At 28.6% G+C, this 130,028-nt stretch overlaps 1 protein-coding gene across 9 annotated transcripts; it reads right to left on the reverse strand.

Moving 5' to 3' along the window:
• Positions 1–5,869: 5,869 nt before the first annotated feature.
• Positions 5,870–114,055, reverse strand: CenG1A (Centaurin gamma 1A). 9 transcript variants are annotated; one of them, XM_043045784.3, is made up of 21 exons: positions 113,358–114,055; positions 88,043–88,101; positions 71,321–71,408; positions 69,110–69,195; positions 46,411–46,552; positions 33,225–33,359; positions 30,300–30,520; positions 30,091–30,165; positions 28,297–28,473; positions 25,295–25,372; positions 19,675–19,779; positions 17,291–17,459; positions 16,998–17,141; positions 16,446–16,519; positions 15,109–15,186; positions 14,924–15,020; positions 11,207–11,324; positions 10,107–10,211; positions 9,235–9,319; positions 8,097–8,267; positions 5,870–7,471 (listed from the first exon to the last, which is right to left on the reverse strand). In XM_043045784.3, the coding sequence occupies exons 1-21, from the start codon at positions 113,533–113,535 to the stop codon at positions 7,259–7,261; spliced, it is 2,598 nt and encodes an 865-aa protein (XP_042901718.1). In that variant the 5' UTR covers positions 113,536–114,055; the 3' UTR covers positions 5,870–7,258. The 9 variants fall into 9 exon arrangements, with proteins under 9 accessions (XP_042901718.1, XP_015919015.1, XP_015919017.1 ...); XM_016063529.4 differs by having other exon boundaries at positions 28,288–28,473; XM_016063531.5 differs by lacking the exon at positions 113,358–114,055 and adding an exon at positions 90,344–90,472 and having other exon boundaries at positions 28,288–28,473.
• Between the last annotated feature and the right edge of the window lie 15,973 nt (positions 114,056–130,028).

Here is a 130,028-nt window from a genome sequence, read left to right on the forward strand (position 1 = left end):
TGGAAAGCGGGTGGCCAAATACCTTATTTACCTGAAAATGCTGATTTCAACAGAGAGTTAATGTTTTTTTTTATGTTTTGTTGAGAAAGTGGGATTATAATTCCATAATTTATTTGTTGTTAAAATGCAATATTTGGTGTTGTTAAATTGCAGTATGGAGCATTATTAGAAATGATCACTTCTCATGCTGTTGGAGGTTTCTAAAGATACATTTTTTTGAATTTATTTTAATTGATACCATTTACTGATTACAAATATCTAACTAACGTTTGCTAGATATTTGAGTTCCACAGTTGACTGATCGCAAGACACGATTCCCAGTGGCACACCGGAGTCAAGCGTCGCTGGCTGTGGTCAGTGTGGTGAAGACTTTGATCAGGCTACAAAAGGACCGAGGATGTGCGGTATCGGTCATCGCTAAACTGTTTTACCATAAAGTGCTCGACATCGCACGTAGATCGTTGGTCCAACAAAGCATATCTAATGCGACATAAATAAACTACAACTGCTAGATAACTACAATAAATAAACTACAACTACAACTGCTAGATATTTGATAAATACTGTATTATGTTGTATTGTATATTTGATATTAGGTAGGTACTTTACTTTATTTACGTCGCACTAGATCTGCAAAATGGCGACGATCGGGGAAGCATCCCTGTGGATGATCCGAAGACATGTCATCGCAATTTTGATACACTGCAGAGGGTATGCCCCCCCCCCCCTCTTTGGTAGCCCGACGACAAGCGCACGAGGTCAAGCACTTTTGATAGAACAGTTTAACGAGAACCGATACCGCTGACCCTCTGTCGTTACGCAGGCTGATCAAAGTGGTCATCCACCCGCTTACTGACCGCAACCAGAGATACTTGACTTCGGTGTTCTACTGGGAACCATGTCTTTACTGCTGGACTATATTTGATATTAATATTTCAATTTTGGAATTAAAAACCCGTAATTGATGCCATAATTGAGTAACAACTCCTAAAAGTGGTCTTCTAGTCAAAAATCACATTTTACAAAATAAAAACTTGCGTAGCTTTTTATTATGTAAGTATTTTAAATTATCTATCATGTTTTAATCTAAAGAATTTACGTCATTTTAACAATGATGTTTAACACACGATGTTTAACACAAATGCTCCGGGAAAATACCAAGAATCAAAATTTTCAAAGGAATAATTCTTTCTTTCTCTCATTCAAAAATCATCATCTTTAATTTGATGATTTTGAGGCATGACAAGAAACAAATATTTTTAAGATTAAAAGTCAAAAGATAAGATTATATTTTTGTAACTCGGTCAATGCACTAAGTGCAAATGCACTAGATTTTCACACAATCGTAACTGAGTGCATTTGAACTTGCTATGTTTACGGTCGGTGGATATCAACAAAAGTTGAGTAATGCATTAAGATAAAACGCTGGGTACAAAAGAACTCAAAACTAGACATTACAAAGCAGAGAGAATTGATAACTAAAATTTAAGAAGCGAAAGTTAGAGAAGATACGTTATCAAGTCGTTTATTTAAAAAAAATATGGAAAAAATAAAACGCTTACAAAATTTTTAATTATATTTATGAGATCTGTAGTTATCATGGAACGTGGTCTTCTCAAATTTATGGCGCAATAATACGCAATTCGAAAAAGATAACTTCTTTTGCTTGTATCTGTTGGAATTAGAAAAAAAAAAAAAAAAACAATTATTGAATTTCGCGAAACGCTTTAGTACGGAAAAATTGCCTATTATAATAATAAAAACGCAATAAATTTTTTTAAATCGGTTCATATTTTCCGTTCACGTAATTTTTCACTTCGTTCATTATTTTAGATCAAAACCACCGAGGGTACTTAGGTACTTTATTTAAGTCGCACTAGAGCTGCACAAATGGGCTATTGGCGACGATCTGGGAGACATCCCTAACCATGATCCGAAGACATGAAATCACAATTTTGTGAGGCAACTTCCTCAATTTAGACATAGATCTGAAAGGATAGGAAATTTCTCCAGATGGAGATGCAACGTAAGCAGTACCCATGATACAGGACTTTCGATTCCACAGATTTTACGAGCACGTATATCGCATGTACTCTGTGGGTCTTAGTGGAGTCAAGGATCGAACCTGGTTCCTTCTGACCGGAATCCGATTCTCGAACCATCCCCAAGGGGAGATGACCGGTTCCCTGTTTTTCCCCTCACCTCCTCGTTTGTATAAAAATGTACTACGATATTTTCCCCTTTTCGTATTTAACTGTCAAAATTATTTTTAAAGATTTCTACGACGCATTTTTTAAAACTATACTCAATATAGTTTTCTGTTCCATATAGTTTCCCAATTTAGAAGTTTTTAATCTATTTGAAAATAAAGACAGAAACTAACTTACTTCCTTCTATGACTCTCCACGCGTTACTGGTGAAAGCATGCAAAGTGTAGACATAGGTAGAGGGTTCTGCTCTACACCACATGTAGTCCATTCCGATCGACAATTGATAAATGGTGCTGAATTGTTAATAAAGATATTCCTTTGAGAAACCATTTATATCATCCATGTTGATTAAATCTAACACATTTTGACTTAGAAAGGATAAAATGGCGGTTGGCTGAGAGACAGCATACGCAACCATACATGTAAAGTTCTCCAACAACCGTTTCACAGGTGACGTACCTCCAGACAGTCATTTTGCTTCTGATGCGCATACGCTGGATCTTAGTACATATGCTGCTCGTCATGTAAGTTATTTTTCTGGCATAGCATACCGAATCAAGCAGTTCCCTGCGTTAGTTAACCATTCTAAGAGCTGGACTTTCCCTTTCTATATTCTTGGCTGAGGCGCGTACACACAACTCGTCGCATAGTTAACCTATCATCTTTTTTCCCATTTCATCTTTATTTAGATGAAATTGAATATTACCTAACGCATGCGTTAAAGGTCCTCGGATACGAAAATTTACAATATAATCAATGCGTCAGGATTTCAATAAAAATATTAAAAAGAAAGAGAATTTTAAACCTTTACTTGGAAAGTTTAAAAAATAAGGTATTTTTTTAATTCACTTTCCAATTCTCAGATTTGAACTTACATTTTCTCATAAAACTTGATGTATTAAATTATTTCTTTTGTTATTGTTGTTTAGCAATAATGAACATCATAAATACTGTTTTTAGGCTATAATCCAAAAGATTAAAAAATAAAAACCACTGTAAGACCCTGGAAGGTTTATGTGTTTAAAATTTATGATGTAAGGCACCTAAAAAGGAAATTTTTATTGTTAAATAATGAAAATCAGTACTTAGAATAAAATTTATTTCCATTTCAAATATACAATCAATTCTAACAGTGTTTGCAAAATAAATAATACAATTACATGGTACAAATGTAAAGATTAAGCAAAGTCTTGCATTACTAAGAGATATTTAAGTTGTCAAAAGCCAAATAAAAAGCATTTATATATTATAAATGTACAAAAGTAAAGATTTGGGCGGGTTATCGGTATTACACCTTTAGGAAGAGAGATGTTTGCATATTTTTCCTGATAAAGAAACTATCAAGTATATATAAATAGTAGTTAGAAAACAAATATTTATGTAATAGTTTCAAATTATCAGAAACAAATGGAAAGAACATTGTATTTATGATTATGTAGAGAAAGCAATTAAAATACAATCTGGGAAAGTTTATTTGCTCTAAATTTATTAAACATATTCCGTAACAAAATTCAAGTCAAGGAAAGCGTAACACAAATTAGGTGATTACAAATTACTACATTTATAATAAAATTTATGATGCTTCAAAGAAACTTTATTCTAATGAAACAGAATTTAAATTTATAGTCATTAAAATAATGAAGCAATTTTTATTAAAAAGAAAAATAAGTGAGCGGCAACAACTTTACTTTATTATGTTTTGGAAGTAAGGGACTGGATTAGAGAAAACTATGAAGGTAATTTTTTTTTAAACAAAAATATATCAATATATTAATGAATAATGCATTCTATAAATATTATCTTGAATAGGATTTGAGTTTCAATGCTAATGCTGTGAAGAAAACATTTCCTGATGATTCAGTAGAGGGTTAGTTTGAAATTGTTACCAGAAGCTAAACTTGTTGTATTGATACTATTAGCAGACATTTTTTTTATTTCCAGTCTTTAATTTTAAAAGTTTGATAATGAGAGTATTTAGGGGAAATGTTTTGAGAAAAATGTGTGAATTGATATTATGGATAACATTTTGAGCAAAAATGAGTATAATTTATCAACTAACATACCTCAGATACTTTAAATTCTACGAATGTACAAAATTAAGTTTTAAAAAAATCAATAAATTATATCTTATGTACATAAACTGCAAAACCGAAACTCAATTCGAAACTGATAATGAGAAAATGAGGCCCACTAAAAGTGCAAAGTTAATTTATTTGCACAATCAGTAATTGCATGAGTGCTAATATAAATATATAATCTTTATATAAACACAATTTAAAGCTGTTTTCCTCCACATTGGGTAAAAATTAGCTAATACTATAGATCATAAATAAATGTTTGATTGATGAAAATATGAATTTTAAGCTGCTTTGTTAAAATGAGGACTAGATTTAAGCTTTTGTTACATGAAAGATATTTTTAAATAGTGTGCTCCAAGTAAAACACATTTCTACAAAGATATTATGCAGTGCATTAGTAATGATTTAAGTATGATAAAGCATTTGAAACAAAATTACAAGTAAATTATTTTTCTAGTAATACACAAATTGAATTTTGATAGTTGCAATGTAAACAAATGATTGAGAACATCCATCATACACGATTTACAGGATTTAATACATTCACACTTCTTAAGTATATATATTATGCAATACAATGTGGTGTACAACATCAAAACAAATGCTGAAAATGTAATTGCAGTTGCCTGTCGGAAGTTTGATATAACAAGGTTATAATAAAATAACAAATGTAGCAGCGTTGAAAACGTGTACTTTTTAGAATGCTATGCCATAAATTAGCTCAACATTTATCATGGCCTAATGCTATTGCTTTGTAATGATATACCGCAATTCCTATTCAAAAGATGTCACACAACTTATGTGCGCTCTGAGTTTACATTTTACATTGTGACTTATATTGCTATAGTTAACAAATCAAGAAATTGCCTTTTTAAGATAATAATCAAGATGCAAATGCATATTCTTAAGAATTCAGGTGAATAAATATGTTTTTAATGTTTAGTAATAAAACATATATGCAGGCTTTATGGTTTTGACTGGGTTTATTTTTGACACAAATAACACCTACTAAAATTATCAAAGCACACATTAAAAGAAACTTTCTCTAAATACAAATCTCTTTTAGAATGTATAGAACCTACTCTTAACTTCTGAGTATTTGTACACCTAGCAAATCAGTAGTAACATTCTGAGATGTAAAAAAAGTTTCTTTCTCATAAAAAAAAGTTATATGCAAATCTAATAATTATATATTAATATGAGAGTCTCCCAATATATATATATTTTCTTAATAAATTAGTAAGTTTAAATTATATTAGAAAACTAGATTAAAACAAGGAATAATTTAAGAATATTTTCTGAAAAATATAAATACAAAATCTATCAAGCCATATCTTCTTAAACTAATCCAATAGCATATATTTTTTATAATGGTCATATCAGCAATCAGTAACAAATTTATAAAATAAGACAATTTTGTCTGAAGAATCCTTTTTTGTGCTTTTTTACTATAAATTTATGTTTTTAATTTTTGTGAATACTTTCATAAATATTAATGATATCAAATAAAATTACAAAACTAAAGTAATCATAGAGCACAGAATATAAATAAATTGTACAAAACAATACATTTAAGTACCCAATTTGTAAAAATCTCTATATTTTTTTATTATTTATTTTTGAAGAAAACATATAAATTCATAATACTATTGAGAAGTTTGAAATTCTAACTAAATGGCTGATTTTGTACTTAGAAGACATTCAGGTATGACAATTTTTTTTGCATAAATTCTTTTAACTATTCACAAGTTCTCTTTAGCTATCCTTTTACTGCAGAAGTGACCTTTTTTTGACAGAAACTGTTCTAAAAATTAAAAAAAATTGAAAAGCAATTCAACATGGCAGTGTTTCACAGAATATACTATTATTCAAACAATTTCAAGCATGTAAATTTTTTATTCATGATCATTAGAAAATCAAACTGAACAAAATTGTTGAAAGCACCACAAAGCATACATAAATACACACATAGCTCACAAGCACACAGACATATATACATATGTATAATAATTTTTACATATAAAAGTTTTTGAGACATAACAAATAATTTAATAACAGATGAGTAATGAGGTCTTCTGTACATTTTTTTTATATATACACTGTAAAATAAAAATTTGACTAAAATATACAATCATGATGGTGATAAATAATGATAGTGAAGTGTTTTTAATAATTCATTAAGAATAGTGATATATGAACCTTAAAAAATTAAACCAAGTTTTGATATCGTAACTTTAAATGCAAATATAAGGCCCCAGCCTTAAAAATAAAATTTAGCACAAGTACATATTAAAACATTAATAAATAAATTATTGTCTTAAACTGCATTGTTACACTTTATATTTTATTTATGATAAAAAAATATTTGCAAGCTAGTTTTGAAACTAACATTTTTACAATGTAATAAATATTGAATGATTAAATAATTTCTTACAAGTAGGGACATTCTTTCAACAGTGGCAGATTTTCAGCAACATATTTATCAATTTTTTAACCATTTAAATACAGCTCTAAATGGAAAAGATTGAACATAAACTATTTAATAGACTATTTGTGACTTCAAAGAAAAATTGAAATATCATAAAACAATTAACAACCTAAGCAAAATAGATAGCTGCCAGTCTTATTTTGCAAATTAGAATAGTTGCAGTTGAAAATTGCAAAATGTAGGGCTAAATTCCAATATTCTTCTGCAATAACTAGATGAAAAAGAACAAAACTGCATGTATGAAACAGGGAGATTAAAATTAATCATGCCTGATAAAGTATTCATAACTAAACTAATCTAATTAATATTGACTACAATGCTTTAATATTCCATACAAAATTTTGCTTGAAAGAGCCATATTAAACATTCAGACAAATGCTAGTTTCAATGCATGTACAGTGTAGACTATTCAAAGTCTCACTTCGATTGTTAATGAATGAAGTGAAAATGATGATGCAGTAATCACAGATGTAGAGGTATCACTAGATAATGCTGGCAGGCAGTTTATCGAAAACTTCAGTAGACTTTTTAGATAAGCTACCTCGTCTGCGAGGAAGGGTAGACGTCGTTGGAGGATTCAAGTCGGGACAACCACTATGAATTAATAAATCATGGACTTCTTGATATCCCCCATTTTTTGCATATGTAGCAGCAGTTTTGCCATCTGAATCCACAGTCTTCACATTAGCATTATTCTGAAATTATGAAAATAAAAATTTTAAATCCATGAAACACTTACCAATATTAAATTAACTCTTGAGTAATAAAATGGATTTGCTAACAGATATTGTTTAATTATACTGAGATTTAAAATAACAAGTAATATTAACGTTGATTACAAATGATTTTTTAAAATAACTTCTTATTTATGGTAGAATAACTTCTTATTTATGGTTTATTACTTAGAATGTAAGAATTTGTTACTTAAAACTATATTAAATAAAAGTTGCAATGAATTCAGACAAAAATTAATAGCGATGAATTGTTTTTACACTGAATTGTCAGAGACAAAATTACATGGAACACTCAGAAATTATGCAAAAACATTATATTCTAAGCACATTGGATATTTTAGGAAAGGTCACTTCAAGCATTTGAACTCGCTAGCAAATTACAGAATCCTAGATAAAAGTACTGTATGTTGCAAACAGTTTAAGTGTATCTAGTGGTACAAAATAAAACTGATAAAAAGTTTTATATTTAAGTAGCAGTAAACCATTAGTATGCGAATATTTCATAAAAGTGTCCAAATTCTTAGGAATTTTTTAAAAAAGTTAACAAAAATAAATAAATAAAATGAAGCTAAAAAAATTTACATACCCATATCAGTAGCTGAGTTATTGGCAAGTTACCCAAAGCTGCTGCTAGATGGATAGCAGTTCTCTGGTCTCTAGGACCAACTACAGTATTCACATGCTCTGGAGAAGATGAATGAGCAAGAACCAGAGCTACTCCTTTGATATCACTTTTACACACAGAATCAATAAGTTGCTAATTATAAGAAATACATATTAGTTGAATCTTTAAAAGGGGGTACTCATTTTTATTAATGAAAATTAAAAATACAAATTGCAAGATATCTATTGGGTAGATAAACCTTCCCATACTCTCATATAGAATTGTTTTTACTTTAGTAGATGTCAACCATATTGCTATTCCTTATCTTAATATCAATACCTAATTTGTTAGAAATATCATGTTTTTTAACTTTAAACATTTTCTTTAACACATTATAAAATAATGGTGAATAGGTAAAAATCTTAAAATGTATTTATTGATCATCAATCAAATTGAATTAAACATGAATTCACAACTTTGTTGTTATCTTTTAATTTTTTTTCCTTATCCCAGGAGTGGTAAATGAAAATGCAGTTTAATTATACATTTTCAGCAGAAAAATTCATGTTAGGTGAAAATCTCTCGGTTGGGATTAAAATTTTGATGAGGGTGCAACTTTTTTTAGATTTCTCTAAGTATTTACATGACAGGAATAAATTCTAGTCATTTTTTTAATTGTTTTTTGTAAAATAAATGTTTATATAAATAAATAAATACACTTACAACTACAAGTAGTTAAAACCTTTTCTTTTAAAATAATTTAGCTTGTATAATGAGCATTGATTTGCTGAACGAATAAATAAATAAAGTGGTGCAATTAAAATTAATGACTTTTAAGGATAAAATATTTTGAATGAAATTTTTTTTATCTGTTTAATAACTAAAATACTTAGTAAAAAAAAAGGGTAGCTTAAAAAATGTCAAAAAGAATATCACAAAAATTAGCTCCTACTTAAAAGTCTTAAAATTTTATTCTAAAAGTTTCAAAGGTTTTTCATCATTTTGTAGACAGATATGAAATCTGCAAAAATCATTAAAAAAAAAATCATGGTAATTGGCTAATCTGTAAAACTATCACTAGTTGAACATAAATTATGTATAAATACAAACAATGTACTACCTGGCCTAGAGGAGTTGTTGTCGAGACAGGTGCTAAGAATTCTTTGAATTCATATTTAGCTCGTATCCATCGCTCTTTTTCTTCCCTATAAAAAGTAAAATACTATTAAATAACAATATAAAGCAACAAAAATTTTGTTTCTAGTCTCTCCTATTATTTTTATCTCACTAAAAATGAAATTATTTTTTTCCTTTAGAGAGCTGCAAATACCTCTGCAAAGCAGTGCTCCAGCATGGTGAATTTATGTTGTTCAAAAACAAATTTCAAAATTTTCAGATTGAAGAAATATTTTGATTTATTTTGATAATAGGATATATTGATTTATTTTGATAATTGATTCATTGCAATACCATTCAGTATCAAGAATTTTAGATAATATTATACAAAAAAGTTCATATCAACTATTAAATTTTACAGAAAATTAAATAATTCCATCTTTTATATTTTTTGTAAACAATTTTAACCACAACCTTTTTTTAAAGCTAACATCAATATTGAGAATTCTTTCACTGGAAAAATTAAAGCTTAAATTCTCAGTTCAAATACCATGAAAAATAAAAATAATGTTTTAATAACACACTGGCATTACACAATTTCAAATAGTAAAAAAATATTCTCGAAAACTTTAAGAAACTAAGTATCCAATTAAGTCTTAGATAGTTCCAAGAGGAAAAAAATATGTGAAGCAATTTCATCAAATGTTTAAGTAAAAAAAAAATTCTTTTCTTTTCAATATAAAACAAAATAATATTTAAAATCCAAAAATGACAAAAAATATTCTTTAGAAAAATTGATAATAATAAGTGAAGAGCTTTAAAAATTTGTTCAAATGTCTGGATGCAAAATTAAAAAAAAAAAACAAGTATGTTTACCTGCTGGAATTAGGGGTTGGCTTGGCTCTGCCTTTGGTATTTCCTTCCCATATGTTGTTAGCTGATATATTGCCAAGAGCCATCATGACACTAACATGCTCAGGCCTTAAAAAAAAAAGATTTAGTTTTTATACATTTGTACATATATTTTAGACGAAACATGCATTCAAAAAATCATTCTTTTGTAAGTTAAATGAAATTGTTTGGGGGAAAAAAAGATATAAAAAATAATTCATTTTGAATGGCAAAATTAAACAGTGTTAAGAGAAAATTTGTTCTAATAAATATCATAAAATAAATGTATAAACCTTTTTGATTTTCACACGAATATATTTTTGGCACTCGGATTACAAAAAAAAATTTTTTTTGTTCATAGATAAAAAAGCAAAGTTGTCAAAAAAATTTTCAATAAAAAATTTTTAAAATTTGTTTCCGAGTATGCCGAGTACATGTATTTAATAGTATGGATTCAATAATCATGTATTGAATAGTATGGAATTTCAAGAAAATAAATATTTAACTGATTTTACTCATAGAATAATTCATTTACAATAATAAGTTTGAAAAATCTGACTTAAAAAAATAGACCAGTACTATACACTTACTTTGATTTAGTTTATTTTCAATAAAACAATTTCGATGAAACTATGTAATAACTAATGAAGGTGAATGTAACATCTAACAACCTTCAATCTTATCACCTTGCTTAGTGCGCAAAATAAAAAAAGAAAGAATATCCTGAATAGTTTTTGATCTAATGATTTTCACGTATCAGGACTCAATCTTAACCATCACTCCACACTTTTTAAAAGTGAAGAATAATTACTTATATATAGTTTTCAAGAAATGTAGGAAAAATACAGAAAAATCTGTTTTTTTTTTTGTTAACTGGATCTGGATCATTATAGATTAATGCAATTCTTACTGGGTAGGCTGAGTACGGGGTACGTGCTGGAAACCCAGTACAACCCTAATAAATATCTTATTTGACATAGGGATTTTACAATTCTGACTATACTCTAAGGAACTTTTTTATACATATAAATAACTTGACCAAATAAAAATGATTCATTATTTACACAATAAAAGAAGTTACTTACAACCACTCATCTAAATCCAATGATCTAACTCTTGATATATGAGAGCCTAAATTCCTGTGAATGCCAGAGCATTCAATGCACATTAGGGCTCCAATGTTTAAGCTCGCCCAGTCAGGATCTAACAATTAATAAAATATTTACACCATATAGTCATCAGTTCCTCTCAAGCAAAATAAATTTAAATATTATATTGATAAATTTAACAATAAAAAAATATAAATAGCTATTAAACTTCATATAGCTAGGAAAATTTAAAATACTGTTTGAATGCATGAGACAGAAAATATCTAAAAAGGACAAAAGAATTATTCAATGATGAACATGAGCAAAAAAGTGGTTAAAAGGTCATTGGAATATAAAAGGGATTAACTAAAAAACTTCTTTCTTCAGATCACACAATTTGGTTGTTTTGTAATTGCAATTTTGTACCAAAATAAAAAGTTGCTCTCTTTAAGAAATTGATACAATAACTAGGATAATTCTATAGGTAAGTCACATTAAAGATGAACAAAATTGGAATTTTAAAAAAGCAAACATAAAAGGTCTAATATTACAAGCACAATTAAAATTTCTTGTATCATTTAAATATTTCAATAACTGAATTTTATAATTCGTTTGCTCCACATAAGTTAACAGTTCAGACTTAGATGGCAAAAAAAAAACGTAGCATATTCTGTTATGTACATATTTTGTATTAAACATTTATTGCCTTCGATTTTTTTTTAAAAACTGATTTTGACATTTCACTCCTCATAATTTATTTTTTAAATATTGCTTGATTAAATATAAAAATAGTTAATACATAGTGGGACCTTTATGTATGGCTCAAAATGACAAAACTGAAACATAAAATTTTTACCAGGCAAGTAATTTAACAACTAAACACATAAAAAATTGTCAAAAATTTAAATCGTTTTTAATAATTGCATAAATTGATCAGTTCAAAAGTACTTTGGAAACTTACATACATAACAAGTCAAATCAGTGAAATAAATTTATGTAATCATATATATGATTATATATATATATGATAGATAGTGATAGATAGAGTGATAGATAGTGACTTATTTAAAAACAGTGTTAATATCTTAATAACCTTAAAAATATACAAATTAAAGAAAAATTGATCTAGAAATTTTATTTGCTATAGAAATCAAATGTAACTTTAAATCACATTTTAATTAACTGCTATTAAAAAAACACATAATAAGCATTCATCAATTTTTCCTAACTAAAAATTTTTTTGCATGTTTAACTTTACCTACCATGACTTAAAATATTATATTAAAACAAAAATATTATGTGCTATCATGTAAAGTCAATACATATTTATTAATTTCAGTAATAATATTTTTAAATTGAAAAAATATTTTTAAATATGGTGTGAAGAGCTGAAGAAACGCTAACAACTGTTATTATAAAAGAGAGAGAGAAAGGGAAAAAAAAATAGCGAAAAACAACGAAGTTATTACTAAGATCTGAAACAATAATATCGTGTTAAATGTATCAATTTTGGAAAAATGTGTGGCACTGGACGAAAAATGACTAGTAACTGCAAAAAAAAAGCTCTATTAAGCACTTTAAAAGTGTGTATGAACACTTGTAGAAAGAGAAAATCCAATTCAGGGAGAAATGCACAAAATTTCATGTTTTGGCAGCTCCACACTAGATATAAAAAACGAAAGTTAAGAAAACATGATTAATAAAATCCTTACTGGATACAGTGTTTCTCTCTCTTGCGTTTCAAGAGGCATTCATTTGAAACAGGAAGTTCTTTATTTTTCATCCCATATTCAATCCCCTTCTATCCCCCACCTATTTGGGAGAGTAGTTCTTAACTAGCATGTGGGCCATAATATCACAGGTTCAATGAAGGGGAAAATGGGAAATCTTTCTTTGAAAAGGGGTCGAAATAGGAAAATGGAAACAAAAAAAAAAGTGAGATAAGTGACCAAGCCTTAAAAATAGTAAATAAAAGTTAAAATTTTTTAAGATAGTGACATTAAGTGAGAAAAGTGACCAACACTGAGCTCTGTGTTTGCTTTCTTTAACATAAAAATTTAACTTATTAAATATTAAATTTGCTATAAAAGAATAACTGAAGATTCAAATTTTAAATTCCCTGTTAGGGAGTATTTGGTACGCCATAAGTTTGTATACTAAAATATTTCATTAGAACATATCGCAATCTAGCAAAACAGTTGACTCTGTATTAAAAGCAAGCATATTTTTAAATTTCCTTCATTTATGTAAATAAATTAGTGCAACTTAAGGTAAACATACTAAAATCTATTATATAGGAGAAAATAATTATCGTTTGCAATCTTCAAAGATGTTAAATTATGAAGTCTTTTGAAAAAATTGAGAATCTATTTCACTAATGTTTATTTGTTTAGGGGCTGTGGCAACTGGACGAATGGGATTTGAAGAACCCTGGATAATTTATACATACATTTATAGAGAGTTAAAAAATGTAGTTCATATTGCAAATACTTTATAAAATATTATATTTTGAAAATTCATTACGATCTAAAATGAAAAATCATAAACAAATACAGTGAAACCTTCTGTTATGGACACTCCCGTAAAACGGTTGCCTCTCAATATGGACATATTTTTAATTCCCCGTGAATCTTCTATGAATAAAGCATAAGTACATTCTCCACAAAGCTGACACTCCCTTAACCGGACAGTCATTTTTGCCCTGAATCGTTATTTTCTATCTCTTCAAACCAAACATTACTTTCTCTAAATTTGAAAAAAAAAAAAATTCTGCTTTAAATTGCATGAAATTTTTTGCCTTATCCATAACTAAAAATATTGTTAAGCTATTTCACTACTGAAGAATCAATCTTTCTCCTGTCACCTTGCCTTATTTTTGCAAAGAAAGGTGAGAAAATGATACTGGTCTTGTGAAATAATTCAAACAGGGGCATCTTTTGCTCCTTTCATCTGGACAACACAGGCTATGAGACCCCTCAATTTGAAATGATGTCTTAAATGCTCTCAATGCTTCTTCCCCACTGAAAATTTCTTTCATTTTCTTATCAATTTGAAGATTATATTTTACACAATTGGGGTAAAAAAGAGAACAGAAATATAATCTTTGAGTTGTTCATATAAATAAAGCATTCATTCAGACACTTGATACATGATCAATTGTGAATAATCAACTCCACAGGTCCTTATGCCTTACAGGTATGCATTGCTTTTTTTTCTATGTATTGTGGGAGGTTTACTTTCAAAGAGGTATTAACGATGTTTCCTATCAAGTGATAGGTTAGTGTTAGGGGGTGTAAACCTAATAATTGAAACCGACAGAGGACTGAAATTTCCTATTCGGTATCATATGACTAACTTGAATATCTGTCTAACTTATAGGAAAATTATATTTATTTATCTGTAGCTACATCTAGAATTATGTATTTATATCAAACTTTTTCATCTATTCTTTTTTGTATAGAAAAAATATTTTTTAAAAATTTTTTTATTTAATTATTTCTAAATTTTTGAAAATATTCTAAAAAAAATTTAGATGTTAAACGTTGTTATTAGGGTACCCTTCCCGTAAACGGACAACTCTCATAAACAGACAATTTTTTCGGTCCCCAGAATGTCCGCCTAATAGAGTTCTCACTGTATATAAAACTAAAATAAAATTTCAGAAACTGCATAGATCTAAAGAATAATGAAGAATTTACAAATAAAAAGACATACTTGGGGCATCACAGTCAACACAATGGGAATTTCCTGGAATGGAATTCTTTATTGATTGAATTAATGTCTGGTCGACTGAAGACGTGGTTCGTCCAGACTAAAAAATAAAAGCATATTTAATTGTCACCTGAACAGTGAAAAATTTAATATAAATAAAAAATTTATTTCAAAATTATATTAAATACTTTTGTCTTGCAGCTCTCATTTCCTTGTAGACTTGTAAGTATTTGCTGTTCAATAGCAGTTATCCATGCCTCACGATCCTAAAGAGATAATTAAAATTTAAGTTCAGCATATTTTAACTGCCAACTCCAAGCTGAGTACAGAGAAGAATCAGCTATGTTGCACCATAAACCAGAATATTCTTCCGCTTTTCTACTAATTTAGCATAAGCCTCTATTTTCTTAATTGAAAACTGGTAAAGATTTGTCATTTGAGATAGGGAGATTTTTTTTAAAATGTGGTAAATGTAGCAGGTGAAAAAAAAAACTCCTTTAGAGCATGTGAAGAAAGTAATTTTCAAAAACATACGAAACTTTAAAAACTTCAAACTAAAAGTAAATAATCTCTAACTATTGTATACAATCTAAAACAATAAAAATATGTGTTTTGACAAAAGTAAAATTTATGCCACATTTATAAAAGGCATTTTCAATGATGCAGACAAGGTCTGAAGTTATATAGTTCAATCATATAATATTTGGTAGCTCTTTTAAATTCCAATCATTTTCTCAATCTGAAATTGGAATAAAATATCACTGAAATTAATGTGTACTATTAAGAAGATAACCTTAACTGAGCGAAAGATTGAATTTGCCAATAATATGAAAGAATTGCTCCAAAAAAGGAAAAGTACCCTACTGTCAAGATCACACAACAAGACAGGGAAAAGCAGTCAAAATGCTTTCATACACCCTTTACTGTGAGGAACAAAAATTGTACACGAGTAATGTAATGAGAAACTGTGTGTAATAGAAATTGTACTCATCCTTATTTTATTAATAACTTGGTAGTTCGATAAATTTTAAAAGCTTTATTTAGGAAGTGAATACTATTCCCCATAATTAAATTAAAATAATTGATTCAATAATAAAAAAATTGATTTTATTATTTTTCAGAATCATAAAAATACTTATGGTTTAAGGTTAATTGAATTCCAGATAGTAAGACCCTAATTGTTCATTACTTTTATTTAAAAAAATATCTTAATAAAGTAACATGGTAGTAATTAAAATAGGTATAGTAAAAATAGCTTTTTTCAATAAACTGTTGCATCCCTTTTAAATACTATGTTCAGCATAATACAAGAAAATTGTTATAGAACATGCAGTTTTTAAAATAATTATTAAGAAGAAATCGCCAGTTCTTTTGTTCATTACTCGAGAGGAGCCCGATGGTATTTAGTTTTTTACTTCGGCATATATCAGACTTACAGTCTGAATGATTAGTTATTAATTATGAAAATTATTAAAATATCATGAAAGGTAAATAATTATTTATCAACATAGAGTTGATTACTTACATCAGAGCTAGAAGCTTCAAAATGCCATTGCTTATTATCCAGTGAAACTATGATAAATTCATGATCATCCGAATCTAAAAATATAAATTAGTTCAAATCTAAAAAAGTAAAACAATACACAGATATTTTTCATAACATTAAAAAAGTTAAACTCAGAAATGATGAAAACATTTCAAAATAGTTTTTCCAATTTCAACAAATGTTATTTAAAGATGACGTCAAAATAAAGTTTAGGTCCTTATAGATCTACAATTTATGTTTGAAAACACACAGAACAATCTTCTTTTAATATGATAATTCTTAATGTTTTACAACGACTTATGTTTAATCATCTTTATAATTAAGTAATTTTTTGTTCAATATTGTCATCTCACAGTAGTATAATACAAGCGTAGCTAATTATAAAATTTTTCGCGGCAACAATGATTTAATAACTATACTGAAGCTCTTCAACTCAATTACAATGAAAACTAATTAACACTTTAAAATTTAGGTGGATCACAGAGCAGTAAAAGGTGAAATTTACACTATGAAGTATAGAAAATTTCTAACCATCCATTGTTTCCATATTTCTGAGACCAGTACTTTTCATTCTGCGATGTCTCTTCTTTACAATAGGAGTATCTAGTCTACTTAGCAGAGGATTTGTACTTGGTACTGCAGGAATCAACTGAGTTTCGCTTCCAGTCAAGACACCTAGAAAAAGTTATTGTTAAAAAAGAGAATGACATAATAAAGAAAATTCAATTATACAACAGGGAAATGATTATCACAAAAAAATGAAATGACTAAAATAAAAATGTAGCCTAAGAATCACAAAAATTTAAAAAACTGAGTCAACTAACCTCCAGCAATAGACATACTGCTTAACTCTGAAGCAAGTTCATTGACTTGATGTGATGAGGCACTAGTAGATGTCCCTTGAGTTCGAGAACCTCTAGGCTTTTGCCCAGGAATCTTGACAGTTGTATGCATCAAAGGAATCTCTTTTCCATGAATATCATCCATATAATCCTTTAAAAAAAACAATAAAAATGTATAATACAGAAATTTTATAGGCAAATAAACAAAGTTAATGATACATAAAATAATAAAACTATAAAAGTTTTTAAAAAATAATGTCATCATTGACAAAACCTATTACAGTAAAACCTTGCTACAACAATATTTTGGGGACCAAATAAATATATTGTTGTAGAGGGATATATTATTATATCAAGGGCCTACATACTTTGGGAACACAATAAGATTTTTTTAAAATTTTAATGTTATATTATATTAACTATAAATCTATTTACATATTATATAAAAATTTAATTTACTGAGTGGCAATTATGGTTAAATATGAAATCAGATAGGAATGTTACATCTGTGACTTAAGAGATAAGGGAAGCAATTCTAAGAATGGAAGGTCTTGGAGTGGTCTATGTACATCAAGGATGAGGTATTGAAATCTGAATGCAAAAGCCATTCTTTGTGGTGAAAAGAAATAAGATAAGTACATAATCAGCAGTGAGACTTCTCTTGACCAAAAAAAAAAGGAAAAATATGATAAAATAAGATTTTTTGCATTATTTTAAAACCAATAATCAATGGAGAAAATAAGGTTGAAATTTGAACAAATTTTTTTTTTACAGGGTTTATTGCTTCAGAGAATATTGCAATACTGAGAGGTCGATAACATCAACTCATATGCTAGTTCATTGGGATCATGAAACATTATTGTAATAGAGGGAATTATTGTTGTGTCAGATATCACAGTAGTGAGAGTTAAAAGGAAAATACAGAACTATTTTAAGTTAATAAAATGTTAAAATATTATACTCATAACAAAATTGAGAATTTAAACATATAATTAGGAATTAAACAAAATATATCCATAACATTCTCTTATCTTCAGGGCTTTTATGAAATAATTCCTTGAAAATTTTATCAAATAAACTACTGCTCAGGTTGTAATTGACTGTAGAATTTATTGGCCTAAGAGCTGTAACCAATTATATTGCATAAGCAAATAAAATTTTCAAAATATGTTATAGATGTAACAAGGTAATCTCAAAAACTTCAATACTGATTTTTCAATCCCATTTGACATAATTATTATGTTTTATCAATTTTTTTTTTGTCAGACAAAATTTGATCCTGTAAAATAAGAAAGGGTTTGAATTCCACTACATTTAAAAAGTTATTTTTCAGTCAAATTAAATCTAATGAGGCACAAATTTTTTGAAATAAATGTGTTTTATGAACTAATATTCAGAAGAAAAAAAAGAGAAATTTCAATTTTAAAAAAATGATGAGAGGAATTTACTTTGAGAAACATTGCAATTATTTCATGTATCCTTGTTGCAAAATGATTTTTCAGAGGAATTAATGTTTTTAGCAATTTTTACACTGTCTTTTAAAGTCTTCAAGTTCAGAAACTGACTGTATTAAATGTTTCTCAACTTAACTCATTAAAATAATTAAAACTTAATTTCATTGAAGTTATATTAACACCATTTTATAAAAAGGACAGTGTTCTAAATGAATAGTTTTTAATTCTAAATTACTACTATTTTTTATACCATTAACTAAAAATACTAATTACATGGATTAAAAAAATGATCGATAGAAACATTTATAAAGTTCCTTGCCCTAACAGAGCAAACTATTTTCAAACATACAAATTTTAAAAAATTGAAATTTAACTAATTAATTTGAGATCCAAATAAAGAAAATTGACATGCCAATAAAGAAAACTTTTAGGTGTTCGTTAACACAGTTATAAAATCTCATATCAGTTGGTAAGGTTTCCTCCAAAGTGGGAGCAACAAATAATTTAATGAAATACAGTTTCCATTTCTTAGAAATGGGAAACTGACCAAACAAATTCTGTAAATAACTAAATGGCTATTATTTAACATATACTAAAATAACAAATTAACAATGGCTTCAATCTAACTCAAGATTAATACAAGCAATGTGCATAACTAAAGTAAATCAATGAACAAAATCATGCAAATAATAATTGGTATAGCTAAATTTAATTCATTGTCATCTCATTAAATGCTGAAGTAGTAATAAAAATATAATTTTAAATTTAATAATGGCTTCATTTAAATTAAAACTAAAACATGTGTAAATTTTCACAAGCAATGATATGTTTAAAAAAATATAAAATTACTAATTTAAAATATTTAACAAAGATTGGAATAAGTTAACATACAATAAAAAGATGTAAACTTACATGAAGACTAGGATGATAAGTTAATCTTCCATCACTTGTTAGTGTAACATACTTCTTTTTCCATTCCTTATTTAAGGCTTTACTACTTCTCTTGTATAAATATCCCTAAAAACACATTATATAAAACAAAAAGAATAAGTTTCACATGTCTTATTTATATGCATATTTTATAGTAATACTAAACATGTAGCCCAAAAATACAAACTGGATTTGTTTAAATTGTTTTTCCTGAATTTGAATTAATTGTCAAACATAGTGAATCAGTTTTTCATATACAAAGCATACCTTCCAACTAGTACAGAATTTCTATAGTTTTGTAAATATTTTTCTCAGCTAAGTCATATATTACTATTTCAATATATTAGAATTAAAAGAATTTTATCAACCACAATATATGAGATATATGAGATAAAAGAAAATGGTCATACTTTTAAGTGCTAAATTTGAGGCGCACAACCTGCGGCCCACCAACCCTTAATATGTGGCCGACGGTAGCAGCCTGAACAAAATTTTAAAAAGTATTAAATTTTTTTAAGGGAAAAAAAATCGAAAATTTAAAATTGCGCATTTAAGTTTTTGACACACCCAATCTCAATCAATTTAGTTTTTCGATAGCTTTTTTTTCCGATGGTTAATGTTACGGATTTTTGCATAGTTTTGAAAACCCCAATATTTTTAATAGGACATTATTACGATACACGAATTTTGAATTTTAGTTATGGCTTTTGACACCAGATTGTGGGCCGATTTCATCGTAAATCCCACCACTTTTAGGTAGTTATTACAACTAATTTTCATGTAGCTTCTGAAATCGCGATTTTTTTTAAAAATAGATTTTAATGTCTTGAAAGTTTTGAATGAGGCATTCAAATAGACTTGTTTTCGAAGCACTTATTTGAGCAAACTTTATCTCAAATCTAAATGACTTTTTTTTCGGCAATTATTGTTAAGCATTTCCTTTTTAAAATTTCGATATTTTTTAGCACGATATTATAATGAATCGCGAGTAACGAATAGCCATATTTTGACGTGGCTTATTTGTGCCAATTTCAAAACAAATCTAATTATTTTTCAATCATTATTTTCCAAATATTGCGACACTTTAATTTTGAATCACGCATTTATATACATAACTTTCTGACGCCCTTTATTTTTGTCGATTTCATCGTAACTACAGAGGGATTTTGATAGTTTTTTCGTTAGTTATTACTACACATTTCTCTGTGATTAAAACAATCCTGATATGGTTAATACTATAATTTCACGGCACACGAGTTTCAAATCGCGCATTAAAATAATCACTTTTTACATGCTCTATTTGTGCCAATTTTAACATAAATATAAGTTTTTTTTTAAACGTTTTCTTTTTGACAGTTATTGCTGTATTTTTACTCGTGATTTTGAATATCCTGATATTTTAACACAATATTACAATGCATTAAATTCAATTCTGTTTAAATAATTTTTTGTAATTTAAAAAGTAATTATGTATTTTAGCAAAATCGACACTTTCCTAGAGAGAATAATAAAAAAAAAAAAATGAGATGCATAAATTTATATTAAACCAGGGTTCATGATTTTTTTTCATTTTTTAAAATTTTTTTTTAAAAATCAGATTTTTTTTTATTTAAATCGGATTTTTTTTATCTAAATCAGTTTTTTTTTTATTTTTAATAAAACACAATGTAAGAACTTTAATTTATGATTAAAAATACTTCATAAATGTTCAATCGAAATTCAATTAATATTAAAACAATATTATAACAATCTTTTAGAAGCTCTAACTTACTAATATGATTTTTCATTATAATACCTAGCTTTGAATGCCATTTTGAAACAAATGCATAATTGAAATTTGAAGACTAGATGAAATAGAGAATTTAATGAAAGGGGCCTATCTAGGTTTTTCTGAAAGGTGTTTATTTTGTGAAAATTTAGATATAATTTATGAAAATTAAAAATAATATTAAAAAATCAGCACAAAAATATAAATTTATTCGTTTCTTGCGAAACACAAAAGTAAAATTTAAAAAAAAAGTATTTTGTGAAACTATCATTTTTCCTAAAGTTGAATTCATGAAGGTACCCTAAGCAGTAGCAAATTTGGCTTGGGCATACTCTTTAACTATTAAATTAAAGTTTCAATTAGCAAACCATAATTTTAATTTAAAATTGTGTTATTTTTTCTCTTGATTTTTAATATGACAAAATAAATGTAACAGATTGTGTTTATAAATGTAGTCATTCATCAAAAAAATAAATTAATTAATAATCTAAATATTTTTGCATTAAAATATTCATATTTAATTCTATATCAAAATAGATCAGCTAAAAAAATTTTTTTAAAAATCTATACACTCATTGGAATTTTTTTTCACAAAATTTCTTTATAGAAAATCTGATAATGTCAAAGATACTGTTAACATATAATGAGAAAAAATACCAGTTACCAGTTAATAACTCTACTGCTTCAAATAGACTTTGAAAGGGAAGAATGACACTATATCAGGAAAAAATATCTGAATTCATTAGCCATTTTTTTTTCTTCTATTTTTGGCATATTAGGGTAATTTCTTTTTAACATAACCTCAAGCTTTAGAAATATACATTTTCCACCAATAAAATATAATGTAGATTTTAATTCCATGTTGTTTCAATCAAAAGGTAGAATTTTACTTTAGATTATTTGCAATTTTTTTTTTTTGAAGTTCATGTCTATTAATTACTTTCTACAGCTATGCAAGTCTAAATTAAGACAGCATTAAATGCGTACTTTAATCTGTACTTTCAATCTCAAGAATCAAAAGATTTTTAAAAATGTAATTTCAAATGTGTTGGAATTTAACACACACCAAGAAAGTACTTTCGTTAATTAAAATTAATTAACACAGCAATTTATTTAAAATAATATAATAAAAGTATCAATAATTTAAAACACTGTTTTTTAACTTTTAAAATCAATATATATATTTAAAAAAATCAGTTGATTTAAATCAATGATTTTTTTAAAAAAATTATTTGATTTAAATCATGATTTAAATCGTGATTCAAATCAAGTTGATTTAAATCAACGAACCTTGGAAACGTGGATCCATTTTGCAGAAAAATATTTCAATTCACGTGCATAATTCCATGGTATCATGAACATGTGAAAGTTTAGCAACACATGCCCAATTTATTCTTTTTCGTAGTCACATGATTTAAAAATCACATGTCGCGATTCGTGCATTTTAAAAATCGTACATTTTGATTCTTCTCGCAATTTAAAAGTCCCACATCGTGATACATATTCACGCGATTTAAAAATCACTCATCGCATTTTGTAGAGAGTAAAAATCATCCACCGCATTTTGCATTCACAAGGTTTAAATTGACATATTGCGACTCGTATTCTGAATCGAGATTTAAAAAATCACATTTGTTACTCTTCTTACAAATCAAAAATCAAACACTGTGATTCTTATTCAGGAGATCAAAAAAGCAACATCTCGATTCATATTCACGCGTCTTAAAAATAGTACGTTGTGAATATTCTTCTCGTATTTTAAAAATCACACATCTCGAATTGTATTCACGCATCGCGTTTTTTATTTACGCAATTTAAAAATCACACATCAATGCTCGTATTCACGTGATTTAAAAATTAGGAAAGGAAGAGCACCATCTACAACAAATTTCCAAAATTGATTAAGTTATTTGCCCTAAGTTTAATACTGCCTACAACAACAGTATATGTAGAAAGAAACTTTTCCAGATTGAATTGGGCATGTTCAGATAGAAGAGCAGTCCTTAAATAAAATCATTAAATTTTCATTTAATGGTCCGAAAAAGCTATCAGATGATCAAGTAGATATTTTAAAATCACAACATTTGAAAAATTCCAGGATGAAATTTTTTAAGCCATTTTCTACCTACATGGACCATTTTGTATCATGTACTTTAAATTTTAACTGCAAAAAAGTATCGTAAAGTAAATTTCAATTAGTTTTTGATATATATGTGTATTAACTGTAAATAGTGTCATGTTAAGAAAGTATTCGTCCTAAAGAGTTGTAAACAAGTATCTTAATAGTTTTTTATTATTAAAGAAAATAGTTCTTTCAAAATTAATGTTTTCTTTTTTTCTTTTCTCTCTTAGCCCTTTCCTCTTATAATTTATTTAAAAAATGTTTTAAAGTAGGAGTATATTCCCTACTGAATGTTGAATCTTAATTTGCCCTGCAAAGGTTTTTTTTCAATTTTAATCATTTTTAATCCTGCAAACTTTCTTTAAATTAAAGTATTTAACTTTATTTTTTTTAACTAGAATATTTATTTATTTTTAAAAAATTTAATTCCATGAACATTAAAAATATGAATGTTAAAATTTATCTTTAAATGGACTTTAGTATTATGTGATAAAAAAGCATGAATTTTCCCATTGTTTTTATTTATTTCAAATTATTTGAATTTTTTCTGATAATTGATTCTGATTCAGCTTTTTCCCTAAGTAATCAGTTTTGCAGTTTTTAATTTTGAACTTTTAAAAGTATTTAATTTTATGCAAATATATTACAAGGTTAACTGAAAAGAATTTAGTGGCTAGAGCAATGATGTTTACATAACTATTAATACCTATAATTGCTGTCAACATGTCTGTCTAAATACTTGGGCATGCGACCCTTTATTGGTAAATCTGCTGTGCATGTGGCCCTTCACTCAAAAAGGTTGTGAACCCCTATGCTAAATAAAGTTTTATAAAAAATTAAGTTAGCTATAAAAATTTCTGATTTAATTAGCTACCACTGGAAGACCATTTCACACAAACCTCAAATATGGATTTGACAGAGGTAAATTAATTGTTTTAAACTATCACCAAAAATTAAATTTATTCCACAATTAGCAAGACATTAAAACTGAGTTGCAATTAGTCTGAAAACATCACATGCCTTATTGGTTGATTTTTTTAATTTTTCACATACTATTAGGTTTTTATTTTTGATTATTTTTATGTAAAACTGTTGAGGACAGATCCATTGATTTTCTGGCATCAAATTAATTTTAAATTGCTTATTCTTCAGTATTGAACTATCAGTGATCAAAAATAGTATATGAAACATTTTATTTAAGATAATTTGGCAAAAAATATGAGACTAAGTTTGAGTGTTTTTTTTTCTCTATATTTTGTTATTTATAGGAACAGTTAGCAATAAATCAAACTTGTATATCTCAAATTTTTTACGTTGGATAAAATGGCTACAAATACAAATCACAAGTATATAACTTTCTAAGTTATTAAACTGAATAAAATTGAAAAAATATAAATTATACGGCATAACGAAGAAAGGTGGCTCAGAATAATGAAAAAAAAGAACATAACTTTAAAGCACTTATTCAGTTTAATAATTTATTACATAATGTAATTCAATAGCTAAATAAAAATAAATATGCATAATAACAAATGTTCCATAGTGGAAGTTTGAAGGTGGTGAAATAAAAACTACAAAGAAATTCGTTTTTTTCTTCATGTGTCATTGTTTGCAGAAGTAATAGTTTTACTTAATAAATTACAGTATATTCAGCAAATGAAAGAATTAATATGAACATTTAAAGACTTAAAAGAATGAAATATAATATATACCTGTCTCAGTGGGATCACTCGTCCACTACCGACTTCACCATTTTTACTTTTTTTGTCGTCTTCACCTTTCTTTAACGGCTGAATCAAAATTATAGAAAACAAGTTTTATTTACATATTAAACTAAGTTAGTAAAAAAAATTTATAAACAAAGTGAAAATACGGTTTTTAAAACTCAAACTAGGAATAAAAGAGCTTCATTCTGGTGGACATTTAAGAAAGAAAAAAAAATGCTATTTTGCACTTTATAAATGCATATTGCAAGCGAAAAATCTAAACAGAAGAAATTAGCAATTTGATTATAAAAACATTTCTATTACAAATTTCTTAGTAAGGTGTATAATCAAATTTTTTGTAAGCATTTCCTATTGTTGAAAGCTTGTATGTATATATATATATAAAATGAACAAAATGCAAAAATATTTTCTAAAACTTTACATAATCAGTTTTTGGCAAAGAACACTCTAATCTTTATTTTATTTGCCCCCATAAAAATTTTATGCACACTTTTAAATTTATTCAAACATTCTATTATTTAAATTAATAGTTATTAAATTCAATTATGCAAACATAATTTTAATTTAAAAAAGTTATCAGGCATATTTTTTAGATTTAAACGTAAAATAACCATAAATGTATACTCTGCAAAAAAGATTTGCAAGATTAATATTAGCTCATACTGAATTGACAAACATGTGTAGAGATATCGATCATACTGAATTAATAAAGATGTAATGTAGAATAATTAACAAATTATAAAATGCTTAAAAAAAATTTCAAGAATTTTGAAATGAAAATGAGAATTGAAGCTAAGCATTTTTGTCAGAACTTAATTATTATATGGCCGCTAAATTTATCTTTTATGAAATTTTAAATAATTCTTTAATTTAAATAAAATGATAAAGAGAAAAATTATATTTTGAATTGACAAATCTGAATCAAACTGCACACTGCATTTGTTAAATTTTAAAACAGTAGAAAGCATATAAATTCATATTCTTTTTAAATCATACCTCTATAAATTATTGAATGTTTTTTTAATTTAAATAACTCAAGAGAAATGAAAATAACCTGATATACTTTATACAATCAATGAATGTCTCTCAGATAAACTCCTATGATTTAAAAGAAGCTAAATTAATTCTTATAATTATTAAATCAAATGATAAAAAGAGAAAATTTAGAAGTGATGAAACTCTGTGATTGTTCACTGCTCTTGAAAACACTAATTAGTGAATACTAATAGTGACATGAAAATAGTAATTAATGATTGATTCCCAAGTCAAGTTCAAGGATTGTAGTACTTGCTGATTTATAAGAAAAGTGGAGTAATCTATAAATAATATAAAGCATGAACATCATCAGCATACACATGGCGATTCACCACCAATAAAGAAATTAGCAACAAAGAAAAAGAAAATTTTCTCTTGCTATTGAGAAAAAAATTTGGCAATGCTTAGTTAGCCACTATGATCAACAAAAATTGTAGAGATTTTGGTTTGATTTCAGAAGACAGGATATGAAATCTGAAATTGAAAATCTAGCAAACTGCAGCAGAATCATACATAATTGCAAGAGTTCTTCTCATTGAAAACAAGTTAAATGTAAGTGCATGCACTCCAGGGGCCATTTTAACTAACGCCTAAAATAGTTGACAATTTCCTACAATACAGATGACAGTATGCTAAAACAGATTGTGGTAGAATGAATTTTGAAAACATGGAGCAGAATTTGTGAAAACCACTCTTTTTTGCATAATTTATGACAACAGTTGTCATAGCAAAGAAAATTCTCATTTTGGAAAAGAGAAAATTAAGCACCTTTTACAAACACTCAATTAAAAAAAAGCACCTTAAAAAGTCTTAAAAAAAGGTAATAAGCACCTTTAAATACTTTTTAAAAACATTGTGCACCCTGTTGAATTTTGCATGGAATTAGTTGGGAGAAAATAACTTTTATTTACAATTTCATTTAAAATCAGAAATAAAATACATATTTAAAAAAGTATTTATAGTAAAAATTTAATAAATTGCTAAAATCAATAAAAACAAACAAGAAAATTCTTATAAATAAAATGAAAAATATTTTTGTAGACCCCATAAAAACAAGTAACATCAAACAGTGTCAAACAAAACTTTATTTTTATTGTGTATCTGTCTTCATTTCAATAACTATAATATATTAAGTTTCAATAAATTATTTTATGACTGCTTAACATCCAAAATGTTTCAATAAACAAAAATATGATTATATATAAAATTGTTTTTTTTAAACGTGCATTTGAAGTAATAAGTAAAAAATTTCACTTTATATGAAAAAATGAATTATTTTATGAATATTTTAAAACTTTATTCCTTAATATTTTCCCAAAAAGATTAGGTGGAATGGGAATTTGTTCCATTTGTTTGCTAAATTTAGTATTCAGAATTAAAATTTTCAAAAACAATTAAGTATGTCAAATAACTATTTAAAAAATTCAGGGAAAATTATATTGCTCAATTATAATGAAAAAAATTTATTACATAGAGTTATTTCCATTGGTTTTTTTCTTACAAAATGCAATTATATTCTTCCTGATTAGCATATCATTTGTGGGTAAGATGAACAGAAAATCTTTTAAACAATTCTAATAAATGTAGTATGAAATAATTTAGGATATTTTTAAGATATTTATAAATAAAAAAAAGTTTTAATTTTTGAGTAAAAAAACTTAATATTAATTAATGTTGTCTGCTTCCTAGTTATTCTCTGTAAAATTACATAATGCTTATATTTGTTAAGTTTTATTATTAAGAATATAATTTTAAAAAACAATATTTTCTGCTTAGAAAATAGAGTTTTTTTAAAGCACTTTCATCCATTTTAGTAATAAAAAGATTATAAAGCAATGGGCAACATCCCTCTATTTAAATTTTTGAATTTCATCTTTCCTGAATCATCTTGAATTAAAGTTTAATTTGCATTTCAGATAGAAAAATATCTTAATCATACATACATTGCTTACAGGAAAAAGATTAGAGCGTCTACGAGTTTTCCTAGATGTTGTTGGTGTGGAACAAGGAGTCGGTAAGTCTTTAACATCTTTTGAACCACATACTGTATTTGGAACAAGAACTTCAATGCCAAGTCTATCAGATTTATCCTTCATTTCTCTTCCTGAGACAGAACCATCAATTCGATCCTAAAGACCACAAAAATCGTTATAAAACATAACACAAGGCACCTAATTTACATACAACTAAAGTTATGCTCCACTAAAAAGTAATTTTGGAATGCTAGTTACACACACACACACATATATATATATATATATATATATATATATATATATATATATATATATATATATATATATATATATATATATATATATATATATATATAAATAAAGGAAAAAGACATGGGAATCAATACATTAACAAGATGCAAACAGAATAGTTTTATTTAAATACAGCAAAATTTTAACTGTATAGCTTGCACATGTGAAAACTGAAAACTTAATTTTAACACCTTTTACTTCAAAGGAACTTGTGGAAATAATAATTAATATCTTTCGTCAGATGAGTGACAATATCTTAACTTTCAGTACATACTTGTTATTTTTCAACTTTCAATTAATACAAGTAAAAAAATGAAACTAAGGGTGCAAATTTTATTCTTATTGGCTTCTAAATTATAAAATTTTTAGTAGCAGATTTCTTTATTAGTTTTATTATTTATTTGTTTCTTTTAGATAATACATAGTTTTTCGCATGCTTATAAAATTAAATGCCTTACAATGGCACATGATAATTCATAATTCTCTCTTTGGTTTCAGGCTCAAAAAGTAAAGAAACTGGCAATGAAACTGAAATAACCTTGCAGTAAATATAAAAACAATTTTACAGTCCATAAGCTTTCAATATAACACTGGCTACGCAGAAAACAATAATTTTGATAATAATGTTTCTTAGACTAAACATATATTGTAAATGGTCATACACAATTACTTTCTCTTACTGAATCAGTACTGAAACCAGTCAGTGAGATGCATTATGTGCATTGAAATTTAGAAAATTGTAGTTAGTTACATGAAAAACCGATCATATGCACCCATTAAAAATCTATATGTTTCATATGACAAATTAAAATTAATAATTTAATTTTTTGTTTTTCAAAGTCTTATGCATTTTATGTCTAGAGCAGAATACAACTTAAGTTTAAGTCTTAGCCCAATGATTTAGGAACTTTTGATAGAATTAACCAAAGTTTCACATACATAACACATATATGGTCTATTAAAAACAAAGTGTTTTAAAATAAGATTCCTTTCTGCTGTTTTTGTCATCAATTTTTAACAATAGCTACCTGAAACCTTGGAGGAAATTGTGAACCATCAGGTAACTACAAACCTTACAGAGGTTAGATTTAGTTGCGAATAACAAAAATAAATGAATGAAACTTTAAAACAAAGAATTAAAAATTAGTTTTGCTTCCTGCAAAATTTATTGCCAGGTACTTTACTGACATCTGACAAAATTAATAAATGATTAAACAATAGTTATTAAAAGTATTCCATAGTCTTACATTCAAAGTATCCCTGGTCTTTAAAGTCTTGATAAAGCTTTTGTCTTTAAATTTGAAGTTCCTAATTTTGGTAAATTTAACAAGTTTTTATACATATTCAAATGTTCTTCTCATTTACAAGATACATTTCCTATTTCTTATTAAGTTTGCATTTTTATTATACAGCAAAAAGGTGGGATTTTTAGGATTTTTAAGGGCTTGATGATTGGGCAATGATTTTTAAAATACCTACTGCATTAGTGTTTCTGGGACAAATAAGTGTGCGAATCACTGGTCTAGGCATTAATTGAGGATTTGAGTCTAGTACCTATTTAGAAAAGAAAGGACAAAATTTTGTCATTTAATTCTCTTGCCCTATGCAGCACACACATATGAGTAAAATTTATACACTTTTAAGTTCATATTTATAATAGGTGAGTATTTTGAATAGAATTATTTTACTTTTGAATTATGGGTAGCTGCACTGTGACTAAGGTGACTAGGAGATGCTGAAACAGCATTGAGAGTAGGATTTCCAACATTAGGAGATGGGTGATAACCATTATTAGCACTAGATACTCCTGAAGAATTGGAAACATAACTATTGCATCGAACTGGATGGTTAGGAGTGCTAGGTCTTGAAGTTATGCCTGCCATTTTCTGTTGAACTATCTTTTGGCAAGCTATAATATATTAAAATACATTATATTATACAAATAAAAGAATTGCAAAGAAAGAATAAAATGATTTTATTTGAACTGGCAATTAACTAAAATTTCATTAACTAATAACTACATTAACATTCTAGACTATTTGAGTAATTATACAGTTTTCATAAATACACATATAATTGTATGATAAAAAATTATTTGAACATAGGTATAAGCAAAGTCTACAGCTATAAAAATAACATCGACTTTTCCTACAAGCATATTTGTCACTAATAAATAAAGAATGCAGAACTACATTAATAGAATTATATATTCAGTTCTAAAAATCAGTATTGAATGGATCTATAGACGTTATTAATAGAAGTTTGAATAAAGAACTTAATATAAAATTTTAGAATAGCATTTCAGAAAACAAATTAAAACAGAATTGTTTTTTGAAAGTAAAGGATTTCACATATTAATGGACATTTGCCTCTTCTTTTCACCCAGTTCAGATAAGAGTTAATTTTTGTTTGTTTTCATTCACAATTGTTTCCATGGAGAACCTTTTAACAAAACTTAACTTTTTATTAATTTTAACAGAGTTAAAAATACCAATTAAGATAATTAAACTAATCAATGGCATGTAAAAGGGTATAAAGCTTCCACTGTCATAAATGAGATTTTTAAAGTATTTAACATCATCACAGCTGTACGGCAAGATGATGCACTATCCTTATAGCTATTAATTTTGGCAATTGACTACTTCATTCAAGAGTTGGCTTTGAAAGGCTTAAACAATATCATGGCTATGTACACCAAGAAAGATAAGAAATAATAATGAACTTCACAGTTCAAATCTGAAAACATTATCTGATTCATAAAATCAGAATGCTAGGCAGCGTTATGCCATATAGAAAGAATGAATGAAAGTAAAGTTTTGAGAAAAATCTTAAATTGCAAATATAAATTGCTAATATATTTAAATTATAATATTTAAATTGTTAACATATTAACTATGCATAACTAAATATTCTAAAATTATTAACTGAATATTTAAATAAGAAACATTATTCTACATAATTTCCAATTTTTTTATAACACCATAGGTTAATTAAAACTAAGTTTTTTTAAAAAAAAATAATAAAATATTTGGAGTGAAATATTTTTTATACATCTTTTCCACAATTTCAAAGTGTATTTAAAATTCACGCAACAATTCACATCTTCATAGGTGACATGAAAAGAGAGTTCTTTAAACAAACTTCTTAAATTTTCATAATTTATTTTGAGTTGCAAAACATCTCTGTAGTTATTGACAATGTTAGAGCAAAGACCATAATTTTTTTAATCGAGGATTAATGAAAGAGGTGTCATTCTCCCCCTCCTTACACTCACAGGTTTATTTATATTATATACTCTCATTTTTATCAGGGATGTAACGAATATTTGACCACTATTTGGTATTGGGCCCTTTTGTGGAATATTTGGTTGACTGAATGCTCCACCAAATATTCGGCAAAGTATTTTTTTGGAAAAGAATTTTCGGGCAATATTTTTTTGCGAGTTAAAAAATATTTAATAAAGACTAATCTATAATATTTTTTACTATACATTATTGGAAATAGTTTAACACCCATTCGCTAAATTCTAAAAATTGTTAATTTATGTTCGGATAAACTAATGGAAAAGCGAAATTTAAAGAATTGAAATTTTATTACTTTATACTAAACTTTTAATTACATTCTGGTGAGTCAATTAATTTCATTATTTTTTTTGTTGTTTTAATTATAGCGCAGAATTCTAATAGAGCATTTCTAATAGGCTTCATTTATATATTGCCCCTTTCTTCCAGTACCGTTAACAAATAATTGGTAACAAAGAAAGCTGCGATTTTCAAAGGTTAAGTTATTGTATTTCGAAACTAGGAAAAAAAATTTTCTGCTACTCTTTCGCTTTTTGTATTAACTTTTCTTTTTATCAGCGTTTATATTAAGACACAGAATTTTTAAAAATAGTTTCTAATTAACGTGATTCTTTATGTTCACTTTTTTGTAAAAAACAGACAAACTGCAAAGTGAAAAAATTGAGATTTTTTAGCACTTAATTTTGTGTTTTAAAATGAAGAACAATTTTTGGTTTGCTTCTATCTAGCTTTCTCTATTTTAAATTTTTTTTCGCTTTTATGGACGCTTTTATTATGATGTGGCAATTAAAGAGTTTATATTAGACTTTCTTATTTTTTTTTCACTTTTTCAATTTTGCTTAAAATAGAATTTTACCTGAGATTTTAAGTATTCAACAACAGTAAGCAAAAATCTTTTCTACAAAATTGTTCACTAGTTTCATTTTTTCATTTTATGACTTAAAACATTGTAACACATTCATCACAGACATTTAAACACATTCACTACCTTTTCATAACCTTGTGCAAATGAGTTCCTCTTTTTATATTGATACAAACTAAATTAAGCTGCATAAATTTACATAAAAGAAACAAAATCCAAATATAAATTTCAAAATGAATTCAAAAATTTTTTGCACAAAAAAAAATCAAAAATGAGGCTTTTTAATACTTAGATAATGTATTACCATATAACTTAAAAAAGTAAATAATCACAACATTGTGAAATGGTGCTTGCAAATGCAAAATTTCAAACTAGATTTTTAAAAAAAAAAATCAACCATGCTAAATTCAACATTTTCAAACTTTAAAGTAAAAACATTAGAATACTACCATCTTGGAAGACTCGTTCTACGTTGAGTCCGTACGTAGCACAAGTTTCATAATATGAACATCTTTTTAGGTCATTAGCTAGTTTTCTTGCCCGAGAGTCATCAATGACTCGTGGATTACTTTCACTAATAGCATCTAAAATACAAAAGTTATTTAATATGAAAAATACAAACTAATATTATATACATTTTGTACAGTAATTTTATTACATATACATATTGTACTGTGAATGACACAAATTGAAGTGATTTTCAATTCATTCCAACTTTTCCAATCCCTAATGGATATGACAAGAAAAGGAGACATTTAAATGATCATCACTCTGAAAATATACACGATACCTTGTATTACTGCATAGCATAAGCAATAGCTATTTACCACGAAATAGCGATTAGCATTCAAGTAATTTATGAATTTGGAGATTTTCTTATTTTCGTCGATATATTGCAATTGAAAGCCTTATGGTTTGCAAATTGCACTTCTTAGCTATTGTTCTTTCTATGTAATACTGTATAAAGTGCCACACTTTTTATAAAATCTTTATTGAATTACAGTTTGAAATATTTTGATTAGAGCAAAATAATTTTAAGCATTTCTCTTTAAAGATCTGGAAAACCTTTCACAAAAATATCAAAACTTAAATTTAAAAAAAAAAAAAATTAACAGAAAAACATAATTTGAACTCTCAGTGTGATCTAAATTATGAACTTTTTAATTCTGATAAAAACATCAAAAAGTTACCAAATTTAAAAGTTTGGATGTCCAAGTTCAATTTACAAAATAAAAATATTCAAGAACATAGCGCTACAACTATTAACACAGTTTATGAGGCATTGTTTTAATTTTTTGTGTCTTTAAACCAGTTTTATGGAAGAAAAAAAAAAGACCAATACAGTATTTTAAAAGTTATTTTAGCAAATAAAGAAAATGAAAGTATAATCTATAAATAAAAATACGTTTCTAATCAAATATCCTAAATTAAATATCCAAATACCAACAGTTGAAAATTTTTGAAATAAAACTCTATATATAGTTCAAAGAACAAGTTATCAATCTTAAAATCTAAAGGATGAAGTTCTCATAATAATTTTTTAATCCGTGTCTTTACTCAATTTTGTAACAGTCATTTTATGAAAAGTGCATTTTATGTGAATTCATTTGTATATGCTGAATGTAAAGCATAATGATTAATAAAAAATTTCCAGGGTAAAAAAAAAAAAAAAAAAATTTAAAAAAAATATATATACATAAAATCTCTTATGTTGGCAGCTATCTCAGAGTTGGCAGCTATGCTTATATTATGCCCAGTGAATACATAAAAAGATTACTTAGAGGTAAAAATCTATGGCAGGAATATCAAATGTTAGATTATTTTAGAGAAATTCATACAATAAGATACTCGCATATCAAAATGAATGCATTATCAGCAAAAATGGAAAAATTCTAAAATTTTTTAAAAGATTAAAGATAAATTGAAAATTTTGTAATGCTACTCCCCCCCCCTCTCTCTGTGAAAATAATTATATTACGAAACTTGTTGCTCAAAAACCCCCAAGAACCTATTTCTCCAACCAAATATAATTTAGTTAAATTTGTTAAAAACTGGAGCAACTTAAGCTGCCAGAAATGTTTACACTAAATTCATAACTAGTTACAAATTATTATTCCGAAGATTTGTTCCGAACATCTTGATAGGTTTCCTTTTCTGGTATAAGTCATTTTTTAGTTATCTAATTATTATAGATTGCTATGATTTAGTCCTCAATTTCGTTATCAGTACTTGAAAAAGAAAAAGAAATAAAACTTGAATAACTTTTTTATTTTATTCAACATGCAGAATAAACAAAATTGTCATGAGATAAATAGCCATACACAGTCATGATACTAACTTCAAAGCCGTGCAATCAAATTTCTAAACCAAATCTTTACAAGATCTAATTTCTTAATTTGCGTTATTTAAAAACTGAAACTCTGTCCGTGTAATGGCCATGAAAAAATTGTCCCTGAAGAAAAAAAGTTCAAGTGTTACAAAATGAAAAATTTTTATCTCATAACAATACATTACAAATATAACGAACGTGATTGTGTTTTGAATAAATTTAATGTCGTGTTAAAATGTTTTAATTGGTAACAAATAAAACCCCCCTTAAGACGTAACGCAAGAACATGGGAAAAGAGAATGAAACTTACCAAAAAAGAAATTCAAATGATAAAAAAGAATTTTATTGAAAAATTTAGCTTTGAGCATTATTGGATAAAAGACCAAAATGCCGAGGACATGATTTCCCTAAGCAATGGTCACGAATCTATGAACCGCAAGTTCATCGAATTTTAAAAAATAAATTGCAACCTCAAAAGTGTCGTGAGTCATAAGTATGTATTTGACTGAAAACACGTTTTAACCCCCTTCTCAGTTAGAATTTTTTTCAAATTTCAGATACAAAAAGTTTTTTCTTTTTCTTTTTTTCTTTAATTGCTGAAAATTAATATATGTTCAGTCCTAAATTTGAAAATGCAAAATATTTTTGTCAACAAGCAGCTTTTTGCTTGAACTATTGGTGGTGAAATATGTGATGTCCCCCCGTTCACTGATCTCCAGTTTTCCCTGCAATACACCCAAGTTTAATCATAAAATAATACACTCTGTGATAACATTTTATTAACTCTGTAGCTTTAAGATGTTTAAGATAAATATCTCTACAAAATAATTATTAAAATTAGGTAAAAAATATTTTGGAAAATAATTATAACTCTAATTAAATAATTAATACTAATAATTAATTAATAAAAATTAATATTAATGCTGATGAAATGAAATAATTTTAATACTAATGATTAATTTTAAAACTAATGAAAGCGAAATTACAGAAAGTACAAAACGATTTCGATTTAAATTCAAGGCGGGAAATCTTACTCCGAAAATTGTGAAAAAAGTGGAACTAGTTGCGCCTTATCTTAGCAATATTCAGAAATACAAAAATAATAGTGGAATTTATAGAGGCGTGTAAGTAGCGACGAATTCAATTTCTATTATGCAATTTTTCTCTTCGCGGCATGGCATGCGACGCCGTCCATACGGACACAAAAAAACCGAATGTATGAGATGCGACGCTGAAAGAGAAGTTAAGATAGGTTAAAATAAATAAATGTAGGTTAAAGAAGAAAAATAACGTAGTTTTTGAGAATACGCTTTTCAGAATAGTTTCCAAATTCCAATTTAGCTTTTATTATTGCATAAATTAAGAAATTTAATAATACTTAAAACAATTTTTAAGTAAAATATTATTATACAAAAATAGAGTAATTTTAACAAAATCTGACAGTTTCTTTTAACATATTTCACATTAAAAAATATTAGAATCAGAATTTTCCCAGGGTTGAAACATTAGAGATAAGAAATTTCAGTCAATATCATACATGATCATACATTTCTTTAACGGTTTGTTATTATCGGGCTGATATGAAGGATGATGTAATTAAAAACAAATCTCATCAAATTTGGTGAAAAACACTTCAGAGTTTTACAGCATTTTTAAATATTATCAAAATATTGAATAATGGAAATCTAAAAGAAGAAGCCTTAGTTTACTAAATATTTTCTTTTTTCGACTTTTTCGGTGCGCTTTGCTTTCTTTCCCATTGGACCATAATAATGTATTTAATAAGTGAAACATTTTCTAATAAAAAATTCAGTCTATTTTTAAAGTTTCTGCGATTGAATGGTGCTGACATAAACTGCAGAGAAACAGTAATAAGAATCTTTTGAAATTGACCTAACTATATCTTCATCTATCATTACTCGAGAATTCCTAGGAGCCAAAGTAAGTTTTCTTTAACGGCAGGCACTGAATTTTTCCTTCTTCGCCTCGCAACATCGCGCAACTGTCGGTAATTTAACGATACCCGGTGGGCATGTTAAATGAGTAACGTTAAGTCAGGGTGACAAGGCAACGTTAAGTCAAAGATCTTAAAATACGTAAACAACGCAGAGAATTGTTCGGTGCGGTACGCAATTTCGTAAAAAAAAAAACTTACAGGGAGAGCAACAGCAAAGCATCATATGTACTAAGATCGAGCGCATGCGCATAAGAAGTATAGTGTCAGCCAGGAGGTACGGTCACCTGTGAACCGGTTGTTGAAAAACTTTACATGTATGGTTGCGTACTCTGTCTCCCAGCCAACCTCCATTTTAGCCTTTCTAAGACAAAATGTGTTAGATTTAATCAATATAGATCATATTTATTTTTTTCAAACGGCAGGCACTGAATTTGAACCTTAGCCTATGAAGATGCCGGAATTGTTACTCATTTAGCGTTACCCAGTGAGCACCTGTGAGCCAAAGTCACGGAGGCGAGCAACGTTGCCCACGCCACACTGCCACAAACCCGTTTATAGGGGGGGGGGGGTACATTCACACATCACGCACACAACAGAGGACAGCACAAAGAGAGAGAGAGAGAGAAACATCCATGCCCAGAGCGGGATTCGAACCCGCAGCCAATGGCATCGCAGTCAGGCGCGCTAACTGCTCGGCCACCTAGATAATATAAATGTATTCTCAAAGAAATATCTTATTTAATAGTACAGTGTTTATCAATAGTGTGAAAATGCAGAACAAGCCAAGAATAAATAAAAAAGAGAAAACTTTTGTTCACCCCAGTGGTGGTCGAGAGGAGAGGAGGTTGCAAACCTACACAAAGGCAGCATCTAACTTTAGGGGACTCATTTACAATATGGCTATGGAAGCAAGACTTCTCCGTGTACATTCTTTGGTTAAGTCACTGTGGCATCTACGGCACACGGCCACAGATACCAGTTCATAGGGTGGGCCACATTCACACAACAAAGGACAACACAAAGAGAGAAACATCCATGCCCTAAACATGATTTGAACATGCAACCATTGGCATCTCAGTCAGGCACGCTGACCGCTCGGCCACCAGGCCGGCCATTGCAAAGTAATAGAAGAACGTAATAGTGAATTTAAAACGTTGATATACAGTTCCTCGATGCACAGGAAAAAAAAGATACTATACGAATTGAATTACGAATAACACTAAACGAAAAAATACTATACGAATTGAATTAGAATAAATCGATTAGTCAACCCCCCCCCCCCAAGGTTTACGAAAAACCGGGGTCGACTTATACAACGGTAATAAAGTCGGACACATTGGTTGATCTTCATTTATCCATACATTATAAACAATAGGGTAGATATGAATAACCCTGTATCAATTTACCCCTTTCAAAAACCATTTTTAATGTTATATACAATTAATTTTAAATTTTTTCTAATCATATTTTCTTTACATAAAAAGGTTATTTTTTAGAAAGAATACTTTAAATTACGTAGAAAATAAGAATAAGGAAAGTTAATTTATTCCAGAGTCTTTCGAAAATATAGCATTATGAAAACTTCTTTTAAAACTTACCACAAAGCTACAAATTTAAAGATTCCAGAACACCTGTGTCGGATTTAATAACGTTAGCAGTGACGTCATAAGTAATCCCACTCTGCAATGGTTTTTACTTCATCCTCATTTACTGAGTCCCATAAAAAATTGTCTTCCCCCATCCAAAATATTAGAAACTCCACACTTTTTAAAAGATTTTACAATAACATTTGAATCTACATTTTGTAACGCGTCTAATGTCCTCTGACACATAACATCTATAGAAAAATAATAGACTTATCCACAGAGGTCGACTTATACACCAGACATACCAGAAAGTCTCGTAATCAAAAATAGGAAGTTAACTTATACAACAGGTCGACTTATACACTGGGATATACGATATCTGCTAAAAACAGGAGAGAAATATATTAAAAGATAAGGATCAGGTCCTGCCATAGTCACCTAAGCTTTAAAAAATTTGCCACCATAAAAGAATTGCATTGCACGCGGGTGATTATGAGCCCAAGTCAGAGTTCCGGAAATTTTCTTGAGTTTAAAAAAAAAACAGTTTAAATTGAGGAATTAGAAAAAAATTTAAACAAGTTTTTTTCCTTTTTCTCAATATTTCTTAGTTTACTTAAAATATATTTAAATTTTTACACATACTTGTACCATTTACACATACCTATGATGACCTAGAGAAGTAATTAAAATTTACAAATATGTCTTTCTTTCTTGAGTTTATAATTATAACAACTATTTACTGATGAAAAATGAATATTAATCATGAATATAAACTTATAAAGTATCTCTCTGGCTCTCACTTACAAACAAATAAAATAAACTGTGTTTTTAAGTTCCGCCTTTGAAAATTTGATTTCCGGAAACTTCTGTGATCAATGATTTTTTGAAACATCTGGACCTTCGATCTCCGGAAACTTCCGGATCACTGTTAGCGAAAAATCCGGAAATTCGGATTTTTTCCGGAGCACAATCAGCCCTGATTGCATCATCCAAATTATTTAAGATGTTAGTCAGCACATTCAGAGTCTCAAAGGAGGAATTCTAATCTTTTCAAAAATAATAATAAATCAAAAAATAAATAAGTCATTTTATAAGTCGATTTATGAGTGGAACTATGGATAACGAATTGGTGAAAATTTATTTTTAATTCTTCATTCATTAGCACCTGTTTCATCACATGACACGCTATTTTAAAATTTTTGTACTGAGGTCTCGAACTACAATGACGATAGTTTTATTTTAGCCTACATATTATGTCCGGTATTCTTTTCTATGCATTGTGATGTTATTAGTAGCTCGTTCATCGATTCAAAAATATATTTAAACATTTTCTGAATCTTCCTTTCGGAATACAAATGGATGTTTACAGAACATGAAATAGTCTTGTTCCTGCCTGCAATCTATTGCACAGAGCAAAAAGTTTTTCTTTCAAATATTTAAAACAAAAATAATTTAAACAAAAAATAATTTCCTTTATGTAGGTATGTAAATAAGAAACGTTCAAGTTAGATATTTAACTCTAAGCAATATTTTTTTTAAAAAAAAAAAAAAAAATTCGAATGCAGAGTTAATTTCTAGTAATCAAAAATTTATTTAAAAAAAATTGATAGCAATATCTTAATTTAAACAAAAATACTCAGATAAAAAATTAAACACATGTTTTAACTTAAAAATAAATTTAAATCTGTAAATACGGATAGGCGCCAAAATTAACAGAATTAATTACATACAAGAAAAAACATCAGTTTAATAAAATAAATCTCAACACCTGATTTCGCACAGCTGAGAGGGTTGCAAAGGTAAAAAAAAGTTTTCGATTTCGTCACACCAAACACGAATTCGTTTCGTTGCCGGGCTATTTCGAACTTTAAAATCAAAGTTTGCACATTCTGGCCAATCATAACAAATGATACTCATATTTTGAAGCATAATCTTTGCTATGAGTTTTCCTGCAGAAAACTCAGTTCCCGAAAGGGAAGTATGAAGTATTTTCCCAGGAGAAAATTATATCTGAAGGTATGAGATATGGGTGGCTTACCGTGGCGCAGGTCCCTCATCGAAAGATGACGACCATGTCTGCCTTTAACAGAGAAATCGATAGAGGCAGCGCCCTCTTTTGCGTCCAGCGCCTCAATGCCCTCTTCAGTAAAAAAGGGCGGTCCTGTCTAAAATAGAAAACTTTGCAAAAAAGTCGACGGTAATGATAAAGATTTTTCCACGACATAACGGCACCACAATGATACTTTGATATTTTTTATCACTGATAAGACTAATAACAGGTAATAATGATCTTTAAAAGCCAGCTAGAATCGTTCAGTTTTTCCCATATAGTGGAAATTAGCTAAATAAATGTTAGTTGAAAGATTTACATAAAAGATCTAAAAAAATTCTTTTGGTATTGATTTAGTTTTTCTAATGGAAGTTGTTTAAAACTTATAATTAATTATTTGAAGAAAATTTCACAATATGTAGAAGTGTAAGCTGCGAAAGACAAAATTTGTTTACTGATGTAGAGATACAAAAACAAAAAAACAAAAAAAAAAAAATCGACTTTTTTTACAAATTATTAATAGAAAGGCTTGGAGTAATATAGTGATAAGGTACAGTACGCAAAAAAAAGGACCACCTCGAATAACTTTTGATCTAAAGATCGGATCTTCACGTTCCAGAACTCAATTTTAATGAATGACTCGAGAGGGGGACTTCAAGTATGCTAATTAATAAGTGCAGACGATATTTTAAGATACGAAATCAGATACAAAAACGTACTTTCTCGGAATAAACAAGCCTTTTTTTTTCAACGGATTCACATTTCTGACTCCCAAAAGTTTGATCAGGAGAGCGTTCCAAAGTATGGACCCGTTAATGTTAATTTTGCTTTTTGCGTATTTCACTATATCTCGAGAACTTTTTAACCAAAGTGAAAAATTTTTGCACACAATTATAAATTTTTTTTATTAAAAGATAATTCCATGCAAAACATAACTTATAGTAAATATTTATTATTTTATTCAATAATGGTCGAAAAAAATTTGAACGGTAGGGTACGCAATGTTTTGCATCATTTTAAAGAAGATAATTTTAAAAGGCAAAATACAAAATTTGAGCAAAATCGGTCAAATAGTTTCTGAGAAACAAAATTTTAAAAAATCCGAAATTTTTGAAATTCAATTTCTCACGAACTACTCAACCGATTTTGCTCACATTTTGTATTTTGCCATTCTGAAAATTATGTAAAAAATTGTGTACCTTACATTCAAAATTTTTTCGGCCGTTATTAAATAAAATGATAAAAAATAATAATTTTTAAAAATTAATTTTTGCATGGATTTATTTTTGAATAAACGAATTTTATAATCGTAAGCAAAAATTTTTCTATTCGGTTAAAAAGTTCTCGAGATATAGCGAAGTATGCAAAAAGTAAAATCAACATAAAGGCTCCAAATTTTGGAGCGCTCTCTTGACCAAACTATTGGGACGATATTTCCCAGCTTGAGGCTAACCCCTACATTTTGGGGGCAGAAATCCGAATCCAACGAAAAAAGACATGTTTATTTAGATAAAGTACGTTTTTGTGTCTGATTTCGCAACTTAAAATATCGCCTGCACTTATTAATTAGCATATTTGAAGTCACTCCCCTCGAGTTATTGAGTCCTAGAACGTGAAGATCCGATCATTAGATCAAAACTTATTCAAAATGGTCCCCTTTTTTGCGCACTGTACACTTCTTCACAAAGAGGAAATTTGCATCAATCTTCCTCAGTTTTCTTTCTCAGTCTCTTCTCAGTTATCTTTTCCTTTAGAAATTTACAAAATTAATTTAGACAACACAATACACAGAAACATCTTATTGCCAAGATGAATTTTGTGGTATTTCCCCCAAAACGTTCTGCTAAAAAACCTGAAAAAGTGGTTTATTATAGCTTCCCAGGCCTTTCAATTAGAAATAAAGAACACTATTTTAATCGAAGAACGGTTACAGCTATAATATTGTAATTTTTGATTCAACGCAAATAAATTAATCCCCACTGTGAAAAAACGACGCTTGTTTTTTAATTCTTTAAATTTGTTATTTGAATAAATCTTGAAGAAACATGCATTTGTGATTTTTAATTCATGGCTCTACGCATTTCTTACATATACAGGGTGTTTCCATTGTACATTTTCAGCAAACATATTTCTTCGAATTATTATTTTTATAATTCTTATAATTAATATTATTTCTTCTAAGAACTTGTGCTGTTTCGATTGTTTCGACATATTTCTAGGTAAAAACTAACTAAGGTAGTTAGAAATGAAGTAAAGCTATCAAAATAAAATATAAGCTGCTTACCAAAACATTTAGTTTTTGTCACTTTTTCTGACACAAAAATGCCAATCTAAAATTTTAGGTACTTTCTTGAAATTTGAATTCACAGTTATTCTGATTGAACTACGCAACAGTCTTTGCAGAAATGTGCAGCTAATCGAAAGTAATACATTGAACACGCATTACATCGTAATTTCTGATCCCATAACCTTATAAAGCAATAAATTGTTCTCCCTGTCAAATAACCAGTTATGGTAGAAATAGGTATACGGCAAGCATTATTCGAAACAAACAAAATACAAAATAAATAAATAATAATACAATATTAACTGTATAGAATTGTTAGAAAAAGTCATGCAGTCAAACATGCAAAAACAATAAGATGATAAGCGCATTTTCGATGCAAAAGTTCTTAAACGGTCATTTGACCCGTTATGTTTAGTGTTAAGACTTAATCGAACTTTAACCCCTTCGGGACGGGCGATTCAGAAAAGCATTCGTACAAAATCAGAGTCAGGATTGAAAAAAAAGGCGGTATCCTAAATGTGGGCATGGATAATACGAAATTTATTTTGCCTTCACTTCAACCACTGTTAGTTTAATCTTTTTTTATTTTGAACTAAGTCTTGATGAATTAAATAAATTAAACTATTATAACCTTGCCCACAAATAAATTGAAGAATTTGTTAAATTACCCGCTTTATTTTTTACCCTGACTGATAACGTTTTCCGCCGGCACGTATTAGTGACAATTGGCGAAAAGGGTTAAAGGTGCCTTTAATTATCCTTCATCTAGTGCGTTGCGAAATTTTCATAAGGATTTTCTGTTCAATTAGAATGTGATAACTTCATTCGAACTCGAGTCATCTGTATATCAGGTTAGTCTATGTTTGCATCGGGGATAGCCTTTGGGTAATTCGGACGATAAGAAGAGATTACTCAATGCTGTTTTACGAAGCTTCGACAATTAAAATTGAAAAATAGTGGGGAAAATTTCGTTAAAAATAACTAAAAAATTTAAGAAATGGAAATTTGGGGATTTTTTTTTTAAAATGTGGACGATAACAAGAGCAGCAAACCGAAACAAAAACGAAAATAGATTGGGTATTTTTTGAACAAGATGCACGAAAAAGTCGTAGAAAAAAAATAGCCTAGATGTTTAGGGTCAAAATGATCCATCTATTTACAGTCAGATAAAGAAAGATTTGCTGGGAGATAATGTGTTTAAAAGTTTAGGTAAGATATTTCACACCTACATCTTTTATCTTAAATCCCTAAAATGGACCTTAAAAATCAAAAAACTTTTCTGTCATCTATGCTTCTAAACACTATAAGTATCGAATAAATAAATTTTTGTGTTTCTTCTTTTAAGTTTGTTTTACAAATACTACAGCAATTAGATAAATACGAAAACATGAACAGTAACACCAGGAAAAGCAATTCTCATTTTCCAACCCAGGCAATGATTGCAATTACAAATAGAAATGTGAGGAAAATTGGTTATTTGCTGATAGAAAACCTGCTAAAAGGCAGCCAATCAATTTTCGAGGAGAAAATAAGCTCACCAAATGAAAGAGGAAATATACTAAGACATTAATTACACGTTTGATTACCTCACCGTAGTTCAAAAGAGATAAATAATTAGTTATAAAATCATTAACGCTTTCGTGACAGAGATTTTGTTCGGTAAAATGAAGAGTTTTTTTTTTTTTTTTTTTTAATTTAATCAAAAATTAATATCAAAATGCAGACACATTATCATTGAAAAAAAGTTAGCCTTAGAATGTGGCAATATTTTCGATCTTAAGAAACCCACAAACCGAGTCATTTATAAACGTACCAAATCTTATATAAAACTGAAAGAAATTGCGAGTTAAACTTATTTAAGTAATTTCGTCAAAAAAAATAATAATCATTCAAATATTGCAGCTTCTTAAAATAATGAAATACATATATTAAATGCAATACATTGTCTTTTGTGTTGAATTCAAAATGAAACCTTTAAATTAAATTCAAACAGTTAAAGTTTTCTAATTCAGCTGAGTATATTAAAATGTCTTTAGCGAGAATTCGTGAATGAAATTAGATACGAATAATCGCAAGAAACAGAAGCTGAAAGATATACTTCATAAAAAGAAATTATTTGCATCAAAAAATATGAAGATGGTAATAAAAGTTGACATGTTTCGAGCGCTCAAAAATTGGAGTCCATTCTCAAAACTCACCAGGAGTGAATAAGGAAAACAATAGGTTTGAAATAGAAAACAAAGTTTCCAACGAAAAATGGAAAATAATGGTGAAATAAAAAGTAGAAAAACAGCGGTAGCCGAGAAGGAGACAGAAAATGAAAAATAATGGTGAAGAAACTAGAAAAACCACAGTGTCAGAGAAAGGCAAATTAGGCGAGTTCATCAACACATGTCCAAAGCGCGTAAAATGCATTTTGGACTGATTTCCCTCTCGACTATCCTCTCTCGACACCCCGAGGTTTTTCTCGTTTCGTTTTTATCACTATTTCATTTTATTTTATAACCGTCGTTGGAATTACAACAGTTACAACAATTACAACAGTGTTAAACTCCGTAGCCTTGTAATTTTGAACCCAATCCAGAAGACAAGGGAACTTCTTGATCAAGTATTGGGAGAAATTTGCCGTCGTAGAGAATTTTTTGATTGAACTAATCCGCATTTGCGTTGCATGACGAAGAAAACCACGAACTTCTCCCACAGTTAGCCCGACGGCAATAGGACTCTAACCCATTATCAGTCTACCACTGATAATATTTTTACGTCAGCACTGGGGTCGGTGCGAGCAGGATGCGGAATTCGTATCAATCGGCTATCGCTGGGATTCAAACCTGGTTCATCTTATTGGAAGACGAATGCTTTATCCCCCGAACCACCACTACTCTACCTCAATTTTAAATTAATCGTTGGCAACTTAATTGTTTCTATTTTAAATCTCCCTTTTTTTGTCATTCACGCCTGTCGAGTCTTCAGAATAGGCGCCTATTTTTGAGCGCTCGAATCGTATGAACTTAATTCTCATTTTATCATGCAAACTTTTAAATGCTTATTAAATGGCGTAGTAAACTAAGCCAGACAACAAAAAAAAAGAAAGAAAAGAAATAGAGCTTACAAGGGTACCTCGAGGTCATGCAACGCAGTGAAAATTGCATACCCCAGAAGAGGATTAGCACAGAATATTTTAAAAATGGAGACAAAACACAGCATTTGGATTGAAAAAAAAAATGAGAAAGTATACATTAAGTATTTGCCGAACGTTTATATGAATTTGCTTTTAAAATTTCTTACATATTATATAAATATATGGTAAACCGTTTTCACACTATAAAGTAATATAGCATTAAAAAAGTTAATGCAAATGAACGCCTAACTTAAAATGAATGAATTGCTGCCAAATAATAATAAACTTTATATTAAAAGACGTACCTTGCGTGCCAACCAGTATTAAGGGCACTTCACCGGGACTTCTATAATATGACATTTTTGTATAGTAATTATAGATGGCATTAAAGGATGCTTCGTTTTCTAAGCTGAAGACATATATAACGGCATCTACCCAGCAACTAAACTGAAAGAAAAAGAAATAAAGCATATTATTTAATCCACTTTATAATTTAAACTTTATAATTTAAATTTGCTTTAAAAAAAAGCGGAGGCAAATTTTAAACTAGAATACAAGGTGATGAATGAGAACTTAAGTATATGTGTGTAATTTAAAAAAAAAAAAAAAAAAAAAAAAAAAAAAACGATTGAAATTTTAAAAAAAATCCGATGTCCAATATGCACTTTGTTTAAAACATGGTTTTTATTAACCATAATAAAATGTCTCAATGATTCGCCCAGGGCCGCTAAAATCCTAAGCACGTCCCTGGTCGTCGTTTTATTACCTTTTTCCTTGATTCCAGTTATTAGATGTTACTTGACATTTAAATTAAAGTAATAATTCAAACTTTCAATAAAACGCTGATAGTTAAAATAATATTTATAAGCAATGGTTATAACAATAAAATAGTTCTTTTTCAAAAAGATTCCCCCACATTGTACCGATCTCACACAAGTTTGCTACTTTTTCTTGTTTCTTTTTTGGAACAAACGGGTAAAAAATCTTAAAGCGTTTCGAGAGATCAGCTTATTTAATTGAAGAAAATCGAGAAATAAATTTTTCCTAAGATCGAATTTTAAAACACAAACCACAGTTCGACAATTTGAACCGCCGATTTTTAATGAAATCATAAGATATGATAAGTACGAAGATTGATAAATATTTTGGAATATTAATGAAGTGAATTTTTCAGCAGATCAACTTTAAAAATACGTACATGTTTAAGATTAACTATGCAAAATACCAAATAATTTTCTGCTTAAAATTTTTTTTCGATAATTACTCCGAGTAAAAAAATCTTTTTTCCATGAGATTTTTTAACGGAGTTTGGATATTTTCGCTCCGGTGATTACAAAGCTGCAATTGGTTTCTCACTCTTAGTCTCTGTTTTTTTTTTTTTTTTTTTTTTTTTTTTTTATCGTCATTAGTCTATCTTTTGTCGCAATGTACAAGTTTAAAAACGTTATCTATAACAGGAAATCGCATAAATGTTGCGACAAACTTCCAGGGAAGTAAGGGAAACATCATCAGGATTAAAATTGCATAGGAACCCATACCCGGAAATTTCAACGTACGCCGCTAAGGGCGCTTCCCTATAATGAACTTTTTATTCGTGTGCTTCTGAATAAGTCATAATAGAGAAGCCGCGAACGACGACATTTCAGGGGATGAGTTCCTATACAATTTTCTTAATCCTGGTGCCCTAACTTCGATACAAGTTTGTCATAACGTTTATGCGACACACTGTTATATATAACGTTTTAAAACTTGTACATTGCGACAAAAAATAGGCTAAAAATATCGTTTAAAAAAATCTTTCGTTTTATAAACAAAACTAGTTTCAGATTTGACAAGATCAAGTATTTGTATAAATGCAAGAAAATATGTGTTTCCCAGTGTTATCATTCTAATTAATATTTATAAAATAAAAATTTAAGCTTTCTAAATTTTATAAGCTTTATAAATTTTATTCATAACCTTCATTATTTCACAGAAAGATTAAAATAACCACTATAATTTGATTATCAAGAAATATCTACTAAATAATAATAAATATCATGAATTTAATAAAATTATTAGTTTAGAGATAAAGAAATTTTAATTCAGTAAAAAAAAAAAATAAATAAAAAAATAAAAAAAAATTTAAAGGAAATAAAAACACCAAATGATGCGAATCGAACCCTAAGTATCTCTTAGCCAGGTAGGTATCCTATCATTCGGCCACTGCGCTGTTAACGATAAACATATTTAACTGGCATAAAGTGTGCTTAAATTTCCAAATGCTTTTTACTCGGCATTTTCTGGCAAGCGCGCTATAATACTTTAACGCGCAAACACCCGTAAGATACACTACTAATATCCCGAGTTTCATTCAAAATTGAATTACTCAACTCATCTCCTTGTTAGTGAAGGATTTTCTGAACGAAGTAGAAACGGTAAATAATGTAACATAAAATCATTAAACAAAACTTTTTTCATAGACTTTAAAAGGCTGATTACATACGAGTTATTTATTTCGAGGAGATTTAAAATCAAAATTACCTTATTTTAAAGAAGGTATAAAAAAAATTTCTACGGTGGAAATATTACAGAAAGAATAGGTTTCCTTCACTTAAATGGAGTCTTCTTAAAGAAGAAATAACAGATATTAAAATTATGTTTTAAAACTGTTTAAAATTGTAATCTAGTTTGATTAATAGTATTTATTTCTAAGCTATTTAATACATCATTTTTAAATAAGTGAAAACTAAGAAGCAACAATTGGAAAGAAAAATAAATTAAAATTGATATACAAAATTAAAACAACTGTAGTTTCTTTTAATGTTTGGTATAAAGGAGTATAGTAAAACATAATAATTTTTGCTTATAAGTTTCCTACGTCTAACTTTTTTAAATATAAGGCCTTTTTATGGACTTTTCAATGCTATTTTTCAATATTTTAAGGCAATTAAAGATAAAGGCATCATAGAAATTTTCATAGTAAATTTTTATTATAAAAATCATATTTAAGACATCATAAAAACTTAGTTTGGATAGTAAATTTTCAAAACCGGCATTCAAAATTTTTTATCTAGACAATATATATAATAAAAAGATACAGTCTAGATAATCAATTGAAAAGTTTAAAAAATATTAAGGTTATAAAATATGCATTTTAATTAAATGTAAAGAAAAAAAAAATTTTAATTTTAAGTTTTACATAATTTGTAATAAAGAGAAATAGTATGTAATTTTTTTATATTTATACTTCAAATGACAATAAGTTTTGTGAAAAAGTATTAAAATTTCTGAAAAATATTTTAACACTCTAAAAATTTTTTATAAAAAGAAAACATTCAGATTAATTTAGCAAAAGTTACTCTTAACAATTCTGCTATTAAAAAAAAAAAAAAAAAAAAAAAAAACAGCACAAAACGCCTAGACGATGACATAAATTCAAAAACTTCGGCCAATAGCATAAGGACAAAGAGTAATCTTAACTTACTAAAAATTAAAAATAATAATAAAAAACCATTGAAATAGTAATCAGAGTTATGCTTGTAAACAAAAACAATTATATAAGTGTGAACTGATTAACTACGTATTATTTTAAAACAAAATATATACAGTAAAATAAAAATAACACAAATACACATCAATTAAATAGATATAAGTTACATATTTATTTAGGAAAATCAGAGTAACATAAATTCCTTTAATAAAGATTTTTTTTAATTGGTCATATGGATTTGAATATTCTATAAAAAAAACTTTATATGTGAAAACCTATTTTATTTAAAACCGTAAATAAGTAAAACTTTTAACTTTCTTCTACTATATCAAAATGTATTTGTTTAAATTTAAACTACTTTTATAACAGAAATCGCAAAACAATTGTAATTTCCTCTATTACTTCCCGTGCCGTAGAGGATTCTTCCGAAAGAAAATCTCAAAACTGTTTAAAAGAAGGAAAAACAATTCGAAGTAACTGAAAGACTAGAAGTGCAAATGTGTTAGTGCAAAACTTTATTTGGCCTTTAACACAAAACATACCATAATCGGTCAAATGACCGTTTAAGAACTTTTGCATTGAAAACGCGCTCATCATCTTACCGTTTCTGCACATTTGACTTCATGACTTTTTCTAACAATTATATACAGTTAATATTCTGTTATTATTTGTTTTGTTTCGTTATTATTTGCGTTATTGTTTGTTTTGTTATTATTTGCTTTTTATAAGGTTATCGGATTAGAAATTTCGATGAAATGCGTTTTCAATGTATTACATTCGATTAGTTGCACATTTCTGCAAAGACTGTTGCGTAGTTAGTTCAATCAGAATAACTGTGAATTCAAATTTCAAGAAAGTACCTAAAATTAATTAGATTGGCATTTTTGTGTCAGAAAAAGTGACAAAAAATAAATGTTTTGGTAAGAAACTTATATTTTATTTTGATAGCTTTACTTCATTTCTAATTAACTGTTAGTTTTTACTAGAAAAATGTCGAAACAATCAAGACAGCACAAGTTCTAAGAAGTAATAATATTAATGATAAGAATTATCGAAATAACAAAAATTAGAAGAAATATGTTTGCGGAAAATGTACAATGGAAACACCCTGTATATGTAAAAAAATTGTTGAGCAATGAATTAAAAATTCTTATTCTTTGTGTTTGTAATGCATAAAAATTGGCAATATACAATTTTGTTTAATTATAATAAAGTGTTTTTAGTTTCATTCCTTCCTAACATCCATTTGATCGGCTATGGTGGAAATAGGTATAGATTAAGTGTTGCTATGTTCAGTGTTAACTACCTTTATTTGGTCATTGTTTATCTTTGACTTCTTACTCATCTTCGTCTGAGTGGTATTAATTTTCAATTAAAGTGATAATTTCGTTTTAATTTCGGTTGTTATAATTGCTAAAGTTAAGTCAAATTTGCACACTTATGATCAGAATTATTCAGTTTATATCGTGTAATCGAATTAATTTTTTCTTCTCATAAAAAGAAATTTATTGACTTAATGTAGATAAGGAAATTTATATAGATTTAAAATTTCATTTCAGTTTTAGAAAACCCATTAAAAAGTGGGGAACAGATACAATTTATGAAGAATTTTAAACTCACATAAATATTTGTGTTTTACACAAGCATCAACAAGTACAATAATTAGTTTAACTACTAGAGCACACATTTCATCTTATTTAAAATATAATTTTGTTTTATTATTTAGAGTATAATACGAGAAGAAAAAATTTTGAATAATGACTTAACTATCCAATTTTTAAGTATAAGGAGTTAAGTATAAGTATCCACTATAAGTTACGAAATTATATACATAAATGCACTTTTTCGAATTAAATATACACTGTAAAAACTCTGGTAAATATATCTCCGAATTTGGTTTTGAACAATCTAAAGATTTGTATGAAGGAATATTTTATTCAATTTAACACCAATTAGAACTTTTTAAAGGGTGTATGAAAACTCTAAACAACTAAAATTGAAGGGGGGGGGATGCACCAAGCTCACGCGCATTCATACCATACGAGAATTATTTTCGCTTATGAAAATACCATTAAACACTTAGAATATTGTCATCAGATTATTAACAATCGAGTAAGAGTTGGTTTGTTTCTTCTAAGCTGCTATACTATGCTTAATGTTTACAATGATGTACCAGTTCGCCATTAAAAAATGTATGCATGTTTTTAGTTGTGTAATAAGGATAATTATATTTTAATTTTAAAATATCTAAGAACTATATATTAAATAATTTTATAACATATAATTTACCGCCGCTTCTGTTTTGTTAAGTCTAGTTCGGTTTGATCTCAATATTTTCCTTGTGCAGTGTGTGTATGTTTGATTAGCAAACTAACTTTAATTTAAGAATTAATGTTAAGATGCATCCTAAATTAATGATTCTTACTTTACATCGAATCGTAAAAATAACTTTACTAATCATATCTTACAGTACACTGATGTTCGATGTCGAACAATCCTAAAAATAATGAGAACAATTTTCTTCGAGTTAAAACTATATCAAGCTTTCATATAAAATTTAAAAGGTGTATAAAAGCTCCAAACACCTAAAATGCAAAAAGTTTACATTAAGGTCACGAGCCTACACACTATACGTTAAATATTTTCCCGTCCAATGACTCCAATGTTGGCGCGTTTCGAATATCGCCTGTAATTGTTTGCAATTGATAACGGGTTGGCGATTGCTTGTGATTCAATGCCGATTTTCCTCAACAGAAACTCAAGTTCACTGTTAAAATTTGTACACTGTAAAAAATTTGGTGTATAGTCGTCACAATTTTTGGTTTTGAGGCAAACTAAAATTTTTCACATTATTGCAAATAAAAATGTTATTACATTTTGTATGAAGTCACATTTATTATTTACTTTTTCACTGTTATAGCTTTATTAATTCATTTTTCGTTTGTTTACCGACATTTTCACACGCATTTAAATCTATTCATGGCGAAACATTTCGTTTAAAAAACAAGCAAATTTACAGCAATATATTTCCACTAATCCTTTCAAAAAAATTTTTGTTTTGTCAAATTTTTGCATGATAACTAGAGCTGTGTACATGAAAACGTGTTTAGTTGACCTAAACGGCAACTAAACACAAAACTGCTTCATAGTGTATGCATGTTTTTAATTGTGTAATCAGGATATTATATTTTAATTTTTAAGTCTCTGTAAACGGTATTAAATAATTTTATAACGTATAATTTCTATCCGTTCCAAGATCTGTTACGAGTAGTTCTAATTCATCTAGTCAGGTAGTAGCTATCTAGAAAATATAATCTAGAAAAGAGACCTTTAATATGAGTTTTTACTTTTTGCGTATTTTCAGATTTCTGGAATTATTCGTGCGAATTAGAATATTTTAGCGCACAGATATAATTATACAGTACAGGTTTAATTATTTGCGCACAGATGTAATTATACAGTACAGGTATAATTATTTGAGCACAGATGTTTGATTATTAGAGCACAATTGTAATTATACAGTACAGGTATAATTATTTGCGCACAGATATAAGATATTTGGATAGACAAGTTTCATAAATAGGTACAAAGAAATAATGTTTTTTTCAGAAAACACAAACAAATAAATAAATAAAAAATAAAACTAAAACTTGCGTTAGCTAAACTTTGATTTTGAGATTGCAAACCCAAATCTATCAACAAAATATGTTTATTAATAGTACGTTTTTGTGCTCGCTTTCGTAGCTAAATTATTATTCATAAACAACTATTATTATCTATATACTATAAACAAGAAAGCATATGATAGGTATGGCCTTTAAATCCAGGTGACAATACTATCGTTGTTGTAGTTCATTTGCGTCGCACTAGAGCTGCAAAATGGGCTATTGGCGACGGTCTGGGAAACTTCCCTGAGGATGATCCGAAGACATGCCATCACAATTTTGATCTTCTGCAGAGGGGATGCCCCCCCCCCGCTTCGGTAGCCCGACGACCTGCGCGCGAAGTCAAGCACTTTACGGTAGAACAGTTTAACGTGGACCAATACAGCACACCCTCGGTCCCTACTCAGACTAATTCAAGTGGTCACCCACCCGCACACTGACAGCAGCAAGTGATGCTTGACTTCGGTAATCTGCTGGAAACCGTGTTTTAACGATCAGTCCACTGCGGGACTGACACTACTATCATAAGAGCACGAGTTATTTAGAGTGCAGCATTTATTAACTTTTTTAAATGTTCAACAAAAAACTTTTAGTGACAATTTATTGTGAAAATAGGGTCCAAAAAGATTTTTTTTTTTAATCTCTTGCTTTTTTTTGTGAGATCTTTTTACACTAATATAAAAAAGACACTAAAAAAATTTACAATTTTACTAAAAAAAAAAGCTTTGACTAAATAAAAATTAATTTACAAGTCAATGATGATGATACCATACGGAGAAGAGAATTTTGTGAATGGTATTTTTAGATATCGAATGAAGTGAAAGGGCTCAAAAAGTGATAACGATATAATATGAATAGCTCTAATACAGAAACACAGTCACAGGCTCATAACACACAATTATGGCTCATTCCTAGAGCAAATTTCAAATTAATTTACGAGGATCCTCGTTAAGCACACAAGAGTAAGTCAAAAGAGTCCAACAGCTATTCACGTTTATCTTTCCGAATAGAACGGAAAGAGGAAGTAATTAGACATTAATTACTGAGAGACATTTTGACCTCTTCTCTAACAAAATTTCATTCAAATTCAGAACGGAGAGAAAGGTGACGTTCTTACTCGAAAATTAAGTGTCATATGCCCTCCATTCCCGGATTTCAAAGAGAAATATTATCACTATAAATTTTCAGAAAATAAAGAAAAAATTTCCATCACTCTATTTTAGATCGCTATTGTTAGTTTGTTAGTGCAGGGTTAACTTTTCATTATATTGTATAAATAATACATTTTCATTTTCATGTAAACAGTTTAAACATACATTAATAGAAAGCTTCGTATGTGTAACCTAAAAAGGTCACAATTAATGTAATTTTATATTCTCTTTGGACAATTGAAGATATGTGATATCAAATTAGGACATGTAAATAAAATATGTGTTTAAAAAAAAACCTATTATTTCAGCGAAACAATGTAACTTGAATAAAAACTATTCACTCTTATTTAAACGCTTAGGTCAAAATAATAATAATTCTGTTATACTGTATTATTAATAAATGAAAAAGTTGAAAGATTTTGAGAGTTGATAGTGAGCAAGGGGCGTAGACTCTAATACAATTTAAATAAGAACAGGGGATATAATTTTTCTGCAGTTACATAGTCTGACGTCTGATAATGATATTACTTCGTTTTAATTTCTAATTTATATCTGAGTAATTAAATTAAGCTGCGTTCTCTAAAGAAATATCATTCCACTCGACTATCTTGCTTAGCTTTACGCTCTGTCGGTAAACGATCCCATAGCGGGCTTCGTAACTAAAAGATCGAGCAAAATGATCTGGAAAAAAATGCGTAAGCAGTTCCGAGAATCGATGAGCGATAAAGAGTAAGGGGAGTAGCGCTTAATATAATTAAAATAAACTATAAGCGAAGCAATCTGAAAGTATTTGCGCCAGCACCATTTCTGGGGTAGGCAATAACGAGCAGACAGTGCACACTGCACATAAAATATTGCTTTTCTATTTTAATATAAAATGAACAAAAATTTTAAAAGCATATACCTTATCTCAGGGACCGCAATAGTGGCAAATTTTTACTCAATCCTTTACTTTCTACTACGCTCGTTAAACTCGATTTCGATTCAATAGGAATCTTAAAGATATATACTTTTCTTGTTAGAGGAAAATGAAGCATTGTATAGTCACACGCTTCTGAATTTTTCCAAAGCATAAATTTTTATAGCTTTTTAATAAATTTTTCAGATTCCAGACTTAAAAGTGGTCTAAATGTGCCCTAAGTGTGAAGAGAACGTAACTATTTCTAATTTAATTAATTTGTTTGAAATATAGAATTTAAAATTGCTATTGTATCGTAATTGTAAGGTTATTCACGTTTATTAGCTATCTGGAAAGTAAGCTTCTCTCATAAATTGTCTGTTGCCAAGATGTTTTAAAATTAGTAAATTTTAGGTTTAAATCTTTTGATTTTACATAAAGTATAAAGAAACTTATTACTAAATCATATAATTCATATTGTATTTAAGACTTGGCGCTATTACGAAAATAAAGCTGACTTCCCACTTTGAAATATATAATTTCTCTTTGTTTTTACATGACTTTATATGGATTCAAAATGTTTCTATGAAGGGAATTTTCATCTTTAATTTTCTGCAAATTCTTCGAATCCTTTCGAAGTGTTTTGAAGAAACACAAATCTTAAAAGCTTATATCTCCGTAACCAAAACGAAATAGAATTTTTCCCACACGTTTCTTCACCTTCCAGTCTATTTTTAGATATTTAAGCTGGAGAGGCAAGTAATTTCTTTGTCAGAACCATAATATACAGAAATCAAGCATTATTTCTTTACGAAAGATAACTTTTTAGAAATGTTACCACCACATTAAAATGAGCGTATTTTTCTTTCATGAATAAAATCTTTACATCAAAAATTCATAACCGAATCTACATTACATACCATTTTACTCATAGGGTATTTTACATACTATTCCTTAAAAAATGAAAATTAAGATAATTTTACTGACTGAATCTATGCGCATTAACCAACTTACAGCAAAGCTTTAGAGTAGAGGAAAAAAATTGTTTTGAAAATATTAAATTAACAAAAAAAAAAAATCGAAATATACTACGACATTACATATTTTATGCAAACTAATCAAATGGTGTTTTTAACCAGGTCTGGAACAAAAATAAATAAAAATATGACTACGATATTGCGGAAGGATAGACTACATTAGCAGCAAAATAACTTAGGCCCTCATTGGACCATTATTGACGAATCTTAGCTCAATAACGATTCAACGGGCCAATATTTTTCCGATATTGGCCCTATATAGAATTTTCCGATTTATCGGATATTTTACAGCTTTTTTACAACCAATATCGGTTCTATATAGAATTCTCAGACTCACCTGATATTTTATATCCATTATTTAGCCAATATAGGTTCTATATTGGCCAATGTAGGCCCTATATAAGCCATTCTAGGACCAATATTAAAAAATTTAGACATTCCAATACAATATTGGTCACTCGGTGAAAGTTCTTATCGGACCCATATTGAGCTAATTTTGAACCCAACTTTTGAACCCAAATTCTTGCTTGGGCAGCCGAAAGAAGGCCCACCTCTTCAAATACTAGTTTTTGGGTAATTATACTCACTAGAAAACTGAATAAATTGTCTTCATCTGTAACATTGATATATTGAAAACAGTTACTCAATTTTAAAGGTTCTTGAACAATAAAATAGTTTATGACTTTAAATAAAGTGATATTTGAAGAAAAATAATAATAAAAAAAAAAAAATGGTGACAGCAGTTAAACGCCCACTAAATAAATTTTGTAAGCTATACAAACGGCCTTAAACAGGTGGCTAATGCTTAAACACGGCTCATTATTTAGTAATAAATCATCAAAAATGTAATAAAAAAGAAGAAAGATAAACTAATTACAGACAACAATGGCGCTAATTTTTATCAAAAAAACTATGGATGTGACTGCATAACCTACCACACGCGCAACCTATTCGAGTACACAACAAACAGTCCTTACATAAAAAATAAGCCTCGTGTATATATATACTTTCACTTTATTTGCAATCTGAATTAATTTGCAATCTGTATATATTCACTTTATTTGCAATCTGAAAAAAAAAAAAGTAAAGAAAAAAAAGATTTTAAAAATGTTGATTCGAAAGAACTGGAATTTATCACATACTAACAACATAAATGAGCTAATTGAAATTTAATAATGCAGCAAAATGTAAATAAAAATTTATAATATAATAATAATAAAAATTATTCTAAAATAATTTGAAACAAACTTAAAAGCAATGATAAAACTCAATAACAAATGGGAAAAAAATTTATTATAAAATGCTTCGTTGCTGTGATTAATGTTTTTTTTTTATAGCATTTGCTTTAAACCAATCATTTTTTTAAATGATTTTTTTAAATAAACAAAAATCAATTCAAATCAAGCAGGTTAAAAACAATGAACGCTGGTGATATAATATTTGTGGTGATGTGAATAAGTATTTATTCAAAAATCCGCAATACCAAATCAAATGACTCAAACAGATCTAAATAAGATAGATAGTCAAACTAAAAAGACAATTACACTTCACATAAATTTAAAAAAAAAACCTTGAAAAAAAAGTTATAAGGCATGGTTGAGTGATTTAGTTTAGCCATAGTAAAGGTAACGCTTTTATCAAATAAACTGCAAACGAAAAATTACAAAAAAATAATAACTAAATGAGAAAACCAATACAAAGACTTTTAAAACAATAGATAAAATACCTAAACGAAAAAAAATTACAATCGATAATGATAGACTTTAGGATAAAATTCCATGAAAAACAAAACGTACAAAATCAGAATAAAAGAAGACCCTTAAAGGATAAACAAGTGTACACCAGAGATTATTAAATCGATTTTTCTCCTTAAACAATAAATGTCTGAGTTCAACCCTGGTTCAGTAAATAAAAAAGGACTACGTTTTGTTTCAATTGAATAAATCTTACAAATACTTTAGTACAAATCTTAAAAAACAAAGGCTGCCAAGCACGAAATATTTAAACTCTTTTGTTTTTAATTAATATTTTTCGTAATTACTTTAAATAAGTAATGGATTATGTAAAGGAGATAGAAAGTGTCGTAGCTAAGAAATGAAGTAAAAAAAGCTTTGAACAAAAAAGATAAAGATAGATAACTTTTTAAGACATAAAATTTACATTTTGGAGGGGAAAATCAAATTTTACAACATAAGTTAAAATAAAATTCATTATTTCGGATGAAATTCGTAGACAAATAAATTTGTTCGTAAATTCGACATAAGTTCGTAGACAAATTTTATTAATTATGTATCTTTAGTTTTATAAAAACGGATATTAAAAAATGCTAGGTTTTCTATAATGTATTAATTTTTCACATTTTTTAAAGACTCCTATTTGGCTTTGATATGACCGATTCTCGCCATTACGCTAATTTTTACGATCTTTTATCTATATTCTTATTTTTCATCATATTTAACAAATTTTTGGGGAAAAAAAAAAGAATTTGAAAAATGGAAGGAAGTTTGAGGTCGTAGAACTGTATTTATTAGTAACTAGCCGCTAAAGGCGGCCAGCTGTCCGCCACGCTAACGGTTTTCACAAATAAAGCTTTTTAAAACATAGCAGGAAATCTGAAAATTAGTGGACAATTAAAGTGTTCCTGTCCTGCAATTTCATATCCAGTTCTGTTGCAGATGTGTTATAGCTCTTGAGGATGTTTGAAGATGTAACTTTGGTATGGTAACATAAGGCCTATGGTAACCTAAGGCCTATGGTAATCTAACCTATAATATAAATATCAGGTGGAGACTTGATTTTTTTAAATTTTTTTTTAAAAAGGCCTCAGAAATTGTAAAAGCATAATACAAAAGTTGCTTTCGAAATCATCATTAGGTGAAAACCTCTTCTAATCTTTGACGTTTCTCTGATACTTCTTGGGCTCTAGAATTGCTTGTCGAAATTCGGTCATGTTCCATCCTTCTTCGACGTTCCACAGATGTTTCTTGGGCCCTTCTTCTTCTTTGAGAATCTCTTAATATCCTTTTCTTTGACAAAATACAAAGTTTTTTGGAAGGCGATTCTGCCATGTCATGTCAGTAATCGGGTTTTTAAGAAGTCAACGAATACTTTAGAACATACTATGAAAGCAAATCATGAAACTTCAGTATTAAAATCTAAGTGCTTACCTGCAAACTGAAACTTTCTGAAATAACTAATTACATTTAATAAAAACTGTTAAAATAAAGAATAGAAAAACCAAAGAGATCCAAGGTAAGTGTGATCGTTCCTTCAAAAACAATTAAATTCCTATTTTATATATTATATGGCTACAACGCTCAAGAAAAAAAACTAAAATGCTAAATACATGAAAAGAACACAAAAACGGGGGAAAATATACTTGAGGGTGCCCCTTGGCGAAATCGGCGACTTATGTTTGGCGTCTTACTTGGTTGCCAGAACTCCGTGGTAACAGGAATAGCGGCCAAAACATAGTGATATTTCAATGAAACAATTGAAAATTCAAGCAAAGCTTTTTAAAATTGCAGTGAACAGAACAGAATCAAAATTAATAAACCCACTATAATGCATTTTGAATCGAAACAAAAATTAATGGAGTAAGCACAGAAAGAAAAAGAGAAAAATAACTCACTTCTTCATTAAGCTTGAATATCTTCAGATTTTGGTGCACAGAATTCTCTAATTGCAGTTAGGTACTGTCTAAACTACGATCCCTTTCTAATAGATCTTTTTATGTTGGGAGCATTTGAACCTTTCACACGACCCATTCAAATCCATCTGATCAATCTTTACGTTCAACCAGAGACATCTTTCCCACAAACAGGACATTTATATCTATTACTAATTAAACCTTCATTCATACACCAGTCAATCACTACTTTTTTTCCTTTGTTATTCAAATCGTACAGAAACTTAAGATTTGTCTTATTGACAGTATTCATTTTTAGTACCAGAAGCAAAAGTAACCTTACCAGCCAGTATCCAAAGTAGAACTAACGGATCTCTGAAATTACATTTAAAAACAACGCTAAATTCTTAACCAATCAGAATCACGATTAAAATCTAAACCAATCAGAATAACGATTGGTTTTCAACATCGCCCAGCTTGGCGATCAACCTCGATCACAACTTGGCGGGGGCACCCTCAAATATAGTCTACCCCAAAAACGAATTAATTTTTTATGATATCAATTTCTATTTCTATATAATTTTTTATGGTATCAATTTCTATTTCTACATTGCTACAAAAATTATCGTCTTCGCTTAAGAAAAAAAAATAGAGCGTGGAAAGAAGAAGAAAAACTTATAATAACAATTATGAACATCGACAAATAAATCAAAGCAAAGCGTTCTATTTACGTATGGAATGTGTTGCCACATTTTTAATACAAAAGTTAAACTTTTCTCCACTTTGATAAATGTAAACAAATGCGAACCTTACAATTAAATTATTAATTCCTTCGTATATTATTGGTTTAAGTTGTCGAAATTTAATATTTCAATTGTAAGGCTCGCATTAGCATACATTTATAAGAGATATGCATTTTTTAATAGTTTTTTTAATATGGCTCTTATTTGAAGACGAAAAAGCATAGATTTTCTTACAAAATGACTGATAACTAAAAAACTAATCCAAATTTTTGAAAAAGAAAAAAAATACTTCTTCATTATGTCAAAACACAATTTTGTGTCAAGTTTCGTGCCTGGGCGAGGCTTCTGGGGCGATATATTGTGATTACAGACAGACACACAGCCGCTTTTATTATTATGTATAAAGTGTTCCTGTCCTGCAATTTTGTCTTCATATCCAGTTCTGCTGCAGATGTGTTATAGCTCTTGAGGATGTTTGAAATTATATAGCTACAACGCTTAAGAAATAAAAAACTAAAATGCTAAATACATGAAAAGAACACGAAAACGAATAAATTTTTTATGGTATCAATTTCTATTTCTATATAATTTTTTATGGTATCAAATTCTATTTCTATATCTGTTACGTCAAGCACTCAGGTATTATAATTTGATCTAGTTGTGCTTGTATAATTTTGATCTAGTTGCGCTTTCTACGTCATTTTGTTAACATCGTTTGGTTTGTTATTTAACATCGTTTGGTTTGTTATTTCTAAGTTAACTTTCAAAAAATTGGCTGGCATCAGCATTTTTATTCTTTAAGTTGCTTATTTTTTCTTTTGGAATTCGTTCCTTTTTAGCAAAATGTTTTTCAACCTAATCGAATTCTTTGCCGACTGTTCTCTGTATATATAAAGAAAATAAAGTAAATATTTTTAAAGTGTTGTGAAAAGAATTTTTAGTTGTACAAAGTACTACAATATCGCTACAAAAATTATCGTCTTCGCTTAAGAAAAAAAAAAAATAGAGAGTGGAAAGAAGAAGAAAAACTTATTATAACAATTATGAACAGCGACAAATATATCAAAGCGAAGCGTTCTATTTACGTATCGAATATGTTGCCACATTTTTAATACAAAAGTTAAACTTTTCTCCACTTTAATAAATGTAAACTAATGCGAACTTTACAATTAAATTATTAATTCCTTCGTATATCATTGGTTTAAGTTGTCGAAAATTAATATTTCAATTGTAAGGTTCGCATTAGCATGCATTTATAAGAGTGGGGAAAAGTATATGCATTTTTTAATAGTTTTTTGAATATGGCTCTTTGAAGACGAAAAAGCAGACGAAAAGCATAGACTTACAAAATGACTGATAACTAAATAACTAATCAAAATTTTTGAAAAAGAAAAAAAATACTTCTTCATTATGTCAAAACACAATTATGTGCCGAGTTTCGTGCCTTGGCGAGGCTTCTGGGGCGATATATTGTGATTACAGACAGACAGACACACACACAGCCGCTTTTATTATTATGTATAGATGTATAGATAGACGTAAAAAAACCAAAAAAATTTTAATGAACCGGATCTAATGAAATATCCTTTATAGAATAAAATGTTTGAAGATGAACGCCTTTCCATGTTAAAATGCTTCAAAGAACACAAAAAAGTACGATCAAACTACCTAAACAGCATGCATTCCTTTGTTCCCCTTAGAATTCACTTTATTATAATAGGAAATTTATTAAAGTTATTTTTAAAAAAATGGAATAATTTTCCTTAATAATGATTCTTAGTACAAGAAGGGAAAATAATTAGATTTTCATAACTGATATTACGTATGCAAGAAAATAGGCAGAAGGAACAGTTCAAATATTACAAAAACATATCTTAGACGTTTTTTTTTACTTCCTCCCCTCTCTCCCCTTGTCAGCAAAAATAACAAATCTATAAACCCCCTCCCATGCATATTAAGAAAGGAATATATCAACCGTGCATATCTATAAACCCCCTTTCTTTTTTTTGGTTTTAACTTTGACTTTTACTACAGTTATCCAGTTTTAGGAATAAATTCAAATAAAAAGATGCAATTTGTATTAAAAAAAAGTTTACATTTTAATTCATTTAGAAAATTTTTAGTCGAATAATCTTTAAGAATCTTGAATGTCTTCTTTTCAAGACTCTTGACTTAAGAAACTCTTCGAGGAAATTTTTTTTTTCCAATTTTCTCTTTCCCAAAATTGAACTTTTATTCCACATTTGAAATATTTCCACGAGTAATTTACTTACGTTTTTTACTTCGATTTTTAAGAAATTTAAAAAATTAGAGGATTTTAATGTGTTACGTAAGCATTGCTCATACCCTTCTTCCTTTTTCGGCAAAAATAAGCAGATCACAAAGCCACTTCCCCTGTTAGGTACTTACGTAATATTTGAACAACCTCAAAAGTTATATTTGTGAACAGAATTGGCAGCTCAAACATGTAGAAGCATTAAGAACAGAATAATAAAATTAAACTGATAGTTCTATTTTTTTTTATCTTTTTTATTTCGGGAGAGTTCCGGACCCCACAATTCCTCTTCCTATCGCAGCTACTATGATACGTAAACTTATGTCTTTTTCAAACTAAATACAAATCATCCTTCAGAAATTCTAAATAGAATTCCTTAGTTTTAATAAAATTTGATTAATTTAAATGCACAGTTGACATCCATTAATATTTCGAAATTTTATAAATTTCTCAGTTGCATATTTGAGTAAAAAGTATGAGAAATTCAACAAAATATTTTTTCAGTAGAAAACAAATTTAAATTTGTTTTGTCTTATTTTTATTTCTGTTGCACATCATGCTTTATTTTATTTAATTTTTATTTTTTTTTTTTCTACAATTAAGGCTTAAAATTTACCATGATGAGAATCAATATAATATCAAATAGTAATAATATTTGATTGACAGGCTGAATGCTGAAAGTGGCTATACTACAAAAGGAAGAAAGGGAAAACAAAATTTAAGTATTAAAGATTATAAAGGTGCCTCAGGATCTTAGAAAGTATTTATCTAAAGAATTTGCAAGAGAGGGTTAATTACTTATAAGATGTACATAAAAGTGCACTAATGCAATCATTAATGTGCGCATGGATACGCTACGTATATTTAACGTTAATGAAACATTCAAAGGAAAACAAATCTATTTTGCTGACTGCTCAAGTGAGAATTTATTATAGTATATACGCACTATATAACAGATTTCATACAAATTAGAGAGGATCATAAAACAGAACAGTCACTTTATCTGTACCAGAGATGCCAACTGCTCCGGACACGCCAAAATAATTAATAAAGCGGTAAATAACTACAAAGTTACTTCTGAAATGTTTGACTATTTCTGCTTGCTGTTTAATAGGTATAGCATGACTTATGTACCATTAAGTGGTGAATTATATAAGCATACGAATTATTTAGAAATAGTGGTGGATAAAAATCTACTAAATTGAATTTATTAAACCACGAATCACAATTGATAAACTACCACTTTGAAATATATATTTGCTGTCCGGAGCAAGTTGGCATCTCTTCTGTACTACCGATATACAGTTACGTTATTAGTAACACATGAATTGAATGATAATCTTTGGCATAAAATATTAATGAAAATTTGTAGAATGGATGAAAGTTTTATTAACGCTTTCATTCCTAAATAATACCATTTTTAAGGAATACATGCAACGGACTGAAAAATAGTTGATTTAAGATATTTAAAAGTATAATTCAAATTAAATTATGTATTCATATGGAGGGGGTATAAATGCATCTGCGAACTAACTTTGGGTAAACCACAGTTGATGTGAACAACATTTAAAATGCGCAATCGATAGAACTGCCAATCTGTCAATTTTCTTCTGTGGTAAAATAAACTATAAATTCTAATGTAGTCTATTTTTAAATAAAGTTTCTTCGTTTTAAAGAAAAGCATGCAAATTTCAATGAAAAAAATTAGATTGATCTTAAAAAAACTTTCTTTTTTAATCCACTGACATTTATTTTTACATCCTTACGTTTAAAAAAAAAAAGAAATGGGTCAACTTAATGAATAGTAATACTTAATAGCCCCCTCAGTTTGGAACATTTTTATGAGAGTAAAAGGCTTTTATAATTAAGCTAACGCTAATTCGTCAATAAATACTTTGTTAAACGGATAATCTTAAATAATATTTGGAAAATAATATTCAGGTTACATATTCCTGGATAGTTACACTATCAATTTTAAATATTATTAAAAAAAATAAAAAATAAAAAAACTTTTTTTTATAACAAATTCTCTTTTAAGACTACACAAAAGAGCTTCTACAGTGGCGTGAATTGAGTCGATAGCACTAAAATAGGAATTCAGTATTATTCGAAAATATTAATAAGTTTATCAATATTTTGCATTTTTGAGGTTTATTTTACACTATTTCATACTAATAAATAGATCAGAAAATTAATTAATATACAATTTTTTTTTCAAGTTTCTACTGCATTTAGATTTTATTCGGATTGCCTAGAGTGACGAACATTTTGAGGTTTGATTTTGAAAAATGTCGCAGTTGAGTTTCTGTTGTTTATTTAAAATATTTCTTAACACAACATCGTCAATGTGGATAGAAAATACAACTTTAAAATCAATTACCAGGTTATAAAATTTTTTTCGAACATAAAATTATTCCAGGATCACATCTTTTTGGAAGTTAGAGGTTAATCAAACATTTTTGCACACAATTATTAAGCTCAGTTTCGCCAAAAATTAAAAGTGCGAACAATAAATTTTCAAAATTATTTAATTTAATATTGATCGAAAAATTAATGAATTTTAATGTAAACAAATTTTACATAATTTTTAATTATAATTTTAAACAACCAAGAAAAATGTGAACGAAATCGTTTCAATAGTATTTGAATGATCAAAATTAAAAAAAAAAAAAAAAAAAAAAAAAAAAAAAAATTATAATTTAGTTTTTATTTTTCGAGAACTTTTTAATCGACTTCGCTCTAACTTCGGATTTCGTAATTTAAAAATGCATACCATATATGTATAAAATAAAAAGTTTTAACGAAATAGGTCAAATATAATTTTAAGTAATATAATTTTCTAAGTTTTCATATCACAAAAACTTTTTTAACTGTTCTACTCAGAAATTCGGATATTTTTATTTAAAATTACATATTTTAAAAAAATGCAAAAATTTATATAATGTTTAAAATGAATTATTAGGGGGAAATATAAAAATATCATTGAATAATTGTAATTTTTAATTGTGAGCAAATGTGATTGAAATTGATTTGCTTTATTAGTTGAAGACATATGGGAAAATGCGAAAAATTATATAAATTTATTTAACATTAAAAGATTTTATATCTTGATTCCTTTCTTGACTAATTAACATCGTAAATCTGTTCGTAAAAAAGTTTTTTAAAAAAAAAGACTAGAAAAATTCACGGGGATTTCAATCTCATGGATATTGTGTACTTGCCGATCTTCAACAAATTTTATTTTTTTGGAACCTTGTTTTATTATCTGAATCAATAGTATAACACAGTAAAAATTTTATTTTAAAATTATTTTAGGTGCAATTCAAAAAAAAAATGCAAGATTATTTTATTTATAATACAAATAAAATTTATGCTATAAATAAATTCAATTTATATATTTATTCATACCAATCGCAAAGAAGGAAAAAAAAACGAACACTTCAAAGAGTTTTGATTTAATGATCGTATTGTTACTAGCATTCAATCTTAAAAATTTGAGAGGCTAAACTAAAATATAGTTAAGGTACTTAGGGAAACTTTTCAGATTTTTTTTTTCTAATATCTTAATTAAATTGCTCCGCATAATTTACAAATAAATGGAAATTAAAATTTTTAAAAAAAAATCTGTGTCAAAAAGTAACCACCTTGGGTGGGGTAACTTTGGGACACGTTATTTATCGCCTTAAAAATCGACTGAAACATTTTAGCGCATTCTTTCTAATTTCGAATAAATGCACAGCTTTTAAAATTTCTCTAAAAATTCCTTTCTATTTTTTTTAGGAGAAACTGTGCATTAGACAGCAAATTCCGCAGAACATAACAGTTATTTTACAACCTAATACTACCTCTGAAACTGACAAAAAATTTTGCGATTTTTGTTATTTGCTTTATTCCTATTTTCAGAGGTGATTATGATCCCAACTCAAAAATCCCAAAAACTTCTTGAGTAAAATCATTAATGACGCATTTCAAAAAAATAATGTCTTTATAAATTTAAATCATAGATATTTTCACAACAAGAAATCCTAAATAAATTTTATGCAGCACAATTTAAATTAATAATTAAGTAAAAGTTTACTTTGATCTCTAATCACATTTATTATTCTACCAGAAAAAAATATTTACAAATGAAAGAGATGAAAGTATAAATTCTAGTTCTAATATTTTTAAATAAAATATACAAGAATTTTTATACATAAATGTGATCGATGATTCCTTGAAACTTCTGGACCTTGGATTTCCGGAAATTTCTGGATCATTTTTGAAATTCTATCACTCAAAAACTATTTAACCCTTTGACTGCTAACAGTTCTAAGTTGAAGCGATTACTGGGTACTTTTTCGAAAAAAATTGATTTTGTTGGCATTGTATTAATAAAGTACAGAATCCAAATACGACTTTATTCAAAATTGATCCAAACATATTGTATTTTCAATACATATTGTTAATTCTAAAACTGTTAAGTTTTAAAACGCCATGATTTGATTGTTATAATGTATTTATTTGAATAGCTGACCAATTAAAAAAATTTCATTTTCTTTCTTTTTTTTGTTGCTAAGCAATGAGGTATGAGATTTCTGAGAGAGTTGAATATATACGAGAAGTAAAAAACCAAAACATTTGCCGAGCACAAATTTGCGTCCACAGTTTACACCGATAGCTTACGAGGGATGCACATCTGCGTCCATAGACCACAGACTAATAAATATTTTTTCAGTGAAAATTCATTTTTGTAATTATCTTCTTTATTTAAAATATAGTTTTACATCAGTTTATAGGCATATCTAAGGTTATTCTTTTTAACCATTAGAATTGCTTGATAGTATACGAAAATCCAATAAATAGATGAAAAGTTACACAAAGGAACTAATTTTTTGCTGAATTTATATAAATACTTGATCTTGCCCAATTTGGGTGTTAGGATTTCAAATCTAAAATTAGTTTTGCTCCAAAAAATAGTTTTTTTTAAACGAAATTTTTAGTCTACCTTTACAAATGCACAAATTTAAAAACGTTACATATATAACAGGGGGCCAAGTAAATATTGCAACACTAGGAGAGTTATGGCGCATCACGATTAAAATTGCATGATAACCTATACCTTGAAATGTTGTCATACGCGGCTAGTTGTGCTTCCCTATTATGATCTGTTCAGAAGCACATACAGAAAAAGTTCATTATAGGAAATAAACGCCCCTGACAGCATATGACGACATTGAGCATAAGTTTCTATGCAATTTTAATGCTGATGATGTCATCAAGAAGTTTGAGGCAACCTTTACGCGAACACTTGTTATATATAACGTTTATAAACTTGTACATTTCGATAAAAAATGAACTAAAAATGTCCTTAAAAGACGTATCTCGGACAGAGAAACCGATTGTTGAGTTGAAATTAGTGACACGTAAGTATCTGAGGTCTATTAAAAAACCTCATGCTGCAAAAATTATCCCCCAGTGTTATTAAAGTGTTTTTTATTTTGTTTTACTCTACGCTAAGTCAAAAATTATAAATTAAATAGCTGAAAATTACAGATTTTACTATTTTTTAAACAGTTTACACTTATACCAGACACTACGTGCACAATGATAAAATCAAACAATGCCATTTAACTGAAAAAAATTTTACACCAAGTTCAGTGTAAATATTTCATTGTTCAATACAAACTTTTTTATAAAAAAAGCGATACAATTATACACTGGAATTTCATATATAAGGGGATCTGGCAATTAAAAAATCTCATTTTAAAGGAAACTTATATTTACATATATTGTTAAACAAATTAATGCAAGTTCAATGAGTTAACAAAGAACCTTACCAATTATTACACAAATTAAGCTATTTTTATTTCATTTCAAAGTATTCTTCTTTAACGTCTATTTATCATATTGTACGAATTCAAATTTTTAAATCAAACCAACGACTCTAACTTTATAATAAAACTCAATACTAAGTATCCATTTCAATTAAAAATTTCAAGTTTATGAGTTAGCAATAGATGAAAGAAAATAACGACAAAAAGAATAAATATTCAATTTTTATCTGTTATTATAAGTCAATAATGAAAAGTAGATTCAAAGTATTAGAACAAAATCAAATTAAGAAATAGATGTTAAAAAAATAAGTGTATTAACCTGGATTTCTGGAGGTCCACCTTCGTCTCGTATGAGTAAAAGATAACTTTGGCCTTCGATTACAACTTCTTTTTTAAACCGACCACCTGTTAAGAAAATGGACATCTTTTAAACTTTCAAATAGAAAATATGAGTTAATAAACAAATCATAATATAGGTCTAATATCTTCCCATAGAAATCAGTACAGATAAAATCATAAATTGAAGCTAAGACGCTTAGCGAAAAAAACAATCGAAATTGATATAATTGTAATAAAACTGCAGCAGTCGAAAAATAACACACCTCAACTTTCGCTCATTAAGGTGATACTTATCGTAGTCCTGTTTCGTCTACCGCACGCACAACTGATGCTGCCAATCAAAGTTAATCTCGGTCATACGACGTAGTCCGTGCCTGAAATAAATCTTAGACTAACTACTATGTATGAGAGATCGAAGAGTGGAAAGAATTATAGATTATAAACCAACACTAAACGCTTTTTACTTTAAAGTGAATAAGTTATTTTTAGTGATATTGAGACACGAACCCGCAATCTTCACATTCAGCATCATTTACATTCAATTTCAACTCTTACACAAAAATTTTCTAGATTAACTATTAAGTTAACGAAAATAAAGCGCTTTTAATTAGAAAGCACACCTGTAACACGAACCTGCGACCTTATGTCCTAATTTGCGTCATACATACTCGTTGCGATCTTTATTCTTTTGTAAATGTAGTAGGCTGGAAAACATTTGAGAATAGCTTGGAGAACATTTAAAGAATGAAACATATATTAGATTTCTATATATCAAAACCTACAAAAAAAATTAATTCTATATCAAAATTTGATGTTACACTCGAAGCCGTTTCCATTTAAAGATGCTAAATCAAATAAGTAATCTTTATCAATGAATGCAATTTGGTACAATAGTAGTACTTTATTTTTGTCTCACTAGAGTTCCACAATGGGCTATTGGCGACTGTCAGGGACACATCCCTGAGGATGAGCCGAACAATTTTTATTCTCTACAGAGAAAATGGCTCCCTGCTTTGATAGCCAGAGGACCAGCGCGAAGTCTAGCATTTCAGGGTAGAGCAGCTTAACAAGGACCGAAACCGCGCTCCCTCGGTCCCTTTGCAGACTGATCAAAGCCATCATCCACCCGCTCACTGGCTACAACCAGTGACGTTTGACTTCGGTGATCTACGGGAAACCGCGATTACTTTCTTTTCTCTGGTATAAAAAATTACTTTCTGAATTTAGACAACTAAGCATTCGTTAGACTCCTGTATTTTGTTAGTTTTGCGAAGTCGAGATATTACCGCGGCACTTACGAAGATTTCATACGTAAAATTCTAATAGTTTATTTTAATATCTTTATTTTAATAGTTATGTTTCCTAAAGCTACGCTAATTCGTTTAACATAAATAAAGAGACAAAATATAAACACAAACACGTCTATGAGTCGAATAAATAGCTACAGAGTAACATTGATTTAAGTTGAGTTATGTAGGGTTATAAACAGGGCTAAAATGTTGATAATAGAACATTATTATTTAGGTTTTGTTTTTGATCATTTTTTCATACTTTAGATTTTTTTTTTACCTTTTTTTTAAAAAAATTATGAAATTTAAATTAGATTTTGCATTTTAAGGACAGTTTGCTTTTGAATTAATTTTCTTTCTTTCATTTAGTGTAAATTGTGCATTGACTTTTACTTTACTGTTACTTTTTGTTACTTTTAAATTTTGTTACTTTTAAATTTCTATTAATAATGCTGTGTTAATATTGAAAAGAATTTAACAAGATATGAAAACTCGCTTTCGGACAAAAAAATATCTTCATTTTATAAGTATCCAAAACATTTTATAATACAATATACAATTCTGATGTACTTGAAGATTCTTACTAAAAATCAAGTATTTATTGAAATTTTGTTTTGTTCATAAATTACATATTTATTTTAATAACTACTTTATTTTTTCAAAGAATTATAAATTCAAGTTACAGTTTATTATTCTTTAAAAAAATTTTATATAAAACATATTTTTGAAAACTTTTCTTTTTCAAGGTTCTTATATAATTTTTTTTTTCAATTTTTAAGGGCATTTTTAAAGAAATATAAATTACTAACATCTGAACCCTGATTATAAATATAACCGTAGTCGACTTAGGAGTAAGTAAGATAAATAAGGAAGTAAGGACAAAGTAAGAAAAGCAAACACACCTTCAGGTGATTCGTCTTGCATATATGAACCTGTCAAATATCTATGGACTAATGCAGATTTGCCGCTGGACAAACTTCCAACAATACCCTGAAAAAAAGATTACAAATTAATTTGGAAAAATATTCTTAAGAAAAGATAAAAAGATAATAAATTAATAATTAAAATATATAATAAATTTTATTAGCAAAGAAAAGGCTTATTCAAAAATTTAATTGATGTAATGTAAATTCATAAAAAGGCGGTAAAATATGCGTTAAATTATAACTTATATTTTTAAATAATGATAAAACAAATCATTTAAAATTATTAATATTTCAACATATTTTCACTAAATAAGAGTAATGATCCGCAGACATAAAATGATAGTGGCAAAACGTGAAAACTCATTCCTGTTCAAATCTTAAAATGACATTGTAAAAATTCCATTGCATAGTTAGTTGGGAAAAAAAAGGAATAAATTTTGCTTCAAAAATTCTGAACTTTGTCATTTTAAATTATATTGCTAAAGAAAAAGCGATCAATATTTCTATTTCCTTATTTATTTTAACATATTTTTTATCATTTATTTTAAATTAAGCAATATAAAATAATAAAATATAAATATATTTTTGCTTCCCTTTATACTAGTTGGTCCAAAGGTGAAAAAAACATTTCATGTTTGGGTCAACTAATTGTATAAATGGATGGAAAAAAAATTTTATTCGTGCAATCGGCGAGACACGGCAAAAAATAATTAAATGAAATAAAAATGACATTTATAAGTTTTAAATTTTAGACCGTCCTCGTATCTAAACTATTGACACCATATATACACCAGTGAAGCTAACCTTTCCAAAGATGAATTTAATTTTTGAGTCAACTCATGTAAAAAGAAATGTCACCAACTCTTGTGGAAAAAAAAGGTCAAGTGAAATATATTATTGAAATTACTTATTTATAAATAGACAAATATATTTCTTACTATTTTAAATTTAATAATTCAATTCTTGATCAATGAACTAAGCGGATATTAGTTTTGTTTGAATAAGTAAGAAAGTATATGAAAATTTTATCATGAGCTCGAAATCTTACAGAGTTCATACCGGGTCCAGACTCTGGTGAAGCTCATCTCTAATCTCTTCCTATTTTTGAGGTTTAAAATCCGTGTTGAGAAAAAAAAAACATGTTTTTTCATAGATAATAAGCTTTAGTGTCTGATTTTTTAATTTATCGTAAGCACAAACCAATTAGCATGTTTGAAAGGTTCTCCGACTAGATTGCATCTTACACCCATATTCACCAACCCGAGTTATTTCCAGATAATCCCTGGGTACGAGTTAATCCAGGGATTAAACAAGAAACGTTATTCTCCAACCAAACTCATCAGATAAACAGCGGATTTCATCCACAAATTTGATCCGCAGATTGCCCTCCGTTTTTGAGGAGTTATTGGTGGGCTATTTAAGATCGTAAACTAACAAAATGGATGACTCTATCACTTCTTCTTTTCTTGAAGATATTGAATTTCTCGAAATTGTTGAAAGAGAGCCGTGGTGGCTTTGGAGGATAGAGCGCTCGCCTCCCACTGAGATGAACCGGGTCGAATCCCATCGAAGGCTGGCAGACACGAATTCCGCACTCGGTCACACCGACCACAATGCTGACGAAAAATATCCCCAGTGGTAGACGGATCACGGGTTAAGATTTCCCTTACCATTAGGCTAAGAGTAGTAAGTTTTCGTGGTTTTCCTCTCCACGTATCGCAAAAGTGAGTTACTTCCATTAAAAAGTCCTCCACGAATGCAAATTTCTCCCAATACTTGATCTGGGAGTTTCCTTGTCTTTTGGATTAGGTTCAAAATTACGGCTAAGGAGTTTAACATTTGCAGTCGTAAACTCAAAAAAGGGTCGGCTGTTCAACGATGGTTATAAAAATAAAAAAAATTCTTGAAAAAAAGAGAAAGATTTGTCCTCATCACATTGATGGTAGCTTTCCTGCATTATACCAACGTTAAAGTTCTTTTTTATGAATTAAATATCTATTTCTCATATTTCCTTTCTTTATATGCGAAGCGTATAAGTTCTTTGACCGGGTTTCGTTTTCGCCTGTGTTTATCGTGTTTATCGCGTATCGTGTGTTTATCGTGTAAAGTGCCAGCCAGGTGGTTGAGCGGTCTGGGTGCCTGACAGCGAAACCATTGATCGCGGGTTCGAATCCCGCTGTTGCTCGCCTCGGTGGCTCAGGTTCACAGATACCCGTTGAGTAACATAGAATGAGTACAACTCCCGGGATCATCTGTGTCGAATAATATAATAGATCAGTGTTAGCCATTAGAATAAAATTGTATACAAAGTCACATGGTTTTACCTCGTCCAATCCGAGATTTTGTTACACTTCCTCTAAGAATAAATCTAGAGTAAGAAATCCTCCGTTAAAGACGACTGGAGAATAAAGACCGAGAGTTAATCCACGAGTATCCTTTATCCGAAGATTTCCTGATCCCCGAGTAAGTTTCGGACTGTGTGGTGGTAGGTAGGCATTTCACTTACGCCGCACAATAGGCTATTGGCGACGGTCTGGGAAACATCCCTGAGGATGATCCGAAGACATGACATCACAATTTTGATCCTCTGCAGTGAAGATAGCTCCCCCGCTTTAGTAGCCCAACGACCTGCACACGAAGTCGAGCACTTTACGGTAGACCAGTTTAACAATACCGCACACGCTCGGCCCCTACGCAGACTGATCCAAGTGGTCACCCACCCGCACCTCTTCTGGGAACCGTGTCTTAACGATCAGTCCACTGCGGGACGAAACATATGTGGCGTTGACGTATCTTAATTGGGTTCTTTAGGCCTGTGCGATAATATGGCCTAGTATATGCGATACCGCACTTCCTCGGTCATCAAAGTGACTGGTCTTATCATCATCTTACTGACCGGTGTTCTACTGGCAATCATGTCAGTCTAGTAGATTTAGAATACGAAATTCCAATCTTCAGATCAAAAATTACCCGTTCTTCCTTCCTCACCTAAAACGACAACATACTACGGGGGGAAAAAACTTCATAAATTCTCTTTCATTACCATAAGTCATTTAAAGTATAGAGAAAGTAAAAGCGAGCTCATCTACAGTAAGCCACGAAGTTTAAATGGTGAAAAAAAAAAAAAAAAAAACTTCAACATATCAAAATGCAAAGAAATTATGATAGGATTACTTAGAGTTACGCTCTGGGGTTTTCCTCCAATAATTTGTTCGTATTACTTTGAAAACATTTTTTCAACATTTGAAGCTTCAAGGTTTACTTTTCTCTATACTTTAGATTTTAATATATCAATCGAAATATATAAAAACATATTTTGCAATGAAAAGTTTCTTCTCTCGCAATACAGCGTCCTCTTAACACACGCATCATAAACAACAGTTCTCTGACAGCAGTCAATTTCGATTTATTACGTAATTCGTGTGACCTTCGCGGTGCTTATTTTGTGCACAACTCAAAATTATGATATTTTGAGACGTCATTTCGTTCTGTGATGTGAGTGTGATAATATTGCAAAAATGGAGGAAATGTGTAACAGGAATAATATTATAAAATATGCATAAATTTATTATTATTTTACTACAATACAAAAAATTTAAAATTACACACCTAATTACCCACTACTTATTTTAAAAATTCCCTTAACATTATATTTATTATTTCGTGACCTAAATAAAATTAGAAAAAAAAAACGAAACTAAACCGAAATTTTTGTAACTTATTTTTATTTAATTTTTTTTACAATATATTTCTCAACATTTGTGTCTTAAACGAATATCACAATATCAGCCACATATTTTTTTAAATTTAAAAGGAAAAATATTTTTATAATTACTGATATTTTAAAAATAAAAAAAATGGGAGAAAAAACAGTGATTTCTTAAAATTTGAGTGCGGTATGATTAATTGATGCTTCAGGTAAACCTCCAAACACGCGATTTATTCATTTTTCAACTATGAAGTACAGACGTCAAATCTAACTTCCGTGATGCGCAATATGAATAATAAAGGAATAATTATTAAATAACTATGCATAATCAGGAAGGTTTCATCATAGTTTTAGTAACATGGAACTTCATATTAAGTTCGCAATGTTAGAAAATCCTCGAATTTCCCATCCCGGAAAACTCCAAAATAAAAATAAAAAAGTCCCATATTTAAATAATTCCCTTGCCTCGTTTTGATTTGTATAAGCAAAATAAAAAATAATTAATATTACTAAACATTAAAATGTAATGATTAAAAAAAAACAAAAGAACATTTTGGGAAAAGGTAAGATTTTAAACGACGTTTTTTGTTGGATTCAAAAATATATACAGGACCCACAGTGATAACTGTCCGTGAAATTTATTTTTAGAATCTCATTCCTAACTGAATATTAGACATAAGGGGTAGTAAATTAATATTTATGTGAAGAAAAACCAAAACGCTATCGAAATCTACCAAATCACTGCTAATGAAGGCAGGACTAAAAACACGAATCCCGGAAGAAACCGAGATTCTTAAAGACTTTGAAACAGAGATTGTCTTTAAAAAAAAAAAAATAGAGATTAGTTGAAAAACGGTTATTAGAAATGCCTCCAAATTTAATCAGGCAGTAAAAATGGTTGTCATGTTTTTCAACCCGCTTCCTTCTATGAAATTCATAAGCGTTTCGATAAAGTTTTTGTTTCTTCTCCGCTTAAATATTAATTTGGGATCCTTGATATGTATACTTTTTATCACAATATGATTTATAATTTTTATTACAATATGAAATGTAAATACAGGGTGTGTCACAACTTTCTTCGGAACTTGGAAGGCTAAAAACATACAAAATATTACCAAGACATCAACAAATTTTACTTTACCTGAAAAATAGGTATCATAAGTTTTTTTCCCACAAATGTTCAACAATGTGAACTTTTGGTGATGTCGCAGACTTCAATTCTTAAGTCAATTTGCGGCTAATGGCGTTGTTCACTTCGATATGCTGCAACTGTGGTTATTGTCCCAATTACAGGAAAATTATACATGCATTTTTAAAAAAGATGAAAGCGCCCCCTTCTACATTATCTGACAGATGTTACTGATTTTTTAAATAGCAAGATTCCTCATCGTTGGATTTAACGCTGGTCGGAAGATGACACTTGACTTCTGCTGCGCTTTCCAGACTTAACTCCCTGTGATTTATTTATGGCGTTGCATCAAATATTATGTGTTCGTGCCCAAATGCCACGTGATTTAACAGAATTACAACGAAAGATCACAATCGTATTCGCTATCATTGATTCAGACATGTTGCAGCGAGTTTTAACTTCAGACTTGAAGTCTGCCTTATCACCAAAGGTTCACAGTCGCTATCATTGATTGAGACATGCTGCAGCGAGTCTTGACTTTTGCCGTATCACCAAAGGTTCCCCAAATTGAATATTTCTGTAAAAATACATGTGATGTTTCTTTATCCGGTAAAGTAAAATGTGTTGATGCATTGGTAATAGTTTACTTGTAATAAGAATTCCAAACCTAGGAATAAATCGTAACAAATCCTGTATAATTTTTATTACAATAAGAAACTTCTTAGATTAACAAAATATTAAATATTCGAATGGGAGTTAAGGACTAATTTTTGAAAACGTTTGCCTTTGTTTTTTTTAATATTTATGAGTATATTTAGAATAGTTAGGTAACGAATTATGAACAACAGAAATTTTAGACACTAATTTCTCATAAATTGTGTCAATTTAAACAAATTTATTTTAGAATGACTGGCCACTAAATTTATTTCAACAAATGAATTTCAAAAAACTTTCACTACAAACATAGATTCTCGTTTATAAGAAAGAGAGCTATGTAGAATGCCAACTGCAGCTGTCTCACTCAATTTTTAACAGCTTATGAGCTTTTCATTGACAAAACATATCCTCCGGGTTTACAAGCCAATTTTCAGTGCATGAATCGTAATGGATGCCTTCGAAGTCAAGAATAAAAAAATCATGTTTTGAGATAAGTGGGTTTAACGTTTTCATCGCTAAGGAAAATGCATTAGAAATGCTTTAGTTTGCTTAAACGAAGATTACCTTCAAGTTTTGCTAGAGTTGTGCTAGTATTGCTGCTGAAAAGAATGTGTATTTTCATATATACACCTGTTCTTTGTCCAAAATACGTGTTTTTTTGAGTTGTGCCACTATTGCAGCCCATGAGCGATACAGTATAACTATACAGGATTTTTTTAAATGTAAATGCATCAGTTAAGGAAACTTTGAAATATTAAAGAAAAATCAAAAAAATTATACATTATTCATAAATTGAGAAGCTAGAACTCAAAAATTAGAAAAAATCCACAGCAATTCAAATTGCATCCATAAATAAAACAAATAAGTAATTCATGGGGAAAAAATTGGAAATAAGATTGTCTGTTAACAAAAAATTTCTTCATACGCATTATCAAACAAAACGATAACACGAATCAATAAATTTAAAACGAGATTTAACATTTTTTAGAACTGGGTTGATTTTAATAAGAACCTTGAAATAATTCTCCCCCCCCCCCCAAATGAATATCTTTGAGTAACAGTAGATATGAACCAATCATGGAGCTAGGAGGAACCAATAAACTACAGATATCGTAAATAATTAGGGTCCATGCTGATTTAGTTTTTCTAATAAAAAGATTTTTTTATTCGATTTAGCTTAATTTTCCTTATTTATATCATAATTTTTATTTTACTTTTATTAAAAATACTTTATATCTAACATTATTATTTATTATTTTTAGTATCTTCAGTTTATAATTAGTTTAATTTTATAAGTATAATAATAATAATAATGCATTTAAAACTATTTGTTTCCTAACAGTGAAAAAAACTGTTTTCTAACAATGAATAATGCATACAAATGCATAATTCAAATTTGTTGGAAATGGAACAGAAATATATCATTAATAAGTAATGAAAAACAGACTAAAATAAGCAAAATTAATAACAAAGTATTTTTTTTTCTTTTCACTTCTTGGAATGACAAAATGAATTGCTTTTACTTTACCTAACCTATAGGTGGACAAAATTCCAATGCAGATTAACTTAACTTACCCGATTACTAAAAAGAGAGGGAAAAAAACTTCACTACAAAAAAAGGCAATCTGAATTTTTCAACAGCTTTCTTTTAATGTTTCTTTGAATATTGTATGAACTTTCAGATTTAGAAATATATTTACAATATTAAAATAAATGCTGTTTTGAAGACTATGTTTCATATCTCGAAATTGGAGGTATTACACTCAATAACTACTTTTAAAGTTATATAGGTATTAAAAAACTGTAATAACTTTTCCCTTTGCTATTTATTTGCATTTTGAAAAAGCGTAAAGAATCACAAGACTTTTAAAATGTTATTTCATAAGTGCTGTTATTTAAAGCACATTAAGTATTAATGTAATTTTGCTAATTGAAACTTATTAAAACAGCAATATATTTGCAATAAATATGAAAAACAACATAAAAATTAAACAATCACATACTATATCGCAATTTTGAATGCTGATTTAAGCTCAACATATCTTGTATATTATCTTTTAATTTAAATTATTCGAACCCGTGGCCAATGACTCCGCAGTCAGACACGCTGACCACTCGGCCACTTGGTCGGCCTTAAATTAGATATTAGTGGTTGTATTTTGACTCTAAAAAGAAAATATTGAAATCTTTTGACCTCTGGAATTTCTATTGTAATCGTGAAGTTGAGGTCTAGAATTTTTACTCTACAACTCAACATACGGTTTCGATAGACAAAATATTTTTTATTACCTATTCATTACTATTGTCTTTGGATCCGGTTGCAAGAAAGAGACATAAAATGTTTATTTTTTAGTTGATTTTTATTTATTTATATATATATATTATTCATCACTACTGTTTTTGGATATGATTCATTTTATTTCAGTTTAGCTAACCAAACAGTATAAATAATTTGCAGGCATTAAACACCTTTGAGAAATTTGACAATTTATATCATCAGTCAGAAAATATGAATAATAAAAAAAATAATTATATAACTTAACTCCTTCAACAGTTTGTATTTCGTACGCTATCACCACACACTATATATATATATATATATATATATATATATATATATATATATATATATATATTGCCAGCCATCGAAGTTACCTTGAACTGAATACAGTAACAAAACCGATGTAACGTGAAATATTGATATTTTCTAAATATGACGATAAATATATTTTAATATGCATTCTCGTGATATATCATTAATAAGTCTTACGATAAATACCAAGCATTCATTCGATAATTTTCGACAAAAATAAATATCCGATATAATTATATCACGAGTATTATCGATAATGATAATTTTTGAATACAATATTATTGTGTGTTGATAACTTTGATTTGGTTAACAAAAATAATGAACAACGTAAAAAATACATTTTCACAACAATAAGTAATGAACACGATAATATCACGAGCAAACGCGATAATGATAATTTTCAAATATATTATCGTAAATTTTGAACGCAACCCAGTGGACAGGAGAACTCTTGGATTAAGTATTGGGAGAAAGTTGTCTTCGTGAAGAACTTTTTGAGGAAATTATCTCATATTTGCGTTACATGGAGAGGAAAACTACGAAAACCACCCACAGTTAAACGGACAACAAGTGGATTCTGGCCCATGATACCACTGAAGATTTTTTTGTCAGCACTGTGGCTGGTGCGAGCTGGCTGCGGACCACTCCTCTCTATGATTCGAAACCAAATCCACATTATGGGAAAACAGCGCTCTATCCCCCCGAGTCACTTCGGCTCATCGTGAAATATTTATTTTATTTATTTTTTATTTTATAACCGTCGTTGAACAGTCGACCCAATTTTGGGTTTACGACTACCAATGTTAAACTCCGCAGTATAGTAATTTTGAACCCAGATCAGGAGACAAGGAACTCCTGGATCAAGTATTGGGAGACATTTGCCTTTGTGGAGGACTTTTTAGTGGAGCTAACCCGCATTTGCGTTACATGGAGAAGAAACCCACGAAAACCTCCCACGGTTAGTCTGACGGCAAGGAGACTCTAACCCATGATACGTCTACCACTGAGGATGTTTTACGTCAGCACTGTGGCCGGTGAGAGCCGGGTGCGAAATTCGTATCAACCAGCCATCGCTGGGATTCGAACCCGGTTCACCTTATTGGAATGCGAAAGCTCTATCCTCAAATCCACCATGCCTCATCCTGAAATAGTGTTGTTTCCTGGCAATGTGTATAGCGATATCGAATTTCCTATATCTTCCACCACCTATAAGTAATGTGTGCAAGTTTAGAAATTAACCTGAATATTGTACTTTTGAAATAGCGACAAATATGATAAGAAGTAAGCAGGGGAAGATGCACGCTGTCGTGCCCTCTTGGGTAAAAATTCCCTTAAAAAAATTATGTAGTTACTTATTAAAAAAATTAAGTTGGAATATGGATTTCGTGGGGAGCTCTTAGAAAACATTGATTTGGAGAAGGAAAAGATGAATGGAAATATTCATTACTTGATTTTATTTAAAACAAACGAACTCTGTTATTAATTTTTCACCGTATTATTAAAATTATAAATCGATGGAAAGGCGTTAAGTTCGATAAGAATATAGAAATGCACTTTCAAAAATGACAAAACTTAGATATCACGTTCCACACTTCAAAAAATCAATTTTCACGCTCCGCATCTTGGCATTCTTCCTAAACCTTGCACTTCATATTTGTTACAGAAAGAAAGAAAAAAAAAATAACTGCTTTCATCGGGTTACTGTACTCTACGTAAAGCGCTACCTGGAAAGATGACTTCGAGAATGATGAGGAAGCAGTATTCTTTCGCCTAAAGAAAATATTACATTTGAAAATCGATTCATTCTTTAAGTGCTTCCCTTCTATTATACGATATAGCACGTAGTTACGTAAAAATGCTAGTGTTCGGAAAGCTTTTTTGCTAAAATGTTTGATGATTTTTTTTTCATGCTTTAGTTAAAATCAGATTTTTTTTCCCTCTCTCTCTCTCTCTGATCGTGATAAGATTGCAGATCTAAGCCTAATACTGCGCTATTAAGAGTTTCTAATAAGTAGATGATATAAACAATCGACTATTGATGAATTTTTATTGGTGATAGCGTGATAGTCTTAAAAAACCTGTTCATATGTAGGGAAGAAACATTTATTAAAAAAAAGGCTTAACAAAGTTGCTTTAAAAAATCCGACGTTTTGTATGTAACAACATGATACAATGTAAGACATTTCTCTAAGCACTTTGTAAACGGGTGTTATAAACAGTGTCACCCGCATGCTATGGGTGATAAGATATACACATATAATAATTAAAAAATGGATTATTATAAGAGAAATTGTTTTTTAGATTCGCCAGAAAACATCATGTAAAAAATATAGATTAAATTATTTTTATAAGTTTAAAAAAACCAATCAAAATGACTAGAAAATAATTTTTTTTTTTTTACCCTCCTCAGTTTTTTATTTATTGGTTTTTAATACCAATATTAACCTGCCTAGTTCTCTTTAACATGATTCTGATCAATAACAGTTCTGGTTTTATTTTGTTTTTTTCTTCAAACATTATTTTTTCAAAAAATTTACTTTGTCCAGCTTTTCTTAATTTTTATAAATATTTCATAACTGACACTGGTATTTATTTCATTCGTTTGCACGGTTAAACAAATCAAACTAAGACTAGCGAATTAAAACGGATTTATATTAAATCCCTCTATGATGAAAAATAAATCCATGTTAAAACATAAATGAATTTAAATTCTTTCTGAAAATACTAAAAACACTTACTCATTGTAATTCCTGAATAAAAACAGCGTTTTCTCTCTCTCTCTATCTTCTGCAATACTTAACCGGAAATAGACTTGAGTTTTTTTGAAACCAAACGCTTGGCTTACCCGCAACGCCCAAACAGTGACGAAATAAAAAAGAAAAATTTAAAAAAAAAATAGAAGAAAAAATTAGTAATAAATTAATGAACATAGTTCATTTTGCAGGCAAATAACAATTAAAAAGTGGAACATGCGCTCGAATAGTTTTTCTTAATTTTTACTCACTAAAAATGACACTGTTTCTAGAATAGTGGTCGGAAGTAGCGCACTTTAAGTAGTGAAACTACTGTAGTTCCTACTTCTTTTCGTAGTTGGTAGCGTAGATGCTACTTTTTTTTTAAAAAAAGTAGTTTAGTGAATAGTACGATATAAAAAAAAGCAGTAGTTAGTAGCGAATCCTGGCAACTACTTTTAACGTTAGCTCAGGATGGTAACACGACTCTAAAGCAACTAATTTATCGACTCTGATGGGTGGGTACAAATCTTCGGGGGATGCAATGAAAATTACCCTATGGCTGCAGTTGAGCGTTAATAGAAATTACGTATTTAAAATCACGTATAACTAGCCATTACGAAAAATAGATAATTAACCAATACGGTCACACTTTCCCTTGCGAATGCAGGCGTGTGAAACATTGATGTTATTTCAAAGAAAGGTAACATATTTCCAATGTACTTAATTTCTTGGGGGAAATAAAAGAGCATGAAACAATTAAAAAATTGTAAGTATTTGATAGTTTCGCCCTTCTTAAATTAAACATTCGCTGTAGAAAAAGGCATAAAAAATTTAAGGTAAAATGAACAAATTCGAACAACAAAAAAATATTTGGGAATAACAAACTGGCTCATTTAAACATGGATAAATAATTCTTAATCATTCCCTTATATTTAATGTAAGTCAATTTCTTATTCAAAACCATTTTGAACATAGGGTTAAATTAAGCTCTCCAGCAAAGTTCGTCTCCTTAAAGTAGTGAAGTAGTTAGTTACTAAATTCCAAAGTAGTTTGCAGACACTACATTTTTAAAAAGTAGTTGTAGTTAAGTAACTAAAGTTGTAACTAAATTTATAACAAAGTAATTACAAAAATAATGTAGTTTTACTGACCACTGTTCTAGAAAAACCTTTTTACGAATATTACTGAATTTTTTTTTCAGAAATATCTATATTTTTGGTAAATTTTTGAATCAAAATAAATCACATCTAAAAAACATCTCAGTAAGTATACCTAAATGCTACATCGGATTAAGTCATATTTACGTTGCCTCATAAATACAGTGATTCGTCTGTTCGAATAATAACTTGTTACTGCTTTTTTACTAAAGAGAGATATAAGTAAGTGATGCAATTCTTGATATAATAATTGGCATTTTCTATATTTATAAAACCTCGGCATTACATATTTGTTTTTCGTTAAGTTATCGGCTAGATCTAATTTGACAGTATTGTATATATTTATATAAGAGAGTGTTAACAAGTTTGAGTCATACATTCCGCAAGATGTTTGATAAATTTCTAATGAGGAAACAATTATGCTCTGTTATGTTTTATATATATTTATTTATTCAGTTGATTTATGGAAATAAAAATAGTATTGTCTTTCCTTCTTTTTTTCGGATGTTGAGATCTGGATTTGTTAAAATATTGTGCAATCATCTATAGAAAGGTAAAATGTAGAAATAAATAGATTTTCATAAGATTCGTGGAAATTGAGTTAAATGTAGTGTTTAGTGACAGTAAAACTAGAATTTGGTAAACTCTGGCAAATGTAAGCAGCATTGTAACTATGAATGATTTAAAAAAAAAAAAAAAAAGATACTGATCCCTTGGACACTTCTGAAAATAAATAACCGACCCAGATATATAAGTATTTTGTACTTATTTTCAAAATACGCCTGGACTCTTAGAAATTATAGTGTCTTTGAATGCAGTTTGGCCTTGAAATTTGAAGTAATTATTTCAACCTTAACAAAATGTTAAAAAGTTGATCTAACGATTTTTTTTGTAACCTAAAAAAAAATTAAATATATATCAAAAAAACGAACACTTTATTGAGATAATAAAAACAACGTAGAACAACCCCTCTTAAAAAAAAAAATCTTGTTCTTAGAATAAGCTTTCTTAAAATCAGCCTCACATTTAAAATGTTTGGCTAGAGTTCTTTTTTTCTTAAATAAAATTGTTAAAAATATTCAACACAACATTTTATTTAGGTACTTTTAATCAAAAATATTTTCTGAAAACATAATGTAAACTTAATGTGCATACTTTCAATTTCTAGAAATAGAAAATTCTTGTATAATGTAGAAATGATAAATTTTCAATAGTAAACTTCATCACTTTGGAATGGAACTTTGCTATCTCATGGTATGAAAAAAAATTATGAAACCTGGTATTTATGATTACGAAAAAATGCGTGTTAATATTTTGGCTTTAATGCAAATGAGATAATCATAAAATCGGTTGTTAAGAATCAATTATCGATTAAAGAGTTAAAGTTATTGGTAAGAAAAGTTAAAAATTCATTTCTTTTTTTTCTTTTTTTTTAATAGAAACTAATGAACTAAAATTTATAAGCAGTTTAAGAAAAATAAATCTACTAAACAATTGCCTTATATTAATATCATATTATCTTTTAAAAAAACATAATAAGACATCAGAATGAAGCTTTCTGTATATCAAAGAAAACAGACGAAAAAATAATATTCTGCTCCAGGGAAGACACGTGCTTCCTAATTTAAGCAGTTTTCGATGTGATTTTGCAGCCTACCGCTAAAAGAGGTCAAGGTTTAGAAGTTAACCTTAATTCTTCTTATTTTTATTTATTATTATTTGTATTATTTATTTATTTTATTTTTTATTTATTATTTTTGTGCAACAATAGTAACTTTCTTTTTTCACATTAGGGAGGATTCAAAGATAGTTTTCACTTCTCCACCTACTTAAACAAAGATTTCTCCCCCACACTTGTAGTCTCGATCCCATACATTTTAAGATTTTTTTATTTCCATATATGTAAGTGATAAAATATGTCATTGTATAATCTTGAAAACATTCGCCTATTACTTGAGCTTTTTTTTTTCCACAAAAAAAAAAATTAGCAGATTTTGTATTCATATTTCTTGGTTTAAAAAGTTGCAATTTTATTAAAAAGCAATTTTTTCTTACTTAAAGTGTTAATATACACAAATGAAAACTGCTTTAGATAATAATGGTTGTAGAAATCTTATATTATTTCCTTAACAATAACATTCATTATCTTAAATAATTGCTAGGGATCTGTTTTGAATTTCGGTTTAGTTTAGTTATTTGAAGATTTTTAACAATGTAACAGCTCAAAAACGGGGAAAAGAAGGGTATTTGTATCGATAATCAATACCTTGTATTTATATCGATAATTAATCCCTTGTATTTGTATCGATAATCTCAAATCGAACAAAATGGGGTACTTATAAAAAAATATTTTTTGGACAAGGAACACTTTACCATTATAAAGTAGGGAATGTACATTTTATAAAGAAGAGAATATGAACATATTTTACAAAAATAAAAAGATAAAACACTCTAGAATATTTTTTGCAGTTTTATATCGACAGGTTGCTTAATTTTAGACATTCAGTTTCAAGGGTTTGAAAATATTATTTCCTGAAATTCACAGAGTTATTTTGGAATAATCTTAAATTATCGATTTTCCTTAATTTATTTATTTTAAAAAACCAACTTAAAACTAAAATATAAATTTTGTGTAACCTTCGCAACCTTGCGTAAGACATAACCTTTGGAATAGCTGTAGTTGATTTGATATGCATTCATCTAAGTTGCGGCTTAAAATACAAATCACCGATGTTATAGTAGTTTTCGCTCTAGAAATGTGGATTTCCCTCAATTTTTTTCCTTGTTTTTTTTCCCTTGCTCGATTTTTTATTTCGCTATTTTTTTTATTTATTCATTATAAATAATTTTAAGTTGTTTCGTGGAAGTTGAATTGAATGTAGTGTTTAATGACAGTAAAGCTGGAATAGGATACATTGCGACAAAGTACAGTGCGCAAAAAAAGGACCACTTTGAATACTTTTGATCTAATGATCGGATCTTCACGTTCTAGGACTCAATCTGAATGGCTCGAAGGGGTGACCTCAAATATGCTAATTAATAAGAGCAGACGATATTTTAAGTTACAAAATTAGACACAAAAACATACTTTTGAATAAGCGTGCCTTTTTTCGATAGATTCAGATTTCTGACCCCCAAAATATAGGGGGTAGTAAGTCGAATAGTTCCTTAGAATCAAATTTTAAATATCTGACTTTTTTCAAATTCAATTTCTCAGAAACTATTTGACCGATTTTGCTCAAATTTTATAATTTGACATGTAAAATTATATTCTTTAAAATGATGCAAAAAATTGTATACTTTAAAATTCGAACTTTTTTTATTCTATTAAAATGTTCTGGATATATAACGAAATACGCAAAAAGTAAAATTAACATTAAAGGGTCCAAACTTTGGAGTGCTCTATTGACAAAACAATTGGGACCATATTTTCCAGATTGCAACTGTAATCCCAGCTTCAGACCTAAAGGAACCAGCTTATCTGAGAAATAAAGATAGACTGTGCGCAATGCTGCCAACATTGCAACAATAATGCCGTTCGTCACAAAATAGTGGAACCGTAACCTCCATAATTTATAGAGGTTAATGAAAATTTAAATGTGAACAGCCATTCGAAGAAAATTCTATTGGAAATATTTAAAAAGTTCAATTCTACTTTTAGATACCCAATAAAACAGTTTTGTAGATACTATTTTCTACATTTATTTTTGATGTACATTGAGTGAACAAATTTATTGCACAGAGTGATGTTGACAGTGCGTGCAGACAGTGACATAATGATTTAAATAATTTTTTTTTTAATTTCAAATTCTTTTAAAAAATAAATAAGAATAGTAACTTTCAAAATTCCTTTTTGCACTAACTGTGATCCCAGCTTCAAATCGACAGATACCAGCTTATCTGAGAATTAAACAGACTGTGTGCAATGCTCACAACATTGCCAACAATAATTCTGTTGGTTACAAAATAATGGAACCGTAACCTCCATAAGTTAAAGAAGTTAACGGTATTTTTCGAAGCTCTGTCGCCACAGCCAAGGAAAATAAAAAAGTGACAGTGCCTTACACATAAAGTAATGCGATGATTTTAAAATATATATATAATCCTGCCGTGACGAATTATCTGGACTTAAGAAAAGACAAATGACTTAAATATTTTAAAAGGTATTAAACTTTTTTAAAAATCGCCAATTTGGCGACATTTTTCAACCTAGATGAAAATTATCAAAATCACTGCCTTATTCTCAGTTTTTGCAATTTTTATGAGCCCGGGTAATGCAGCATTGGAGTAAGTTTTTAACTATTAAAAAAGTAGACCACAAACGCTTTTCATTTTCACAAATCTGTGTTGTTGTTTTTTTCGATAGTGACATTTTGCGCCATTTTCATAATAGTCGTAGACAGCGCTGGCTTTAGATAGGCCTAACAGTTATGACTAACAGTTGCAAACTCACAGCAGTTATAAAAATAGCATATTATTCACAATAACGCATCATTTCATATGAAGACGGAGCCTTCGAAAAACAGCCCCTGGCCCACAACAAGCTTATGCGGGAATGCAATACTTTACTTTATAACGTGAGTTTTCCACAGGTCTGAAAAATATTATAAGAGAACGAATTGCTATTCGTTAAACAAACATGCATAAATTTAATCTCCAATTAAGAATTATTTGTAATGCATTCCCGCGTTACAAAAGTAATGGATTACAAAACTCACCAGTCTCAAATCCGGAACAGACCGACTTAGAGTCCATTCTTGACTATTTACAAAGGAATCTGGAATAAAAAGTTACAATGAAAATAAGCTTTGAAAGAAACATAAATTAAAATTAATGTTTTTAAGTTAATAAAATAAAGTACATCGATTCATTAACAGTATTCTGTGAATAAATGAATGATTTTTTTTAAAATTACTTTTTCAAAAATAAAAATATACTAATTCAATGCGTAAATTTTCAAAATAAGAAATTCGACTAAAACATAAAACGGAAACACCGCGGTGAATAAACGAATCTCACAAAAAATGAATAATGTTTCAAATCATATCACTTATAAGGAAACACCTGTATCACTTATAAGGAAACTGTGTATCTGAGAATTTTGTCAAATAATCCATGGTACAGGGGAAATTTCGTCAAATTATTCTCAGTTATTAGGCAACTGAAAAGAGGGATATATTCTTTGATTTTATTTATAAATTTTCCCCCTATTAGTTGAAATGTAAAAAAACAAATCTCATATGTTTACCTGAAATCTTCATACAGGGTGTTCAGTAATTATAGTACTTAATATATATTTTTTTAATCCATGTCAAATATGAATTAAGAGTTTTTGGAGTTGCTTATCATAAAAAAAAATGAAAAAATTTAAGGTTCTAATATAGTATGATCAAAATTTGAAATGATGTAACAACATGACTTAAAAAAAATATCATTCAGATGTAAAAGTTTACGCCCTAAGTATCGAGTTTTTATTAATAATATTATTCGTATCGAGTTATATAATTCATATTGAGTAATATAATTCATATTGAGTCAACTTTCAAGTGTACATTCTACGATGTTTTTTTTTGTTTTGTCTGTTTGAAAAATGATTTTAAAAAAATTTTGTTTTTCAATAAAAGTATCTGAATTTTGCTTTAAAAAATGTTTATCAATTAGTTACTACTTAAGGAATAAAAACGTCCAACTTTTGTAAGAATTAGTATAGATTTTAATCATGAACATTAGAGATGGGTTTGTATCAATGTATCTGATACATTGTTCTTAGAACTTAAAAGTATCAAGTATTTTAAATTAATACATTATGAAATTAACAAGTGCATTTAGTATAAACTAAATTTTAAAAGATTAAGTTGGATAAAACTTATAACAAATGAAAGAATGAAAATTATCTTAAAAATTCAACCTCTAGAAAACAGCACTAAAAAGGTTTGTATCATTTATCAATAACGAATGAATCCAGTAGTAAAAAGTTCTATTCGAACTATTACAAATATCAAGTAACAATAGTAATGAAGTTTTAAACCTACTTCAGAGTAACCGGGGTTCGATTCATGAGCACTTTGGATACATTGAGAATTTTTTGAAAACCGACTGAAGGAATCGGTATTGATACAAATAGAACTGATATCTAAAGCAGCTCTTTTTAGGTATATCTACAGTTTCATTCGTAATGAATTCAATACACTTTATGATTAAATTTTGGTGAAATATTATATAGTTCAATTATATTTTAATTTAATTTTTAAACCTGCAAAGTTATAAAAAGAATTAATGCGAATATTTAATATAAATCTAATTACTAATATTTTTTTATTGGTTGTATTCACAATAGTTTATCAATGAATTCTTTTCTAATTATTTTGACAAAAATTAAGAAACATTTGGTAAGTTTCATGTAATGATTTATTTATTTTATTTTAATCACTCACTTAAATCCTCGATAATTATTATAAAAATTTATGATTGTTATATACTTTTTGTTTCCATGGTCTTATTCTATTTTTATAATTTTACTGGAACTAATATTTGTAATTTAGTGTTCGATTTCAATCAACTGAGGAAAAAATCCGCATTTTAAGTGTATAACAATGAAAACTTTGCTTATAATTTTTCACCCCTTCTATTAATATAAACCTAAATTTACGATCAATATTTATCTGATACAGAAAGTAGCAGGTAACTAATAGCCGAGTGTATCGGTATCAGCTTGTAACTAATACCGAAAAAAATTGATACTCAACTATCTCTAATGAGCATGCAGCAATACAGCACACAACAGCGTATATGTGTTGTTACACATACATATTTTTAAGAAACATTACAGAATTGTGCATCACAGTTAGTAACAAAGAAAAAAAACATAAAGATAAATATCCGCTTTACGTTTTTTGAATAAAAAATGCACTGAAAAATACTATAGATTCATACTGCAGTTACACAGAGTATTTCAAAAATTTATAAAATAAGAAAATGGCTTACAAAAAACGAAAATATTGAAAATTTGAATTTCTTACTTTTCCTATTTCCTCACATGACAGACTAATAAGCTTAGTAACGTTAAATAGAAATAATAAATTAGTCATTGAACTCGCTACCACTAAGATTACCCTACCCCGAATCATACGCCCATTAATCTTTTCTTTCATTCTTAACGTTATCAATACATAAGATAAGATGTTCGTTTACAAGATATTGGCTTTGAGGACGTTTTATGAAGTGTATCAACAAATGTAAAAAGGCAGGGTGAAAGAAAAAGTTAAAGAATGCTTTATTCTGACCTAACAGCAACAAAACTGACGCCACCGTAACTCATTTCCTTTTTAAAACATGAATGAATTCAAAGAACAGGAAAGAACGACAAAAATATTGTAAGTTACCAAGAAAAAAAAAGTAAAAATTATTATTACACTTAACAGAAACAAACTAGAAAGAAAATTGAATAAAATATAATTTTATTTAACAAACATTCTGATAGTAAAACGTCTTTTAAAAAGTAAATTAGAAATCCTGAATGGTTCATTTGACTTTGTCATACATTTCATTCATGTCATATTTCATTTATGTCATACAATAACCATATATTTCAAAACAATTCCTCAAAAATGAATCCAATAAAACTACTCCTCATATGTAAAAATTGGAGAAGATTTGAAGAAAAGAAAATTGTAATTATAGGTTTCTAATTTTTTATTTATTTATTTACAATCTGATTCTTCTACTATCTGATACACTTGTTTTTTTATGCTTTTCTTTACCTATTCCTTTGATTCACATGCTAGATCAAGAATCATAATACGATATTATTCAGTCAGCTTAATGAAAAAGGAACGGTCCGCATAGCAACGGAAAAAATCAAATGAGACTCGGATTTTATTCAATAACGATAAAAGAAGCTCATTGTCCCCGCCTTTCAATTTAACACAAGCTCATAAACTTACTAAAAATACATAGAAATAAATACAATGGCTTAAAAAACATTTGGAGCCCTAATTAAAGCGAAAAATTTCGGAACATCTTTTTTTTTTTAATTTGTTTTCAGACGGAAAAAATTGTGAATTAGCAATTTTTATACATGGTATTCCGTAATTGACCCCCTTAATATACATTTCTAGAGTCCTCGCAAAAAAAATCTGAAAAATATTGATATTTAAAGTTACAAAGTAATATTTAAATGAGGGAAAAGGAAGACGTATGAAAATATAATAACATATGGATATAGAATTATCAAAGGCGATGGTTTTAGTTGACCATATATAATATTTCATAACAATTATCAATATTATTTATTCTGTACTTCATAATATTGATAATTATGTTTCTTACATTTTTGCGAGCAGAAAATAATTTTATCTTCTTTCTTTTTTTAAATTGAAAATATACAATACATAATACAATGAACTCACGTGCTAAATACAACGCACGTGCTTCATCTTAATACTTAGTATCATTTACTACAAAGCGTGGTAAAAGGAAAACTCAAGGAAGACTAGTGAAGTGTGATATTTATTTCAACTATTTATTTATACAAACATAGATTTAGATTTGCTATTTAATTTCATAGAAATTAAAATATTTTTGTTATTACTATAGTTACTATATATACTATAGTTTCTATATATACTATATAGTAATTATATATACTATAGTTTCTTTCGTTTTAAATTAAAAATACACAATATATAAGTCATATAACCCGAAAATGCACGTTTTTCATTTTAATACTTTGTATCATTTACTACAAAGCGTGATAAGAAGAAAGCGTAAAGGCTAGTGAAGTATGATATTTATTTTAATCATTTATTTATAATATATTTCGATGAGCTATTTAATTTAATAGAACTAAAAGTACTTTTGTTAATTAAATATACAGCAAATTTTTGCGAGTATAAAATAATTTTAGCTTTTTCTTAGTAGAAAATACACAATATATAATATAATGAGGTCATATAACCCGAAAGCGCACGTGCTTCAATATTCTGTATCATTTACCACAAAGCGTGGTAAAAAGAAAATTTAAAAACACTAGTGAAGTGTGATGCTTATTTCAACCATTTATTTATAAAAAAGATAGATTTTGATGTGCTATTTAATTTAATGGAACTAAAAATATTTGTACCAATAACTAAAACAATTATATGAATTTTTAGTGAAATTGAAAAGAAGCAATTTTCGAATGGAATATTAATCAGAAAAATCTATTACCAACTAATTTCCTAAAGCAGCGATTTTAAAAATAAAAAATAGTAATCATAAAAGAAAGCATAACTTGGTAAACACCCCCCGATCAAAAAGTCCATTAAAACTTAAAAACAAAAATTACTTTTTAACAACTTACCGCACATTAGGCTTTTTGAAGCAGCAGCTTTAACGACTCAAATCATTACAGTTGCTAAGTATGAAAATAAATAGATATTTTGAGGCTAAAATTGCTACTTTAAGAGTATTCGCATCGCGATAGGGTAAGAAAACCGCGGAAGATGATGGAGTTAAGAATCCAAAGGTATAATTACATTATTGAAACATTTATTTTTAGGGGTATAAAAAAGCATCATTTCTGGGTAAGAGTCCTCATTAAACTGTAGTCGCTGACCCACTGATGTCCAAGCATTGTAATCTAATTTTTTTTTCTCTCCAAAAAATTGCAATCGCTTTAAAGCCTCTAGCGGCTATTTTGTCACGTCTTCCTGTTCTTTAACTCATAATCAACGAAGCCAACATCCTGGCAAATTCAATAAGAGAACTTCCAAAAACAAGCTTTGAAATACAGGTGATTTACTTTAAAAGCTTCATAAGCAAATGGTAACATAATACTAAGTCGATGTTTTTTACTACTTAGCGAACAACGCGTTAGATTTTATTCAAACTTAAAAACAAAAATGGAAAAATAATATTGAGTTATATCACTACTGGCACAGAAGAGAAGTTCAAGATTAGATTTCAAAAAAATATGCCATTCTATATTTGAGTATTACCAGAATTAACTGGTTTTATATCATGCTTCATACCCAATAAGGCATTCATTACAGCGGCAATATATACTGCCCTACAATAATTGAAGAGACACTTTCAGTTTTGGAAATTTCTCGAGGAATACCTAGAGAATTATTTTATAACTTTAGAGGTGTTTAGGTAATGCGATTTCTTATACTTATTAATAAAGTTTAGAGCTTTACAAGGTTTGAGGAAGCGACAATAAATTATGAGGGGAAAAAAGTGTTTTTAAACACTCTATGCCAGAAAATATAGCAATAAACTTGTAACGCGTATGTATAACTTTGGTTATTATACAGAATAATTACTTAAAATTAAGTAAGCCTAGCTTAAATATCTATGGAGATACGGATATGTTTATAAAAATATATATAAAAAAATCTTGTTTTCTTGCTATAACGTTAACAATATTTTATAAAATTAAATAAAATTTCTAGTACAATTTTCAATTGTCAACAAAATTATCATTTTAACGTTGTAATAAAAAAATTGTTAAAAACTGCGCAAGATGTAAGCATTTAAAGTAGTTCCTTCATACTGAGCATGCGTGAATAACAGTAAAAAAATTTTTAACATTATTTTGCTGTGGATCGTATTGGGGAAACTAATGAAAAAAAAACAAAAATCCGATTTGAATATCTTGAAAATTTAAAAAAATTCTAGTAATTTTCTAAGCAGTTTTTGTAAATTCTAAAAGAGAGCCTTAAATGATAAAGGATTCTCCACAAATTTAATTTTTTGTATTATAAAACAAAATTTAATGATAAATGATTTTCCGGACAACAAAACATGATGGTATAAGGAAAGAAAACATATGAAATAAAACATACTATAATAGGGGATGATAATCTATAATGCTGGTATTATTTTTAATAAATCTTGTTTAATACTACAAAGTAAAATTTGTGAAAAGCCTCTCACAATTCAGAGCTTTCTTTTAAAAATTACAAAAACTACTTAGAAAGTTGCAAGAATTTTTTTTAATTTTCAACATATTCAAATCAGACCTTTTTCATAAGTAACCAATTACAACTCAGTACAAAATTATGAAGAAAAAAAATCTTAAACGCTTTCCACGCATGCGCAGTATGAAGGAACTACTTTAAATAAATAATAATTTTGTTAATTATTAAAAAAATTTCCAAAAATTTTGTTTAATTTTATTGAATATTTTTAAGTTATAACAAATAATCATAAGACAAAAAAAATTAGTTTTCTATAAAAATGTCCGCATCTTTCGCATAAAATGAAATTTTATACAATTATTGTCTACAATAACCAAAGTAATCGATACAAGTTACAAGTTAATTGTTATATCTTCTGACATAGGGTGTTCAAAAACACAATTTTCAGTTCATAATTTATTTTCGGTTCATCAAACCTCTGAAAGCTTTAAACTTTATTGATAAGTATGAGAAATCGCATGACCTGAACACCTCGAATTTTATAAATTAATTTTCTAAGTATGTATTTCTTTAGAAATTTAAACAAAATGCCATAAACTGAACGTGTTCTTTTTAGTTCTTGAAGAGTAGTTAGTGTATTAGGAAATATTGATATTTTTTAAACATCGCGATAAGATATTTTTAAAAAAATATCGAGATTATTAACAATAAAAATAATTATGGAGTATTAGAATATTGTGATCGTTATCGGCAAATATGTAAATCGAATACGATAATATCGCAAATATTATCAATAATGATAACGATATAATTGTTGAATACGGTATTATCGTTTGCGCTGATAATTGCATTTGGTAACGAAAGTATTAGTATATTCAGATGTAAACCTGTTGCAAAGCTGAATTCATAAAAGGAATACAACGCTTACAAAATAACCTTCAAATTATTTGTTATTGTATTAGCACGTAAACTGACGAAGACTCATATCAAATTCATTGCACAACAGTGCACGCAATCACGACACTTATATAATTCATTTGAATTAGTTTTTAAAGGGAAAAAAAATATTTGATGAAATTTAATGAATTGCACTTGCCTTAACATATGAACAGTAAAACTTGGCGCAAGAAAGTGGTTAGTGACGGTTTAGTGAATTTCGGAATCAGTTTCTAAAAATATAACAGTTGACCGAAAGAATTTTTTTTTATATAATTACAGCTGACCACAATATGAGTTTAAATCTAAACTGTTAAACGTGTCCAGAATATTGCTTAGCACTGCTTTTTATTATCATAGTTAATACTAAGCTTATACCAAAAATGCAGATTTTTATGATGAAATATAAAAGAGAAAAAATACACTGTTAGAATTTTCATTCTAAAATTAAGGTAAAGTAACCGGCAGCAATCTGTCCAACATTTTTTACCTTTACGGTTTTGAAACCGTTTATAACTAGTGTGGTTTCAAAATCGTAAAAAATAAATTTAACTGGACATATTAAGTTGTGGATGAGTTCTGTTTTATCAACTAAACAGTGGAATGTGGTTTAATTAGTTTATTTACCTATCGTAGATGGGAGATACTAGACTATTTTGTGTTAAGCAGCTTTATTGTGTTGCCATATATGCGTGAATGAGAGTATCGTGTATTCTAATAGTCCACGGTCACAAATTGAGAAGTACAGGGCACTGGAAACTCTTCATGTGTTGAAGGGAATGGAGGAAATGTTGTGGGATCAAAGCTGGGACTCGAACCTCCGATCATGAGATTGACATAATAGCCCTCTCGGCTATAATATGCACACAGCTGTAAAGAACTAAGTAGCTTTAGGTGTACCCACTTGATGCGATAAAATTCTAGTTGTTTGACCGTATTAGGTGAAAGCAAGTAATTAACGGTTTTTCTCACAGCTAACAGTTTGATTATAATCTTTTTTATGGTTATTAAATTGATTTGCTTGAATATGGTAAAATAACAATTTACTGCCGACCGGCCTGTGCAGGGGGCAGGGAACTGTCCTTGCATCAGAAAGGTCCTGGGTTCGAATCCCAGGCAAGGCTTTGATGTTTCTTTTTCTATCTGTGTGTTCTATGTCCTTTCTCCTTTGTGTACACTGTGTGAGAATGTGACCCGTCCTATAAACGGGTTGTGGTTGCGTGAATGGCGTGGCAAAAGTCGAACTCCTGGCCATAGATGGCGTCTCTGAAAAACAGGAACAATCGCACCACCACTGCCTAAACAGGCATGCGACAACAACAACAACAAAAAAAAACAATTTACCAAATTGCTGTTTTGCAATTGCAATTTTTTCGGAGAAATTTCTAACAGTGTAACAAATCTCGCCTATTTTTCTCCGTCCTAATCTTTAAAATAGATATACGCTTTTTTTTTTTATAAATAATAAAGTTTTCACAGAAAAAATTTTAACATTAAAAAATCAGATGAAAATAATAAAAGAGTTATAAATGATTTAAGCTTCTAATTTTAACCTTATTTGTTTTAACTTTATTTTATCATTACTTAAACTTTTTTATTTTCCTTAAAAAAATAGAAGAATTTTATTTCTAAAAAAGCTATTTATTTACTGGAAAGAACAGACAAAGAGAGCTTAAAAACTTCTGGACACAATATGTGAACACTTATTGGACACGGTTATTGGAGTAGCAGTTACGGTAATTGGAATGGTTCATTGAAAAGGAAGGAACGATCTCCGCGGTTCATTGAGTTTATATATCTTGAATACATTAATGACTATTCTAATCATATTTAAGTAACTTTTGCTATAAATTCATTTTGAAACGTTCCACATATCTGATTTTGCTATCATTAATATTATAATTATCGAAAATATAGCGTAATATGTTTCTCAATAAAATAAGTTTTATTAGATTGGTATAATAGTTATAAGAATTTAGTATTTAGAACAGAGTTTATAGAATTATCGAAAATATAGGGCAACATATTTCTCAATGTGTTTTATTAGATTGGTAAAATAATTTTGAGAATTTAGCATTTAGCATAGGGTTTATAGAATTATCAAAAATTTAGCTCAACATATTTCTCAATGTGTTTTACTAGATTGGTAAATTAATTTTGAGAATTTAGCTTTTAATGCAGAGTTAGCAGAAGAATCAGTCATTGATTAAATATGATGCAACACAACTTTTTTAGTAGTACAGACCACCGATTTTGCAACAAAAAAAAAGTGGGGGCTACTAACATCCTAAATACACAAGTAAAAATATAATGACAAATAGACACTTATTCATAATTAGTAAAAGATACTGAACAAGAAAAAAAAATATAATATATTTAAATAAAGAATAAGCTGTTACAACTGCAAGAAAATTTAAAAGCAAGTAATTAAAGTCAAAAAACCTAAATGGGATTTTTGACATTGTTGTTGACATTGTTTTGAGTCACCATGTCCTCCATGAGAGTGGATTGAAACTTAATAGTTTTAGCCTCAAATTATTCTCAACATTCAATTTATTCCTATATTTATTTTTCAAAAAAAAAAAATAATAATAATAATAATTTAGAAGATATGTTTACATAGTTTTGCTGTGGCGTTGCCGTGGGTCTATGGGGTAGAAATCCGCTTGCATATTGTATCTGAGCTCTTTTTTTTTCTCCATATTTTAGCTTATCAGAAAATTAGTTATAAAATCAAAAAGTAGGATCAATTAATTACATAGAAACAGTTAATTTTTAAGGAATTTTCTTTTATAGAAACTAAAATTGAAAATAGGATACATTTGTTGCCCTGTAAGTAGTCTGGGGTTAAGAGGACGCTATACCACAAGAGAAATCTTTGGTGGCAAATTCTCTTTTTCACCTACATAAGTTTTTTTAAAATTTAAAGTTTAGATAAAGTGAGTTCAGGTAACCTAGAGAAAATCACAAAGTTTTAAATGTTGAAAATGTTTTTTTTTTTTTTCAAATTGTTAAAATGCAAATAAATTATGGCGGAATTATTCAGTATTACGGAGTGGAAAAATAATCCTGTAATAACTTGTTTCCATTATGATAGTTTGAAATCTCTTCCGCATTTGAGAAACTTTACGATTTACTCTAGGTTTATCTAAACTCTTTTTTTTTTCTTTCTCTAAACTATAAATTTCATATTACCAATAGAGGTGAAACAGAATTTGCCATGAAGTATTTCTCCCCTGATAGGACATCCTCTTAAGAAAAACTGAGTATCAGACAAAAGAAAAAATATACTCATAAATTATCCAACTTTTCATTTCCAATCAACCGTAAAGAATTGGAAAGAAAAAAAAATATTTTTCTTCAGTGATAAAAAAAAATTAAACAATAAGTTAAAGTGTACACTCGATTTCGCAAGATTTGATGACTATCTAGCAGCCGAATCGTAATTTTACTACCAAAAGAAAAACTGAAGTAAAACAAGGACCTTAAACTAACTACCATATTGGCGAACATTAAATAAAAATCACCATCAAAATCACACAAAAAAAAGTGAAAACAAACTGTCCCACGTATAGAGTTGCGGTAAAATTTATTTCGAACTAATCTTAAAAAATAAACAAAGGAGGTGGGGGAAAAAAAAGAAAACTCATGCATAATAGCTTCAGAATTCATTCAGCCAGAACTCGTGGAAGGCGATCGTAAAATGAAGTAACTAACGTCATCTTCTTGCCCTCTTCACTAAAAGATTCTCTGATTAGGTGGAACTGCTTGGATATCCTTTTGTGCAGTGGAAGAGAAAACAAAAAAATTAGGACCTCCACCGTTGGTTCTCAGTTTAGAATTTATTTTTTTCTCTCTTTTTCAACGGAAAATTTTTTCGAGAAACAACGAAAAGTTTTATTCCAAGTAAAGAAGAATCCAGTTGGTAAAGACATTCCACGTTAAAAAAAAATAATAAATAGTATAATAAAATAAACCTACTAAGATCTCGCTAACACCTGGTATTTTTCATACTGACGTAAAAATAAATAAATATAAATAAAATACCTTTACAGTCAAAACTCGTTTACTTAAAGGTAACAAAGAATAGAAACTCTCAACAGCTAAATTTTAATAAAACAAATTATGTTTCGAATATATATTACATTGCAAATTAGATTAATTCAAGCACTTATTGTTGAGAAAACTTGCTTTCTTTGTGCAATAGAGAAATCTAATTTAGAAAATATTTAAATATTTAAAAATATTTCATATTTATTATACAAGTTTAGGCCTACAATACTTTTTGTTTACATCTTACCGAAAGCACTAAAATTAATGTCACAATCGATATAATCATCAAAATATTAACACTATATCTATTGGTAATAATTAGTAATAAAGGTTGAAAACTGAAGTTTCAGTTTTAAGGCAATTTATAAGAATTTAATATATTATAAGTTTCCGGTTTATAAGAATTTTATATATTAGACACCAGGCTAAAGCAGGTTGCGGGCATTAATGAATTAATACCAAATTATTATTTAAGAATTGATAAAAGAATATAATTTATTAACATTAAAGTAATGATAATAAATTATTAATGAATTATATGAAATTCTTTTGATAACGATTAAATACCAATTACAAAAATGAATTACATATTTCTTTTCCTAAATCATAGAAGAAAAAAAAGTTGAAATAAATAAAATGAATGGTTTATAACGATTTTATAAAGAACCAAAGTTATAAGTTGTATGATTGAGAAAGAAAAAGAAACTTTCAGAAATTATATTTATTTCAGGAAATAAAACTATCGATAAATCATTAGAATCTTAAGTCTAGACAAAGATATAATGCATAAAACTTTGAGAAACCGATGGTAGTATAATGATCCAAAAACCTTTAAAAATGTCACTCTCCAAACTAACTTTTAGTCTGTTACGTAATTTTTCAAATTTACGTTTAACATCGAAGAATTCCCATCAAATCTGTGGGACTCGTGACAACTTTCATATTTTTGACACTCAACTACAACAGACAGACAAGAGAAAGTTTTATAAATTACAAGAACATTTTTACAGCTACAAGCCGAAATACATGACAAACTTTATGAACAAAATTTTTTAATTATTTCGGGAATTATAGTTAAAACAATATTTTAAGGTAGTACAATATTCTAAAAATATATATTAACCCTTTATAGAGCAATTTTTGGGGGGAAGGGGGTATTAACACGGATTTTTTTTAAAAAAAGAAATTTATTTAGTTTACTTAAAATCAGTTAAATTTGCCTTTTTTTTTTTTTTTTGGTTCCTTAAAAAAATATTCATAATGTATTTCAGAAAATTACGGTAGCAAAAATGTAGAACTACGCCTAACACAAATTGCATTAAGAATTCTAATTAATGAAATCAAACGGCGTAATTAACTACGTCTGACACAAATTTTTAAAAAAAATGCCAGTAGAATGCCTCAGATCGGAGAATCCGCATTAACTAAATGAAGGTAAGCCCCGAGGTATTTATTTTATTTAATTTTTTATTATTTCAACTTTCTAATTTGACACAACTACAGCTCCAGCTAGCGGTCGCCAACGAGCGATTATTACATAGAAAATATCTACAAAAATATCAAAGATCAAGTTAAGAAGAAAAATTGGCTTTTTACATGTTTTTTTATTATTTATTTATCATGTTTATTTATTTATTTATTTTATTTTTTATATATATAAGTTATTGAACACAAAAATTGATTTAATTACTCTCTGTATTCCCGTTTTTTCTTTTTTCTTTAAAAACTTGAGACACACTTCGTTTTATTTCGATAATTTTTGTCTTGAGACACTGATTATTAACCAAGAACGAATTATTTACTTTTTGCACAGCTCAGAGTTATAGTGATTTAATAACTATTTTTTTTTAAAAAAAATCATTGATTCGAACTAATTTTGGAAAAAAATGTTTTTATTTTAGCTGTAAAAAATAAAGATTAATTTGAATTCAGCTATAAAAAAAAAAATTTAAATGCAAACTTAAAATCTGGGATTCAAAATCTAACTATTATTAACTATTGATTATAAACATTTTAGATGAATTCCTCATAAGCTGCAGAGATTTGTCTCAGATTTATTCATAATTCAAATAAAGAAGTCAATCATATTACTAAAAAAAAATGAGACAAAGAAAAAGTATAGATAAATCCAGAAAATATTCACTTTATTTTTAAGAGTATTTTAAAAATACTTTAACATTTACCATACTATATTAAAAATTTACAATATTATACTTTTATATACTAGAACTGCAACCCATGCAGTTATAGTAGATAAAATGGTAATTAATTTTTCTTTTTCTTTTATTACATAATGAAAGAACAAGATAAAAAATTGATTATAATCTTAAGGTAATCAATTTTTTTCTCGTTCTTTAATTAAGTATTTTTTAAAGAAACATAAATTGATAAACAATATGTAGTAAAACTTAAATTTAACATATTTTTAAAGAAACCAATTATCAAAAATTTTTAAAAATATATAAATAGAATATTTCGATTTTTTCCCCCCAATAGAATTTATTAATTTAACAATCCTATTGCAGTGCGTATATGTGAAAAATCCTCATATTGATAATTTTAATGATGCTGAATCGGGATCTGCCAGAATAATGTTTGTGCAGAAAATATACGTTTTGTTATCGGATACCATTTACTTCTTTAAAGATGGTCGGGCGCTAATATCCTGTCATTGTTAAATTACTTCACAACCTAATCCTAATTAAATTAGTTCATCAATTGAATATTCATCTGCACTAATTAATTGATTTATTAAAAATGGGCCCACAAGGTATGACAATAATAACGTGTTATGTAAAAGTCTGATATTAAATCAAAAGTTATTCCTAGGGTTTCACTTTTCATTTTGCTCGTAATTTGATTATGTCATTAAAATGTTATCCCTTTTAACTGATTAAAGCCAAAAACTTATTTTCAGGAACGGTTCTATAAATGCATTGCAATTTCATACTAATTATTATTATTTTTTCTAATAAGTTTTCTTTTAAATTCAATACGTTCAGTTTATAACGTGCAGCCAGTTAAGAAATAGTTTTCTGCTCTCTTAAGAAATTAAAAACCTAAATTTGTTTAAACATAATTTTCATTTAGTAAGAATTATTTCTCTTTTTTCCTTGAAATCTTGAGGTTTACATACTTTCTTGAGATTTTTCATTACATCACAAAATTTTAGGAATGTTTCAAATAAAAATACGGGTTTCCATACGGGATTTATTTTAGTAATTGTTCTGTTTATTTTACTGCATTCAACAATGATTTACAAAACATTACTGCAAGATTACGTAATAGGTTAAAATCTTCAAATTATCATCTTTCCCAAATTAACTAATTTCCCATCATCCTCTCTCTGTCTCTTTCCTTCTTCCTAAAAGTATTGATTGAAATGATGTGACAACATTTTAGTTGTATGATTTGATTACATGGATATAAATAATCGGAATCATTTCGGAATAAAAATAGAAGAAAACGATGCAAGGCGCTGATTTTTTTTATCGTTTAAGTAATATTAATATCAATAACTGCAATATGATAGTCAGAAATAAAAAGAACTTTTTATTCCTAACTGACAAGTTAATTGGGGCGTGTATCGCCAAAAAAATCGTTTCAAACGCTTTTTGTTTTTCTTCTTCCTCATCTGTTATGCCAACTTAAGCGCCCCCTAAAGAGATTCTAATAAAAAGCCACAAATTTGTTTTCTCTGTTTATTACATACAGAATGTCCCGTAATCACCAACCTGAATGGATACTTTTGGGATCTTTAAAAAAAATTAATTCGAAAAAGACTACACATTGGGGATGACAAATAATTATTTATGCGAAGGAAAAGAAAAACGATTTTTAAAATCGAACGAATAGGACTAAAAACATCAATAGATGAAATTGGAAAAAATTCCTCAAATCAATTTCCTGTTTTGTTTTTCTTTTTCCTCTCTTAAATATTAATTTGCGACCACTAAAATAAAATTCTCCCTTTCATTTTTAGCAAGAATCCTAAAAAAATATACTAACCCATTACTGGAGGAATAAACTTTTGTTCAACTCATTTCACAATGGATTCTTTTTTTCTTTTTCTTTTTTTAACAGTTATAAGTAACATCATCACACCTCAGGTAATTTCCATGATGAAATGATGAAAAATGTAATGCCGTCGCGTATGACTAAATATTTCATCAAACTAGTTAACAGGTTAAAGGTTATGATTTCAGAACACCATTGTAGAAAATCTATCGCAGTGAAGAAAAGAATTGAAATGGTTAATCTGTTAAAAATTCTTGGCATAAGAAATGCACTCATATTTTGCGCGCTTAAATTTTCCTCTTCTATGAGAAAGTGAACTCGTCGATTAAGCTTTCTCGCCAACTTGTCGTGGTTGAATAATACCTGTAAAATCTCTGAACATTGATTCAGCTCTGATTAAACTTTTACCCCTTCTTTGTCAAGATCCCTCTGATTTGTACTTTTTCCATCAAAATGCCGCCAAAGGTTAGAAAGTCGTAATATTCTTGCTACCTCAGTCTCTCTTTTTTTTTTTTTTTTTTAAATGACGTGAAACTTTTACACAACAATTAGTGCGTTTAATATAACGAAAAAAAGAATTAAATAGTACAAGGTACACAAGTACTAAAAAAAGTTCCGTCTGACAGGGAACTTTACACAATGTGCCCTGATTTCGATCAATCCTTTAAAATGCCTAACCGCTGCAGCTTTAGTCATGAAAGTGATATCTAGGTGTTGTAAGGGGCTATGCGCCGCAAGTTCAAGCCAATCACAACGCCACCTGGTACAAATAAGTGGAGCTATCGCTCTTACTTTAAAAACGATACGAGATAAGGATGAAAGGCAAAAAGTTGAAGAGCATTGTCTATTTAGCAAAAATAGATATTTAGTGAATGCTAAAAATAATGCTTATATCGCACATTTGTTAGTTTGCGATTATACAATGACGTAACCAAATGATCGTACAGAGAAAAAAATATCTCAATAACCTTATTTTAGAACTTCACTTGAACTCTGTACATCGAAAATAAATGTATCTTATTTGACTAGATGTATAGTATAGTTAGCGTTTCGAGCTCCAACTAGATAGAAACGCTTATTAACTTCTAGGTTTTGTACTAGGTGGCGTTGTAGAGGGTCTATTCATTCAGCACTTAACCACTTTACTAATCCTAGACGCTTCTCTTATAACTATGACTGAAGCCATTGTTTGAAAGTTAAATGGGTGGATAGACTTCAGTATACGTATTATTACTCTTAAAATCAGTATTTTCACATTTTTCTTATGAGAATTATAATAATAATTGCTATTTTTAATATTTATATTGATTTGTTTATATTTTATCAAGCATTTTTTTAGAACTTATACAACTAAGACACTCCCCGTGTTCACATTTGTAAGTTGCTGCTATGAGCTATGAAAACTAAATCAAATAATATAACCTTCATACTTATTGAGTTTGCTTTCATAATTTAGATTCAAAAAAATTTTAATTAGTCGAATTAGGAAAAGAAAATAAATTTAGCTATTTTTTCTGAGGCAAAAAAAAAAAAAATGAGTAGCATGATCAGTATTTTCGCAAGAAACGTGCTAATCTAATTGACCTGAAGATGTCGCTCTAGTCAAACGTGACTACAATATTGTTTGTAGACAACATCATTTTTTCCCCTCTCAGAACAAAGTGCTATAAAGTAATTCAATTACCAGTCCATATCACGTTTTAGTAATTCTATAACAATGAGAACAACACTTAGTGTCTGGTGAATAGCAGACACAGCAAACGGAGCTTATTTTTAAGCAAAGAATTCACAGCCGAAGGCATTTTCCGAAACCTTCACTGTTTTTAGAACACTTCATGCTGAGATAGAAAACGCGATTCTCATGTCTAGATTGAGACTCAATACGTTTCGTAAATATTGTTAAAGTATCTTAAATTTTAAAATATTTTTTCTTTTTTAATCTCACCCCAATTTATTTATTCAAGGGAACATTTCTTATAAAGTCAAACGTCGCTATAGTGAACATGGTTTATAGTGAACTCCCGGATATAGTGAACGAAATGGTCGCTTCCGTGCCTTGCTATACACATATAATATTATTTTTTGGGGGATATAGTGAACCAAAAAAACAGAGGAAATTGGATATAATGAACTTTTTTCTGTCTTCGACAATTTTTTTTCCCTTCATTTTTTGGTAGCTTTGAAATTTCTACATAAAATATATATACCGATTTTTAAAATCATCTATTGAGTGGAATCAGCCATAACCATTTTTTCTTGTTTGCTTCTTCTATCTCAGTTTCTCATCCCTAAATAAAGGCCATCCCTAATTTTTTTGTACGCAAGACGAAGAGTAATAAAAAATAAAATATTTTCAACTATTTATTTCAAATATAATTTTAAATTTATGACTGTTTTAAAGTATAAATATTTTATGTAAGTATAAATAATAATTGTTCGCAATTGTATATTACATTAATTAAAAAAACATAATAACTAAAAATTTAATAATTCATTAATTATTACTAGTTCTTTACAAGCGGTTGCATTAGTTGCAAGCACAAATGGTTTTAGTTCAGTGGAAAACTTGTACCAGATGTAAAAGATTCAGGTTGTGCTTTTATAATTAAAAATAAGTTAAGCATTGTGGGTAATTAAGTTTTTACCAATACGCCATTTAAAAGCCTTTAATAATTGTTCTTGAAATTATGGTTCTAAATCTATTATTATGCATTTTCAAAAACTGACATAAACCGATCAACAGAAAGAAAATTTAACAATTCTTTGCCCAATATTATTGAAAATATAGAAACCCAGGTTTTATTTCATTGCTAGTTAATATTAATAAATGCATAATTAATAAAGATAAAATGTTATCAATGCAAGCATTAAAAAAACGAATACGAGAAATGATAACTTACACATAACAGTACAAAAAGGATCAATATATTTAAAAAAAAACATAATGGATCATTATCATTAGCGGCCAAGTTATTCACAAGGCTCATTACCTGCAAATATCAAAATAGAAATCAAAGCTTAAAAGAAAAAAACATCACAAAAGTACAAAACAATGTTCATTAAGGAATAAACAATTATTGTATGATATTTTCAAGTTCAGAACTGGTTTTCTAAAGCGGTAATTCCTGTAAGAAATTTTCATAACATTATAAGACAATTAAGCAGTCTACGTTTTACTACTTCCGCGTCTTCTTTTCTAAGAAGCGGGAATCACTTTTTTTTATTTATTCTTTTGAAGGTTACCTACTTATTAATTTACTTCCGCACAGTTTTGAAACAAATGTATTACAATGAAATAACCAATAATTGTTTTTTGTTTCTTTTAAAGAATCATTATTTTTTACATTTAAATTATCAATAGCATATAGTTATATTAATGAAATAATCGAATAACAAAAGCACACTGTTAACAGTTAAATAAATCGTTTTGAAAAGGTATGACATACCATTTATAAAGAGGGGGCGATAACAAACTATGTAAACATTAATTATATACATAAATTATATATATATATGTATATATATATATTAATTATATATATTTATTGCATGAGAGCAGTCGATTAAAACATAAAATCACGTGGTGACCACTGTCCATCAAAATAATATCTATATGAATGCAAGCTAAAGAAAAAACAGAACATCCACTAAAAAAAGGGCGGGGGAAAAAAGAAAAATGGAAATATGACTTAAAAAATAAAAGGAAGAAATTTTTACCACAGAGGCTTTCTAACTAGGAAGTGGTAGCAAAATCGAGAGGATAAAATATGTTAAAATACTTCATGGCTACTACAATGTATAAAAAATTAAAAAATGATCACACATCAAAGCATAAGATCTACAAAAGGTAAACTATTAGACTGAAATAAAAAGGAAATCAAAGAAATTCTCATTTATCATAAAATAGTTTTTTTTTTTTTTTCTTTTCTCTCAAAGTCGATCGGAACTTTCAAGTATGCTGTGTTCTATTATTAACGATGTATCATGATCAAAAGAAAAAAGATTCAACTGATTTAAGAAAAAGAAGAAGAAAAAGTTGATTTAAACTAAATAGTTGATTTTTAAAATATATCATAGATTTAAGTAGAAAATATTTTCCTGAAGTCTATTCCTTTGATATTGAAGATTTTTATAGAGAGAAATAATGCCTTAATTATTATTTGATATTTAAAATCGAATAATAAAAAAATTAGTAGCAAATGAAGATTTTTGTAATGTGAAACTTTTAAATTATTATTTACCATTAGTTGTATGAAAAACTATTTTGTTGCTCTTACAACTAAATATATATATATATATATATATATATATATATATATATATATATATATATATATATATATATATATATATATATATATACATATATATATATATATATATTGTATATATATTTCAAACATATTTATTTAGCTCGATGTTTATTTAAACACACACAAAAAAAAACAAAAAAAATTTATAAATAGGTAGTTGGTAATCATAAATAATTAAAATAGGCTTGTTCCTCCAAGCGTAATTTAGAATAATTGATTTTTTTCTCCTTTTTTGTTTCTCAATTTAAAATAATTTATTCTCTATTCGTAATCTAAAAGTCAAATTGAGACTTTGACATAAAGAATGCTGAGCTTAAACTAAATAACTATGATTAGTTTTTTTCTTTAAGTTTTTTTTTTTTTTTTTTTACTCAGTGATTAGTTTGTAATAATGATATAATAATTTAAACCGTTTAAGTAAGAAATATGAAGTATTTAAGGTATAATAATGTTTTTAGATAATATTAAGCATTACTTAATGTTTTGATTAGTAAATGAGAAAAAAAAAATTCAGAATTTTTTTTTTTTTTTTTTTAGGATAATCATGACTTTTGCCAACCATAATTAACATGCATTGTTTTATAATTTTTAGAATAACAGTTTTAATAAAAATATTAATAAAATATTTTCTTTTTAAAAATGCTTGAAAAAATTAATTTCTATAGTTAAAAAGTTTTTAGCAGCAGAAAAAGTGGTGAACATATAATTTCAAAAAGGAAATTTTAAATCATCCCCCCCTTTTTTTTAAGATAACCTTAACCCTGATGTTAGAAGCTTCTTAACAAGACTTCAACAAAAAAATAATAACAATAATAAATAAATATTTATATATAACGACCTTAAGTATCATGCTTTTGTCAGAATTTTAGAGCTTAAAAACTTTTATAACCATTTTTTTAAATTCTTCTGTGTTAAAGGGACTACTGAAAATTTGTACATCTTAGTTCTCTCTCTCTGCTGACCAGGTGGACGAGTGGTTAGCGTGCCTGACTGCGGAGCCGATGGTTGCGGGTTCGAATCCCGCTCAGGGCATGATGTGTGTCCTTTGTATGTCCTTTCTGAATGTTGTGTGAATGTAACCCGCCCCATAAACGCGACGCTACTCCACCGCCGTGGCTTAGCCGTAGGTGCTTACTGGGTAACGATAAGAGAGTAACAATTTCGGCATTTCTGAGGCCAATGGGAAATAGACGGCCCGGCATTAACCAAAAAAAGAATACTCTTTCTAAATTCAGCCTTTAAACAAAAATAATAATAAAATTTTACTAGCTGGATTTGCTGCAAAATTACACAATTTACTAATTTACACAAAACTAAGATCAACTGTAAAATTGACAATTTTTATTTATAACTGATTTTCATTATCAATCTACATATTTATAAGTTTGCAGTTCGCATATAACATTAGACTCATAATTCTAGAACTTTGCTTAACACTATAAGAAATAAATAACAATCCATAGCTACTACGCCAAAATTTTAAATAATAATAATAGATGTTATTATTTGGTATAGAAAATAAAAAGAAAAGTGAGACAGGGAAGAACTGTAACTATTTTTTAATACTTTTCCACAATCATGCCATCTCAAATTTTAGGACACAATATATTTGACTCACAATATAATATTAATAATTTTGAATAATTGTAAAGCAACTTAAGAGTATGTATCGGCAAAGATATAGCTCAAATAAAATGAGGCTTTTCCATTAAAATGAAAAAGAAAAAATTTGAATTTGAAAACTATAAATAAATCTATATTATGAAGGTTCTTTCTAATTTTTCAGAAAAATCTTTAAAAAAATTATTGTTAAATAATATGATAAGCATTTTTGATTTAGAAATTTAATGCTACGCTTTCACTTACAGAATTTATTTCAAAACATAAATTTTTATTTTAACATAAAAAAATGTATTTTTGATTGATGGCGTTAAAATCTGTTAAAAGAAATAAATCAATTACCAAATTTTTTGAAAACTATTGTTCAATAAAGTAAGTTTAATAATGAAATAAGAAAGAAATGAAATAAATAAGAAAGAATAAAAGTAAAAATAAAATGACTGACTTACACTATAAGATGTACAGGGGTGATTGTGAGCCTAAGTCAAAATTCCAGAAAATTTCTTGAGTTTAAAAAAAAAAAAAAAAACAGTTTAAATTGAAAAAGTAGAAAAAAATTTAAACAAGGTTTTTTTCCTTTCTCTCAATATTTCTTAGTTTGTTTAAAATATATTTAAAATTTTACACATACCTATGATGACCAGGTGAAGTAATTGAAATTTACAAATATGTCTTTCGTTCTTGAGTTTATGATTATAATAACTATTACCTGATAAAAAATTTATATTACTCATGAATATAAGCTTATAAAGTATCTCTGGCTCTCCTTTACAAAAAAAAAATAATAATAAACTGTGTTTTTAAGTTCCACCTTTGAGCTTTTAAGTTCCACCTTTAGCGAAAAATTCGGAAATCCGGACTTTTTCCAGAGCACAATCAGCCCTGGATGTATATATAATGGATCAAAAAGCAAGCTATGTTTTTAATTGACTGAACTACTCAGTATTAACTAGGTTTTAAATAGTTTTAACTTCGACAGTTTAATTAAATCAGTTAGGGCTTTTATTATGTTATGTTTTTTTTTCTTTTGTGTATTCCTTTATTTATGTGTACATGAACCATCCCACCCACACCGTTCACTTGATCACCCCATAAAAATGTCCACACTCCCAGTAAACATCAATTTGTACTTTAAACCCTTTCATATTGCAAACAGAACTACTGTTTATTGATCTAAAAGTGCTCCTATACTTAGTGCTTTGCTACATTGCCAATGAATTGTGCATTGAACAATGCTAACTATTTCAGTAATACACAATATTTCTGAATCTCCAAATAAATAAATAAACAATCAATACTTTTAAATCTGGTTCACTGGATTTTTATAAGTTACATATACCAAGCTTTAGTTGTGAGATTTTAAGAATAAATTAAACATACCAGTTCAGTGTTGGAATTAGACCCTCAGTAGTGCGAATTATAAAACTCTTCTTTTAATTAAATCATATGAGCAAATTCATATTTTATAAACAGAGTGTAAGCACTTATATTAATACTATACACAAACATGCAAGTAACGCTCACTTTTTTTAGCAGTACAAATCAATTTCCTATTCTCTTCATATTCAAGAACAAAACAAAGAACAAAGAACTACAGGATAAATATTAAAAGTAGCAGTAGATACTGCTAATAGCAAAACTAACAAGTGTATAGGAATACTGAAATTTGACTCGAACCACCATAAAATAATTATTGTTGATCCCCCAGATCCAACAATCAAAATAAAAGGATGTTATAGGATTTTTTGCTACCTATTTCAGAAAAGAATTTCTGCTTAACAATGAAATAGTATAAATTCATTTTAAACCGAACATAGTAACAGTTTAGTTCAAACCTTTCTTGGGCGTAAAAATAGCAAAATATAGAAAATGAACTTTGAAATTGAATATATATATATATACCCAGAAGTAAAACTAAGGTATCAAAATACATTAATTTTATGAAAACAATTTATAATTGCAAATCACATTTAGTTCATGTTTATGATTAGACTTTCCGTAACCATTATAGGGATGTTGTGATGTGATAAAATGGAAAATTGTCTCTAAATATTAATTATTTTCCGGCAAACTATTCTATTTAGGTTGCAAAAAAAACTTGACGAAACTTAGAATACAATCACCTATGACAACAAAATAATTAGCACGGTATCATGTTTTTGACTTATTTTTTTTTAAGAATACTTTGAAAACTTTCATTTTATAATTAGTTGCATATTATAAATGTGAATATAATTGTAATATTATTGAAAACAAATCCTAACAATACATTTGAAACATGCAAATGCATGATTCAAAATGGAATAGAAGTGTGACATTATTAACAACTAAAAAATAAGTGAATCACAAAATTAATTTCACTATTTTTTTAAGAAAAAAAAAACTTTTAAAAGCATGAAAAAGTAATTTCTTTTAAAAACTTTTATTTACTTTTAGCATTTAAATCCAATTTTTATAACACTAAAAATATATATATATACTTTTAAAAGCATGTTAAAGGGTGATAATATTTAATACTTCAGAATTTTTTTTTTTTTCTTTTTTGTTCATAGTCATAGTTTGCCTTTACTCGATTGATGTTTATGTGTGCGAAACAACTCCATCAAAGCTTAATAGGTACTTCATTATTAAAAACAATTAATACTTGGTATTTCTTTGTTAGTCATACTTAATACTTCTGATTCATACTTAAAATAAAAGTGTTGAGATATAATGTGGTAACGTTTTTATTTTCAACAGATTAACTAATAATAGGTTATTTTCATTCATTTTCATTACTTTAAATTTGATAAGGATGTTTGGGTCTGAAAAAGTTTCATTCAGCCATGTATTTCATATATTAATATATCTGGTAGAGCATGTAAAAATTTTGTGATTTTTTTTAAGTCCTGTTGTGTCACTTTCTTTTAAAAATGCCAATTCAAGAAAACTTCATCAAGAACTAAATTTACAAAATTATCCAAAGTATTTTCATGAAACATAAAACATTAATTTGAACATTCATTAATTATTCTATAATCTCAAGCAAATAAACTTTATATGATATTTAAAGAAGAATTTTATCACTTTTGATACCTTTAAGTCAAATCAATATACTCATTAATAACATACATACTAATTTTAACAATCAATTGCAACATTATATGTAATGCAAATTATCACTTTGAAAAAAAAAAATTAGAAATAGAATAATGAAAATAAATGGTAAAAGGATATGCACTAGAGCAGTAAGGTTATTAGAATTAAACTATTATAGTTTGTTTCAATATTATATTGCTTCATAACTATTTAAATTTTTTATACATTAAACTAAACATATTTATACTAAAACTTAAGATTGGTAACAGAAATTTTTACTTAATTAAGTAAATTATTTAAATCAAGTATCACTTATATATGACACTAAATGATATTGATTTCTCAGTTTAAGATCAATCTAATATTAAGAGATGTAAATCAAATATGATCATGCCTATCACCAGTCATTATATAAGCAAGTAAAAGTATTTCATTAAAATCAGCATAATATATCTAGAATATTGGACACAATCAATAGAAACTTACATTTAAACATTTACCATAAGTTAAAATATAAAAATTGTCTTTAAATTAAGTTGTACAGGGATGACAATGGTTTCTAATCAAGCAATGGGAGTAACAAAACTGTTGTTTTTTAATAATGTATCTTATGGAAAAATAGAGATATGTTTTTTATGTTCCTGTACTCCCACAGCATATAAAAATTTATCTATCTCATATTGTAGAAATATAATGTACATTTATTGCAATTTCTTAAATTTATAGAGCTGGATAATTGAGAAAATTACAATATGTCTAAATTTTCAATTCGAGCCCATATTTTTTATTTCAGTTTTTTTCTCTTTTTACATTACATTTTTCAATTCAGGGCACTGGCATCTTAATTGCAAGATTCTCTTTACATTTGGGGTAAACGTTTTATTGATAAGTATTTTAAACCTTTTAATGGAACTGTCACAGAATTTCCGATGCTTTTAAGGATTCATCCATTTATAAAAACTGGATATCTTTTATTTATTTGCATCATTTTTATAAACAAGCGGAGAACTTGATTCTATAAACATAGCAAACATCAAATCAAGGATGAATTACCTATACATATATATTAAAGAATGATTTTTTTGAAAATAAATTAACAAATCTTGATTACATACCTTCGATGCAAACAACGTGTTCTCTAATTTGTTGAGCTAGCAAAGGATCAGGCATAAGTTCTAAATGATCATAAATTGCATAGATGCTAGGATGAACACTTTCAAATCTTTGAATTTCTTGTCTAATGGCAAGAGAATTGCTGTAATATGGTTGTGGTACATGACCTCGATTATTCATTTTTAGATCATTTTCTTCGTCAGCTGCAAACGCATATATCCATTCTTGCTATATAAAGTCAGACATTTGACAGATCACACCGCAATACTGCGATGATTACAAACTTCTCGATCATAACACAACACAATAATGATGGCTTAGATTTGAGTATGCGCATGCGTGAAAAAAAAGGAATCGTGTAGGGATATAGGCAGGGCTTCCACCTCGCGTCACATAATTCTCCCTTTCCTAAGTCATGAACTTTCCCTTTTCTCTAGCTTTCGCAAAATGATTCCCTTCAATTTTTCCCTATAATAATTAATTGTACTTATCAATATTTAATCGTTACATCACCTCTATAAATTAATTCGATCGACGATCAATCCAACAAAGTTTGTTTTTTTTTCATCAAGGATCAAAGTTTCGTGAAAGAATGTTTTAGAGTTTTTATTATCAAACTTTACAGTACGAAAGATTAATATTTTTTCAACTTACGCAGCAAGATCTCTTAGTAGAGAAAAATCGCCGGGTATTCTGGTCTGGTCTGGTCTGTTTAGTCTAGCTGGGCTCCTGAGACCAATAATGGCCCTTTCGTCGGGTATTCCAAAACACGAGAATAATTTATAGTCAATCAAATATCAGCGATGCAATAGACCTCATAATTCACCAAAAAATATGCTTCGATTAAATTACATTCAAAAATTATTTCATTTATAAATTTTACTTTAATTCATATAAAGAAAGATATTTAGATATTTTTTGAAAGATATTTAGATATTTAAATAATAGTGGTTGCATATTAAGAAAAAATTATAAACAGCGAAAAGTAAATAAACTATATAGAGAGGTTTTTTTTTTCCATTCAATATGATGCTAATGTATTAGAAATTTTTAAAAAAAATCTGACATATACGCAAATAACTTCGATAATGTACTACATACAATTCTTTGGTTTAGTTGAAATTTGGGGAGGTTGTTGAGCTCAATGTTTGCGGATGATTTTTAATGGAAATATTACGTCATCAAGCATAATTCATAGATAAGTTTTTTTTTTCTTCATAAAATTTATTTTATAACCTATTTCAAACATAGCTCCCAGAATTTTGTTAACACAAAAATTTACTTGGGATTCAACGCTGCGGGAGTTACAAATTTTCTAAATAGTTTACTCTGCCGTTATCTTGAGCTTTCAAACATTACGTTGCATTTTATTTAGATGGGAATTAGTACATTATTAAAAAAAAATTATTCGAGCTGCAAAAAATAGCAAAAAAAAAGAGAGCTTCATATTCTATAAGTTAGTAGGAAAAAAAGCAATGATGTACCTACATGACTTCTAAAAATAATAACTTTGGAAATACTAGTTTGTTTGTTTTTTCAAAAGCAGTAACCTTATTTAAAGTGTTTTTCTCGAGAAATATCGAATTAATTTATTATGAAATTTGGGTTTTGGTACGCTGATACTTACAATTTAAGATAATTTGAAAATTTTTAAATTTTATAATTCTATAAATTTACGACCATTTTTGTATAAAATATAAATAAATAATAAATTTCTAATAAAAATAATTTTTACATGATTGTCTATAATGAAACAAGTTTTATTGAACGTGTGAAAATGGTTTGAGTGCCTCAATTAGATTTTTTGATTTAAATCTATTCGTCGGTCTTATACCTTTCTCCACCATGCAAGATCTAACGTCAGCAGTATGATTAATTAGCATGTCCTAAGTAGAGTCAAAGTCTTCCTTTTGAAATATTTTTTTTTCTGTTTTCCTCTTACTATTTTGATCGCATAAATTGAAAAAAAAAAATCAGAAAAATAGTTTCGTAAAACTTATCCAACTTTCTGGCTCTTTAACATCACAATCTAACTTTACCCTTAGGTAAAATACATTAAGTTTTTAATTACTTTTCAAAAAATTAAAATCTAAAACTTTAAGGGAAGAGAAAATGCTTTAAAATGAGCTGTAATACTCAAAAGTCAACTGCAAATGAGAGTGGAATGGTAAAAGATTAAGAGCATCTTAGTTTCTATTTCAATGATGTTTCAAAACAGAAGAATTGATAAGTGGTAATTAGAATTAAAAAAAGCCGATATTTTCTAGATAATGTCAACATTAAAAAAACTATTCAATTTTTGCAATAAATATAAGCATTTTCTAATGACTGTCAAAAATTTGTTTTTATCTAAACGTGTTTGTTCCCAAATCAATTTTTTCCCTTTCTAATTTATGTACTGATATTTTATATAGACCATATTTATTCAGTATTGTAAACAATAAATATTATAGCATATTTCTTCTTAACACATTATTCTTATGTTGTTATTGTTTCTGATGTCACTTGCTAATGCCAGCAAGCCTGCTAGGTGAAACCAAGCGAATTTAAGGCAGAAGGTGCGTATCTTGTTTTAAGTGGCGCCATCAATGACCAAGAGGACGGCTTCAGTCACACACACGTCACAGACCGTTTAAAGGGCGAACCCATTCATACATCCATTAATTCATCCACAGATCATAATTTTGACCTGAACCAGAGAACGATCAATCTCCAATTCAGTACCCCTAGAGGTATGATTTGTTATTGGAACATGGAGGACTTTGTGACCTGATAGATTTAGCATGCATCAGGCACTATTTACTATACGGAAAGTCTTTGGCCGGTGAGAATCAAACTCCCGACCCCTTGGACATGGGCGCAACGCGCTACCAGCCGGGCTATCCCGGCCCAGTATTCTTATTATATTGTACTCTAGATACCTATTTTGCAGTCTTAAAATAAGCAATAAGCAGTTAAGAATTTCGAGTAATCAACTCTAATCTTCTGTTTCGAACAGTCTAAATAAATGCCCGAGACCTACATTGTTGAAAAATAATTTTAAATCATTGAATTTGTAAACTTCATTTTTAAAATTTCAAAAGGATACATCATTAAAAAAAAATTCATGTAAGAATTTTTATTTATTTATTTACTTATTTTTTGCTTTGCAATGGTTTGAAAAAAGTTATAGGAGTTTTAAAAATAAAAAAAAAATTAAAAAAAACACGAGATTTTTTCGTTAAGTACAGTCTTTAAATTATGTCAAGGACAGAGTTTAAATTATGGAAAACTCCACAAGTATCCGTCAGTTGATATCAAATAAGTATATATACTCCAATAAGAAAAATCAATAAACAATGCAAATCAAGGCAGACTGCTAACTATTTTGTTTTATAATTTATAAATTATCCTGAAACAGGACAGCTGCTTAAAAATTTTCGTACTTTCGGTTTTCCATTTTTTTATTTATTTATTTATTTTTAATTCATGGCAAATATGGAATTTTTTAGTACACATGACTTCCATTCTTTCATATAAAATCAGTTTCAAATGAATCCCACAGTAAAAACACTTATTTAAAAGAAGAAAAAAAACGTGTCTTCTAATAAGTGGTGTGCGTTATGCTTAGAAACGAAGACAGACTTTTCGATTAAATGTCTTGGTCCTGAGTTTAAATACATGAAGGGGCAAAGAACCTTTTTATTTTTTATTTTTTCAGAAAATAAATCTCTTTTATTAAAAGTCCACATTTTACATTAATTTTTATGTAATTGAAAATGCAAGCGGAAAATATTCTATGCCAAGAAAAAAAGAAAAAAATTATTTTTTACAAAATATTCTTAATTTGTTTTTCTTAAGTGTAAAAAACATTTAGCTTAAGCTTTCTACCTTAAGCTTTCTACCTTAAGCCTTCCAACACCCCAAAGTTTCATTATTAAATTTATTTTAAAACTATATCACCTTCTTTGTTTTATATTTTACATGAACTAAAGTTTTTAAATAACTAAATTTCACATAAAAAACAATAGTAATAGATTTAAAGTTTTGGTATTCTTTTTCAGGCATTGGATGTACGTAATTTCAATTTAGTTTCTAATAATCTATATGATCTAATAATATTCTAAAAAAGAATAAAGATATGAAGGAAAGAAACACGGTGACATAGCGTTTTCTACTGGTTTTGAAACATATTTTCATTATTAACCATGATGGTGCCACTTATCGAATTGAAAATTTGTTTCGATATGTTATTATTTCTAGGCGCCTATGACTATTTTTAAACATTCTGACACTAATTTTTTCTTAAAAACTCGTTTTAAAATAAATCACGCTGTGTAAAATATATACATATATAAAATCGCAATTAAACTTCCACCATTTAAAATATAAAATATCAATTTCGTTCTTAATTCTAGGCTTTAGATTCAATAAGTTTTAAGTCCTACTCAATACTATCTAGCGATCTAATGAGAAGTTTTCTTTTTCAGCACTTTTTTTAACACTTGGTAGAAGATTTCCCATTTATTTAGTAGTATTTATTTATTCTTTTAGAATATAGTCTTCATAACAATCAATGTGACCAACCATGCATATGCGATTTGATTTAAACTATTTTTATGACATGAGGTTCTTTACATGTTTTGCATAGTTCATGATTGACAATTTTCAGAATGCCTATTCTTTTTCATATTCTATTTTCAATAAATTCCCTGATGCAAAAAAAAATTTAAAGAATTCTCTTGGTGTCCCACCAGATGATACCTATTATAATTAAATATTATTAAAAAAAACACTAAGCAAAATTGCCAGGAAAATGCAAACTTATTATTTCATATTGTGATGCTAAAAAAGAAGACTAGATTCTACCTGATCTAAGACAAATTTGAAATTGGTGGTGTTGTTGCCTTAATACTTTCAATGTGGGTTCTGTGTTATTAGGTTGGTCGAAATCATCTAATTTATTGTGGTTTTACAATGTATGAACACCTAATCTTTATTTTGAAACCAGTTGCAAATGAATCCTTTTGTTAAAAAAGTTATTCACACTTTACAAAAAACTAAAAAAAAAATGTTATTTTGTCCATGTCACCCTAGATTGTTAGCACAGGTATCGCTATAATCGATAATGATGCAAACATGACATGAGTCGGGTTAACAACATTCTTTTTAGCCTACACTTTATGTGAACCATTGTCTGTTTCGGTTACAGGCATTCTTCTCATCTGCTTTCTAATTATTATTATGCACAGCATTTGAGGGGGTCATTTGGCGGACACTTTAAAGATTTTTTAAATTTTTTCGGTTCACTAGAGAACTTTGATATTAATGTCAAATCATTGGATGTCTGTCAAAATTTCTAAAAACATATACATTTGCGAAAAAATATTTATTAAACATCTTTAAAAAATTTGTTATTTTGACCATGTCACCCTAGATTTTTAGCATAGGTGTCGCTATAATCGATAATGATGCAAATAAGACATGAGTCGGGTTAAGAACATTATTTTTGGCCTACACCTAATGTGAACCATTGTCTATTTCGGCTATGGGCATTGTGATTCTCTGATGTCTAATTATTATTATGTACTGCATTTGAGGGGGTCATTTAGCGGACACTTTAATGATTCTTTAAATTTTTTCGGTTCTCTAGAGAACTTTGACATTAATATCAAGTCATTAGATGGGTGTCAAAATTTCAAAAAACATATGCATATGCTAAAAAATATTTATTAAACATTTTAAAATTTTTTTTTATTTTGTCCATGTCATCCTAGATTTTTAGCACAGACAGGTGTCGCTGTAATAGATAATGATGCAAATAAGACATGAGTCTGGTTAAGAACATTCTTTTTGGCCTACACTTAATATGAATTATTGTCTATTTCGGCTATTGGCATTGTGATCCTCTGCTGTCTAATTATTATTATGTACTGCATTTGAGGGGGTCATTTAGCGGACACTTTAATGATTTTTTATATTTTTTCGGTTCTCTAGAGAACTTTGACATTAATATCAAGTCATTAGATGGGTGTCAAAATTTCAAAAAACATATACATTTGCTAAAAAATATTTATTAAACATTTTTAATTTTTTTTTATTTTGTCCATGTCATCTTAGATTTTTAGCATAGGTGTCGCTATAATCGGTAATGATGCAAATAAGACATGAGTCGGGTTAAGAACATTATTTTTGGCCTACACTTAATGTGAACCATTGTCTATTTCGGCTATGGGCATTGTGATTCTCTGATGTCTAATTATTATTATGTACTGCATTTGAGGGGGTCATTTAGCGGACACTTTAATGATTTTTTTATATTTTTTCGGTTCTCTAGAGAACTTTGACATTAATATCAAGTCATTAGATGGGTGTCAAAATTTCAAAAAACATATACATTTGCTAAAAAATATTTATTAAACATTTTTAATTTTTTTTTATTTTGTCCATATCATCTTAGATTTTTAGCATAGGTGTCGCTATAATCGGTAATGATGCAAATAAGACATGAGTCGGGTTAAGAACATTATTTTTGGCCTACACTTAATGTGAACCATTGTCTATTTCGGCTATGGGCATTGTGATCCTCTGCTGTCAAATTATTATTATGTACTGCATTTGAGGGAGTCATTTGGCGGACACTTTAATGATTCTATATATTTTTTTGGTCCCGTAGTGAACTAATCGTTAAGACACGTTTTTGGGGAGGCTGCAGGACGTCTACAAATGGACCACATCTAAACAAATGTCTCTTTATGGTTGAGTATTAAAATCATCGTAAAAAAAATTTGCTGATTTTAAAATAACTAAGATTCAGTTAGTTATTTAAAGTTTTTGATTTAAAATATATGAAATAACTATCTACACATTTTTTGTAGACTGTAGTATTAAAATATTTATTAAAAAAATTTCTATTTTGTATTTAAAAATTATTTATAACATACGCAAAAATTACAAATGAACAAACAAACAAACAAACAAAAAACTTATTCAGAAATTATTGATGAACAAACTTTTAAGGGAAAATTAAACGCGAACGAGTTATTAGAAAATTATATTAAAAAATGAAATAAATATAAAATATTAATTTATTGGAGATTATTTTCCCATTTAAGTACTAAACTGAAAAGAACGCTCATAATAAATTATAAACATAAGTTTAAAATCGATCTTCTGTAATTTAGAATGCGTGTCGCGAATAGTAAGAGTCGTCTAAATAAATGACACAGTGGCTTTCAACAGGACTTGTAGGGGGCAAAAACCAAAACAAGTCTATCTATGATACGCACTTTGTTATTCTCAGTTGAGATTGGAAGCAGCCATAGAAGCAGTCAGATAGGAAGCCGAGACTTATTTATAGGCTGTGAAAACGAAAACAACTAATTAATCTATTTACAACTTTGTTTCTTGTGTTAAAATATATAAAATAATAAAATATTCTTTATAAAACTATTCTACTGTCTTATTTGGGCAATATTGTGAAGTAAACAATGCCGATGTAAAGAGAAGGGTTTTTAATAATGTCTCAAACTATTTCGATAACAGCTATTTTTTCACACTCTTATATGTATTTTATTAGTCAAATTGTGTTAATTATCTTATAGTTTGTTATTTTAAAGTGTAGAAGGAAATGTTTTTCATTCTTTTTAAGTTTGTGCTCGGTTTATGGTCCAGAAAAAGTTCAACTTTTTTTGTCGTATTCTAAGATATAGAGATGTCTAAGCTGATGCCATTTATCTAATTTGCCTACTAAAAATGTATCAATGATCATATGATCAATCAGTGTATAATAAAGTAGCAAAAACAACATAAATAACATGTAAGAAGTAAACAACACGCAACAACATAAATAACATGGTGATCCTAGCGGAATCCACAATTTACAGTATAAAAATGGAATTAATGAATCATGAATCTATCCCAGTTCAAAGTTCAGAAGACAAGTTATCTAAAAAAAAATGAAAGTCAAAAGTATCATTAAAAATAAAAATGCCATGAAGAAAAGTAACATGAATTAAAAAGGTTGACTGACTATAATATACCCAATACTGTGTCTAATATATATCAGCTTTAAAATAAATAAAAACATACACACATAAATAAAACACCAAATCTTTAATAATATTATTCATTTTAATGCAGGTATTCCATATATTTATTTCTTATCAATTTGTGCCATTACATTATAAATCACACAAAATATGTAAACAGAGTGATCAAATATAAATCCTTAAATTGCAGCATTTAAAAAGAAATTTTCAATTTAAACTGCATCACAATTTAAAGTTTAGTACACTTTCTTTCGAAAAATATATATAATATTCTAAATAAATTCAGAATATAAATTAAAAACACTTTATTTTTAAACTTCGCTATGTTTGCTACGACTCCCTTGTGCCATCCAGGCTCCAGCAATTGATTGTTTGTTTACAATCAATTCCCATGCCCCATAGGAATTCGTTTCTATTGAAATAGGAATAAGATTAGTCCAATAGGAATAGTGTAAAAAACTAGTTGCCATTCACAACAACAAAATTATGGCAATTGTTTGAATTATACTAATAAAGTGATATAGTTCAGCCTCTAGCTTGGACACCTCTTTTAACATTCCATTTCGCTAGATCTTAGCAACGACTTAGATATTGTGATGCCTTTATCGGCCTTACATATACATAGTTCCTAGCTTTTAAAATTTCTTTCATTTTATAAATTTAATCATTCTTTATCTAATTTTAATTAAATTAAACCAATTATTTAATTTTTATTACACTGTATAAAAAGCAAATATAAATATTTTTTTCTCTTCTTAGCAATCAATGTAATGGCTAACTTTTAAATACAATATAAATGTATAATTCACTAATTAATTATCGTGATTGAATCGAGCATCAAAATTTATTTTTAAATCTTTATTCCTTAAGTTACTTTATTTCTGCTAAAAGTAAAATGTTTCAGTTACCGGGTTATATTAATTATCACGGTCGTTTTGGTGATTATAAGCTATAGCCAAATTATTTAAAGTTTAAAATTAATAACGCAGGGTTGGCTTTGTTTTTAGTTATTTCATTTTTCTATAAATCACCAACCATGCATCTCTTCCCATGCTTCTAAGTGTCTGTTGGGAACAATTCAGTCATTTTTAATTTAAAATTCTTGGCGTTAGGACTGAAGGGTTTTTGGATGACCGAGGTTATTCAGTATTTTTAATTAACTGGAAATGGGGGGAAATGTGTCTCGATATTAATTTACTAGAAACATTTATTATGTTTAAAGATGCATCTCCTGCATCTTTAAATATGGATAAGCATCTGATACTTACTATTTCTTTTATTTAAATTTATAATGGCCTATATTCTTTAAATAAAAATAATTATTGTTTGATATATCTGTGGACTATTACTCCTTCACATGCAATGTACAAGATATAATTACTGCAATCAAGCCTTAATAAATCTATTAAAAATCATGTTTCCTAAAATAAAAACAGAAATAAAACGTTCTCCATAAATACTTTCATTCGTATTATCTGAATGAAAAACTAATTTTTATTTTTAAATATTGTAATTACGTTAAATCAAACATAGTCTATACTAGACAATTCAAAATGCGCATGCATCATCACGCCCATAAACCTACCATGGTTAGACTTTGGTGGATGACTATCAGACTGTTGTGGGATTTCCCCCGGATCTTCCTTAGATTTAGTATAGCTGCGTAATGGATGTTGATGAAGCAACTACATTGATCATGATGATCCGAGGTGATCACGATGATCATGATGATAACGTCTAGCATACATTCACTGGACGATTTTGAGCTATATTGGCGATCGAAATAGGCTGCAGGTGGCGTAGAGTTGAATTTTCTACCTATGACAACACTTGTTTTCATCATCAGCGTGTGGAGAGTCATAGAGAAAAGAAGTACGTTAGTTGCTGTCTTAATTTTCAAATAGATTAAGCACTTTTAAGTTAGGAAACTATTTGGAAATGAGAACTACATTAAACATAGTTCTAAAAGAAAGCGTCATAGAAATTTTGAAAAATATTTCTAACAATTAAATACGAAAAATATTTTAAAAAAAGGAAAAATATCGTAGTACATTTCCATGCAACTGAAAAGAGGAGAGGCAGGGGGGAAGGGCCAAAGGCATGGAACCGGTCTTCTCCCGAGATGGCGTATTCGAGCGTTGCGATCGCATATACTAGGCCATATTATCGCACAGGCCTAAAGAACCCAATTAAAACGATATTTTTATCTTAGATGCGTTAACGCCACATATGTTTCGTCCCGCAGTGGACTGATCGTTAAGACACGATTCCCAGAAGATCACTGAAGTCAATTCACTGGCTGAGGTCAGTGTGCGGGTGGATGACCACTTGGATCAGTCTGCGTAGGGGCCGAGGGTGTGCGGTATTGGTCATCGTTAAACTGTTCTACCGTAAAGTGCTCGACTTCATTTGCAGGTCGTCGGGCTACCAAAGCGGGGGTGCCATCCCCTCTGCAGAGGATGAAAATTGTGATGGCATGTCTTCGGATCTTTTTCAGGGATGTTTCCCAGACCATCGGTCATTGTGCAGCTCTAGTGCGACGTAAATGAACTACAACTACAAAGCCACGTATGTTTCCCATTTTGCTCACCCATGTTGCTGGACCCATATCCAAGAGGTCGTGGGTTCGTTCAAATCTCTCAACTGATGCACGTTAAATCTGTCGAGTCTCAAAGTCCTCCATGTTCCCACAACAAATCAATACCTCTGGGGGTACTGATCCAGGAGTTTCCTTGTCTTCTGGATTGGTTCAAAATTACAAGGCTACGGAGTTGAACGTAAGTAGTCGTAAACCCATGAAATTGGGTCGGCTGTTCAACGACGGTTATAAAATAAAATAAAATGGATGCTGTCGCTAACGGTTGAAATTTGTTATAAGAATATCAGGTTATTACTTCCAATTTATTTAAAAAAAACTAACCTTACAAAAACATTGGACCATATATTGTTATTACACTAGCACTGCTTAAAATATGACTTATGTTATTTACTATTCAATTTGTAGTTCCATTTAACTTTCACTGAATGCTTAAAATATTATTGATGATAACACGCAAAAAGCAGCAACCGTAACTTTTTATTAATGTCATGATATTAATTTCCTTAAAACGGCTTACGGCTCATGACCTTTCAGAATTTATAAGTACAGAATAATCTTATGAAAGGCTAAGTTATAAGCTGTTGTTGTTGTTGTTAATTTACGTCGCACTAGAGCTGCACAATGGGCTATTGGCGACGGTCTGGGAAACATCCCGCAGGATGATCCGAAGACATGCCATCACAATTTTGATCCTCTGCGGAGGGGATGGCACCCCCGCTTCGGTAGCCCGACGACCTGCGCGCGAAGTCGAGCACTTTACGGTAGCACAGTTTAACGAGGACCAATACCGCACACCCTCGGTCCCTACGCAGACTGATCCAAGTGGTCACCCACCCGCACACTGACCGTAGTCGACCGTAGTCAGTGATGCTTGACTTCGGTGATCTGCTGAGAACCGTGTCTTAACGATCAGTCCACTGCGGGGCACTAAGTTATAAGCAGATTTGAAAACAAATCTCAATATGCCTATTCACACATCGTCTTGGAGACATAACATGAGGGAAGAGTTTTATAATAGGTTTTATATATAGAGTTTTAGAATATGTTTTTCAAAACATATTCTAAAAAAATATGACATTCATTCTCTTTTGAAACCATTTTCAAAAATATCCCAAGATGCGAAAAAATTATAAAATATTTGGAATATCTAATAAGATCCTGAAATATGTTTATGTTAATGAAATTCCTAAGGTAGTGCATATTTTTTCATTCCTTCCAAATCTCTTTTTTATAATTGGCGATGTTGGTTCCTTCATTTACAGTTAAATTTTTATTTCATTTTAGAATTCTTACTAATTACGAATTTAAATTTACGAATATCAAAGCTTAACTCCGTAACCATGTAATTTTTAATCAAGTCCAGAAGACAGGAGAACTTGAGAAATGAAAATTACTGATTCCATATCATAATGAAAAAAATTAGCCATTTACACCTCTTTAAACCATTAAAACGTATTTTAAAATTAGCATTATTTGCTCCAGATAGTATTTTGTTTTTGAGCTATTTGATTATAGCTTCTAAACTGGTTGATTATAAGGAAATAATATAATATAATATAATATAATATAATATAATATAATATAATATAATATAATATAATATAATATAATATAATATAATATAATATAATATAATATAATATAATATAATATAATATAATATAATATAATATAATATAATATAATATAATATAATATAATATAATATAATATAATATAATATAATATAATATAATATAATATAATATAATATAATATAATAAGGGGAAGAGAGAGTTAAACGTTGGTAATAGTGTCTACAACGGACATTATAATTTGATTTAATTGTAATACGTTGCTTTTTAAGTATGTCAAGGAGCTTTTTTTTTTTAATTATGACGTTTATTAAGTTATGTAAAGCATGTTTTAAATTTAGAAAAATAAGCAAAACCATTTAAAAAATGTGCTAAATGTTTGGCCGGTGATAATAAATAAGCATACGTCGTTGATCATCTAAATCAAACTTTGCAAGACAAGTAAAAATTATCATAAGACAATTATCAAAATTAAAATTTTTAATAACATATGTATTCAAAGCGCAATTGCAACAAGTGTTCTTCGTGACTAAATAAAAAATTTAAAATGAAATACAAAGTACATACTTTTATTTTTATTTATTTTCATGCATTTGTAAATATGAATACTTTCAGACTTCAGTGAATTATCCAAACTGTTGTTAGTTTTATTGACTCTTGGACAAGTCAAGCTCTCCCAGCTATTGGTCTCAGCAAATTGGTCTTAGGAAGGCGCTCCTTTCGTTTGAGAAGAGAGTACCGCAGGGGTGAAAGTACGGTTTAGCTTAGACCCCCCGGATAGATGGCAGGACATAGTTGAGCTATTTACGCTTTAGCTACTTACACAATTTAGATATAGATCTGAAGGGGAAAGAAATTTTCTCTAGATCCCAGCACCCATAGTGTTACTCAGAGACCGACCACAAGATTTTCGATTCCACAGATGTTACAAGAACTTATAGACGCCTGTACTTGGCGGGTCTTAGCGGAGTCACGGATCGGACCTTAGCTCCTTCGAACCAGAGTCCGATTCTCTAATATCTGGACTTCTATGGTCCAACCAGACTAGTTAAACTAGGTTATATTGGCTCACTCAGTATTTTGCATTTAATTTTATAATATTTTTGTAAAATTTTAAGCAAATTGATTAGTTTTGGTGCAGTTAATTTTTTAAAATTTTGTACATAAATACTTCTTACGTATTTTTCAAAATTAAATTTAACTTGTTTTCAATTTAATGCATCATAATGTTTAGATAGATTTGAAAGGACAAATGCTCTGAATTAATTTTTAGAGTTTTGTCTGATTTTTTGTTCCACTTGCGTTACCGTTAATAATCCATAATGTTGAAGTCCCCCAGTGGACTAATCGTTAAAACACGGTTCCCAGCAGATCACTGAAGCTAAGTATAATTGACTGTGAGGATGGGTGACCACTTTGATCAACCTGCGATTAGACCGAGGGTGTGCGGTATTGGTCCCCGTTAAACAGTTCTATCATAAAGTGTTCGACTTCTCACGCAGGTAGTCGGGTTACCGAAGCAGGGGTGCCATCCCTTCTGCAGCGGATCAAAATTGTGATAGCATGTCTTCGGATTATCCTGAGGGATGTTTTCCAAACCGTCGTCAATAGCCCATGGTGCAGCTCTTGTGCGACTGAAATAAACTACAAGTACAATAAGGTTGAATAAAGATATGTCTTTAGGGTCGCTCATTAATGCGATTCCTGCATGTGCAAGCAGTTCCTTTTGTATATTCATTGGACCGTTCCAACTGCATATGATTAACACACCTCTGATCATTGTCCAGAAAAAAAAAACTAGATCGGTTAGTTTTCAGCTGTAAAGGCATGTTCACACGGTCCAATTTCTTGAATCCGAGAAATTGGACGAATTTCTCTGTCCAAGAAATTGGATGATTCGTTGACACTATCCAAGTTCTTGAATGTCGCTGATTCATTAAAAGAAAAACTTGCGCATGCGCAATGTTGATATTCAATATTATAAAATAATGTAATACTTACATAAGTTTAAAATTACTAAATAAATTCAAATAAAATCATAATAACACAAATAAACCGTAACAGATCAATTTATTTGAACTAAAATATATGAAAACAGACAACAAAATGACATAATTTGCTGCCTGCTTGTTGACGTCACAAAACCTAAGACGCTGATTGGTTAAGGGAGCAAAAACTTGGAGGGAAAGTAGAACATGCTCTACTATCGTCCAAGAAGTTGGACCAAGTTCTTGGATGGTTGTTTACACGATCCAAGCTCAAAGCAAAACAAGTTTCCATCAATATCAATCAATCTCTGTCCATGAAACTGGATCGTCTAAACAGGCCTTAAGAAATGGATGGTGTTTTCAATATGAATGTAAACACCATTCAATATCTTGAGCTCTTGACCTGCTTGACTTCCGGCTGGAAAGTTTTCAGCTGCTTACTACAGCTCATTTCAAACAGATAATTTTCAAGCAAGCGATATTTTCAAGCAGATAATTTTGCTTTTAATCAAATAAATAGATTATGTACTTTCTGAGTTCAAATCTGCTGTGTTTCATAAGATATGTATGATATTAAGTAATTCTGCTGAGCTTCAAATTAAAATTTATTTTAGTTATTTATAGATATATTGTTAAGAAAAGATGACATGGTTTGCTGGATTTAAAAAGAATTCACTTTTTTTTTTGTCAGTCTGGCCTTCTTTTACTTGTTTATTACTGTTTGTTCTTGTTGCAAGTTGTGCACCATCATACTTTAGTGTTAGCATATAGTTCGAGCAGTGAGACTAAGTTTATTTTGCGAATTATCATTTAGGTTTAAATCTCAAACTTGGTATATTGTTGACAAGGTAAAAAGTGTTTTATAACTATTCTTTTTTTCAAACGAGCTACACAACAAGAGCCATTTAGATATAGAACTCATTATAAATACAAATAATAAATCAGGTAGCAAATACTATATAAGAGTGTTTCGAAGTACAATGGACACGTTGTGAGTCAAAAGACCTCAAAATACACCAGAAACAGCAAGCCGTAAGTATAAGCAGTAAAGAGCCAGCAGCGTCCCCAGTGTAGGAAGCACCATTCATATTTCACCAATCAGGTTCTCATTCTCCTTAGACTGCGCTTGGAGATATTTAAATCACACATGTAATGATTCAAACACATGCAAAGATTCAATCACACACAGTGGAGAATGCTTCATAGCTCTCACTGCCTATGGTTGGTTGTCTGAATGTAAACAATAACAAGTTTCCTAAATATTTAGAAAACTTCCGGCGTATCCCTCAGCTAATGTTACGCTTACAAAGTGATTTGTGAACAGGCTTAATATTCTAGGCTTAACAGGCTTAATATTCTAGGAAGTCTTAGTAATGTGATTTATGTTTAAATTTGTGCGTAATTTTAGCATTTATAACAGATTCCTGTAATTTATAAATTCTAACTGGAAGTGAGCTAAAATAAATTTCAGAAAATTAACACCGTGACATAAATAAAGTGTAAGGTTTGCCATGGTTTGAGTGTTATCCTTTATTGGGCAATATTTTTTAAGATATCACAGTTAGTTATTTTTTGGGTAGCATATTGCAGGGCATAGCATGCTTGAGGAATCTTCCAAATTCTTATGGTGTTCGTTTCGTTTAAATTTAAAAAACGCGTTACATTGTAAACACTACAAGTGTAAATATATTTGATGGCACAATTTTTCAAGTTTAGGCGTAAAAATCAATCTAAAGTAATAACCCGTAGAGCCATCTGTGCTTAGCCTGTACACGGTCAACCTTCCATGAGCCGCATATGCAACAACATGTAAATACGATTCCAGAATGCACGAGACGTTTATCTTGCAGGTAGATTTTAAACATTCGTATGTAAGTGTAGAGGGCAACTTTCACTGCATGCCATGCATTCTAATCACCGTTGATGGAAAATAAGAACCTGATTGATGTGTGATATTTATATCATATTATTTCCCGTAAAAAATACTTACCAATTAGGTTCTCATTTTCTCTTGACGATGATCGTAGGTGCAAGATACGCATGGTGCATGAATGTTCTCGTAGACAATCGAAGGTGGAATTGAAATTAATCATTCACTTTGTGGGGGGGGGGCGGAGTGGGGGAGTATTGTGGCGTAACTACCACTACGATTATAAAACATCAATTCACTGGTATATAAGAAAAGCCAACCTTTATCTATCAAAAGGTACCTCATGATTGAATCAAGTTAGCTTCAATCTTATATACCAGTGAATTGATGTTTTATAATCGTAGTGGTAGTTACGCCACAATACTCCCTAACCAGAATTTTATCAGGGATAGAATTCGATGAACGGATACCACTAGTTGCTGTATTTGTGAAAGACCGGGAGAGTTGGATTAAGGTGACCGGTTATTTTTTTTGAGTGTTGAATGTGAGAGGTGAATTAACTTTACGTTCGTAGTCGCTCCTGTGCTACCTTTAGCAGTCGAGTGTATGCAG

The sequence above is a fragment of the Parasteatoda tepidariorum genome, chromosome 11, assembly GCF_982258835.1.
Source record: "Parasteatoda tepidariorum strain Cologne lab strain chromosome 11, Ptep-v5.0, whole genome shotgun sequence".
NCBI classification, from domain to species: domain Eukaryota; kingdom Metazoa; phylum Arthropoda; class Arachnida; order Araneae; family Theridiidae; genus Parasteatoda; species Parasteatoda tepidariorum.

Excerpts from the sequence above, each read along its gene's own strand:
- CenG1A (XM_016063529.4), bottom strand. The coding sequence starts at position 113,535 with ATGAATAATCGAGGTCATGTACCACAACCATATTACAGCAATTCTCTT. Across the intron at positions 71,409-88,042 it reads CTGTTCCGGATTTGAGACTG|GGTATTGTTGGAAGTTTGTC; the intron begins GTGAGTTTTGTA and ends TCTTTTTTTCAG. Across the intron at positions 28,474-30,090 it reads GTCCCAGAAACACTAATGCA|GATCGAATTGATGGTTCTGT; the intron begins GTAGGTATTTTA and ends TGTGGTCTTTAG.